Genomic DNA, 122,108 nt, shown 5'->3' with positions numbered 1-122,108 from the left:
AACCCCTAAACTAGGAAAGACCTCTGAGTACCATCAGGTATGGCTCTAACTAAACCAAAACTAAAAAAAAACAAAAAAACAAAAAAAAAACTTCCAAATTTAGAAATGTAAAAATTCCTCTTAATTTTGCAAAATTATTTATGGAGAAAATAAAGAAACAAGATGGACTCCAATCAAAGAGAAATACAGGAGTATAAACTTGGTTCTTTTATTCTATATTTTGGCTCACCTGTCCACAAATGAATGAGTTGTTTCTCCTATCACAATAAGATGAAATGGGGGCCTGAGAGATAATATGGAAGTAGGGAGTTTGCCTTGCATGCAGAAGGACAGTGGTTCGAATCCCGGCATCCCATATGGTCCCCTGAGCCTGCCAGGAGCGATTTCTGAGCTTAAAGCCAGGAGTAACCCCTGAGAGCTGCTGGGTGTGACCCAGAACAAAAACAAAAACAAAAACAAAAACCAATAAGATGAAATGCCAGCTATCAAAGTGTTAACAAGGGAATAAGATTATAGTGCATTCAACAGTAGAGCATTTGCCTGCATATATGAGACACTGGGCTTGACACACATCCATATACATACATATATACATGCATACATACATACACACCATTCAGGGGGTCTCAAACTCGTGGCCCGTGGGCCGTTTGCAGCCCTCCATACAATAATTTGTGGCCCTGCCCTAGAGGAATCTTTTTCTGTTTTGTTTTATTTTAGTTGTTTGGGTCACACCCCCCAATGTTCAAGGCTTACTACTGACTCAAGGATCACCCCGACTTTGCCTCCTGCGGCCCCCAGGTAAATCGAGTTTGAGACCCCTGATACAGCATCAATTTTTTTGGTATTTTTTTGTTTGCTTTTTGGGGGGTCACACCTAGTGGCACTCAAGGGTTACTCCTGACTCTGAGCTCAGAATTCGCTCCTGGCAGGCTCACGAGATCATATGGGATGCTGGGAATCGAACCCTGGTCCGTCTTGTGTTGGCCGTATGCAAGGCAAACACCCTACTGATGTGCTATCACTCCAGCCCCTACAGCATCATTTTACTCAGCAAGTCAGGAAAAGAGCACATGCACCGAATACTGGCATATTTGAAAAGCAAAAGAAAGAAAATTTTTGTTTTGATTGAAGCTACACTAAACAGTGCTTGGGGCTTACTCCTGAGTCTATCCCACCTTAGGATACAAAGCAAAGCGACTTGCACATTGTACTGTTCTCCAGTGTCCCAAAATATACGAATTAGAGCCTTCTAGCTATTCAAAAAGCTTCACAGAAGCTGCCTCAGAGAACAGAGAATGAGAGGTGAGAGGTGGTAATTGGGGTCAGGCCAGTCACATGTTCCTCACTGTTGCAAGTCAGCCCTGAAGAGGTTGACTGATGGAGGGATGGAGGATGAGGTCTTTTCCCTTCAGCTCGGAGCACACGTCTGCCACCCTGTCCAGCCGACGGTTCTGAGGTGAAACGGCGGGTAAACAGATCGCAGACAGTGGAAGACAGGCTTGTGGAAATATTAGCTTTATTCGGTGGACAAGACAGAAGTCCAAAGACTCAGCATAAGTTCCAGCCAAAAGCCTCTAGCTTTTCACAGACCCTTGTTTTTATCCCCCAAAATCAGGTACCACCCAATGGTGGGATCAGATACCACCCAATGGTGGGAGCAGAATCAGGTACCACCCTAGGGTGGGGGCAGAATGCCAGGTCACACCCTCGGGTAGGGCACAATCACCGATCAGGGTAGGGTCAGTAATATAATAATCTCCTAAAATATTTACATACACAACACCTCACGTCTTCTGTCTGGGGCTTCTTCACACCACAATGTGTGGAAAGAGCCTAGTGTATCTCCCTTGGGTGCAGCTGGTAATGGAAGGGATGCTTCGTCAGGTTAGGCTGAGACATATTATCACCATCTTTTTGTTTCTTTCTTTGCTTGTTTTTGGGTCACACCCAGCAGTGCTCAGGGGTTACTCCTGGCTCTACGCTCAGAAATCGCTCCTGGCAGGCTCGGGGGACCATAGGGATGCCAGGATTTGAGCCACCATCCTTCTGCATGCAAGGCAAATGCCTTACTTCCATGCCATCTCTCCGGCCCCATATTATCACCATCTTAACTTTAAACTATGTGTGCCTAATATGGCAATTAATATATTGTCAATATTTTTGAGCATGTATGTACCATAAACTGTTTTACATGCTATACATTCATCTTCACAATAATTTGATGCATTATTAGGCAATATCATTATTATCATATTACAGATGAGAAAACTGAAGTACACAAAATTTAGGTAGCAACGTCCTCTTACTTTAATTCTTGTACCATTAAAAAAAAAAAAGATAGCAGACCTGGAGAGATAGCACAGCGGCGTTTGCCTTGCAAGCAGCCAATTCTAGACCAAAGGTGGTTGGTTCGAATCCCGATGTCCCATATGGTCCCCCGTGCCTACCAGGAGCTATTTCTGAGCAGACAGCCAGGAGTAACTCCTGAGCACCGCTGGGTGTGCCCCCCCCAAATATAGCAGAGCTGAGATTCGAGTATAGTATAAATCTAAAGTCCATTGCTAACCTGTTTTTCAAATGAAGTTTGATGCACATTATAGACAAAGTCAGTTCTTCTTATCAATATCCCCTTCCTTATAACCATGAAACTCTGTAGACAGTAGACATGGCTTAATGAACTTGTGGACATGCTTTGCATGCAGGAGCCCCAAATTTATTCCCCAGCAATGCATGATCCCCTGAACATCACTAGCAGTAGCCTCCGAGCACTGAGACACTACTAATGTGTATAGCCCCAAAATGCAAAATCATGCAACTTTGTTCCCATCTCTTATCTCCATTTTCTTTCCACTGCCAGATTATTCAGAAGAATGTTGATATATATCAATCAATTTGAAAAAATATGAAGATCACAAACCATAATGTAGTAAATTGATTCATCTTAACCTTGTTGCAGGGGTCTCAAACTCAAACTTGGGGGCTGCAGGAGGCAAAGTCGGGGTGAGGCAGGACCGCATAAGGGATTTCACAAAAAAAAAGTCCTCAAACTTCATTATTAACAGTTTTAATTATTTCTTCTGAACAAATAGAACATTGAGTGAAGATCATGAACAGTTCTTCTGAACATGGCATCTTTTGCATATTCCTTGTTGCCAGAGACTTGACAGCTCTTCTTCTCACAAATCTGAACCACATTTGGCTTTAGAGAGGAAGCAGTTGAGACCCTCAGTATGGCTTGAAGATGATCATCATTAAGTCTAGACCTGTACTTTGACTTATTGAAGTTCAATGTGGAGAATAACTTTTCATACAAATATGTGCTCCCCAAAAGGCACATGGTGCACTTGAACATTCGGGAAAGCTCAGGGAAGCTGGGGGGCAATTCTCTCAAAAATTGCCCATGCATGTCTGCTTTTCCACTAATCTCCCTGAACTTGGCTTTGAGATCAGAGTTGCATTGCAAGTCAATGAGCTCCATTTGAAGCACAGGAGGGGCATCTTGCACATCAAAGGAAAAGGGGTCCACAAAAATTTGGAAAGTGGTTCTGGGCTTTTTGAAGTCTGCAAATCTGTGATCAAATTTCTTCTCTAGCTTAAAAATAGCATCAACATATTTCTCACCACTGAATGGTATGCCTGAATCCACAAGTTCCTTGCATGCTGGGAAATGGCAAAGGTTTGTTTGAGAGAGCTGGGATTTTCATAACACGTTTTGTGGAGAATGCTCTTAAGTTGACATAGGCAGCACTGATAAGCTGCCCCGGGCCTTGTAACATCTTGTTTAGTACATTCAGCTTATGTGTGATGTCAACAAGAAAAGCTAAGTCCATGAGCCATTTGTGATCACTCAACTCAGAAACAGCATTCCCATCTTTCTCCATGAAGGCTTTCACTTCTCTCAACTCAAAAAATCTTTTCAGGACATTTCCCCTGCTGAGCCAACGTACCTTGGTGAAATAGAGCACATCTCCATATTCTGATTCTATTTCCTCTAAAAAAGCATGGAACCTCCTGTGCTTTAAGCCCCTGGATCTGACTTGGTTGATGCATTTCACAACAACAGACATCACACTGTCACACTGCAGGCATTTACTGCAAAGGGCCTGCTGATGGATAATGCAGTAAAGAGCAATGGCCTTCTCTACACCCTCCTCTTCAAGTTTTTTTTTTGAACAAATGCCACCAGTCCATTTTTCCTCTCTGTCATCGATGGCGCTCCATCGGTTATTATTCCAACAAACCTCTTTCATGGCAAACCTGCATTCTCAATGGCATCACACAGATGCCGAAATATCTCATTAGCGGTGGTCTGGCCATTCATTGGAATTATTGTGAGCAGCTCCTCTGTCAATTCAAAATTGCAATCAACACCACGGACATAAATTGTGAGCTGTGCAGTGTCTGTTATATCTGTGCCCTCATCAAGAACAACTGAGTATGCATCAAAACATTTGACTTTCTCACACAGTTGATGATAAATGTGACTTGACATGTCAGAAATTGTGCTCTGCCACAGTATTGGCAGAAAGGCTGATTTTGCTAAACTGACCTTTCTTTTCTGGACAGATGATACTTGCAGCCTGTAATATGCATTTTTTAACAAACTCTTCTTCTGTGAATGGTTTCCCTGCCTTAGCAATCATCTCACTAACCATGTAACTAGCTTTGACTGATGCAACATTCTCTTTGGTTGCTTTCTTGAAGAAATCTTGTTGCCTCATTAGACATGCTTTAAGACTGGCAGCCCACTTGGCTTTCTCATTTCCTTGATATTTTGCACATTCCTTAGTGAATGTTGCACATTCCTTATGTACGGAGGGCTGCAAACGGCCTGCGGGCCACGAGTTTGAGACCCCTGGACTAGACCCTCAGAGTTTCTCTCAGAATTCAAGGAAGCAAATTGACTGAAAGAACCACCACCATTATTTAAAGGTTATACTCTAGGATTTTGGAAAGTTCTCCACAGTGCCCCTGTGTGTAATGATTGTGGGGGACAAAAAAAAACTGGCTTTAATTAATGAAAGGTGGGTGTTGATCAAGAAATCTTATTCCAGGTGACAGTGAAAGAACTGGTTTATCATGCAACCAACCCAGTTTGATCCCTGTCCCCACAAGATCCACCAAACAGTACTGGTGGTGACTCTCCCCACCCCGCAATCCCTGGAACACTACAGGGCCTAAGTAGCAGAGCCTGTTGGCTTAGAATGAGCAGGAGGGATTGTTGACCTCCTGAGCTCTGCTTGGAAGGATTCCTCCAAATAAAACAAAATAAGCTTTTTCAACTTCCTCAACTGGGCTTTTGATCACTTCATTAGATTTTTTAAAAGCCTCTTGTGCCTACAGAAATAAAAGTATAGGTTATATGGATATAAATATAAATATAAATATAAACAATTTGTTTGGTTTAACCCAGTGGTTCCCAGGTTGTTCTTGGTGGTACTCAGGGGTCTTTGTGATATCAGGGATCGAACTCAAAGAATGTGCTATCTTTATTGTGCTATCACCCTAGCCCACAGTAATATTTTCAATAAGTTTGTGTGTGTGTGTGTGTGTGTGTGTTATTAGTTTGTCTGACTATTGTTATATCTATTAGTCAACTTTCGTTTTGTTTGCTTGTTTTGTTGTGTGTTTTTTTGTTGGGGGGGTCACAAACAGCTGTGCTCAGGGTTTACTCCTGGCTCTGTGCTCTGGCAGGCTCTGGTGTCCATGTGAAATTCCAAGAATCGAACCGAGGTCCATCAGGGGTTGACAACGTGCAAGGCAAATGACCCACCGTTGTGCTATTGCTTCGGCCCTATTAACCAACTTTTCAAACTGAATTTTATAATTTTTTATTCCTCCCCTTCCCTTTAGTGGTGGTGTTGTTGTTGTTGCAGGGGATATGCACATGCTCTGTTGGAGTCCTGGCACTTTTCCACCTGTGCTGCTTGCCAAGGGTTGCACAATGCCAGACAGTGCTCTCACACTTGCCCATAGTATTCACTGAGGTTTGCATTCCTTTGGTGTGGCTCTTGCACCAGTCACCCAAAGGCAGACTCTTTGTTGAGGCAACGAGTTATGTTTGTGGAGCACTCCAGGGGTGGAGGTGTCAGTAAAATGCTCATACAGGTGCTCAACAGAGGCCATACTTCCTGACCATATTACTAGCATATCCTTTAAGTTTAGATGCTTGCTAGGAGTTTCATCCCTTACTGTGGTATTTATAAGTATCTGGCTGCATCAGAAATAACATAGCAGAACTGCCAGACTCAAATGAGCAAGCAAGCCTGGATTTGGCATGTGAGGTACATGTGAGGTTCCAGGGATTTGAACTTGTGACCATATACTTGAAAGGCAAGGACTCAAAACCTCCAGGCTCCTATTAGATAAGTCTTGGTATAGAAGATAAAGCTTATCTTGATTCTGTTTATAGGCATATAAATATTTATAATACATGGTAAATATTTGTAATAAATATTTGTAATAAATTGAACCCAAACTTGTGAGTTGATAATTAAGTTTTTAATAACCTTTTATTTATTTATTTAAAGAACTGTGGTTTACAAAGTTATTGATAGTCAAGTGTTGTATTTCAACACCAATCCCACCACTGGTGTCAGATCCCAACACTAGTGCTCCCATATCCTGTCATCCTCCACCTACCCATCCCTTACCTGCCACCTTGAAATTCAGCATATTAAAATTCAGTGGTTTTAGCTTACCGTATTTTCCGGCATAAAAGACTACTTTTGAAACAAAAAAAAGTCAACCGAAAATCGGGGTTCATCTTATATGTTGAGTATATCCCGAAAAATGTTTCAATATGCCGCTAAACAAAACAAACAAACAAAAAATCAGGTGGCAGAGTTTCCAAATCTCTTTCTTGGGGGTTCCCAAACAGTACTCAGGAGATATGGGGGCCACTCTGGCAAAACCCAGCTAACCGTGTTGGTGGTTCAGTGCTAGGGTCCAAGGATGGGGTATTGTTTGGTTCATGTAGTGGGGAGATTAACTGACGCCACCAGGGAATTGCCAGAAAAGGTGCCTATGATAAGGGACCAAGCACTGCAAGGCTGCTCGACCGCCTCTCTAACTCAGCCAATCCAAGCAGGCTTTTGATGCATGCAAATTAGACAATGTTCTGGACCCGAATCTACACTGTCAAAAGCCTGCTCAGATTGGCCAGAGTCAGAGAGGAAGTCTATTACAGTAGAACCTTTGAACCTTTGCTTGTTGTGATTGGCTCACTATGGTACATACAGTTGCAGCACAGGAAGGTTCTGTCTGATACAGCGAATATAGGCCTAAACCTATGTTTTAACTGCAAAATTAGGGGGTCGTCTTATATGCCCAGTCGTCTTATATGCTGGACGCTATATTTTATATTAGATTTTATGTTGTGAAAGTTGTCTTGATTTGCGTTTTTCTAATAATAAATTATGCCAAGCACCCTTTCATGAGCCTATTGCCAATCCACTTGTCTTTCTCTGAGAAGTGCCTTTCATTTTCTTTCTCCATTTTTGATAGGGTTTTTAAATTTGTTTTTGTTGATTTTTATTAAAATTTTATATATCTTGGATATTAAGCTCCTATGTGAAGTGTCAATAATTCTGTTAGCTAAAATTTTGTTAAAGATTTTGGTATCAATGTTCATCAGGAATATTGGTATTAAATTTGCTTTTATAAAAATGTTTCTGCATGCTTTGAAAATTCTACTGTAATTTCTTCCCTTTCATCTCTGATCCAGTTTAATTTAGTATTTCTTTCTCTCTCTCTCTCTCTCTCTCTCTCTCTCTCTCTCTCTCCTCATGAGTCTAACTAAAGGCTTATCTATCTTGTTTATTTTTTCAAAGAACCAAACTCTTGGTTTCAATGGATAATCATTGAGTTCTTTGTCAAATTTTCTTCTTACATTTCATTTATACTTGGTAAGCTGGAAGCCATTGTCACCAAAAGCTGGTTCATAATCGGGTAACTAGGTCAAGTAAACTGTTATTATTGGTCCTAGTTCAATCATCAGCTTCTCTTAGAGGAAGTGGTGTAAAACTGGAAGCCTAAGGGAGAATAGAACAACAGAGAACCATTCATTAAAGCAAAAACATTTTTTCTTTGATTTCTGGACCACGTTAGCAATGCTCAGGGGTTACTCCTGGCTCTGCAATCAGAAATTAATTCTGGTGGTAGCCAGGGAACCATTAGGGATGTTAGGTCAATCTCTGTTTGACCTCATATAAGGTAAGTCTTTATATAAGCCCTACCCACTGTATTATTGCTCTGGCCCCAAAGCAAAAATAATTTTTAAAAATCTAATGCATTTGCATATTTTCTTTATAGTAATATATTTCTTCCATCAGTCAGCTGATTTTTAATTATAGTAGATATTTAAATGGTCATTGTTTATTAACTAAGTAGAAACATGAAGAGATCCCTAAATCATGCACCTTAAAAAAATTCAGTCTAGGGACTGGAGAAATAATACAGTGGTAGGGTACTTGCCTTCCACATGATTAATCCCTGACACTCCATACAAGACTCCCCCAAGCCCTGCCAGGAATAATACCTGGGTGCAGAATCTGAAGTAAGTTGAGGCACAGCCACCATGGCTCCAAAAATAAAAAAAAATTAAAAAATGTCTATTTACCAGCCTCAGACCTAAAGTTTAAAAGATTAAGCTTGGCTTTTAGCAAAGACGTATTTGAAATTTATTTTATATTTGGTGTACCAGTAAATCATGGTTTTCAGTTTGTTAAATGGGCCAATAACAAGGCTAATCTTTTGGGGGAAAATTCTGGTTGAAAAAAGCACTTTGTATTAGTTTCAGGTAAATAATATTCCATTCTTTTTTATTTTTATCATGAAATATCTACTATTTACACAGAATGTATACCAAAAGGTTTCCCAATTAGGATGGATTTAAAAGAACTAAGCTTTTATTTCAGGTACATTTGTGGTAATAAATCACATAAAATGTATGAAAAAAAAAAGAGATTAGGAGACCATTAGAGTGCCTCAAGAGGTCACAATTAATTGAATTTTATCCTCATACCAACTCTGAACAAAGCAGGATAAGAAGTAATACAATAAGCTATTGTATGGATGACACTAAGGATCAAAAGGATAAGTGGGGCTGGAGAGATAGTACAGGAATTAAGGCATTTGCCTTGCATGTGGCTAATCCTGCTTCAATTCCCAGCACCATATGTGCCGAGCACTTCTAGGAGTGATCTGTGAGCAGAGCTAGGAGTAAGGTTTGAGTGCGTCTGGGGGGGACCCAACCCTCACCCCACCCAAAGGTTGTGGTTTTCCAAAAGTCTCACAGACAATAAAAACCAGTGTTCTAATCCAGTTTTCTTGGATTCGAAAATATAGTAAATCTGGATTCCAAATACATCCTTTTCAAGCCCCATCACCAACCTGGATCAAAGCTTTTTCTTTTAGTCTTAATTTTGTTGTTACCCTGACAACAGTATATAGCATGCTGAGAGCTGGGAATTCATGATATTTTGCCTTTACTATGTACATCACAGTCAGGCGCTTCAGAGGACCATCTGGTATGGTGGGGATCAAACCTGGTTTGGCTGAGTGCAAGGCAAGTGCCCTACCCACTGTACTATTTCCCTAACTTAGACTTTATGCTTATTAGCCCTAGTGTCCTCATTATCAAATGCTCTTTTATGATGGGGTTAGTATTCAAACAGGTACACTATCATGGATCACTCTTTGACGCTGTTTCTAAACTGCCTGGCTGATAGAACCCTCTGGAGCAACTGTTTTGGGGATTCTCCTTGAGAAAAAAGCTTTGAAGACACTTCTCCAGAGATGGAGAAGATTGCATAGAGCTGCCATCTTCCCTTGCTTAGCGGTCACTCTTAGGCCCGACTCTAGACTGTTCCTCCGCATGCATGGTTAAGGGAGATGACAGGTCACTTTTATAGCCCACTGTGTTACTCCCAAAGCTCCTCAATGTTTCTTCTTCACACTGTTCCCTCACCTCTACCTGGTTAACCTTCTCCTATGTCCCTGGCCTTGCTTCTCTACTCATATCCCAGTTCCTCTTGTCCTGTATAAGAATTGTTGGGGCCGGAGAGATAGCGCAGCGGTAGGGCATTTGCCTTGCATGTAGCTGATCCAAGACTGACAGTGGTTCAAAATCTTGGCATCCCATATGGCCCCCCGAGCCTGCCAGGTATGATTCCTGAGTGCAGAGCCAGGAATAACCCCTGAGCTATGCAGGGTGTGACCAAAAAAAAAAAACACACACACACACAACAACAACAACAACAACAAAAAGGATTGTTGGAATGAGATAAAGTGTCTCTGGCCATCTGAGTCAATGGTCTTTGGACCCATTCTTTTCTGATCATCAGCTCGGAGGAATGTACTCAGTCCTATACATACTGGGAAGATGGAAGTTGACCCTCATTGGCCCGACTGTGTTGGCATATCTGGCACCTGAATAGGGACACCCAATTGTAGACATAGTTGACCCCCCCACACGTAAAGGCATAAAAAGGTAGTGGGATAACAGATTTTCCAGGGTACTGGGGCATTAGCATCCTAGCCATATCTCTCTTGCTAAAATGAGGCAGAAACGGGGCCATGCTAAGACCTCTCAACATCTTTCATGCTGGACAGAATGTGCCTCACATTCCACTCTAAGGCTTTAATGTTCTGAAGGAGCCATTGACCTTTCAATAGCTCTTATGACCTTGTCTACTGGAGTAAGTGAGAGGTCTTTGTCTTCTATTGGTTTGAAGCAAAAGGCTGTTCAGAGTGATTTAATTAGAAGAGTTATTTGTGAGTTCAAGAGATAGCACAGAGGTAGGGCATTTGCCTTGCATGTGGCCAATCCAGGGCAGACAGTGGTTCTAGTCCTGGTTTCCCATATGGTCCCCTGAGCCTGTCAGGAGTGATTTCTGAGAGCAAAGCCAAGAGTAACTCCTGAGCACCGCCAGGTGTGACCCAAAAACAAAACAAAACAAACAAAATAAAGAGGAGTTATTTGTGAGCATGAATAAAGAGTTTTATTAAATAAAAAAGGTTTAGTTGGGCCAGAGAGATAGCATGGAGGTAAGGCATTTGCCTTTCATGCAGAAGGTTGGTGGTTCGAATCCCGGCATCTCATATGGTTCCCCGAGCCTGCCAGGAGTGATTTGTTTTTTTTTTTTTTTTTTGGTTTTTTGGGCCACACCCGGTAACGCTCAGGGGTTACTCCTGGCTATGCGCTCAGAAGTTGCTCCTGGCTTGGGGGACCATATGGGATGCTGGGGGATCGAACTGTGGTCTGTCCAAGGCTAGCACAGGCAAGGCAGGCACCTTACCTCTTGCGCCACCGCCCGGCCCCACCAGGAGCGATTTCTGAGAATAGAGCCAGGAGTAACCCCTGAGCGCTGCCAGGTGTGACCAAGGGGGAAAAAAAAGTTTTAGTTCATTCTAAAGATCGTGTGTGTGGCCAGGAAAGAATGTGCCAGAAGTAAAGGAGAAAAAAATTACTCACCCTGGAATGCAAGGACTCCAAAATGAGGTGCACTAACAGCTTTTTAAATTTATTTTTAGAGGAAATAGTCAAACCTCTGGGGTACTTTTTCATGCAGTTGTGATGTCAGAGCAGAGTGTGACTATAATATATAGCTAGGTTATCTAAAATTTTGTCAGCAGGTGGCACCTCTTTCCTTATTTTATCCTTTCTCTCAAGGAAAGACACATTGTTCCTTTGTCTTTGTTGCTTTGAGTTCTTGTAAACTGGGTTAGCCAAATCCCAGCCCTTCTCCACAATATCCTGTTTAAGCAACTTTATCTGCAACTTGTTCTCTTTACATTTTATTTATTTCTTCTTTCCAGAAAGGATTTTCAATGGATTACAATACCTAATAGTAAGATACAAAGAGAAAACAAATAGAAATAGCAATATAGAATAATCATATATAGGATTTTAATCTGAGTTGCGGGTACCTGAAACCCCACAAAAGCTATTAATATTGGGGCCGAAGCGATAGCACAGCAGTAGGGCATTTATTTGCCTTGCATGCGGCCAACCCTGGACAGACCTGGGTTCTATTCACGTCATCCCATCAGGAGTAGTAATCCCTGAGTGACACCAGGTGTGGCCCAAATGTTATTAATGTTATTAATAACTATATATGTTGGGGCCGGAGTGGTGGCGCTAGAGGTAAGGCATCTGCCTTGCCAGCACTAGCCTAGGATGGACCGCGGTTTGATCCCCCAGTGTCCCATATGGTCCCCCAAGCCAGAAGCCACTTCTGAGCGCATAGCCAGAGTAACCCCTGAGCGTCACCGGGTGTGGCCCAAAAAACAAACAAAAAAATCTATATATGTTTATTTATAGACAGTAGTTCCACCCTATCAGAGGGGATAGATTTAAATCCCCCAATGGTTGCTTGAAACTAGAGAGAATACTGAACACTTAGAGATTGTGTTTTTTCCTATGCACATATATTTACAGTAAAGTTTGATTTCTAAATTAGGCCCAGTAAGAGGTTAATAGCAATAATAAAATAGAACAACGACAGCAATGGATTGTAATGAAATTTATGTGAATGTAGTTTCGCCCAGGATATCTTACTGTAATATTTTGACTGTATGTAAGTTATATGGTGCAGGAGGGCACTTCTCTCCATAAAAATATACAGTAATTTTTATTTGGCTGAGGGCCAGGGAGAGGAGAGAGAATTTACTTTTCTAGGATTTGAAATGAAAATGCATGATCACACCTAGGTTACTGAAAGTCAGTTTGCCTTGTATGCCCTCTGGTTTTAGTAGCATGATTTACAGTGAATTATTCCGAGTCTGTAAGCACTAAGCTGGACTTTTACTATCTGGCAGTCTCACGCTTGTGCAATCAGCATCCTTTAATCTGCATGCTTCCTTTTTGCAAGATGCAACTGTCACTCAACTACTTCATTCTGTGTAGAATGAGCCCTGATGGTGGATGAGGCTCAGAGAGGATGAGAGACCTGGACGTGTCTTCTAGATAGGTTTGAGGTGTGTGTCTAAATCCCTTTGGAGTAAGATTCCCTTCTCTTGGAGAGTATTGGCCTGCAGAAAGAAAAAGGAACTTGTAGAATCAGTGGTCCTCAAACTACAGCCCTCGGGCCACAGACTGTATTTGCTCCCGTTTTATTTCCTCACTTCAAAATAAGATATATGCAGTGTACATAGGAATTTGTTAATAATTTTTGTTTTTACTATAGTCCTGCCCTCCAATGATCTGAGACAGTGGACTGGTCCCCTGTTTAAAAAGTTTGAGGACCACTGACTGTAGATAGATACTCATGGAAAAAATTAGAATTGAACCAAGCAGCTTACATTCAAATGTGGAAATCTATCATTGGGTGATTCTGTTTATGGGGTGGTGGGGGAAGAAAAAGAAAAAGAAGCAGCCTGGTAGGTAACTCCATCTCGGCCATCTCTTTCTTCTCTCTCTTTCTTTCTTTCTTTTTCTTTCTTTTCTTTCTTTCTTTCTTTCTTTCTTTTTTTCTTTCTTTCTTTCTCTTTCTTCATTTCTTTATATTTCTTTCTTTTTTTATTTTTCTTTATTCTTTCTTTCTTTCTTGTTTATTTCTTTCTTATCTTTCTTTTCTTTTTCTTCTTTCTTTCTTTCTTCTTCCTTCCTTCCTTCTTCCTTCCTTCCTTCTTTCCTTCCTTCCTACCTTTTCTTTCTTTCTTTCTTTCTTTCTTTCTTTCTTTCTTTCTTTCTTTCTTTCTTTCTTCTGTCTTTTCTTTCTTTTTCTTTCTTTCTCACTTTCTTCTTTCTTACTCTTTCTTTCTTTCCTTCCATTCGTTCTTTCTTTTTTCTTTCTTTCTTCTGTCTTTTCTTTCTTTTTCTTTCTTTCTCACTTTCTTCTTTCTTACTCTTTCTTTCTTTCCTTCCATTCGTTCTTTCTTTTTTCTTTCTTTCTTCTTTCCTTCCTTTCTTTCTTTCCTTCTTCCTTCCTTCCTTCCTTCCTTCTTTCTTTCTTTCTTTTTCTTTTCTTTTCTTTTTCTTCTTCCTTCCTTCCTTCCTTCCTTCTTCTTTCTTTCTTTCTTCTTTCTTTCTTTTTTCTTTCTTTCTTTCTTCTTTCTTTCTTTCTTTCTTTCTTTCTTCTTTCTTTCTTTCTCTCTTCCTTCCTTCCTTCCTCCTTCCCTCCCTCCTTCCTCCCTCCTTCCCTCCCTCCCTCCTTCCTTCCTCTCTCCCTTCTTCCTTCCTTCCTTCCTTCCTTCCTTCCTTCCTTCCTTCCTTCCTTCCTTCCTTCCTTCCTTCCTTCCTTCCTTCCTTCCTTCCTTCCTTCCTTCCTTCCTTCCTTCCTTCCTTCCTTCTCTTCCTCTTCCTTCCTTCCTTCCTCCTTCCTTCCTTCCTTCCTTCCTTCCTTCCTTCCTTCCTTCCTTCCTTCCTTCCTTCCTCCTTCCTTCCTCTCCTCCCTCCCTCCCTCCTCCCTCCTCCCTCCCTCCCTCCCTCCCTTCCTTCCTTCCTTCCTTCCTTCCCTCTTATTCTATTAAATGCACCAGGATCTACAAACTTTATCGCTTGAGTTCTAGACATTCAATCACCCCACATCCAACGCCACCACCAGTGTCCACTCGCCTCCACCAGCGTCCCCAAGTTTCCAAGTTTCTATCCTAAAAAACAAAAAAACCCCCCTCACACCTGCACCTGCCATCAGAGATGGGGTGGTGGGGTGTAGGTCCCCGCAGCTAAAGATGCCGGAGAGCCCCCTAAATCCCCGCTCCGCAACCCGGCTGCCGAGAAGGTGGAGGTGCTATTCCCGGGGGTACGCCTCTCCACGCCCACAGGTTGCCAGATGTTGGGGCGCACCTGGGAGCGCGGGGCTGGGCGGGGCGCACCGGGGTGGCGGACTCTGGACTTTGTCGGGCTCAGTCCCCGCTCTGTTGGCGCGCAGAGGGGGGTCCCATGGCCGGCCCCGTGGGGTCCCCCTACCCCGCGCGCACGAACCCCCGCCTGGACGCGTTCCTGCGCCGGCACCTGGCCCCCCAAGTCTACGATGCCATCCGCGCGTACGAGGCGTGCGTGGCCGTGTCCGAAGCCCAGAAGCGCTTTTGGGGGTTCGTGGTGCTCAGCGACCGGCTCCTCTACCTGACCCAGAACCCCCCCAAAACCCTGCGGCAAGTCGTGGCTCTGCGGGACGTCGTGGCCATCGACCTGGTGAGGAGTGTGGTGGGGTGGGCTTGGCCGGACGCCCCCTTCTCGGAGTCCCCCACTTCCAACTCTCTGCCTGGACACCCCCACCCTAACCCCCACCCCGTCCCTTGAGGAACCCCTACCTGCATGCCCGCAAGCCGCCTAGGAAAGTTGTGCGTTTGGAACCCAAAATCTATACCCGCGCCAGGACGAATAGGGCTGCAGGGTGAAGAGTTTGGTCTGATGGAAAGAGCACTTTTTTGTTTTGTTTTGGTTTGTTTTTTTAGGGGGCCCACACCCAGCTGTGCTCAGGGGTTACTCCTGGCTCTGAGCTCAAAATTTGCTCCTGGCAGGCTCTGGGAATCATATGGGATGCCAAGGATCAAACCAACGTCTGTCCTGAGTAGCTGCGTGCAAGGCAAACCCCCTACCGCTGTGCTACCTCTCCAGCCCCACGAGTCTTTCTTGAAGTCTTTATGGACCAGATATTAAAACTCACACCCATGCAAAAAAAAAAATGCCATGTGATAAAGTTTTGTTTGTTTGTTTTGCCTTACAGACCTTCTCTGGCTAGCACCCACAGCAGAAGTGCTCAGTATAAATAGATGAATACACATACGCATCAGTGGTGTGAGTGAATATGCACTGGGACATCTCTAGTAGGTCCTTTGATCCCTAGTGGGCTCAGGGAGCCAAGAAAACTAGCTCAAGGGATTTGGAGCATATGTTTTTTGCTTTCGGGTAGCCCAAGGTTGAGCATTGTTCTCTGAGCAGGGTGTTGAACTGTACGTGAGCAACTCGGCTGTGGGACCCAACCAGCAAGAATAAAAATCTTAGTATAGCAGGTAGGGCACTTAACTTGCACCCTGACTAATCCACTTTGATCCCTTGTACCCCAGAGGATGTCCCCCAAACCATCAGGACTTATCTCAGATCACAGAGCCAGGAGTAAATTCTGAGCACAGCTGGGTGGAGTCTAACTCTTCCCCCACACCCCAAACAATAAAGGGCTCCAACCATTCTGGTCCTAGAGTGTGATCCAGTAGTCTTTTTTTTTTTTTTTTAATTATTTTATTTTATTTTGGGTCACACCCGGTGGCACTCTGGGTTACTCCTGGCTCTGTGCTCAGAAATCGCTCCTGGCAGGCTCGGGGGACCCTATGGGATGCCAGGGATGGAACCACAGTTTGTCCTGGGAAGGCCGAGTGCAAGGAAAACGCCCTACCGCTGTGCTATTGCTCTGGCCCCTCATCAAGTAGTCTTACAAAAGATCCCATCTAATGTGGCTCAGCCTTTTCCTAGGTTTTAGTGCTTGCAACCATATTCCTTTCCCCCAGGAATAGATTTACAGTAGAAACCTGCAGCAGATTGAAAGCAGTCTTGTCTCCAATTACTGTCCCCCCCCACCCCCCCCCACTCACTACCTTGTCTCAGTGCTTTCTAAGTCCCTCCTTTCTTTTTCCGTGGGGACAGGTGTCTAGCCTAGTTTTTCTTGCCCATGTCCCTGCAGTTCCCCAAGGGAGAGGCTGGCGAGACTCTTGCTGGGACTTTCTTTATTGCCAAGAGAATTGTAACTTGTTTGGAACACTTACATAAGAAAAGAATAAATTAAATGAAAACAATACTGGCTTCTTTTTCTTCTTAAAATGACACTCTGGGTTAATACTAATGTTCAAGTTTTATGGACTATTGTTTTTAATTTTTTTGGTTTTTGCTTTTTGGATCACACCCGGGACACTCAAGGGTTACTCTTGGCTCTGTGCTCAGAAATCGCTCCTGGTTTGGGGAACCGACATGGGATGCCAAGGAATCAAACCGAGTCCTAGGTTAGTGAGTGCAAGGCAAATGCCCTACTTGTACCACCGCTCTGGCCCCTGTTTTTATTTTTTGAGTAAAAGTTGGAAACACAACTTTTTCTTTACTAGGTTCTCTTGAACTCAATTAAAAACTAAATTTTAGACCAAACATTTTATAAAAAATTAAATGTAGTTTCCCCTACTATTTGTCAGTGTAGACATTTATCCTTTTGAGAGAAAATAAAATAATTTTAGGATATTGTTAGTCCCATTCCCACAAGAAACATTTTATATGTTTTGGCAGTTACTGTATATCTTTTTTCCTATTTTTTGTTTGTTTTGTTTTTATGTATTGGAATATCTCTCCAATTCGACTGTGTATTTTTCTGACTCACACAGAATACTAAAGTTCCCCAAACTTTCACTCCAAGAATCCTACAAAAAGCAATCCAGTTTAGGACTGAAAGGTAAGGTGCTTAAAAGGGTAAGGTGCTTACTTTATTCAGTTTGACTCTAACATTGCATATGGTCTCCAGCACTGACCCCTGAGCAGTGCCAGGAGTAAGCCCAGAGTGCTGATAGGTGTAGCCCCATAATAAAACAACAACAACAACAAAATAATAAAATAAGGAGATTCTTTTTTTTTTTTTTAATTTTTTTTTATTTAAACACCTTGATTACATACATGATTGTGTTTGGGTTTCAGTCATAAAAGGAACACAACCCATCACCAGTGCAACATTCCCATCACCCAAGTCCCAAATCTCCCTCCTCCCCACCCAACCCCCGCCTGTACCCTAAACAGGCTCTACATTTCCCTCATACATTCTCAATATTAGGACAGTTCAAAATGTAGTTATTTCTCTAACTAAACTCATCACTCTTTGTGGTGAGCTTCCTGAGGTGAGCTGGAACTTCCAGCTCTTTTCTCTTTTGTGTCTGAAAATTATTACCAGGGTGTCTTTCATTTTTCTTAAAACCCATAGATGAGTGAGACCATTCTGCGTTTTTCTCTCTCTCTCTGACTTATTTCACTCAGCATAATAGATTCCATGTACATCCATGTATAGGAAAATTTCATGACTTCATCTCTCCTGACAGCTGCATAATATTCCATTGTGTATATGTACCACAGTTTCTTTAGCCATTCGTCTGTTGAAGGGCATCTTGGTTGTTTCCAGAGTCTTGCTATGGTAAATAGAGCTGCAATGAATATAGGTGTAAGGAAGGGGTTTTTGTATTGTATTTTTGTGTTCCTAGGGTATATTCCTAGGAGTGGTATAGCTGGATCGTATGGGAGCTCGATTTCCAGTTTTTGGAGGAATCTCCATATCGCTTTCCATAAAGGTTGAACTAGACAGCATTCCCACCAGCAGTGGATAAGAGTTCCTTTCTCTCCACATCCCCGCCAACACTGTTTATTCTCATTCTTTGTGATGTGTGCCATTCTCTGGGGTGTGAGGTGGTATCTCATCGTTGTTTTGATTTGCATCTCCCTGATGATTAGTGATGTGGAACATTTTTTCATGTGTCTTTTGGCCATGTGTATTTCTTCTTTGTCAAAGTGTCTGTTCATTTCTTCTCCCCATTTTTTGATGGGGTTAGATGTTTTTTTCTTGTAAAGTTCTGTCAGTGCCTTGTATATTTTGGAGATTAGCCCCTTATCTGATGGGTATTGGGTGAATAGTTTCTCCCACTCAGTGGGTGGCTCTTGTATCCTGGGCACTATTTCCTTTGAGGTGCAGAAGCTTCTCAGCTTAATATATTCCCATCTGTTAATCTCTGCTTTCACATGCTTGGAGAGTGCAGTTTCCTCCTTGAAGATGCCTGTAATGTCCTGTAGTGTTTTGCCTATGTGCTGTTCTATATATCTTATGGTTTTGAGGCTGATATCGAGGTCTTTAATCCATTTGGATTTTACCTTTGTACATGATGTTAGCTGGGGGTCTAAGTTTAATTTTTTGCAAGTGGCTATCCAATTGTGCCAACACCACTTGTTGAAGAGGCTTTCCCTGCTCCATTTAGGATTTCCTGCTCCTTTATCAAAAATTAGATGGTTGTATCTCTGGGGAACATTTTCTGAGTATTCAAGCCTATTCCACTGATCTGAGGACCTATCCTTATTCCAATACCATGCTGTTTTGATAACTGTTGCTTTGTAGTACAGTTTAAAGTTGGGAAAAGTAATTCCTCCCATATTCTTTTTCCCAATGATTGCTTTAGCTATTCGAGGGTGTTTATTGTTCCAAATGAATTTCAAAAGTGTCTGATCCACTTCTTTGAAGAATGTCATGGGTATCTTTAGAGGGATGGCATTAAATCTGTATAATGCCTTGGGGAGTATTGCCATTTTGATGATGTTAATCCTGCCAATCCATGAGCAGGGTATGTGTTTCCATTTCCGTGTGTCCTCTCTTATTTCTTGGAGCAGAGTTTTATAGTTTTCTTTGTATAGGTCCTTCACATATTTAGTCAAGTTGATTCCAAGATATTTGAGTTTGTGTGGTACTATTGTGAATGGGGTTGTTTTCTTAATGTCCATTTCATCCTTATTACTATTGGTATATAGAAAGGCCATTGATTTTTGTGTGTTAATTTTGTAGCCTGCCACCTTGCTATATGAGTCTATTGTTTCTAGAAGCTTTTTGATAGAGTCTTTAGGGTTTTCTAAGTAGAGTATCATGTCATCTGCAAACAGTGAGAGCTTGATTTCTTCCTTTCTTATCTGGATTCCCTTGATATCCTTTTCTTGCCTAATCGCTATAGCAAGTACTTCCAGTGCTATGTTGAATAGGAGTGGTGAGAGAGGACAGCCTTGTCTTGTGCCAGAATTTAGAGGGAAGGCTTTCAGTTTTTCTCCATTGAGGATAATATTTGCCACTGGCTTGTGGTAGATGGCCTTCACTATATTGAGAAAGGTTCCCTCCATTCCCATCTTGCTGAGAGTTTTGATCAAGAATGGGTGTTGGACCTTATCAAATGCTTTCTCTGCATCTATTGATATGATCATGTGGTTTTTATTTTTCTTGTTATTGATGTTGTGTATTATGTTGATAGATTTACGGATGTTAAACCAGCCTTGCATTCCTGGGATGAAACCTACTTGATCGTAGTGGATGATCTTCTTAACGAGGCATTGAATCCTATTTGCCAGGATTTTGTTGAGGATCTTTGCATCTGCATTCATCAGTGATATTGGTCTGTAATTTTCTCTTTTGGTAGCGTCTCTGTCTGGTTTAGGTATCAAGGTGATGTTGGCTTCATAAAAGCTATTTGGAAGTGTTTCTGTTTGTTCAATTTCATGAAAGAGTCTTGCCAAGATTGGCAGTAGTTCCTCTTGGAAAGTTTGATAGAATTCATTAGTGAATCCATCTGGACCTGGGCTTTTGTTTTTCGGCAGACATTTGATTACTGTTTTAATTTCATCAATGGTGATGGGGGTGTTTAGATATGCTACATCCTCTTCCTTCAACCGTGGAAGATTATAAGAGTCCAAGAATTTATCCATTTCTTTCAGGTTCTCATTTTTAGTGGCGTAGAGTTTTTCAAAGTAGTTTCTGATTACCCTTTGAATCTCTGTCATATCAGTAGTGATCTCTCCTTTTTCATTCCTGATATGAGTTATCAAGTTTCTCTCTCTCTCTTTCTTTGTTAGATTTGCCAGTGGTCTATCAATCTTGTTTATTTTTTCAAAGAAACAACTTCTGCTTTCGTTGATCTTTCGGATTGTTTTTTGAGTTTCCACTTCGTTGATTTCTGCTCTCAGCTTTGTTATTTCCTTCTGTCTTCCTATTCTTGGGTCCTTTTGTTGAGCATTTTCTAGTTCTATTAGCTGTGTCATTAAGCTACTCAGGTAAGCTCCTTCTTCCTTCCTGATGTGTGCTTGCAAAGCTATAAATTTTCCTCTCAGTACTGCTTTTGCTGTGTCCCATAAGTTCTGAGAGTTTGTGTCTTTATTGTCATTTGTTTCCAGGAACCTTTTGATTTCCTCCTTGATTTCATCTCGGACCCACTGGTTATTGAGCATGAGGCTGTTTAACTTCCAGGTGTTAAAGTGTTTCTTCTGAGTCCCTTTGGAGTTCACAAATAATTTCAGAGCCTTGTGGTCAGCGAAGGTAGCCTGCAAAATTTCTATCCTCTTGATCTTATGGAGGTATGTTTTATGTGCCAGCATGTAGTCTATCCTGGAGAATGTCCCATGTACATTGGAGAAGAATGTGTATCCAGGTTTCTGGGGATGGAGTGTCCTATATATATCCACTAGGCCTCTTTCTTCCATTTCTCTCCTCAGGTCTAGTATATTCTTGTTGGGTTTCAGTCTGGTTGACCTGTCCAGTGTTGACAAAGCCGTGTTAAGGTCCCCCACAATTATTGTGTTGTTGTTGATATTATTTTTCAGATTTGTCAACAGTTGTATTAAATATTTTGCTGGCCCCTCATTCGGTGCATATATGTTTAGGAGAGTGAATTCTTCCTGCTCTACGTACCCCTTGATTAATATAAAATGTCCGTCTTTGTCCCTTACAACCTTCCTGAGTATAAAGTTTGCATTATCTGATATTAGTATGGCCACTCCAGCTTTTTTATGGGTGTTGTTTGCTTGGATAACTTTTCTCCAGCCTTTTATTTTGAGTCTATGTTTGTTCTGACTATTCAGGTGCGTTTCTTGTAGGCAGCAGAAGGTTGGATTGAGTTTTTTGATCCATTTAGCCACTCTGTGTCTCTTAACTGGTGCATTTAGTCCATTGACGTTGAGAGAAAGAATTGTCCTGGGATTTAACGCCATCTTTATTTCAAAATTTGGTGTGTCTTTTGGGTAGTCTTGTCTTAGATTAGGTCTTTCAGTTTTTCTCTTAAGACTGGTTTTGTGTCTGTGAAGTTTCTGAGCTGTTTTTTGTCTGTGAAACCATGTATTCTTCCATCAAACCGGAAAGTGAGTTTTGCTGGGTATAGTATTCTGGGTGAAGCATTCATTTCATTCAGTCTTGTCACAATATCCCACCACTGCTTTCTGGCATTGAGCATTTCTGGTGACAGGTCTGCTGTAAATCTCAGGGAAGCTTGCTTGAACATGATTTCCCCTTTTGATCTTGCTGTTTTCAGAATTCTGTCTCTATCTGTGGGATTTGTCATTGTGACTAGGATATGTCTCGGGGTGGTTTTTCTGGGGTCTCTTTTGGTTGGTACTCTTCGGGCATGCAGGATTTGATCACATATATTCTTTAGCTCTGGAAGTTTCTCTTTAATGATGTTCTTGACCATTGATTCTTCCTGGAAATTTTCTTCCTGGGTCTCTGGGACTCCAATGATTCTTAAGTTGTTTCTGTTGATCTTATCATAGACTTCTATTTTCGTCTGTTCCCATTCTTTGACTAATTTTTCCATTGTCTGCTCATTTGCTTTAAGTTTTTTGTCCAATCTCTCCTGCTGTATGGAATTGTTATGTATCTCATCTTCCACAGCACCAAGTCTATTCTCAGCTTCTGATACCCTGTCCCAGAGCTTATCCATTTTGTCATTCACTTCGTTTACTGACTTTTTCAGTCCTGTTAGTTGACATGTTATTTCAGTTTGGAGTTTTGTCATTTCTGCCTTCATATTTTCTTGGTTCTTATTAGTGTTCTGTTCAACTCGATCCATGGTTTCTTGGAGTCTGTTGAGCACCTTCCATATTGCTAGTCTAAAGTCCTTATCTGAGAGGTTGATTAGTTGTTCAGTCATTATCTGGTCCTCAGAATTGTCATCTTCATTCTCTATGTCTGATGCTGGCCTGCGTTGTTTCCCCATTGTCACACTTGTATTGTGGGTTTTTCTACGTGTTGTGGTGGTATTCATTGTCTATATGATGTAGGCAGCACACTCCTCTGGCTCCTCCCTTTCTGGATGGGCTGACTTGCCTCTAAGGGAGGGGAGTCCTCCGTGGATGAAGCCTCACACTGGGTCAAATCTTAGGCCTGAGCATGCAACAGAGAAGACAGTCCAGAGAGAAATGTTTGCTTCTGTGATATAGCGCCGTTCTTAGTGTGATTTTTCCTTCTTGTTGCAATGGTGTTCTTTCCTTAGAAAGAGTGCATGGCCGCGTAGCGAAGCGGAGCGGCCGTGCTCCTCTGAGCCTCTTTTTGCCCCACTCGCAAGAGTTTCACGCAAGAGGACAGTAGACAGACATAGACAGGTCACACTCACAGTCTTTCACAGCTGAGCCCCACTGGGCCGGTGTACTTTCGCGGATTTTCCCCGCCTGGTGTCACACACAGGGAGCCAGCTTTTGCAAAGGTTAGCCGGTTTTTATGCTCTGAAGTCCCTCCCTGAAAATGGCGTCTGGGCGAGCGAGGTTTCTGGAGGCTCTTTTTGCCCCACTCGCAAGAGTTTCACGCAAGAGGACAGTAGACAGACATAGACAGGTCACACTCACAGTCTTTCACAGCTGAGCCCCACTGGGCCGGTGTACTTTCGCGGATTTTCCCCGCCTGGTGTAACACACAGGGAGCCAGCTTTTGCAAAGGTTAGCCGGTTTTTATGCTCTGAAGTCCCTCCCTGAAAATGGCGTCTGGGCGAGCGAGGTTTCTGGAGGCTCTTTATGCCCCACTCGCAAGAGTTTCACGCAAGAGGACAGTAGACAGACATAGACAGGTCACACTCACAGTCTTTCACAGCTGAGCCCCACTGGGCCGGTGTACTTTCGCGGATTTTCCCCGCCTGGTGTCACACACAGGGAGCCAGCTTTTGCAAAGGTTAGCCGGTTTTTTATGCTCTGAAGTCCCTCCCTGAAAATGGCGTCTGGGCGAGCGAGGTTTCTGGAGGCTCTTTATGCCCCACTCGCAAGAGTTTCACGCAAGAGGACAGTAGACAGACATAGACAGGTCACACTCACAGTCTTTCACAGCTGAGCCCCACTGGGCCGGTGTACTTTCGCGGATTTTCCCCGCCTGGTGTCACACACAGGGAGCCAGCTTTTGCAAAGGTTAGCCGGTTTTTATGCTCTGAAGTCCCTCCCTGAAAATGGCGTCTGTGCGAGCGAGGTTTCTGGAGGCTCTTTATGCCCCACTCGCAAGAGTTTCACGCAAGAGGACAGTAGACAGACATAGACAGGTCACACTCACAGTCTTTCACAGCTGAGCCCCACTGGGCCGGTGTACTTTCGCGGATTTTCCCCGCCTGGTGTCACACACAGAGAGCCAGCTTTTGCAAAGGTTAGCCGGTTTTTATGCTCTGAAGTCCCTCCCTGAAAATGGCGTCTGGGCGAGCGAGGTTTCTGGAGGCTCTTTATGCCCCACTCGCAAGAGTTTCACGCAAGAGGACAGTAGACAGACATAGACAGGTCACACTCACAGTCTTTCACAGCTGAGCCCCACTGGGCCGGTGTACTTTCGCGGATTTTCCCCGCCTGGTGTCACACACAGGGAGCCAGCTCTTGCAAAGGTTAGCCGGTTTTTATGCTCTGAAGTCCCTCCCTGAAAATGGCGTCTGGGCGAGCGAGGTTTCTGGAGGCTCTTTTTGCCCCACTCGCAAGAGTTTCACGCAAGAGGACAGTAGACAGACATAGACAGGTCACACTCACAGTCTTTCACAGCTGAGCCCCACTGGGCCGGTGTACTTTCGCGGATTTTCCCCGCCTGGTGTCACACACAGGGAGCCAGCTTTTGCAAAGGTTAGCCGGTTTTTATGCTCTGAAGTCCCTCCCTGAAAATGGCGTCTGGGCGAGCGAGGTTTCTGGAGGCTCTTTATGCCCCACTCGCAAGAGTTTCACGCAAGAGGACAGTAGACAGACATAGACAGGTCACACTCACAGTCTTTCACAGCTGAGCCCCACTGGGCCGGTGTACTTTCGCGGATTTTCCCCGCCTGGTGTCACACACAGGGAGCCAGCTTTTGCAAAGGTTAGCCGGTTTTTATGCTCTGAAGTCCCTCCCTGAAAATGGCGTCTGTGCGAGCGAGGTTTCTGGAGGCTCTTTATGCCCCACTCGCAAGAGTTTCACGCAAGAGGACAGTAGACAGACATAGACAGGTCACACTCACAGTCTTTCACAGCTGAGCCCCACTGGGCCGGTGTACTTTCGCGGATTTTCCCCGCCTGGTGTCACACACAGAGAGCCAGCTTTTGCAAAGGTTAGCCGGTTTTTATGCTCTGAAGTCCCTCCCTGAAAATGGCGTCTGGGCGAGCGAGGTTTCTGGAGGCTCTTTATGCCCCACTCGCAAGAGTTTCACGCAAGAGGACAGTAGACAGACATAGACAGGTCACACTCACAGTCTTTCACAGCTGAGCCCCACTGGGCCGGTGTACTTTCGCGGATTTTCCCCGCCTGGTGTCACACACAGGGAGCCAGCTTTTGCAAAGGTTAGCCGGTTTTTATGCTCTGAAGTCCCTCCCTGAAAATGGCGTCTGGGCGAGCGAGGTTTCTGGAGGCTCTTTTTGCCCCACTCGCAAGAGTTTCACGCAAGAGGACAGTAGACAGACATAGACAGGTCACACTCACAGTCTTTCACAGCTGAGCCCCACTGGGCCGGTGTACTTTCGCGGATTTTCCCCGCCTGGTGTCACACACAGGGAGCCAGCTTTTGCAAAGGTTAGCCGGTTTTTATGCTCTGAAGTCCCTCCCTGAAAATGGCGTCTGGGCGAGCGAGGTTTCTGGAGGCTCTTGATGCCCCACTCGCAAGAGTTTCACGCAAGAGGACAGTAGACAGACATAGACAGGTCACACTCACAGTCTTTCACAGCTGAGCCCCACTGGGCCGGTGTACTTTCGCGGATTTTCCCCGCCTGGTGTCACACACAGGGAGCCAGCTTTTGCAAAGGTTAGCCGGTTTTTATGCTCTGAAGTCCTCCCTGAAAATGGCGTCTGGGCGAGCGAGGTTTCTGGAGGCTCTTTATGCCCCACTCGCAAGAGTTTCACGCAAGAGGACAGTAGACAGACATAGACAGGTCACACTCACAGTCTTTCACAGCTGAGCCCCACTGGGCCGGTGTACTTTCGCGGATTTTCCCCGCCTGGTGTCACACACAGGGAGCCAGCTTTTGCAAAGGTTAGCCGGTTTTTATGCTCTGAAGTCCCTCCCTGAAAATGGCGTCTGGGCGAGCGAGGTTTCTGGAGGCTCTTTATGCCCCACTCGCAAGAGTTTCTCGCAAGAGGACAGTAGACAGACATAGACAGGTCACACTCACAGTCTTTCACAGCTGAGCCCCACTGGGCCGGTGTACTTTCGCGGATTTTCCCCGCCTGGTGTCACACACAGGGAGCCAGCTTTTGCAAAGGTTAGCCGGTTTTTATGCTCTGAAGTCCCTCCCTGAAAATGGCGTCTGGGCGAGCGAGGTTTCTGGAGGCTCTTTTTGCCCCACTCGCAAGAGTTTCACGCAAGAGGACAGTAGACAGACATAGACAGGTCACACTCACAGTCTTTCACAGCTGAGCCCCACTGGGCCGGTGTACTTTCGCGGATTTTCCCCGCCTGGTGTAACACACAGGGAGCCCGCTTTTGCAAAGGTTAGCCGGTTTTTTATGCTCTGAAGTCCCTCCCTTAAAATGGCGTCTGGGCGAGCGAGGTTTCTGGAGGCTCTTTATGCCCCACTCGCAAGAGTTTCACGCAAGAGGACAGTAGACAGACATAGACAGGTCACACTCACAGTCTTTCACAGCTGAGCCCCACTGGGCCGGTGTACTTTCGCGGATTTTCCCCGCCTGGTGTCACACACAGGGAGCCAGCTTTTGCAAAGGTTAGCCGGTTTTTATGCTCTGAAGTCCCTCCCTGAAAATGGCGTCTGGGCGAGCGAGGTTTCTGGAGGCTCTTTATGCCCCACTCGCAAGAGTTTCACGCAAGAGGACAGTAGACAGACATAGACAGGTCACACTCACAGTCTTTCACAGCTGAGCCCCACTGGGCCGGTGTACTTTCGCGGATTTTCCCCGCCTGGTGTCACACACAGGGAGCCAGCTTTTGCAAAGGTTAGCCGTTTTTATGCTCTGAAGTCCCTCCCTGAAAATGGCGTCTGGGCGAGCGAGGTTTCTGGAGGCTCTTTTTGCCCCACTCGCAAGAGTTTCACGCAAGAGGACAGTAGACAGACATAGACAGGTCACACTCACAGTCTTTCACAGCTGAGCCCCACTGGGCCGGTGTACTTTCGCGGATTTTCCCCGCCTGGTGTCACACACAGAGAGCCAGCTTTTGCAAAGGTTAGCCGGTTTTTATGCTCTGAAGTCCCTCCCTGAAAATGGCGTCTGGGCGAGCGAGGTTTCTGGAGGCTCTTTATGCCCCACTCGCAAGAGTTTCACGCAAGAGGACAGTAGACAGACATAGACAGGTCACACTCACAGTCTTTCACAGCTGAGCCCCACTGGGCCGGTGTACTTTCGCGGATTTTCCCCGCCTGGTGTCACACACAGGGAGCCAGCTTTTGCAAAGGTTAGCCGGTTTTTATGCTCTGAAGTCCCTCCCTGAAAATGGCGTCTGGGCGAGCGAGGTTTCTGGAGGCTCTTTTTGCCCCACTCGCAAGAGTTTCACGCAAGAGGACAGTAGACAGACATAGACAGGTCACACTCACAGTCTTTCACAGCTGAGCCCCACTGGGCCGGTGTACTTTCGCGGATTTTCCCCGCCTGGTGTCACACACAGGGAGCCAGCTTTTGCAAAGGTTAGCCGGTTTTTTATGCTCTGAAGTCCCTCCCTGAAAATGGCGTCTGGGCGAGCGAGGTTTCTGGAGGCTCTTTATGCCCCACTCGCAAGAGTTTCACGCAAGAGGACAGTAGACAGACATAGACAGGTCACACTCACAGTCTTTCACAGCTGAGCCCCACTGGGCCGGTGTACTTTCGCGGATTTTCCCCGCCTGGTGTCACACACAGGGAGCCAGCTTTTGCAAAGGTTAGCCGGTTTTTATGCTCTGAAGTCCCTCCCTGAAAATGGCGTCTGGGCGAGCGAGGTTTCTGGAGGCTCTTTATGCCCCACTCGCAAGAGTTTCACGCAAGAGGACAGTAGACAGACATAGACAGGTCACACTCACAGTCTTTCACAGCTGAGCCCCACTGGGCCGGTGTACTTTCGCGGATTTTCCCCGCCTGGTGTCACACACAGGGAGCCAGCTTTTGCAAAGGTTAGCCGGTTTTTTATGCTCTGAAGTCCCTCCCTGAAAATGGCGTCTGGGCGAGCGAGGTTTCTGGAGGCTCTTTTTGCCCCACTCGCAAGAGTTTCACGCAAGAGGACAGTAGACAGACATAGACAGGTCACACTCACAGTCTTTCACAGCTGAGCCCCACTGGGCCGGTGTACTTTCGCGGATTTTCCCCGCCTGGTGTCACACACAGGGAGCCAGCTTTTGCAAAGGTTAGCCGGTTTTTATGCTCTGAAGTCCCTCCCTGAAAATGGCGTCTGGGCGAGCGAGGTTTCTGGAGGCTCTTTATGCCCCACTCGCAAGAGTTTCACGCAAGAGGACCGTAGACAGACATAGACAGGTCACACTCACAGTCTTTCACAGCTGAGCCCCACTGGGCCGGTGTACTTTCGCGGATTTTCCCCGCCTGGTGTCACACACAGGGAGCCAGCTTTTGCAAGGTTAGCCGGTTTTTATGCTCTGAAGTCCCTCCCTGAAAATGGCGTCTGGGCGAGCGAGGTTTCTGGAGGCTCTTTATGCCCCACTCGCAAGAGTTTCACGCAAGAGGACAGTAGACAGACATAGACAGGTCACACTCACAGTCTTTCACAGCTGAGCCCCACTGGGCCGGTGTACTTTCGCGGATTTTCCCCGCCTGGTGTCACACACAGGGAGCCAGCTTTTGCAAAGGTTAGCCGGTTTTTATGCTCTGAAGTCCCTCCCTGAAAATGGCGTCTGGGCGAGCGAGGTTTCTGGAGGCTCTTTATGCCCCACTCGCAAGAGTTTCACGCAAGAGGACAGTAGACAGACATAGACAGGTCACACTCACAGTCTTTCACAGCTGAGCCCCACTGGGCCGGTGTACTTTCGCGGATTTTCCCCGCCTGGTGTCACACACAGGGAGCCAGCTTTTGCAAAGGTTAGCCGGTTTTTATGCTCTGAAGTCCCTCCCTGAAAATGGCGTCTGGGCGAGCGAGGTTTCTGGAGGCTCTTTTTGCCCCACTCGCAAGAGTTTCACGCAAGAGGACAGTAGACAGACATAGACAGGTCACACTCACAGTCTTTCACAGCTGAGCCCCACTGGGCCGGTGTACTTTCGCGGATTTTCCCCGCCTGGTGTCACACACAGAGAGCCAGCTTTTGCAAAGGTTAGCCGGTTTTTATGCTCTGAAGTCCCTCCCTGAAAATGGCGTCTGGGCGAGCGAGGTTTCTGGAGGCTCTTTTTGCCCCACTCGCAAGAGTTTCACGCAAGAGGACAGTAGACAGACATAGACAGGTCACACTCACAGTCTTTCACAGCTGAGCCCCACTGGGCCGGTGTACTTTCGCGGATTTTCCCCGCCTGGTGTCACACACAGGGAGCCAGCTTTGCAAAGGTTAGCCGGTTTTTATGCTCTGAAGTCCCTCCCTGAAAATGGCGTCTGGGCGAGCGAGGTTTCTGGAGGCTCTTTTTGCCCCACTCGCAAGAGTTTCACGCAAGAGGACAGTAGACAGACATAGACAGGTCACACTCACAGTCTTTCACAGCTGAGCCCCACTGGGCCGGTGTACTTTCGCGGATTTTCCCCGCCTGGTGTCACACACAGGGAGCCAGCTTTTGCAAAGGTTAGCCGGTTTTTATGCTCTGAAGTCCCTCCCTGAAAATGGCGTCTGGGCGAGCGAGGTTTCTGGAGGCTCTTTTTGCCCCACTCGCAAGAGTTTCACGCAAGAGGACAGTAGACAGACATAGACAGGTCACACTCACAGTCTTTCACAGCTGAGCCCCACTGGGCCGGTGTACTTTCGCGGATTTTCCCCGCCTGGTGTCACACACAGGGAGCCAGCTTTTGCAAAGGTTAGCCGGTTTTTATGCTCTGAAGTCCCTCCCTGAAAATGGCGTCTGGGCGAGCGAGGTTTCTGGAGGCTCTTTATGCCCCACTCGCAAGAGTTTCACGCAAGAGGACAGTAGACAGACATAGACAGGTCACACTCACAGTCTTTCACAGCTGAGCCCCACTGGGCCGGTGTACTTTCGCGGATTTTCCCCGCCTGGTGTCACACACAGGGAGCCAGCTTTTGCAAAGGTTAGCCGGTTTTTATGCTCGAAGTCCCTCCCTGAAAATGGCGTCTGGGCGAGCGAGGTTTCTGGAGGCTCTTTATGCCCCACTCGCAAGAGTTTCACGCAAGAGGACAGTAGACAGACATAGACAGGTCACACTCACAGTCTTTCACAGCTGAGCCCCACTGGGCCGGTGTACTTTCGCGGATTTTCCCCGCCTGGTGTCACACACAGGGAGCCAGCTTTTGCAAAGGTTAGCCGGTTTTTATGCTCTGAAGTCCCTCCCTGAAAATGGCGTCTGGGCGAGCGAGGTTTCTGGAGGCTCTTAATGCCCCACTCGCAAGAGTTTCACGCAAGAGGACAGTAGACAGACATAGACAGGTCACACTCACAGTCTTTCACAGCTGAGCCCCACTGGGCCGGTGTACTTTCGCGGATTTTCCCCGCCTGGTGTCACACACAGGGAGCCAGCTTTTGCAAAGGTTAGCCGGTTTTATGCTCTGAAGTCCCTCCCTGAAAATGGCGTCTGGGCGAGCGAGGTTTCTGGAGGCTCTTTATGCCCCACTCGCAAGAGTTTCACGCAAGAGGACAGTAGACAGACATAGACAGGTCACACTCACAGTCTTTCACAGCTGAGCCCCACTGGGCCGGTGTACTTTCGCGGATTTTCCCCGCCTGGTGTCACACACAGGGAGCCAGCTTTTGCAAAGGTTAGCCGGTTTTTATGCTCTGAAGTCCCTCCCTGAAAATGGCGTCTGGGCGAGCGAGGTTTCTGGAGGCTCTTTTTGCCCCACTCGCAAGAGTTTCACGCAAGAGGACAGTAGACAGACATAGACAGGTCACACTCACAGTCTTTCACAGCTGAGCCCCACTGGGCCGGTGTACTTTCGCTGATTTTCCCCGCCTGGTGTCACACACAGGGAGCCAGCTTTTGCAAAGGTTAGCCGGTTTTTATGCTCTGAAGTCCTCCCTGAAAATGGCGTCTGGGCGAGCGAGGTTTCTGGAGGCTCTTTTTGCCCCACTCGCAAGAGTTTCACGCAAGAGGACAGTAGACAGACATAGACAGGTCACACTCACAGTCTTTCACAGCTGAGCCCCACTGGGCCGGTGTACTTTCGCGGATTTTCCCCGCCTGGTGTCACACACAGGGAGCCAGCTTTTGCAAAGGTTAGCCGGTTTTTATGCTCTGAAGTCCCTCCCTGAAAATGGCGTCTGGGCGAGCGAGGTTTCTGGAGGCTCTTTATGCCCCACTCGCAAGAGTTTCACGCAAGAGGACAGTAGACAGACATAGACAGGTCACACTCACAGTCTTTCACAGCTGAGCCCCACTGGGCCGGTGTACTTTCGCGGATTTTCCCCGCCTGGTGTCACACACAGGGAGCCAGCTTTTGCAAAGGTTAGCCGGTTTTTATGCTCTGAAGTCCCTCCCTGAAAATGGCGTCTGGGCGAGCGAGGTTTCTGGAGGCTCTTTATGCCCCACTCGCAAGAGTTTCATGCAAGAGGACAGTAGACAGACATAGACAGGTCACACTCACAGTCTTTCACAGCTGAGCCCCACTGGGCCGGTGTACTTTCGCGGATTTTCCCCGCCTGGTGTCACACACAGGGAGCCAGCTTTTGCAAAGGTTAGCCGGTTTTTATGCTCTGAAGTCCCTCCCTGAAAATGGCGTCTGGGCGAGCGAGGTTTCTGGAGGCTCTTTTTGCCCCACTCGCAAGAGTTTCACGCAAGAGGACAGTAGACAGACATAGACAGGTCACACTCACAGTCTTTCACAGCTGAGCCCCACTGGGCCGGTGTACTTTCGCGGATTTTCCCCGCCTGGTGTCACACACAGGGAGCCAGCTTTTGCAAAGGTTAGCCGGTTTTTATGCTCTGAAGTCCCTCCCTGAAAATGGCGTCTGGGCGAGCGAGGTTTCTGGAGGCTCTTTTTGCCCCACTCGCAAGAGTTTCACGCAAGAGGACAGTAGACAGACATAGACAGGTCACACTCACAGTCTTTCACAGCTGAGCCCCACTGGGCCGGTGTACTTTCGCGGATTTTCCCCGCCTGGTGTCACACACAGGGAGCCAGCTTTTGCAAAGGTTAGCCGGTTTTTATGCTCTGAAGTCCCTCCCTGAAAATGGCGTCTGGGCGAGCGAGGTTTCTGGAGGCTCTTTTTGCCCCACTCGCAAGAGTTTCACGCAAGAGGACAGTAGACAGACATAGACAGGTCACACTCACAGTCTTTCACAGCTGAGCCCCACTGGGCCGGTGTACTTTCGCGGATTTTCCCCGCCTGGTGTCACACACAGGGAGCCAGCTTTTGCAAAGGTTAGCCGGTTTTTATGCTCTGAAGTCCCTCCCTGAAAATGGCGTCTGGGCGAGCGAGGTTTCTGGAGGCTCTTTTTGCCCCACTCGCAAGAGTTTCACGCAAGAGGACAGTAGACAGACATAGACAGGTCACACTCACAGTCTTTCACAGCTGAGCCCCACTGGGCCGGTGTACTTTCGCGGATTTTCCCCGCCTGGTGTCACACACAGGGAGCCAGCTTTTGCAAAGGTTAGCCGGTTTTTATGCTCTGAAGTCCCTCCCTGAAAATGGCGTCTGTGCGAGCGAGGTTTCTGGAGGCTCTTTTTGCCCCACTCGCAAGAGTTTCACGCAAGAGGACAGTAGACAGACATAGACAGGTCACACTCACAGTCTTTCACAGCTGAGCCCCACTGGGCCGGTGTACTTTCGCGGATTTTCCCCGCCTGGTGTCACACACAGGGAGCCAGCTTTTGCAAAGGTTAGCCGGTTTTTATGCTCTGAAGTCCCTCCCTGAAAATGGCGTCTGTGCGAGCGAGGTTTCTGGAGGCTCTTTTTGCCCCACTCGCAAGAGTTTCACGCAAGAGGACAGTAGACAGACATAGACAGGTCACACTCACAGTCTTTCACAGTTGAGCCCCACTGGGCCAGTGTACTTTCGCGGATTTTCCCCGCCTGTGGTCACACACAGGGAGCCAGCTCTTGCAAAGCTTAGCCGGTTTTTATGCTCTGAAGTCCCTCCCTGAAAATGGCGTCTGTGCGAGCGAGGTTTCTGGAGGCTCTTTTTGCCCCACTCGCAAGAGTTTCACGCAAGAGGACAGTAGACAGACATAGACAGGTCACACTCACAGTCTTTCACAGCTGAGCCCCACTGGGCCGGTGTACTTTCGCGGATTTTCCCCGCCTGGTGTCACACACAGGGAGCCAGCTCTTGCAAAGCTTAGCCGGTTTTTATGCTCTGAAGTCCCTCCCTGAAAATGGCGTCTGGGCGAGCGAGGTTTCTGGAGGCTCTTTTTGCCCCACTCGCAAGAGTTTCACGCAAGAGGACAGTAGACAGACATAGACAGGTCACACTCACAGTCTTTCACAGCTGAGCCCCACTGGGCCGGTGTACTTTCGCGGATTTTCCCCGCCTGGTGTCACACACAGGGAGCCAGCTTTTGCAAAGGTTAGCCGGTTTTTATGCTCTGAAGTCCCTCCCTGAAAATGGCGTCTGGGCGAGCGAGGTTTCTGGAGGCTCTTTTTGCCCCACTCGCAAGAGTTTCACGCAAGAGGACAGTAGACAGACATAGACAGGTCACACTCACAGTCTTTCACAGCTGAGCCCCACTGGGCCGGTGTACTTTCGCGGATTTTCCCCGCCTGGTGTCACACACAGGGAGCCAGCTTTTGCAAAGGTTAGCCGGTTTTTATGCTCTGAATTCCCTCCCTGAAAATGGCGTCTGGGCGAGCGAGGTTTCTGGAGGCTCTTTTTGCCCCACTCACAAGAGTTTCACGCAAGAGGACAGTAGACAGACATAGACAGGTCACACTCACAGTCTTTCACAGCTGAGCCCCACTGGGCCGGTGTACTTTCGCGGATTTTCCCCGCCTGGTGTCACACACAGGGAGCCAGCTTTTGCAAAGGTTAGCCGGTTTTTATGCTCTGAAGTCCCTCCCTGAAAATGGCGTCTGGGCGAGCGAGGTTTCTGGAGGCTCTTTTTGCCCCACTCGCAAGAGTTTCACGCAAGAGGACAGTAGACAGACATAGACAGGTCACACTCACAGTCTTTCACAGCTGAGCCCCACTGGGCCGGTGTACTTTCGCGGATTTTCCCCGCCTGGTGTCACACACAGGGAGCCAGCTTTTGCAAAGGTTAGCCGGTTTTTATGCTCTGAAGTCCCTCCCTGAAAATGGCGTCTGGGCGAGCGAGGTTTCTGGAGGCTCTTTTTGCCCCACTCGCAAGAGTTTCACGCAAGAGGACAGTAGACAGACATAGACAGGTCACACTCACAGTCTTTCACAGCTGAGCCCCACTGGGCCGGTGTACTTTCGCGGATTTTCCCCGCCTGGTGTCACACACAGGGAGCCAGCTCTTGCAAAGGTTAGCCGGTTTTTATGCTCTGAAGTCCCTCCCTGAAAATGGCGTCTGTGCGAGCGAGGTTTCTGGAGGCTCTTTTTGCCCCACTCGCAAGAGTTTCACGCAAGAGGACAGTAGACAGACATAGACAGGTCACACTCACAGTCTTTCACAGTTGAGCCCCACTGGGCCAGTGTACTTTCGCGGATTTTCCCCGCCTGGTGTCACACACAGGGAGCCAGCTCTTGCAAAGCTTAGCCGGTTTTTATGCTCTGAAGTCCCTCCCTGAAAATGGCGTCTGTGCGAGCGAGGTTTCTGGAGGCTCTTTTTGCCCCACTCGCAAGAGTTTCACGCAAGAGGACAGTAGACAGACATAGACAGGTCACACTCACAGTCTTTCACAGCTGAGCCCCACTGGGCCGGTGTACTTTCGCGGATTTTCCCCACCTGGTGTCACACACAGGGAGCCAGCTTTTGCAAAGGTTAGCCGGTTTTTATGCTCTGAAGTCCCTCCCTGAAAATGGCGTCTGGGCGAGCGAGGTTTCTGGAGGCTCTTTTTGCCCCACTCGCAAGAGTTTCACGCAAGAGGACAGTAGACAGACATAGACAGGTCACACTCACAGTCTTTCACAGTTGAGCCCCACTGGGCCAGTGTCAGGAGATTCTTTTGGATTAGTCAAGTAATATCATATAATCAAGAGTTTCTTCAAAGAGGGACAGGGAGGTAGGAGAAGAGTGAGGAACATGGTGATAATCATGACAAGATTCTGCTCTTTAATGTTGTTTGTTTTTGTTTTTTGATTGTTTGTTCGTTTGGGGGTCACACCCAGTGGCACTCAGGGATTACTCCTGGTTCTGCATTCAGAAATAGCTCCTGGCAGGCTTGGGGGACCATATGGGATGCTGGGATTGAACCCAGGTCTGTCTGTGTGTGAGGCAAATGCCCTACTGCTGTGCTATCACTTTGGCCCCAGTTTGGTTTTGGTTTTGAGCCATACTGGGAAGTACTGAGGGGTTACTCCTAGCTCTGAGCTCAGGAGTCATTCCTGGTGGGTTTCGGGGGTCCATATGGGATGTTGGGGACCGAACCCAGGTTTGAATATATGCAAGACAAAAGCCCTACCAACTTGTACTATCACTCTGGCCCAAAACTCTGCTCTTTGTGAAAGTGGAATGAGGCTACCAAACAAGACAAGGAATTGTTTTTCCCTGGAGCCTCCAGAAGGAATGGGTCATTTCAGACTTCTGTCTCCAGGACTGGAAAAAAATAAATGCATGTTTGGGGCTGGAGCGGTGGCGCAGCGGTAGGGTGTTTGTTTTGCACGCTGCTGACCCAGGATGAACCTCAGTTCGAGACCGGGCTTCCCATATGGTCCCCCAAGCCAGGAGTAATCCCTGAGTGTCACTAGATGAGCCCCCCATGTGTGTTTAATGTCACCAAGTTTGTGGTACCATGTTATAACAGCAATCCCTGAGTGTCACTGGATGAGCCCCCCCATGTGTGTTTAATGTCACCAAATTTGTGGTACCATGTTATAACAGCAATCCCTGAGTGTCACTGGATGAGCCCCCCCCCATGTGTGTTTAATGTCACCAAATTTGTGGTACCATGTTATAACAGCATTGCCTTATGTGCTGCTATGGCTCCAGCCCAAATTTTCTCTAATGGTGTTTTACTTTATTTTTCTTTCCTTTGTGTTTCTAGAAACAGGGGGAGTATGGAATAGGAAGAGGGTTTTTGCTTGTTTTGTTTTGGGGAGCCAGGAACTGAATTGAGTCCAGACTTGCAAGTTTAGAAGGCCTCTGCTTCTGCACTGAGATACATTCTTGGCTCCAGTTAGTTAGGGTGTTTGCTGTTTTATTTGGAGGGTGGGCACAGAGAATGGTGCTTGGGGGCTACTCCTGGCTTAGTATTCAGGGGACAATGTAGTGTCAGGGACTGAACCCTTAGCACCCTTTGAACTATCTTCCCTGCCCCTTAATGAAATTTTAAGTAGGCAATTATTTTACTATTTAATATTGTTTCATATTCAGGAATTTAACTCAGCAATGCTTGCATGTGTGAAACCTGCATTCCATCCTTGGCACCACCAAAAATAATGAATAAAATTTAATTAGAAATAAATGTTATCAAGCCAAGTACAAAAATGCCTTCATTTCTTTTTCTGGATTTTTGTTTTGTTTTGTTTTGTTTTTGTTTTTGGGCCACACCCGGTGGTGCTCAGGGGTTACTCCTGGCTGTCTGCTCAGAAATAGCTCCTGGCAGGCACAGGGGACCATATGGGACACTGGGATTCGAACCAACCTCCTTTGGTCCTGGATCGGCTGCTTGCAAGGCAAACACCGCCGTGCTATCTCTCCGGGCCCTTTTTCTGGATTTTTAAGTAATATAATTCTAGGGTTCTTATAGTTCAGTGGCTTACGCTTAGCAATAAAAGAATGTGCCATAGGGGCCAGAGCTAAAGCACAGCTGGTAGAACATTTATCTTGAGGGTTAGGTGTTTGTCAACCTGGGTTCGAGCCCCAGCATCCCAGTGCCTACCAGGAGTGATTTTTGAATGCAGAGCCAGGAGTAAACCCTGAAAGCCACTGGGTGTGGCCAAAACAAAACAAAACAAAAAACAAACAAATAAAACAAAATACAAAAATGGGTGTCACAGAATTCTTTAACCAAGTACCCATTAATAACCATAGGCAAGATTGACTAATTAATCTTCTATGTACTCTGTATAAACCCTTTCTTATTATACAATGGAGGATTTTCCTGATTTCTGTGTCATCGCCTGTAAAGGCTAACTCCGTCTTTTCAGTTCTGTTATTTCAGCCAGGCAGCTTTGGTCTTTTAGAACCAGTTTTTCTTCTATAAGACAGACCATTTATTTATTTAAATAAGGAGATTAAAAAAGGAGATTAAACCATTTGCCTTTCAAAAATGCATATTTAATATGCATTTTTGAAAGGCAAATGGTTTAATCTCCTTTTCTTTTCGGGCGTCACTTCTTTCGAAGGCTAACTCTTTAAACATCCTTTTCCATTCTCACAGGCAAGCTCATTTTACCGTACAAGTTTGCTTTCTTGTTATTTAACTTTCAGTTCACTCAGGTTTCCATTCTTCTTTATTCTTACTGTCACTAAGGGCCCTTAACAATAAGGGCCCTTCAGTAAGGTCCCTTAACCAATTTTTTTAGGCCTCTGAGGCAGAGTGCCCCTTTTGATTATTGCTTAGCCGACTCTTCTATTTAGTTCATGTCACATTCCACAGTTACACTTTAGGAAAACATGCAAATAGATGAAATTTTATTTTTTTTCCCCAAATGGGAGGGAAAATAAAACAAATAAGATATTTAAAAAAAGTTAAATCAGGAGCAGGAGAGAGGCGTCAGTGGACTTTGCATGGAGGCAGCTCAAATTTGAGCCTTGGTACTATGTGGTTCCCTAAGTATTGCAGGGAGTAACCCTTGAGCACTGAACCAGGAGTAGTACCTGAACACCACTGGGTGTGATCCCCAAGAAAGCAAAACAAAAAGTTAGACTGGAACTTGGATTGGGTACAAGTAAGATTCTTTTTCAGTAAAGATACAAATTTAAGATACACTTAGAGGGGCCGGAGTGGTAGCACAGTGGTAAGGCATTTGCCTTGCACTCGGCCGACCCAGGACGAACCCAGGTTTGATCCTCAGCATCCCATATTCAAACCAATGACCTTCTGCATGAAAGGTAAACATCTTAACTCCATGCTATCTCTCCGGCCCCATCTTGCTAGCTTTAACACCAAAACTGTTCAGGGAATAATGATGAGCCAGTCTCCAATTATCCAAACTGGTTAATTTTTATTGGAGTATGTGGCAAGATTATTCATGCCAGCAATGCTCACCAATTCCAAAAATAGCTGCTCTAGTTAATCTGCCTTAGGGATTGGTCCTCTAAAGCCCAGGTAGAAGATAATGGGAAAAAAACATCTGGTGAAGAGTGCCATGAGAAAGGCAGAAAAATAATTATGATAGTGTAAGAATATCCTAATCTCTACTTTCTTTTTTTTTTTTTTTTGGTTTTTGGGCCACACCCGGTGACGCTCAGGGGTTACTCCTGGCTATGCGCTCAGAAGTCGCTCCTGGCTTGGGGGACCATATGGGACGCCGGGGATCGAACCACGGTCCGTCCTAGGCTAGCACAGGCTAGGCAGGTACCTTACCTTTAGCGCCGCCGCCCGGCCCCTAATCTCTACTTTCTAAAGAAATGAGAAATTAAAAAAAAGGGGGGGTGGAGTGGTAGCACAATGGTAGGGCATTTGCCTTGCACATGGCTGACCTAGGACTAACCACTATTTGATCCCCTGGCATCCCATATGGTCCCCAAGTCAGGAGCAATTTCTGAGCACATAGCCAGGAGTTACCCTGAGTGTCACTGGGTGTGGCTCGAAAACAAAAACAAAAACAAAAAAAGAAATGAGAAATTTCTTTTCTAATTTCTACTTAGGAACAAGCTTAAATACAGTGCGGCCTAGGTATTTGTTCATATGGCTTAATTTAAGGGAAATTCATTTAAATGATCTCCATCTATTGATTGGTTACTTAATCAGATTGAATTTTTCAGGTTTACTATTTTTCCTTCTCCTGTGATTTCTCTCTGAAATCAAATCAAGCAACTCATTACAGTGCAAATTTGAGAGAGCTAATTTGTAATTTGCTTTCCTCCCTCTGTTGGAAGTTTCAGTATGTCTTCCTAGAAAAAGCACAACTGAGTAGAAAAGAAAAGAAGGGCTTGATAGGTACTGAAACAACTTAGGTTGAAAAGGATGTCCACCAGCGTGGAATGGCGAATAGCTTTAAAGACTGTGAATTGGGGCCAGAGCAATAGCATGTTTGCCTTGCACTAGGCCAACATAGGACTGACCCCAGTTTGAGTCCCGGCATCCCATATGGTTCCCCTTGAGCCTGCCAGGAGTGACTTCTGAGCACAGAGACAGGAGTAACCCCTGAGCAATGCCGGGTGTGACCCAAACAAAAACAAAAAAACAAAAAACAAAAAAAAAAACAAAACAAAAAAAAAGAAAAGAAAAGACAAGTCCAAAGGAAAATATAAAATATAGGTAAAAGGGGTGGCTGGAGTGATAGAATAGTGGTAGGTTGTTTGCCTTGCACGCAGCCAACTTGGGACAGACCTGGGTTCGATCCCTGGCATTCCATATCGTTCCCTGGAGCCTGCCAGGAGCAATTTTTGAGCACAAAGCCAGGAGTAATCCCTGAGCATAGCTGGGTGTGGACCAAAAACAAAAACAAACAAACTATATATATATATGTATATATATATATATATATATATATATATATATAGGAGCAATGTGGCACAGTGGTGGGGCATTTGCCTCGCATGTGACTGACCCAGGACGAATATGGGTTTGATCCCCATATGGTCCTCCAAGTCAGGAGTGACATCTGAGCACATAGCCAGGAGTAACTCCTGAGCATCTCAGGGTGTAGCCTCCAAAACAATAATATATATAGCTAAGGGACTGGGAAGATAGCACAGAGGATTGAAGCATGTAGGAGGATCAGGTTCAATCCCTGATTGCGTGCATGGTCCCCAAACACAACCAAGAGAAATTCCCAAACATGGAGCTGAAAGTAACTGTAGAGACTGCTGTATGTAGCCTAAAAAAGCACAAACACACACACACACACACACACACACGAGCATAGAGCCTCCTTCATAACTGTGGCACCTGTGAAAATGAACATATTTATTAACATGATTAAAATAGTTATTCTATGGAACATAAAATAAGCAAAACCTGGGCCAGAGAGATAGCATAATGGTAGGGTGTTTGCTTTGCACATGGCCGACCTGCGACAGACCTGGGTTCTATTCCCAGTATCCCAGATGATATCCTAAGCCTACCAGGAGTAATTTCTGAGCACAGAGCCAAGAGTATCCCCTGAGCACTGCCAGATGTGACCCAAAAATCAAAAAATAAAATAAAATAAAACAAATAAATAAAATAAGCAAAAACATAACCTTAAAGTTATGCTTCAGTAACCAATGTTCCAGTTTTTTTCTTAGAAATTATCTCAGTATTGGATATTTTGCTATCAAATGGCTTAATTTAATAGTGCAAGAGTTTAAGTTGACTCAAGATTGTGGGAATTATCTTCAACTCAAGATATTTAAATGTCAGAATGATTCCATTTTCTTGAAGACAAATTTTCACTTTTCATAGCGCTAACAATATATAAGTAATGTTGACTTTTTTGATAAGTAAATATATAAATTTAGGAAAAATAAGTCCTAGTAAAGTAAGATATAAAGTTTTGTAACAATGATAAGCTTGAGAAAATATTCTAGTTTTCATTTAAGTAAAATGATTGAACTGGTTGTTGTTTTGTTTAGTTTGGGGCCACACCCACTGGTGCTCAGGAGCCACAGCTAACTGTGCTTGTTTGCTCTGTGCTCAGGCATAATACCTAGCAGTGCTTAAGGGATCATAAGTGGTGCCGGGAGCTGAACAAGGTCAGGTTCATAGCTACATGCTAGTCAAGGGCCTTAATCTTTATATTATCTCTCTAGTTTCTATTGGACTAGTTTTATTTGACAAAGGCTTATCATATCTATATGAACTCTTAAGCCTTTTGAATTTATGAGCTGGAGAGAGGGTACAAGAGGGAAGTCACTTACCTTGCTAGCATGCAACTGACTTTGGATTGATCCTTGGCACTAGAATACATTTCCAATACCAGCAGGAGTCACTTCTGAACACATAAGCAGGAATAACCCCTGAACTCCTCTAGATGTGGCCCATTTTTCCCTCCTTACACCAAAAAGAAGACGTTTGTTTCTGTTTTTGTTTTCATTTAAAGAAGACATTTTTGTATGAATTAGATACCACACATTTATTTATTTATTTATTTATTTATTGGTTTTGAGGCCACACCCACTAGCTCTCAGGGGTTACTTCTGGCTCTGAGCACAGAAATCGCTCCTGGCAGGCTCTGAGGACCATATGGGATGCCAGGGATTGAACCCAAGTCCATCCCGGGTCTTCCGTGTGCAAGGCAAAAGCACTACCACTGTGCTCTCACTCTGGCCCCGATATCACACATTTAAAGAACTTATTAGATTTCCTAATTTGGGTGGATTTACCGAAGCATTTTAATTACAAAAGTGCTTTATTTTTTTTTTTTCTTTCTGGTTTTTGGGCCATACATGGTGACAGTCAGGGGTTATTTCTGGCAATGCTCTCAGAAATTGCTCCTGGCTCAGAGGACTATATGGGATGCCAGGGATCAAACCGAGGTCTATCCTGGGTTAGCCACATGGAAGGCAAACACCCTACTGCTGCGCTATTGCTCCAGCCCCCAAAAGTGCTCTTTTTTATCTCAACAAGTCACTCTAACGTCTTAGAGTCTTTATAATGTTATTTATTTTAATGAAAGCTATAATTTATTAGTACCTCTGAAAACAAGAAAATATATTCTATAAATACTAGAGGTGATGAGAGGTTTCTTCCATGAAGGATAACTGATACAAAAGGAATGTGAAGTTTCAGTAAGCATAGAAACATAAAAGACAACATCTCAACAGTCTAGATACAAAAAAGCTGTTTTCTTTCTCCAGGAGCAGTGATTCAGAATTTAATATTTTTAAATTAAATTTGAGTAGATTCTGATGATTTTGGGGGGCAGGTGTAGAGTGGGAGGAGGGGAGATTGAATTTATGATAGTTTTTCATTAAACCATTCTTCTGACTCAAAGGACTGGTGTGTGTGTGTGTGTGTGTGTGTGTGTGTGTGTGTGTGTGTGTGTGTGTATGTGTGTGTGTGCGCTGCACAACACTTTGCACAAGGCTCCCTGAGCTACTCTGGGTGTTGTTTGTACCCCCCACTGCACACCCCCCAAAAGACTAAGTCAAGACAGCTTTTTAGTATTGCCTGGTGTGACCCAAACCCAAACTTCCATTTTTCTTTTTTCAATTACTCTGAATTGCTTTAGAAAAGTCTGACTAAGGCCAAACAGATAGGTCTCTGGATTGGAGCATGGGCTCTGCACACAGGAGATTTGGCTTTGGTAACTGGCAGGGCAAAAATAATTTGGTGGTGCTTGGAATCAAACTCAGGTTGGCCACTTGCATGGCAAACGCTTTACCCAATGCCCTACCAGCTGTACTACAGCTGTTTTTTTTTTTTAATTAAATAGGACACAATTGCTGACACCACAAAAAGGCAAGTAGTTACATAGAAGATCTAAAAAAATGCTAAGTATTTATAGAGACCTTTCCATTTTTTTAAATCAAGAATGGCAAATGGCAGGGATGGAGCGGTGACATAAGCAGTAGGGCATTTGCCTTGCACACAGCTGACCCAGGAAGGACCTGGGATAGATCCCCAGCATTCCATATTGTCCCCAGAGCCAGGAGCAATTTCTGAGTGCATAGCCAGGAATAACCCCCTGAGTGTCACCGGGTGTGGCCAATAAACAAACAAACAAAAAACAAAAAAGAAAGGCAAATGGAACACTTATGGAGAAAAGACATAGCTACTTAAGTGCAGAAAATAGTCTTCTAAACCTTGATTTTTATATTCACAGTATCTTTGTAGACCTTTTGCTATAAATGAATATTGTTTTCATTATTTTCAATCTGGAAATGGGTAGAAACATTTATATAGATAGAGGACTCTCCCAGTAATACTTCACAGTTTGGGGGTGTTGGGGAAAGGTTCAGGAGTCACAGGTCTATACCAGTTGTGAGCTCTGCTGAGGAAGGGAATGTGGTGCCAGGGACTAAACTCGGGGTCTCTGCCACTTGAGTTGTTGCCCTGGGCTATATTTTGTCAACAAAAATGCTGTTACTATTTGTTTAGCAATCTTGTAGTGTAAATAGTTTCTCAGGTTCAGTCACACAACATGTTTTTAGTAAGAACTAAAACAAATAGAAGAGGAATTAGGAAACATAACTGCAAGAGGGAAAAAAAAAACGTAAGAAGAAACAATGTGGGGCCAGAGAGATAGCATGAGGTAGGGCTTTTGCCTTGCATGCAAAAGGACAGTGGTTTGAATCCTGGCATCCCATATGGTCCCCTGAGCCTGCCAGGGGCGATTTCTGAGCATAGAGCCAGGAGTAGCCCCTGAGCGCTGCCGGGTGTGACCCAAAAAACCAAGGGAAAAAAAAAAGAATAAAGAATGCAAGTGGTAGGGTGTTTGCCTTGCAATCACTGACCTAGGATGAACTGTGGTTCATCTCCAGGATCCCATATGTTTCCCCAAGCCAGGAGCAATTTCTGAGCACATAGCCAAGAGTAATCCCTGAGGGTCACTGGGTGTGGCAAAAAAAGGAAGGAAGGAAGGAAGGAAGGAAGGAAGGAAGGAAGGAAGGAAGGAAGGAAGGAAGGAAGAAGGGAGGGAGGAAGAAGGGAGGGAGGGAGAGAGAAAAGAAGGGAGGGAGGGAGAGAGAAAAGAAGAAGGGAGGGAGGGAAAGAGGAAAGGAGGGAGGGAAGGAGGAAGGGAGAAAGGAAGGAAGGAGGGAGGGAGGAAGGAAGGAAGGAAGAAAGGAAGGTAAAGAAAAGAAAGAAAGAAAGAAAGAAAGAAAGAAAGAAAGAAAGAAAGAAAGAAAGAAAAAAAGAAAGAAAGAAAGAAAGAGAGAGAGAGAGAAAGAAAGAAAGAAAGAAGAGAGAGAGGAAAGAAAGAAAGAAAGAAAGAGAAAGAAAGAAAAAGAAAGAAGAAAGGAAAGAAAGAAAGAAAGAAAGAGAAAGAAAGAAAGAAAGAGAAAGAAAGAAAGAGAAAGAAAGAAAGAAGAAAGGAAAGAAAGAAAGAAAGAAAGACAGAAAGAAAGAAAGAAAGAAAGAAAGAAAGAAAGAAAGAAAGAAAGAAAGAAAGAAAGAAAGAAAGAAAGAAAGCATTTTAAATTTAAGATTTGGGAGGATTTCGCTATCCCAGAATAGAGAAGCAGTTGAATTTATCTCCAAGCAGTTCAATTAATTTTTTTTTCAGATTGATGATTACCCAGAATTTTTGAGTTCACCATATAGAGAAACCAACCAACATATCCGTATCATCTATTCTTCAGCTGTTTTAAAAAAGGAAGGTGAAAAACCAAAAGATGACTGGAAAGTCTTGTTTCCATTTCGTCGTGTCAATGCCAACAAGAAGAAAGGTACTTCTGCCCTTCCCCATTTCTTCCTTTTCTCTTCTTCTCTTCTTTTTTCCCTTTCTTTTTACAAAGCATTTATTTATTTATTTATTTATTCATTCATTCATTCATTCATGGTTTTTGAGCCACACCCGGCGGCTCTCAGGGATTACGCCTGGCTCTGTGCTCAGAAATTGCTCCTAACAGGCCTGAAGGACCATATGGAATGCTGGGAATCAAACCCAGATCAGCTGCGTGCAAGGCAAATGCCCTACTGCTGGGCTATCACTCTGGCCCCTTCCTTCTTTCTTTTCATACTCAGCAGTGCTCAGGAACGTTTCCAGATCTGTGCTCAGGAGTGAGCTGGCAGTGAACCTGAATGGTTCAGGGTACTGAGAATTGAAACCAGTATCAGCTATGTGTCAGACAAGCCTCTTAACTTCTGTTTTTTTTTTTTGTTTTTTTTTTTTTGTTGTTCTTGTTGTTTTTATTTTTGGGTCACACCCGGCAGTGCTCAGGGGTTCCTCCTGGCTCTATGCTCAGAAATCACTCCTGGCAGGCTCAGCAGACCTTATGAGATGCCGGGATTCGAACCACCAACATTCTGCATGCAAGGCAAACGCTTTACCTCTATGCTATCTCTCTGGCCCTGCGTCTTAACTTCTATACTATCTCTCTAGCCCCTCTAATTTATTTCTTCAAGCAATACAGGAAAAAAAATAACCACTTTCCTTTGAGACAATAAAGGAGAATGTTTTTTTTTTTTAATCTCTTTCGAGCTTTATAGAGATTTGACTGACAAATAATAGATTAAAAGTCTACAACGAACGTAATGCTTGGTATAAGTCTACACTGTGAAACGTGAATGTTGTGATCAGCAAATTTCACCCATTAGGCATCCATTTCATCTCTTCATGGTATTTTTTGTAATGTGTTGTGAACATTCGAGATGTCCATTCACTGTGCTAATTTTAGAGAGATGATACAATTGTTATTAACTACAGCCACTGTGCTGGAGATTTTGCTCTCATTATAACTGAACTCCTTGACAAACATCTAACTTCCCCCACCTCAATCCTATAACTGGGAGCTGCTCAAAAGCATAGAACAAGAGAGGGCAGAGTTAAAGCACCTGCTTTGTGTAACTGAGTCCCCAGAAGAGCTAGGTGTGGCTAAATCCCTCACTTGCTCCCTCCCTCCCTCCATAAAAACAAACAAAACAGGGCATGGATTGTGGGTGGCTCAGGCTAAACCCTATTTGGAAACCTGGCTTTCACCTTTTCTGCCTCTGTGGCCCATGTGCAAATCACTGAAGCTTTCTGAGCCTCAGTTTTCCTATCTCCAATTTTGGCTTGCAGGCTTGCTCTAGAACATGAAATATAATGGCTTATTGGTTATAAAGATGGTGATCTATGCAGATTGCATCCTTAGAAGACTAGAAGGGCCAAAACAGCCTCAGAGAGCTTTTGCTCTCTGGTTCCAGCTAGGGTGGCTGGACTACCCTGTCCACTCTCTACTAATCTCTCTCTCCAAGTTTGAATCAGAACTTCTTGGGTTATTGAACTACTACAAGGTGTAGGAATTGTTGAGTGCATGTACACTCTCATCCATGTACCTTTCATACTGACACTCCAAGGCATGGTAATTGTAGGAGCTGTTGTAATTAGCAGACTTATGAAATCCCTGGTCGCTCACCAGTTCTCTCATCACACTAATTACGATATCTAACTGGTGTTGGTTGTCTTAAATGCATATTTATCCTGGTCCACAAGCATAATTATTCTTAGTTTTTTTCCCTCTCCTGTGAGCAAGAAGATAAAAACAAACTAGAAAAGCAAAAGAAGCCAGTTATAAGGGTGTAAGTGTGTATTTGGTATAAAGTTCCTACAAACTGCGAATGATGTTGGAAGCACGAGGGGTTTTGTTTGTTTTTTATTTTTTTATTTTTTTATGTTTGGTTTTTGGTTTTTGGACCACACCCAATGATGCTCAGGGATTACTCCTGGCTCTGCACTCAGAAATCACCCCTGACTTGGGGGACCATATGGGATGCCAAAGGATCAAACCACAGTTCGTCCTGGGTCAGCCACATGCAAGGCAAACGCCCTACCGCTGTGCCTTGGCTCTGGCCCCTTGTTTGTGTTTTTTTTTTTTGGGGGGGGTGGGTTCTCACACCTGTGATGCTCAGGGGTTACTCCTGAGTCTGAGCTCAGAAATAGCCCCTGGCTTAAGAGACTATATGGGACGCCAGGGGATCAAACTGCGATCCATCCTAGGTCAGCCATGTGCAAGGCAAATGCCCTACCACCTGCACCACTACTCTGGCTGCCCTTGTCTGTTTTTAAATTAATCTTGTGTGCTTTTATATGAGCTTTATAGAGTGACAGCTTGGTCCACTTGCTCCTTCCTTTTCATCTCTGAAGGTATGACACTGATATTTCTTCTGGCACTTTTGCACAGGCTCTTTTGTAAACACAAAAGAACAACTTTGAGAGTTACTGGCACATGCCAGAGGATCAGAAGCCTCCCCTTCCCAGCCTGCTCACAGCAGCATTCTTGAATTTTTTTACTGTTCTCTAAGCTGCCAGACACTGCTAATGCAGAGACTTATTCATGTCAGGCCCAAAGACCCACCAAGATAGTATGCAGTATGTGATCCTGAAGCAAGAGTGAGGCCCAGCCCTGTCTCACCAACTCTATAACCAGAGTCAGCTCTAGAGTGTGTTAATAATAGTGATGTCATGCCTGGAGAAGCAGCACACATTTGCTACTGAGCACCTGAATGAAGATGATTATTAGAACTCATTCCAATCCTCTTGGGTGAATGCCTAGGGAATATTTTTGTCAGGTGGCAGATGTGCTCAACGGAATCATCTTAACAAAGGAGCCCAACATTACACATCACTTAAGGTACAAAGGCTCAGTTTCATCATCACACCTTTGTTTCTTTGGCTTTTAGCTTTTGGGGGCCACACGTGGCTATGCTCAGAGCTTACTCCTGGTTCTGCTCTGGTGCTTGGCGGATCCACATGGTGCCAAGGAGGAAAATGGAGTCAGTCTCATGCAAAGGAAGCATTTAAATCTCTACATTATCTCTTTAGTCCACTTTTTGTTTTAATTTTTTATTTATTTCTTTTTTGATTTTTGGGTCACACCTGGCAGCACTCAGAGGTTATTCCTGACTCCACGCTCAGAAATCGCTCCTGGCAGGCCCTGGGGGACCATATGGGATGCTGGGATTCGAACCAATGACCTTCTACATTGCTTCCATGTTATCTCTCTGGCCCCTTTAGTTCACTTTTTTTTTATTTTTTTTTATTTTTGGGACACACCCGACAGTGCTCAGGGGTCACTCCTGGCTGTCTGTTCAGAAATAGCTCCTGGCAGGTACAGGGGACCATATGGGACACCGGGATTCGAACCAACCACCTTTGGTCCTGGATCAGCTGCTTGCAAGGCAAACGCTGCTGTGCTATCTCTCTGGGCCCTTTAGTTCACATTTTAATGTATTTTTTTTGTTTGTTTGTTTTGTTTTTGGGCCACACCCGGTGACGCTCAGGGGTTACTCCTGGCTATGCGCTCAGAAGTCACTCCTGGCTTGGGGGACCATATGGGATGCCGGGGGATCGAACCGTGGTCGGTCCTAGGCTAGCACTCTCAAGGCAGACACTTTACCTCTAGCGCCACCACGCCGGCCCCTTAATGTATTTTTTTATTTGCTTGTTTTGTCACACTGGCATTGTTCAAGGGCTACTCCTGGCTTGGTCCTCAAGGGACCATAAATACTGACAAAATATTAAACCTGGATTTCTTGCATACAAAGCATGTGCTCTAGCCAGTTGAGTTCTTTTTGGTCATACATTATCATGCCTTTAAAAGAATTTCTAATTTGTATAAGCTTTTCTGAAACACCAATAAAAAGATAGCTTTTAAGTGTGCAAATACCTCGTGTGTGTGTGTGTGTGTGTGTGTGTGTGTGTGTGTTGTGTGTGTGTGTGATAACCTGTGGAGCTCAGGGGTTACTCCTGGCTCTGTGCTCAGAAATCGCTGAAAAATGCCTTTTTATGGGTCAAAATCAGTATTTTGATTTGTTTGGAGACTTTGGAATTAAACCTTTGTACATGTGAAGAATGTCCTCTACCATTTGAACTCCATCCCAGTAACTACTTTGTTGTTTCTTTTTTATTTTTGGTTTTTGGGTCACACCCGGCAGCGCTCAGGGGTTACTCCTGGCTCCACACTCAGAAATCGCTCCTGGCAGGCTCGGGGACCATATGGGATGCCGGGACTCGAACCACTGACCTTCTGCATGAAAGGCAAATGCCTTACCTCCATGCTATCTCTCCAAGCCCTCCTTTTTTATTTTTGTCTTTGATAATTTTTAGTTTTTGAATCACATGAATCAAAATTACAAAGTTTATTTTATTATTATTATTATTATTATTACTATTAAATTTCAGGTGCAGAATATTCCAACATCAATCCCTTCACCAGTGGCTACTTTCCTCCATTAATGTCCTTAGTTTCCCTCCTCCCATCGCCCAGCTTGCTTCTTTTCCCCTCCACCATTCTCTTAGTTTTCTCTCTCTCTCTCCTCTCTCTTTCCTCTCTCTCTCTCTCTCTCTCTCTCTCTCTCTCTCTCTCTCTCTCTCTTTCTCTCTCTCTTTTAGGGGGCCCACCTGGTGGCGTAAAGGAGTTACTTTTCTGGCCCTTCCAGGCTCAGATATTGCTCCTGTAGGCTCTGGGGGACCATATGGGATGCCACTATTCCAGTGGCAAGCTTCCTACTGAAGAACAGTTCCCCCGCACTTTGTTTCTATTGTCTTTGGAATTTCGCTATTCACTTATGAAGTTTATTTATATCCTACACATGAAAGAGATCATTCAGTGTCTGCCCACTTCCCTCTGACTAACTTTGCTCAACATGGTGCTCTCCAGATCCATCCACATAGCAACAAGTTGCATGACTTTAACTTTATATTACAGCTGAGTTATTGTTGCGTTTTTTTTTTTTGTTTTGTTTGTTTGTTTTTTGAGCCACACCCATTGACGCTCAGGGGTTACTCCTGTCTATACGCTCAGAAGTCGCTCCTGGCTTGGGGGACCATATGGGACGCCGGGGGATTGAACCCCTGTTCGTCCTATGCTAGTGCAGGCAAGGCACTTACCTCTAGCACCACCACGCTGGCCCTATTGTTGCGTTTTTATTTTGGGAACATACCCATAGTGCTTAGGCTCCATGCTCTGTGTTCTGGCATTGTGTTGTGGAACTTGGGAGGGGGGTACAATATGGTGCCAGGAACTGATCCCACTTTCAAAGCATGTGAACAGACTGTTGAGCTCTCTCTGTGTCTCTGTTTCTCTGTCTCTCTGTCTCTGTCTTTCTCTCTGTGCTATCTACCCATTACTCCTGAGTAAGAACTTTGAATTGTACTTCACAGGGCAGTGGAGTGGAGGGGAGAGGAGCATATTCAGAGGTACTTAGGCTTGTGAAGTACTCTTCACACTTAGTTTAGGGGTCATTAGTGGTAGTGCTTGGGGGACCATATGTATTTCTGGGGTTTGAACTGGGATTGGTCCCATACAAGGTAAGCACTCTAACCATTCTACCATCTTTCTATACCTGGTCACTCAGACTGTACTTTGTATGTATAGATAAAAGCAGGTGGAATTAAAGTCTGCAATATTGGAGGTGGGTGGGAGAGGGGAGACTGGGGATTTAATTTGGGTTCTCATTATATGCAAGGCATGGGCTCTACAACTGAGCTCAATTGCCAGTCCCTGGTATGAAGCCCTAGACTAAATGAACAAAGCTGACTGGTGACAGGGCAGAGTGACTGGTGAATTGTATTTGCAGCTAAAGCATTAGAATAAATTGGATTATTAGGCCTTTCATTTTAAGTACATTCTGTTTCAGCACTATCCAATATAAATTTTGGCAATGATGGAATTGTTCTCCCTCTAGTTTCTCTCTCTTTCTCTCTCTCTCTTACTCCCTCCCACCCTCCCTCTCTCTCTCTTCTCTCTCTCTCTCTCTCTCCCTCCCTCTTCCTCTCTCTCCCCCTCTTTCTCTCTCTCTGTCTCCAATACTACCTCCCTCCTGCCAGCATTGATCCCTGAGATGGAACTAGTACAGCTAATTTCAATTTTATTTTATTTAAATTGCCACATTTAAGTAGATGCTGCATGTAGAATCGTTCTCTGCAGCTCTAAAAACACCTACGACTCCAGTGATATATTTTGAAACATTGGTATGAAATGAAGTAGACTGATTTCAAAACCAGAATAAAGCATAAACATTTAATAAAATATAATTGGAAATATATATGCACATATAGCCTCGTTTTTATTTTCTTTTTATTTTATTATTTTTTGTTTTGTTTTGTTTTTTTTGGGTCACACCTGGCAGCACTCAGAGGTCACTCCTGGCTCTATGCTCAGAAGTCGCTCCTGGCAGGCTCAGGGGACCATATAGGATGCTGGGATTTCGAACTATCATCCTTCTACATGCATGGCAAAGACCCTACCTATGCTATCTCTCTGGCGCCTCTTTTTTTTTTTTTTTTTTTTGGTTTTTGGGTCACACCCGGCAGCGCTCAGGAGTTACTCCTGGCTCCATGCTCAGAAATTGCCCCTGGCAGGCACGAGGGACCATATGAGGTGCCGGGATTCGAACCATTGTCCTTCTGCATGAAAGGCAACAGCCCCTTGTTTTTATTTTCTATTTAAACATAAAGCCTATAAAATTTTTATAAAACCAGTGGTGTAATTGGCTGAAATTGAAACCATATAAGTTTTTTTAAGTTTAATAAACAATTGATTTTTAGTCAAGTAAAATAGTTCTATTTAAATATTTAAATATATGCCTAGAGTTATGAGGGAAGAAAGAGAAAGATATACAGATATACAAATACACATATATGTATTTATATATATATATACAGATATATATATATATATATACATATATATTTATATATAATAAGATCCTCCAGGCTCCAAAATGAAGATCTGGTGAGATGCAGGTCTGGAAGCAAACATCTACACAGGAAATAATCCACACAGTGAAAGTGGTGCAAGAACAGGTTCAGGAAACCCAACACTGATGCCAGAAATCCCACCACACAAGCCTTCTGCTCCTAAGAAGGAAAGCAGCTTAGTGGAGGAAGACCTGAAGATTGAAAACCTTCCTTCTTCAAATTTATGTTTTATTCACAAGAACCAGGCCACACTCTAGGGTGGAGAAGGAATGCCAAGTAGAGAATGATCCAATAATTCCATCACCAGATTATATCCTAGGGTGGAGTATGAATTCTGATTAAGGTAGGATCAGTAACCCAACATTTATGTTTAAGAGAAAACACAGACTTGTCCAGTGTGGAAAACATCTTTAGTAGGCAATTTTTATATAAGTGTAGTGGAGTTCCCTATGGGATTAGAATTTTAATAAATGGAATCTCCTTTTTTTAAAAATATATTTTAAATTTAAGTAACATGATCATAGTTGGGTTACAGTCATAACCAGAACACCCCCCTTCACCAGTGTAATATTACCCCCTCCCCCCCTTCCCATCCCCTGCCTATATTCAAGACAGGCATTCTACTACAGTTATTTGTTTTCAAGTTCAGTAAGTTGTATTTTTTTTTCCTTAAAGGATAAGAGTAAAAAAAATATAGTAAAGGTGTGATAGTGGCTATTGCCGTTGTTTGTATAGGTCCAGAAAAATATGGGGAAAACAGAAAAAAATCCTTGACCTGATTACAAAAAGGCCTCACCCCAGAAGTTTATTAGCATAAGACCGACTCTGGGTTCCAGGCATACCAGTCCATCCAACTCGAGTCTTTCTCAAGGTCCCGGTGAAACTTTTTCACACGTTAGCTATTGTTGGTATCAGATTCTTATATTTAAAGACTCTGGATTCTGTGCATTTCTTTCATCGATGTCAGGCTGATGTGGAACATCCTCTAGTTTCAGCATACCATTAAATGCGGAGAAATCTGCCCTGCATGCAGACAGTTGCTGAGTCGTCTGGGTGTTGGGAGCACTCTTTGGAGTAAGTCAATGCCAAAGCAGTGGTAGGTCTTCCCTGGTAGAGGCTTGGATCCTGGTAATGTTATAGACAATTGTGGCTGTTTCCATAGATGGTATCCATTGTTCAATGTGTGTGGGCGATGCCCATTCTTCTGAGGCCTGAGCCAAATCATTATGCCAATGTTCAGGGTAAAAGGCCTAATTACATTACCAAATTTGTGTTCCCATCTCTATTAGATAAGAACTTGTTTGCATATGTATTATTTTCCCATTTTAATGTGCCTATGCAAAAGAGAAGCAGTGCCACAAGATATTGTTGGTGCATCTGGGGGCCGACGAATAAAGTCCAACATTTCCCGTAATTTGGTTCAAACATGAAATCTATACAGAGAACTCGTCTACCAGTGTTGCTTATAAAACAGATCTCAAAGGGGGAAAATCAAACAATCAAATAACAAATCCAGTGGGCAAAATTGTCACTATATGAGGATGTTCGAAAAGAGTTACAGATGTTAAGGGAATACATCTGAGATATACAAAGGAGATACACGTGTCCCTTTTATGTTTTAGAAATAGTCAAGAGGGAGGGGGGTGTTTCCGAGACACCACTTTGGTCTGTGATTTGGACAAGCAAAGAGAACATGGAGCTATGTCCTGCCCTTGTTGCCTGCTGAAGTTTCCGACTACCCGAGAGGTGTTTGCTTCCTATTTGCTGGAAGTTGAAAGTTCCCCGGTCCCCTCCCAGCCCCTTGCTGGAGCAAGGAAGCCTGGGTCTCTTTTAAATTGCACCTCGAGGAAACCCACTTGCTGGGACCCTGAGCAGGTGTCCAGGAATAACCCTGGGGACAGGAAGGAAGGAAAGAGAAGGCTGTGGGGGGCAGCCGAGGCTGCATCTTCACCTTATCTTAGCCAAAAAGCCTACAGCATGAAACCTTGCCGACTCCACCCAAAAAATTACTGTGAAAGATATGTAATCCACGTTGTCCAAAACAAAACTCATTAGTACAGAAAAATGGTTAAATGTGGGGTAACAAGAGATGAGGGAGTAAAGGAATAAAACAAGCTCCTGGAAGGTGTTCAGATAAAGAAAAGCAGATGAAACACAATGATATCCATATATTTGTGAAACCGCCCCCGCGCGGTTTCACAAATCACAGGTTTAATAAGGAAACTTCCCTGGTAAGTCCTAATGCCAGAACCTATTGTGCTGCTATTCCCACCTCGCTGGCTTGCCCAGCATTGTGGCCAGGCAAAGCCCTGGAGTACCGGAGGAAGGAGGTAGAGGGGTGCTGGGGTAACTATGTCCCACACCCCTTCCTAGGCCTGGTTAAAGAGGCCTTTGGCATGGCGGAGGGCTGCCAAACGCCATGCTGGCAGAACCTCCCGGCTCCCAGGAAGGAAAGAGATCCTTCCCGAGCTAGAAGGCCAGAAGGAGAGAGCCCCCACCCCATACCCCTCCCTTTGGAGCTCGGAAGGAAATGGGGAAAGCCTAGGAAAACCAATAAACTCCTCCAAGGGACCCACCTCGCTGGCTTGCCCAGCCATGTGGCCAGGAAGGAACCTCACTTCTTGTAGTTATAAAAAAGTAGTTTCTGGGCTGGAACAATGACCAAGTAAGTGGTAGGGCATGCGGCTAACCTAGAAGAGACCACGATTCCATCCCCCTCCCCCCCCCTGCATCCCATATGGTCCCCCAAGGCAGAAGCGATTTCTGAGCGCATAGCCAGGAGTAACCCCTGAGTGTCACCATCACTGGGTGTGGCCAAAAAAGGCAAAAAAAAAGAAAGAAAGAAAGAAAGAAAGAAAGAAAGAAAGAAAGAAAGAAAGAAAGAAAGAAAGAAAGAAAGAAAGAAAGAAAGAAAGAAAGAAAGAAAGAAAGAAAGAAAGAAAGAAGAAAGAAAGAAAGAAAGAAAGAAAGAAGAAAGAAGAAAGAAAGAAAGAAAGAAAGAAAGAAAGAAAGAAAGAAAGAAAGAAAGAAAGAAAGAAAGAAAGAAAGAGAAAGAAAGAAAGTAGTTGCCATCATTCTAACATGTCGACCACAGGTATTATGTTTATAATTCCAGAGTAATCAAAGATATTAATTATATGCCTAACACTTAGCATGAACCAAATTTGTGAAATGCCTATCATTAAAGTGTCTGTAATGACTGAACTCAAATACTTTGGTGTAATAAATGTTCTTGATTTGTGAGTGGAAAAAGGGATTCGATCTCTCTTAAAGCCAAAGAGGGAACAGAAGAGCCAAATAGTGGAAAGTTTGATTTCTCTATTTGAATGACCTGAATGACCTTCAAGACTCTCTCAGGTCCCAGTGTACCAAGTCTCAGTTCAGAGAGATTAACTAACTTGGATCAGAAGCCTACTGATGCATTGTCCAGCTGGGAATAGGCAGGAACAAATTTAGATCAAACGAAGACAGAGATTCTTAGGATTTGTAAAGCTCTCCATGAGAAAAATGGAGATCATGACTAAGTGTTTTGGAAAACCTGGGCAAAAAACCCACTAATTTCTAGTGCTTGTGGCTGCCCCAAGGAGGAAGTGAGAACTTGTGGGAAGAGCCTGTGGTCAAAGATATTGTGGTCGGAAAGTCATCCCTTTGCAATTTTACACAAAAAAACATTTCACCATGAGACACACTATTTAAAGTCCTTTTATGATTTTGGAAGAAATGTATGTGAGGGCTACTGAGGCTTGTCATCATTTATTCTGTAGAAAAGACAGTTTTATTTTTTTCCTGTACTATTTTTTTGCATAAGTAACTATTGAAAGATGTTTCCTCGTACACATGTATACATGTACCACTGATCCCTCCAAAAACACTTGTATTGAGTGATCTCGTGCTGATGTGTCATGCTGGACTTAAGGGGGCTGTAATGGCTTCTAACAAGTCAATGAGAACAAGCCAAATTTTATCCTTCAGTATTTCTTTTCTTTCTTACTTTTTTTTGGAGGGGGCACACCTGACTGTGCTCAGAGCTTATTCCTGGCTTTGCACTCAGAAATTACTCCTAGTAGGCTCAGGGGACCATATGAGATACCGGGGTTGAACCTGGGTCTGTCACATGTACGACAAACATCCTACCCACTATGCTATCTCTCTAGCCACCCCTCCAGGCTTTCTATAGACCTCCCTCACCCATCTGTCACAGTTATTGGTCCTTTAAAGTGAGACAGTTCTTTCTGTCAATCATGGAGGTGTAAAGACCAGAGGATCAGGTCCGGAGAGATAGCACAGTGGCGTTTGCCTTGCAAGCAGCCGCTCCAGGACCAAAGGTGGTTGGTTCGAATCCCCGTGTCCCATGTGGTCCCCCGTGCCTGCCAGGAGCTATTTCTGAGCAGACAGCCAGGAGGAACCCCTGAGCACCGCCGGGTGTGGCCCAAAAACAAACAAACAAAAAAGAACAAAAAAACAAAAACAAAAAACAAAACAAAAAAATAGTGCAGGGATTAGGACTATAGCCCAGCGGCAGATCATTTGCTTTAAAGTGGGAAAGCTAGGAGCAGAAGTGGTTAATTAGAGAGGACCTATGAGTAACCCATTCTAGGAGCTGGGCAGAGATGAGTCGGTCATAAACCATAAAGTTGTGGTCAGAACAGATCTGAAGAGCCAGACTGATCTGGTTGTTTAAGCAGAATGGTACAGGGCCACCGAAACTATTAGTAAACGTCACTATAGATCTTAGAATGCATTAATCACTGATCAGACTAAAGCATTGTGTACATTAGCCATCATTATGTAAGTAAGCTAAGAAAATAGCTTCCATTGAATTGGTATATCCTGTATCTAAGCTATATAAGCTTTGTGTCAACTATATTCAAGCCTTGACCCATTCTGGTGTTAGCTAGATCAAATTCACATGCATGAAATAAAACTTGTTTCCCTCTCTTCTCTCAAGAGCCTGTGTCTGATACTTGGTTATATATATTTTTTCTTTTCTTTTCTTTTCTTTTTTTTTTTTTTTTTTTGAGTCACACCCAGCAGAGCTCAGGGGTTACTCCTGGCTCTACGCTCAGAAATAGCTCCTGGCAGCCTCAGGGGACCATATGGGATACTGGGATCAAACCACCGACCTTCTGCATGCAAGGCGAATGCCTTACCTTCATGTTATCTCTCCGGCCCCTTGGTTATATTTTTTATAATAGTCTTTCATGGGTGAGACTCTGAGTTGAATCTCCAGAAGCTTCCTCTCCCCCAAGTGCTAAGGAAAGTTTTTCTTTCTGGGGGGAGGCACACCCAGCAAAGCTCAGAGTTTACTCCTGACTCTACAATCACACCTGGCAGGCTCAGGGAATCATATGAGATGCTAGGGTCAACAATAAGCAAAGAGAGTTGTCTTGCCCACTGTACTACTCTCTGGCTCAGTCCCTTGAGCTCTTTTTTTTTTTTTTAACATCAGAGTCATCATCCTCTTTGTTCCATCATGCTGCCAGCTTAGAATTTATTTTGATGATTAAAATTATGATTGGGCCCGGAGAGATAGCACAGCGGCATTTGCCTTGCAAGCAGCCGATCCAGGACCAAAGGTGGTTGGTTCGAATCCCGGTGTCCCATATGGTCCCCGTGCCTGCCAGGAGCTATTTCTGAGCAGACAGCCAGGAGTAACCCCTGAGCACCGCTGGGTGTGACCCCAAAACTAAAATAAATAAATAAATAAATAAAATAAAATTATGATTGGTGGGGTTTCAGTGATCACACAGCCAATAGGGCATTTGCCTTGAATGCAGTCAACCTGGGTTTGCTCGCAACATCCCATATGGCTTCTCAAGCCTGCCTGGAGTGATTTATGAGCACAGAGCCAAGAGTAATCCCTGAGAGCTGTTTGATGTGCTCCAAGCCTCCACCTCCAAAAAAGATTGATTCTTAGGTCATGTAGGCTGTGCTCAGGTGCTACTCTTGGCTCTGTACTGGGAGATCATTTTGGTCATATTCAGGAGAGCTCTCAAAGCCAATGAGTAACTGTGGGCTTCTCATAGGCAAAGTACATGCTCCTTAGAGTAATTTCTCCAGTCCTAGCTCCTATTTTCTGTTTGTTTTCTTTTGGGCCATTCCTGGCAGTGCTTGGCTCTGTGCATAGGAGTTACTCTCTGAAGTGCTTGGAGGATTGTGTGATGCCAGGAATTAAATTTGGGCTCCTGCAATCAAACTGAAGATGTTGAGCTAATTCTCTGACTCCCAGATTGTAAACTTGGATTTGCAAATGTCTGTGAGCACAAGTCATTAAATTAGTGCATGGGATGTCATCTTTTTCATAAGCCCCATAAGATGTGATTAATAAAAATGATCAGCTTTTGTTTTAAATGATCTATTTTGTTTTAAGTTAAGGAAGAAAATAATGGCCAAAACTTTTGGAGAGGCAAAGAACCTAGAAGTTTGGATGAATCTTCCTCCTTCAGGTAAGATTGTTGTGTGGAGTACGTTTTGTAACATATTGATAAAAACTTATTTTACATTTTAGTTTGAGTTTTTAAAATTATTTTAGATCATACATGTTGCTACTCAGGGGTAACTTTATGTGATGCTCAGTGGGACCATGCGATGCTGTCTATAAAAACAAGACTTTTCATATAGAAAGCAGGTACTGTAATCCTTTTCGCCATCTCTATGGCCCATCAGTTTGATTTGGGGGGTATTTGGGTCACACCCAGCTGTGCTCAGGGACTATTCCTAGTTCTGTACTCAGGGGTAACTCTTAGTGGTACTCAGAAGATCATATGTGGTGCTGAGGATTGGACTGGAGCTGGTAGCATACAAAACAGGTACCTTAGCACCTGAACTATATCTCCCACCTCATAAATTTGATTTTTAAATTATTTTCCTCTATACTGGCTCTAATTTTGGTGGGGGCACACCCAGCGGTGCTCAGGGGTTACTCCTATCTCTGCACTCAGAAATCATTCCTGGTAGGGTCAAGGGGCCATATGAGATGCTGGGGGATTGAACTGGTCAGCTGCAGGCAAGGCATATGCCCTACTGCTGTGCTATTGCTCTGGCCTTGGCTCTGCATTGAGTTCTTTTCACACAAGATGTCATAATAGTGTGGAAGGTGTTTTAATATAATTTTCTTCTAAATTCAAGTCAATGTAGTTAAGTAGGAACATATATCTTGTTTCAATACATCATAGATGCCACAATATAAATAAATTCCCGATGGAAATTAAACTGGACAACACTTACTGAGATTTGTTTCGGTAGTAGGCATGATTTTAGGCCCTGGAGTGGATACAAAGATGAACAAGGCATGGCACCTATCATTGAAAAACTGATTCTAAGCAGGATATGTGGTGTCTGCAGGAATACGGATAATGCAAAGCACGTGTGCTAAGTATCAGCTATGAGTTTAAGGAAATTGTCAAAGAGTTATAAAGTGAGCTGAGGGGATACATCCAGTGCCTGGAGCATATGCTTTTCATGTTGGATCATGTTTTATTCCTGGAACCACATGGTTTGGTTCTCTGATTATCTTTGGGTATGGCCCTGGGATCCCTGCGCACTGCCAGGTATGACCTGGAGATCTTCTCCACACCACCAGGTGTGATTCTGAATGCCACTGAGCATCCCAAGAGTGGCCCAGGTGTTTCCTAACTGTGCAGGGCCTGAGAGAACCACATTCAGTGGCCCTAGTCCTGAATCACTAGCCTATTGACCATGAGATACCCCTGCCAAAACCACAAACACACACACACACACACACACACACACACACACACACACACACAGCAAAGAAACAAAGAGATGTACATAGGAGTAAAGATAATATTCCCTTGAGGGGAGAAGTTCACTTGCAAGATACCAATTTGCCAATATTTTAATAAGGAGATATTATGGTTAGAAAAAAATAGTGGGACATTTGTTAGTAAAGCTAAGCAATTCAGTGGCCTAAAACCTACAAGTCAGATAGAAACTTCGAAATTGGGACGGAGCGATAGCACAGTGGTAGGGCTTTTGCCTTGCATGTGATTGATCCAGGATGGGCCACGGTCGATCTCTGTTGTCCATATGGTCCCCCAAACCAGGAGTGATTTCTGAGTGCATAGACAGGAGTAACCCCTGAGCATTACTGGGTGTGTGCCAAAACCAAAAAAAAAAAAAAAGGCAGGGGGCCCAAGAGGTAGCACAGCAGTAGGGCTTTTGCCTTGCAAATAACTGATTCAAACAAATGGTGGTTCAAATCCCGGCATCCCTTATGGTCCCTGGTGCCTTCTAGGAGTGACTTCTGAGCGCAGAGCCAGGAGTAACCCCTGAGCATTGCCAGGTGTGACCCAAAAACCAAAACCAAACAAACAAAAGAAGAAATTGACCATATTTCTGGAGGCTCCTAAAAAGTCCAGGTAATGACAAGTTCATAAGATATGTGATTCCTGAAAGTTTTGAGCATGGTAAGATCATTTTTATAGTGATATAATCTGACAGGCATGCTTAAAAGGAGTTGAAGAGGGACCAGATAGATACTACCACAGGTAAGATGCTTGCTCTGCATGTGATCCACCCTGGTTGCATCTCTAGAACCACTTAGGGTCACCAAAGTCCAGCCAGGAGTGATCCCTTAGACCAGTGGTCAGCAATCCGTGGATTTCTGTGTGGATACTTGCATGCAGAAGATTCTCAATAACCACTTATTAAAACTAAAAACAGTGTACCATCCTATGTATTTTTGGTTTTAAAAATGTGGCTCTCGGGGCCGGGAAGGTGGCGCTAGAGGTAAGGTGTCTGCCTTACAAGCGCTAGCGTAGGACGGACCACGGTTCGATCCCCCGGCGTCCCATATGGTCTCCCCAAGCCAGGGGCGATTTCTGAGCTCATAGCCAGGAGTAACCCCTGAGCATCAAACGGGTGTGGCCCAAAAACCAAAAAAAAAAAAAAATGTGGCTCTCAAAATAAATGTCAATCATGGTTTTGGCGAGGTTTGGCTCAGTTGAAAAAAAGGCTGCTGACCACTGCCTTAGACCAAAACCAGGAGTAAGCCCTGAGCACTGCAGGGTTTGCCCCCTCAACACAAAAACAAACAAGTAAACAAAAATGCATTGAAGAGACGAGAGCTCATGAGTGTATGGTAAGGAATTCAGAAAGAAATGCATAGGTAGTAGTGGGGTTAAAGAATGGTGGGTGAGGGCCGGAGAGAAAGCACAGAGGTAGGGCATTTGCCTCGAATGCAGCCAACTTGAAATGGACCCAGGTTTAATTCCTGACATCCCAAATGGTCCCCTGAGCCTACCAGGCGTGATTTCTGAATGCAGAGCCAGGAATAACCCCTGAGCACCACAGGTGGGTGTGGTCAAAAACAAACAAACAAATAAACAAACAAAAATTTCATGACATACTGTTATCAAATTGACCATAATGTCATTTTGGGGGTCAAGAGATAGTACAGCAGTAGGGTGTTTGTCTTGCACATAGCTGACCCAGATGGACCAGGTCTGATCCCTGGCATCCCTTATGGTCCCTGGAGCCTGCCAGGAGCCATTTCTGAGCGCAGAGCCAGGAGTAACCCCTGAACACTTCTGGATATGGCAAAATAAATAAATAAATAAATAAATAAATAAATAAATAAATAAAATAAGAAGAGGGGGTGGGATGGAATGGAGGGAGGTTTGGGATATTGGTGGTGGGAATGTTGCACTGGTGAAGGGGAGTGTTCTTTACATGACTGAAACCTAATCACAATCATATCTGTAATCAAGATGTTTAAATATGGGCCTGGAGATATAGCACACAGCAGTATTTGCCTTGCAAGCAGCCGATCCAGGACCTAAGGTGGTTGGTTCGAATCCCGGTGTCCCATATGGTCCCCCGTGCCTGTCAGGAGCTATTTCTGAGCAGACAGCCAGGAGTAACCCCTGAGCACCACCGGGTGTGGCCCAAAAACCAAATAAATAAATATATTATAAAAAATAAGAAGAATGGTGGGGGAAGGAGCTTAGAGGACTAGGGCACTTGCTTTGAATGCAGGTCATCCTCAACACTGCTTGGAAGCTGGTCTTACAGAACTGGCAATTGATTGCTGTCTGCTAATGCTTCTCTGATCCATCAGTGCTGGGAGCCACTGCAGAGCTGCCAGTGCTGCATGCACAATGCTGAGGGCTGTGCATGCCCACTGTGTCAGCCCTTTGAACTTCCTCCCAAGCCCAAGACTGGTGATTAATCTGACATGAGAGAGACAGAGAGGAAAACTTGTGGTTTTGAGTTGACTAACTGCAAAGAGCTCTATTTTAGAAATATGTCCGGAGATATTCAACAGTGAGCAGGCCCAAGGCAGGTATGGATAGTTTTACCTTGAGGTCCTGGTGGTCCTCACCTGGTGTGGAAGTTCTTCAGGTTGTTAAAATGTCTTTCCTTTTTTGAAGTTGTGGAAACATGAGTAGCAATGCTCAGAAACCTGTAGGTACTTCGAGTGGTGCTGGAGATGGAACCCAGGCTTTCCACACTTAAAATAATCGCTGTTACTTGAACTACCTCCCTGACCCCCAGTCTAATTTTGAGGAAACTTACTTAAAAAAGTAGACCAAAAAAAAAAAAGTAGAGAAAATAATTCGAGCTCTCCTGCTGTTTGCAGTTACATTGACTAGAGGTTCCAGTTTGCTCCAATAAGCCAGTAGCAGGGCAACTCATAACTCTTTCCAAATGTGTTTTAACTGCTTCAAGATAAGGCTGAAGCACTTGCTGGCAGGGCTATGGAAAAAGGCAGCCCAAAGCTGCCAACCTGAAATAAGGAGCTGACCTGAAATCACGACACAAATTCGTGGTTTTTCTCTAAGCCTGCTGTGCTATTATACACTCAGGGCACAGAGAGAGTTTAAGCTCTTGGATTCTGCTTCAGAACACTGAACATTCCCATTAGAAATGGAACTCAGGGCCGGGAAGGTGGCACTAGAGGTAAGGTGTCTGCCTTGCAAGCGCTAGCTTAGGATGGACCGTGGTTCAATCCTCCGGCGTCCCATATGGTCCCCCCAAGCCAGGGGCAATTTCTGAGCGCTTAGTCAGGAGTAACCCCTGAGCGTCAAATGGGTGTGGCCGAAAAACCAAAGGGAAAAAAAAAGGAATGGAACTCAACAATCTGCAGCAAATTCTGTGAGTTAATACACGGATATCCAAGGAATTCCTGGGCTAAGTAACCTATGTGATAGAAATTCTGAGTTTTACACCCAAATACTTATTTTTTGTCCCCTTGATGGAGGAACTGGACTATATCAACAGTTTTTATTCTTGGCAGTGGACTATATACAGTGCTAGGGATTGAACCTGGGTTGGCCGCGTGCAAGGCAAGTGTCTTACTCATTGTATTATTTTTTTTTGGGGGGGGTCACACCCGGAGATGCTCACAGGTTACTCCTGGTTCTGTGCTCAGAAATCACTCCTGGCAGGCTCGGGAGACCATATTGCATGCTGGGAATCAAACCCTTAAATCCACCAATTTTGCTAGGCTTTCACTTTTACAGTACCCCAAGACAATCCACTCTCAGCTTTCACCTGGGCAAGCAACATGTCTCTAACTAGGATTTTTCACCCTCATTCCTGCTACCTGCTATAGTGCTGAGTGCTTGTGGCCTCTTTAGATTCATATTTTTACTTTCTAACCCCCAAAATTGATGGTAGCACATGGGCTCCTGTGTACCACTCAGAGTAGTCTATGAGCACCATTGAGTAGAGTCTTAGAACCCAAAGTTTACTAGCCATAGTTTTCTAGCACTGTAATATTTGTAATTAAACATTTTGGTCAAAAGTATAAACAAAACACAGGCTAAAGTAGAATAAACTAACTAAAAAAAACTGAAGAATATTATAAATATAGCTTTGAAATGCCTTCAAAGTATATAGCTTTAGGCCTAATTATGAGATGTCCCAGGCCATAAGAAGTATAAGGTTGGGCCCGGAGAGATAGCACAGTGGTGTTTGCCTTGCAAGCAGCCGATCCAGGACCAAAAGTTATTGGTTCGAATCCCGGTGTCCCATATGGTCCCCCATGCCTGCCAGGAGCTATTTCTGAGCAGACAGCCAGGAGTAACCCCTAAGCATCGCCGGTGTGACCCCCCCCCCAAAAAAAAAAAAAAGAAGTATAAGGTTATGTCAGACTTAACAGTAATATGATTAGGGTAATAGTAAACAGCAGGCCATTTCATACCTAACGGTTAGAAAGCTGATTGCCGAAACATCTTTTTTAGTTTTTGGGTCACACCCGGCAGTGCTCAGGGGCTACTCATGGCTTTATGTTCAGACATGGCTCCTGGTAGGCTCAGGGGACCATATGGGATGCCGGGATTCGAATCACCAACCTTCTGCATGCAAGGCAAATGCCTTACCTCCAAGCTATCTCTCCAGCCCGAGACATCTGTTTTAAAAGAACACTTTCCTGTAAAATACCTATGAGTACATGTAACTCGAACACCCATAATGAAGAGCTCATTAAAGAGAAAGAAATGTGGGGCCGGGCGGTGGCGCTGGAGGTAAGGTGCCTGCCTTGCCTGCGCTGGCCTAGGACGGACCGCGGTTCGATCCCCCGGCATCCCATATGGTCCCCCAAGCCAGGAGCGACTTCTGAGTGCATAGCCAGGAGTAACCCCTGAGCGTCACCGGGTGTGGCCCAAAAAACCAAAAAAAAAAAAAAAAAAAAAAAAAAAGAGAAAGAAATGTAAGTCCTACACCTCATTGTCAGCGATGTTCATTATGGCTGTTAGAGTTGCATGTACTCATAGGTTATTTTACAGGAAAGTGTTCTTTTAGAAAAAGCTTATTATGATCTTAAGTATTCCTTAAGCAATGCATAGGGTGTGTATATAAGGGGTTGGAGGGACTTGCAGAAGACTACATATTACTTCTGAGTGCAAGAGAAAAAATAAGATGGAGCTTACCAGAACTTTTACAATGCTAACACAGAGTAAGATTGCTATAAATTTAAGTGAGTTGTCTTGAATAATTCATGAAGAAAAAGAACAGTGGCAACGTATATCCCTTATTCAGGTGGATTTTGATCTGATTTCCCATCCCTCTGTAGCTTTTACTGATAATTGGCTAATGAAAATGTAAAAGCAAATTTTTGTTTTGTTTTGTTTTTGAGTCACAGCCCACAGTGCTCAAGGATTACTCCCAGTGGTGCTCAGAAATCAAACTCAGGCTTACTGGGAGCAAATAATATGTTTTGTCCACTGAAATCCCTATTGGTATCTCAGAGCAAACTTTTTTTTTTTTTTTTTTTTTTTACTAGAGTGCATGATGAACAGATGATGAGAGTTGGGAGAGAATGATCTGTTTAATAAGTATAATTGAGCCAACTAGCTTGGCATCCTAATGAGAGGAGAATGTTCGGCACGTAATTGCAGATCATTAGCAAAATAGAAGAGGAGAAAGTAATGACCAAGAAGAGAAGCATTATCTTTATCTTTAAGAAGATGCACTGCTTAGCAGAAAGTAGAAAAAGAAAGTTATGGGATTGGAACAATAGTATAGGTGTTAAGATGTTTACCTTGCATATGACAGACCCTGGCTTGATCCCTGGCACTGCATGGTCTCCCAACATACCAGGGGTGACCCTGAGTACAGAGCTAGGAATAGCTTCAGAACACCATAGGCTGTGGCTCTGCCCCCACTGACTACCCTGTCTTCAAAGTAAAACAAAGCTGTATTATTGTTCTCTGTATAGTAAATAAACCTGTAGGCTCCATAGCCCTGAATTGACCAAGTCCTGACTTCGCATTGTGCCTCTGTTTTTGTTTTTGGGTTACACTCGTTGGCAGTCAGGTGTTACTTCTGGCTCTGTGTTCAGAAATCACTCTTGGCAGGCTCAGGGGATCATATGGGATGCCAGGAATAGATCCATCCTGAGTGAGCCGGGTGCAAAGCAAACGCCCTACCGCTGTGCTATCTCTTCAGCCCCAGGCATTGTGCATCCAGGATTCCCTTCTCAGGGGCAGGATAGATTCATAACTGTACCCATTCTATAGATGTGGTATTTGTTAAGTACTTCATTTGCATTTAGTGGCATTTAGTGAGGCTTATTATTGTGGGGTCATAAGCTGTGCATACAGGAGTCCAGAAGTACCCAGCCATGCCTAGAGCAAACACTGGAACATAGAAATGAGAGTAGCCCCTGAGCAGTGCTGAATGTGATTTCCAAAAACCAAAGATAAAGGAGCTGGAGAGATGGCATGGAGGTAGGGTGTTTGCCTTGCATGCAAAAGGATGGTGGTTCGAATCCCGGCATCCCATATGGTCCCCCGAACCTGCCAGGAGCGATTTCTGAGTGTAGAGCCAGAAATAACTCCCGAGCACAGCCGGGTGTGACCCAAAGACCAAAAAAGCAAAGCAGGGGCCGGCGAGGTGGCGCTAGAGGTAAGGTGTCTGCCTTGCAAGCGCTAGCCAAGGAACGGACCACGGTTCGATCCCCCGGCGTCCCATATGGTCCCCCCAAGCCAGGGGCAATTTCTGAGCGCATAGCCAGGAGTAACCCCTGAGCATCACCGGGTGTGGCCCAAAAACCAAAAAAAAAAAAAAAAAAAAAAAAAAAAAAAAAAAAAAAAAAAAAAAAAAAAGCAAAGCAAAACAAAACAAAAGAAAACAAAACAAAAAACAAAGATAAAAAGAAAACAACCACTTGAGCACATGCCCATCGCCTTTCTACCAAATTTAAACAGGACCCAGAGTCAACACAGCAGTTTTTCCTCTCAAAATATGCTTCACCTGAGTTATGTATATTTTGACAGGTATTATCTTTGTTACTATCTTCCTTCTTTCTCTTTCTACACCCGGCGGTGCTCAGGGGTTACTCCTGGCTGTCTGCTCAGAAATAGCTCCTGGCAGGCATGGGGGACCATATGGGACACCGGGATTCGAACCAACCACCTTTGGTCCTGGATCTGCTGCTTGCAAGGCAAACGCCGCTGTGCTATCTCTCCGGGCCCGTCTTTCTTTCTCTTTCTTTTTCTTTCTTTCTTTTTCTTTCTTTCTTTCTTTCTTTCTTTCTTTCTTTCTTTCTTTCTTTCTTTCTTTCTTTCTTTCTTTCTTTCTTTCTTTCTTTCTTTCTTCTTCTTTCTTTCTTTCTTTCTTTCTTTTTTCTTTCTTTTCTTTTCTTTCTTTCTTTTCTTTCTTTCTTTCTTTCTTTCTTTCTTTCTTTTCTTTCTTTCTTTTTTCTTTTTCTTTCTTTCTTTCTTTCTTTCTTTCTTTCTTTCTTTCTTTTCTTTCTTCTTTCTTTCTTTTTCTTTCTTTTCTTTCTTCTTTCTTTCTTTCTTTCTTTCTTCTTCCTTCCTTCTTCCTTCCTTCCTTCCTTCCTTCCTTTCTTTCTTTCTTTCTTTCTTTTTCTTTCTTCTTTCTGTCTTTCTTTTTCTTTCTTCCTTCCTTCTTTCTTTTCTTTCTTCTCTTTCTTCTTTCCTTCTTTTTTACTTTTTTCTTTCCTCTTTTCCTTTCTTTTTTTACTTTTTTCCTCTTTTCTTTCTCTTCCTTCCTTCCTTTCTTTCCTTCCTTCTTTGTTTCTTCTTTCTTTCTTTTTACTTTTTTCTTTCCTCTTTTCTTCCTTTCTTCCTTTCTTCTTTTTTACTTTTTTCTTTCCTCTTTTCTTTCTTTCCTTCCTTTTCCTCTTTCCTTCCTTCCTTTCTTTTTTACTTTTTTCCTTTTCTTTCTCTTTCTTTCTTTTCTTCCTTCTTTCTTTCTTTGCTTTCTTTTTTTTACTTTTTTTTTCTTTCCTCTTTTCTTTCTTTCCTCTATGCTCAGTTCTTATTTCTGGCTCTGTGCTCAGGGATAACTCCTGTTTCTGAGAGATCCTAAGAACTCAGAATCATCATAGGGGCCCATATATGTTGCTGGGAATCAGATCTGGGCTTACCTCATTCAACTACCCTAAGTGTTGTACTCTCTCTAATCCCTAAAATTCTTCTCTTTTCTTTCTTTTTTTTTTTTTTTGGTTTTTGGGCCATACCCGTTTAACGCTCAGGGGTTACTCCTGGCTATGCGCTCAGAATTCGCCCCTGGCTTGGGGGGACCATATGGGACGCCGGGGGATCAAACCGCAGTCCTACGCTAGCGCTTGCAAGATAGACACCTTACCTCTAGCGCCACCTTCCCGGCCCCAAATTATTTTCTTTTTTCTTTTCTTTTCTTTCCTTTCCTTTCCTTTTCCTTTTTCTTTTTTCTTTATTTATTTTTACCTTTTTAGCCACACCCAGTGATGCTCAGGGACTATTTTGCTATGTACTCAGAAATTGCTCCTGGCTTGGGGGTACCATATGGGATGCTGGGGGATTGAACTTCAGTCCATCCTAGGTTAGCCATGCAAGGCAAACACCCTACTGCTTGCTCCACCGCTCTGGCCCTGGCCCCTAGAATTATTATTTTTTTTTTTGTTTGTTTTTTTTGGGCCACACCCGGTGACGCTCAGGGGTTACTCCTGGCTATGCGCTCAGAAGTTGCTCCTGGCTTCTTGGGGGACCATATGGGACACCGGGGGATCAAACCGCGGTCCGTCCAAGGCTAGCGCAGGCAAGGCAGGCACCTTACCTCTAGCGCCACCGCCCGGCCCCTAGAATTATTTTTTAACCTTAAATTTGCCCACATACAAGTGCTCATACCTTACTAATTCTGATTTAGTAGAATCTTCTTAGAGAACTTTTTATTTTTATTCATTTATTTGAAGCAAAACGTTGTATTGGAAGTTACTGAGTTAGGGAGGGAGAGGATAAGAAAGGGAGAGAGTAATGCACTTTAGAGCAAGTGTGACCTTCTCCAAAGACAAAGAAAACCCCCACACCCTACTCCCACCCCACCCCCCATACAAAATCCAGCACAAAAATAGGGAAGCACAAATCTCAAAAGGGGAGGTTTGGGCGACATAGGAGCACATATGTGCCTTCGAGAATCTTTTATTTAGGAAACTCAAATTCTAGTTCTTGAGATGTCTAAATAACTTCTTATGGAAGAAGCCTTGCATTTCAGCAAGATCAGCATTAATCTGAACTACATGTTAATGAAGACAATATCTTCATTTGCATTTTTTTTTTTTTGCTAGTTCCAACCTGGCAATACTGGGGGCTACTTCTGGTTCAGCGGTGGAGCTCATGTAGCATCAAAGACAAACCCAGGATTTCTGCATGTAAAGCATGTGTTCTGGCTCATTGAGTTCTCTCCTTATTTGACATTTTCCAACCCTTTACAAGAGTCTCTTAAATCAAATAATCATTTTTTATAATTTATCATTTTCTTTATTACTTGATAGTTATAAATACTAGCATATATGCATTTTTTTCATCCATAACTGAACTTAGACTCATCAACTTTTTCTGAGGCTAAATTTCGCCAGTTGCTTTTAAGATTATGTCTTCTAACCTGACATTTTGAAGGTCTTTTTTCTTCTCTTAACCAGGATCCCAGATCTTGGTAATGCTTTCAGACCATTACACTCAGGACCTCGCACTTGCCCTTGATGCTTTCTAAGCCACTGAGCTTTCTTCTGGGCTCTTTTTTTTCTGGGGAATTCTCACAGCTGCATGTCAGGATTATGTCTGTGCCTGCAAACACTGCTGAGGGTTGAGCTTGCAGCCTTTAAAGGCCTCCTCAAACTATGGCTGCGGGCCACATGCAGGCCACTGGGTGTTTTTACCGCTGCTGTTTTTTACTTTAAAATAAGAATGTGTGAAGTCGGAGTGACAGCACAATGGTAGGGCTGTGACTAGTATGCAGCCCACCCGGGATGCACCCAGGTTAGATCATCAGCATCCCATATGATCCCCCAAGCCTTCCAGGAGTGATTTCTAAGCACAGAGCCAGGAGTAAACTCTGAGAATTGCCATGTGCGGCCCCCAAACAAAAACAAAACAAAAGGAAAGGAAAGTGCAGTATGCATAGGAATTTGTTCATAATTTTTTTTAAACTGTAGTTCATCCTCCAATGGTTTGAAAGACAGTGAACTGGCCCTCTATTTAAAAAGTTTGAGGACCCCTGCTTAAAACTTTAAACCACCTTTCAGCCTATTTTGATAGTAATCACCAGTCATGGGACTTTTTTGATCCCCTTTATACACCTGGTGGTACCACGGTTTGAAATCATGACTTGGCCAAGCAAGTGCCTTTAGCCAATGAGCCATCTTCTGGTCTTCCTTAATATAACATTTTCAGCTTCCAGAAATTTATCTGTCTTTGACACAGAAGATAAAAATACCAAAGTAATTTTGACATATCTTTTATTTTAAATGTCTCGCCCCTTTTATCTCTTCTTTTTGTTTGTTTTGTTTTATTTTGTTTTGGGGCCACATTCAGTGATGCTCAGGGATTACTCCTGGCCTCCAGGACCATCTGGGAATCTGGGGATTGAACCCAGGTTCATCCTGGATTGGCTGCATGCAAGGCAAATGACCTACCACTGTGCTATTGCTTTGGTCCTTATCTCTTTCTTTTTTGTTTCTTCTTCTTCTCTTCTTCTTCTTCTTCTTCTTCTTCTTCTTCTCTTCTTCTCTTCTTCTTCTTCTTCTTCTTCTTCTTCTTCTTCTTCTTCTTCTTCTTCTTCTTCTTCTTCTTCTCTCTTCTTCTTCTTCTTCTTCTTCTTCTTCTTCTTCTTCTTCTTCTTCTTCTTCTTCTTCTTCTTCTTCTTCTTCTTCTTCTTCTTCTTCTTCTTCTTCTTCTTCTTCCTTCTTCCTCCTCCTCCTCCTTCTTCTTCTTTTTTTTTTTTTGGCTTTTGTTTTTTAAACCATACTCGTTAACACTCCAGGATTACTCCTGGCTATGCACTCAGAAATTGCTCCTGGATTGATGAACCATACGGGGTGCCCGGGGATTGAACCGCAGTCTGTCCTGGGTCAGCCATGTACAAGGTAAATGCCCTACTGCTGTGCACCACTCTGGCCCCAATCTCTTCCTTTAGATACACAATCAGATCACTAGAAAAACATGTCTTTTGGGAATTTTAGTCTGTAATTTGAAGTCAATTATGTGCAAATTGAGGTTCTATAACAGTAAGGATGAGCATTGTTGACTTTCAACTAAGAAACTATTTTCCTTGTTTTTGGTGTGTGTGTATGTGTGTGTGTGTGTGTGTGTGTGTGTGTGTGTGTATTTGGGTCAACCTACTGATATTCAGGAATTACTTTCAGTTCATTGTTTGGAGGTCACTCTTGGGAGTGTTCAGGGGACCATGTGGTAACAGGGACTGACAAGGCCCATATTCAAACTCTGAACTATCTCCAGGTCTTTGGCTGAACTTTTTGAAAATAGGGGCCAGTCACACCCATTGGTGCTGGGTAAGGCCACCAGAGCTATCGGGGCCATATTTGGTGATGCTGACAGAGGGCACTTATGTCAGGGGTCTAACTCAGGCCTCATATATGCCTGCCATGTGTTTACCATTTAAACCCATGTTTTAGCCCCCAAATGAGTTTTGTTTTGTTTTTTGTTTTTTGTTTTTCAGCCACACCTGGTGATGCTCAGGGATTACTCCTGGCTATGCACTCAGAAATCGCCCCTGGCTAGGGGGACCATATGGGAAGCCGGGGAACTAACTATGGTCTGTCCTAGGCCTTACATCCTGCGCCACAGCTCTGGCCCAAGATTTTATCCTTTTTTAAGAATGAAATCTTTGAAAAATCTTTGAAATCTCTTTGAACTCTCCAAAATAGTATATTTTATATGAGGCTAAGTTACTTCAAGTGAGATATTCTGTAACTGCTAGACTAATTTTGCTGAATTTTCACATGAAATATATGTTGCCCAAAGATGAACACTTTTTTTTTTTTTGGTTTTTGGGCCACACCCGTTTGACGCTCAGGGGTTACTCCTGACTATGCACTCAGAAATCGCCCCTGGCTTGGGGGGACTATATGGGACACCGTCCTACACTAGCTCTTGCAAGGCAGACACCTTACCTCTAGTGCCACCTTCCCGGCCCCATTTTGAACAATTTTTAACAATATCTACATAATTGAAATACTGATTATTTAACTCTTTACTTTTCATGAGAAATTTTTAGAAAATACCTGTGAAAGGGGCTGGAGAGATAGCATGGAGATAAGGCGTTTGCCTTGCAATCAGAAGGTCGGTGGTTCAAGTCCCGGCATCCCATATTGTCCCCCGAGTCTGTCAGGAGCGATTTCTGAGCATAGAGCCAGGAGTGACCCCTGAGCACTGCCGGGTGTGACCCAAAAACCAAAAAAACAAAACAAACAAACAAACAAACAAAAAACAAAAAACCTGTGAAAGTCTAGAAAAGTTGACACCAGAGAGTATAGAGAGGAGGGCACTTAACATGCAAATAGCAAACCCAGGTTAGATCCCTGGCATCCCATATGGTCTCCTGAGCATGCTAGGAGTGATTTTTGAATAGCAGAGCCAAGAGAAACCCCTGAGCACCATTAGGTGTGGCCACCCAACCACCACCCCTCCCCCAAATAGAAAAGAATGAAGAAAGAAGAAAGGAAGAAAGGAAGAAGAAAGAAAGAAAGAAAGAAAGAAAGAAAGAAAGAAAGAAAGAAAGAAAGAAAGAAAGAAAGAAAGAAAGAAAGAAAGAAAGAAAGAAAGAAAGAAAGAAAGAAAGAAAAGAGGGAAAGAAAGAAGGAAGGAAGAGAGAGAAAGAAAGAAAGAAAGAAAGAAAAAGAGGGAAAGAAAGAAGGAAGGAAGAGAGAGAAAGAAAGAAAGAAAGAAAGAAAGAAAGAAAGAAAGAAAGAAAGAAAGAAAGAAAGAAAGAAAGAAAGAAAGAAAGAAGAAAGAAAGAAAGAAAGAAAGAAGAAAGAAAAAGAGGGAAAGAAAGAAGGAAGGAAGAGAGAGAAAGAAAGAAAGAAAGAAAGAAAGAAAGAAAGAAAGAAAGAAAGAAAGAAAGAAAGAAAGAAAGAAAGAAAGAAAGAAAGAAAGAAAGAAAGAAAGAAGAAAGAAAGAAAGGAAGGAAGGAAGGAAGGAAGGAAGGAAGGAAGAAAGGAGGAAGGAAGAAAGAAAGAAGAAAGAAAGAAAGGAAGGAAGAAAAAGAAAGAAGAAAGAAAGAAAGGAAGAAAAAGAAAGAAGAGAAAGAAAGAATGAAAGAAAGAAAGAAAGAAGATAGAAAGGAAGAAAGGAAGAAGATAGAAAGGAAGAAAGAAAAAGAGAAAGGCTATCACTTCTCTTTTTTTTTATCAGGTGGGAGATGAGGGGAGAGAACCACATCTGGCACTACACAGATCCCAACTCTGCTCAGGATTGAACCCTGGTGGTCCTGAAAGACCATATTTCTTGCTGGGGATTCTAACTAGGGTTGGGATGATGCAAAGCAAGTACTGTCTCTCCAGTCCCATAGAAAAATGATCACTTTGCACAGAACTGTAGTCTGTATCACTCATTTCTGGGTTGTTCATATTCTTGAAACTCAGAATCCTAGCATGAGCATTTTATATTCACAGATACACAGATAAGAGCATTTTATAATACTAGCTTTTTTTTTTTGGTTTTGGTTTTTGGGTCACACCCGGCAGCGCTCAGGGGTTACTCTTGCTTCTATGCTCAGAAATCGCTCCTGGCAAGCTCAGGGGACCATATGGGATGCTGGGATTCGAATCACCGACCTCCTGCATGCAAGGCAAATGCCCTACCTCCATCTATCTCTCCGGCCCCTTACTAGCATTTTTTTTAAAAAGTAAAAAGGTATTGCAGGGGCCAGAGAGATGGCATAGAGGTAAGGCATTTGCCTTGCATGCAGAAGGACGGTGGTTTGAATCCTGGCATTCCATATGGTTCCCGAGCCTGCCAGGAGTGATTTCTGAGCTTAGAGCCAGGAGTAACCCCTGAGCGCTACCGGGTGTGACCTGAAAACCAAAAAAAAAAAAAGGTATTGAAAGTTTGTGGATGTCCTGATCATTAAATTCTGATATGTGTGGATGTGCTGTGTAAATGTCTTTTTCCCCACATATATCACCAACAAGCAATTCTCTGACATTATTGGGTATCCAAGAATTCAAATTCTCACTCCCCCCACCCAAAAAAAAAAAAAAAGAAAGGGCCAGAGCAATAGCACAGGGGATAGGGTGCTTGCCTTACACATGGCCACCCTGGGTTTGATTTCCCCAGAATCCTATATTAAGGAATATTCATGGACTTAAATCACGTGTACAGAAAATGGAAAATAAGCCAAAACCATCCTGGAGCCAAGGATGTGTGTGTGTGTGTGTGTGTGTGTGTGTGTGTGTGTTTTAAAGCATAGTAACAGAGAGCATGGTGACTGGAGGTCTGGGGGGGGGGGGCTCCTCTGTGTAGTCTCCACTGAGGGCTACTCTCCAGCTAGGGGTTTGGGGATTGTACTGGTGTGCAAAGGCTATTTTCCCAGCATGTTTTTGGAGTGGCTTCCAGTGGTCCTCAGGGGACCATGTAGTTCCAGGGACTGAACCCAGGCCACTTCTTTCAGTTCACTTGTTTGTTTTGGGGCCTCACCAAATGGTGCTCAGGGTTTACTCCTGGATCTGCACTCAGGAATTACTTTGGTGGTGCTCAGGAGACCATATGGGATGCCGGTGATTGAACTTGGATTAGGTTGACTGTGTGCAAGGCAAACACCTTACCTATTGTACTATTGCTTGCCCCCACCCTACACCGGGCCCCCTCCCCGGGCCACCTTCAAGTGAAGCACATATTCCAACCCACTGAGCTCTCTCTCTGGCCCTCTATGACTGTTTAAAGAAGTTTCTGGAACTATGCTGGTGAGTCACTCAGCTTTGTTGGTTTTCTCCCATGTGTACAGGAAGCAAACATGCTATTTATAGGCTCCATTTTACTGTTTTTTCTTTATCAATGTGCCTAATGCTTGTTTTATATTTGTCTAGATGCTGAAGACCCCAAAGGGGTGCAAGGTGATTTATTTTGCACCCTGTTAGGTATTTCTCCTGAGGTAACAACTGGAAAAGTGGCTGGGGGGCTCTAAGGAGAAAGAAGAGGGACTCATGATAAGGAGAGGGCAATTCAAATGACAAAACCAGTTTGTTATCTGAAAATCACAGGAAATAGCCTTGAACTGAACTTAAGTGACCTCTGTGACACTTGAGCACTATTTGGAAGTCCCTGAAGAGTTTAGGAACAACTGAATAATAATGTATTTTATTTTATTTTGTTTTGTTTTGTTTTGGGAGCATATGTGGCAGTGATCGGAGATTACTCCTGGAAACTTCAGGGTACCTTATTAGTTGCCAGAGATCCAACTTGGGTTGGCCATATGCAAGGCAAATACCCTATCCACTGTATTCCAGTACTATTACTGCAGTCCAAAGAGGGATTTTATTGGCAAGAAAACAACTGAAGGATGTATATATCACATGGGGCTAGAGTGACAGCACAGAGGTAGGGTGGTTTGCTTTGCATGCAGCCAACCTGGGATGGACCCGGGTTTGATTCCCAGCATCCCATATGGTCCTCTGAGCTAGCCAGGAGCAATTTCTGAGCACAGAGCCAGAAGTATTCCCTGAGCATCACCAGGTACGGCCTCAAAACACACACACACACACACACACACACACACACCCATAAAAGTATAAGTGTTCAAAAAGGAATTATCTTATAGCTATGTTAAGATAATGTAACAATTTATACACATTTGGAAAATTTGAGAAACAATGGTGCATATTTATGAGGAAGAAAGTGAGGAATGCACAGTGGAGAAGCATATAATGGACACACATTAAATGTACAGAAGAAGGCTGAATGACATCCCTGGGGTGTGAGTTCAGTATGGTTATGAGGAGGAAAGTGATTTAGGCCAAGGAAGGCTGTATCATGCAGTGTCCACTGCCCAGCCAGGGTTTGAAGACCTTCTCAGAACCCAGGGAGTCATGAAGCTCTGTCTTGGTCCCATCAAAGCCAAAAGAATGGAACAGGAGCTAAAGAGATAGTACAGGGCTAAGGCATTTGTCTTGCAGACTGTTGACACTGGTTTGATTCCCATGACCACATATGGTCTCCCTAGCATAGGAGTGATGATCTTTGACTGCCAAAGAAATCCTTGGGCCAGAGCAGTGGTGCAAGCAGTAGGGCGTTTGCTTTGCATGAGCTAACTTAGGAAGAAACCACGGTTCCATCCCCCTGCATCCCATATGGTTCCCCTAGCCAGGAGAGATTTCTGAGCACATAGCCAGGAGTAACCCCTGAGCATCACCGGGTGTGGCCCAAAAAGCAGGAAAAAAAAAAAAAAAGAATCCTATGGGTCTCCGGAGATAACAGGGCTTAAGGCACTTGCTTTGTATATGGCAAGTCCTGGTTTAATCTCTAAAACCACATACATCTCCTTGAGTCCTACCGAGTGTCCCTGAGCACAAAGCCAGGAGTAACCTCTGAGCATTCTGAATATAGAACAAAGTACCCCCCCAATTTTTTTTATATTTTTGTCACATGGTGCAGTAGTTACATATATGCCTTGTCATATACATAGGTTGTTACACAAAATGTTTGTTTCTTGGAAAACAATCTTAATTCTAGGTAACAGCCCCCATTTGTATTCTTCTTGGTAGTTAAGGGAATGGTTTAAAAGTTTCTCTTGAACCAGTGGTATTCATCCTCCAGATGATCTTGTCATATGCAGTGACTTCCTAGCTTCTGCAGTGGAAGAAGAGAGAAGCAGATTGTGTAGACAGAGCAGAACTGGGAAAGGGTTGCAGGATTAATTCTAAAAAAAAATGTGCCGCTCTTGTTTGGACCCATTTTGTGTGAAGTTACAGTTCCACTGCTGCTCGGTGGGGCCCATCAATTCATGAAAACATAGTGAGAGCTTAAAGAACAAGCTGGCGAGTTAGAAAGTGGTGCTTGTGTCTGAGAATTGTCTTATCTGCAGTGTCCTCTGAAGCAGCTTCTTGTAAGGAAAAGTACAGGGACTCTTAGAAAGGACAAGTTGGAAGCCAGAGAGATAGATCAGTAGGTAAGGCACTTGCACACAACCAACCTGGGTTTAGCCCCTGGCACCATATAAAAAGTTATAGTCCCTGATAGTAGAGTCAGGAGTAATTTCTAAGCACAGTCTGGTGTGACCCCCCAATGAAACAAAACACACACAAAAAAAATGTAGAAAGAGCAGATTGTAGACTGGTGGGCACCAGACTGGTTCATAAATTCTGTTGTAGGCAGGTCCTTTGACGCATGCATGCTGTTCTGTAAATCTAAGGGAAGATTCCTGATGAAGGGTTCTGTGTACATGCCATCTTCTTTGTATTGGTTTGTGGGGAAAGGACAAGAGAAGGGGACAAGGAAACATTCTTTACATTCTCAGCTGCCATATCCAGAGGAATTGGTGAGCTTTCATTTTGAATTCTGCTCTCAACTATTTTTGGTCCAGATCCAAGAATTTGAAAGGATAAATCCAAGAAAGTACATACCATTAACATCTTTCCTCTTCATGGCTCCACATGAATAGGTTTTTCTTTCTAGGATCTATTAAAAAGGCATAAAAAAGAATAGCCCATTTTTGGCTGGTCCGATGGCAGTGGTTTATCAGAACTTATTAATGTTAGTATCACAAAAGTTGGTATATAACCCCCCCCAACAGCTCAATTTGACTGGCTTAAAAAAAAAAAGAATAGCTCATTTTCAAGACTAGAATAAAAAGTGCTTTCAGTGGAAATATCAGGGCTGTGTGAAGAGTTGATCATTCTTCTTCTTTTTTTTTTTTTAGTTTTTAGATCATTCTTTTTTTTTTTTTAAGAACATTCCTTTCATGTGAAAACAGTTACCTGTAAATGGCCTGTTGCTTTTTTGTTTGTTTGTTTGTTTGTTTGTTTGTTTTGGTTTTGGGGCCACACTCAGTGATGCTCAGGAGTTACTCCTGGCTATGCGCTCAGAAATCGCTCCTGCCTTGGGGGGGACCATATAGGTATAGGACATCAGGGGATTGAACAGCGGTCTGTCCTACACTAGTGCGTGCAAGGCTAACACCCTACTGCTTGTGCCACTGCTCCAGCCCCACAACTGAGCTATTGAGTCCTTTTGGTTCCTTATGAATGCTAAATTTAATTCTCCCTGACAGGTACCAGCCAGAGAGCAACCTAGCAGTAATCAAAGACTCCACTCTTCGTCCTCCATCAGACCCAACGTGGCCCTTTCCTCAGGGCCAAAGTCTCTCTCGCCCTTTACCTTTCCCCTCCAGGAGGAGCTGTCAGTCCACTCCAGCCACCAGCAAGGCTGTCACCATGCCATCTTGCCCAACAAACACAAAAGCACCCCGGGGACTTCCAGGTCACAAAGACTCTCTCAGTGAAATCCCTTTCAAGTTCAATGGGAACGGAAATGAGTTTTACTTAGGAAATTCCTCCCCAGCCTTCCCTTTGCACAGCAACACAAAACCGGAGAAAAAGAAATCTGAACTTCACTTGTATGTTCCTTCCACAACGTCATCAATATTTTTGCATTTAAAGAGTTCATGGAACAATTATATTATAGTAAGTGCACTCCAAAGTTAACCTTGACTTAATTTCCTTTCTTGTTTTATTATTGCTTTGCTTTGTTTTTAGGGCAAATATGTCTCCTCAGCTCTACCTCCTCGGTTTGGAAACTTAGCCTGAAAATTTAGTAATATAGTGAAAGATTAAATATGACTACGAAGGAGGTGATTTTATGTCAACTTTTATACTAGGCAAAATGCTCATAGTGTAAGGAAGAGGGCATTTGTCTTGCATGAGACCAACCTGGGTTTCATTCCTGCCACCACATATGGTTCCTTAAGTCCTACCAGGAATAGTTCCTGAGCTCCTAGCTAGGAGTAAGCCATGAGCACCTGTGGGTGTGACCACAAAATAAAAATAGGAAAAGCTCATTTTAAAGTGTCTGAAAGAAAGAGATGGAACTGGGGTTTTACAGAGGGCAAGAATTTAAGAGTGAGTGATAAAGTTGTCTTTTCTTTTCTTGTTTTTTGTTTGTTTGGTTTTGGTTTTAATTTTTGGGTCAAGCTCAGTGGCACTCAGGAATTACTCCTGGCTCTGCTCTCAGAAATCACTCCTAGCAGGCTCATGAGACCATATGGGATGCTGGGATTCAAACTATCGTCCGTCCTGGGTCAGCGGCTTGCAAGGCAAACATCCTATGACTGTACTATCTCTTTGGCCCCTTAGTGAGTTTTCTAAGGAAAGATGGAGATCATCTCATCTTGCTTATTTGTGAGCAAAATGGTCTTGAAAATGACCTGGGATAATTTTAGAAATACAGGGTTCAGAGTTCAACTTTGCCAGTATATATTTCTGCATTTCCTTGTTGGATGATTGATAAGAGAAGTATAGAACCTGATAACTTTATGGAGATCACTCAGTTCAAATCCTTTATTTTATAAATGAGGAAACTGAAGACCAAATTATTTTGTTTTGTTTTGTTTTGGGGCCACACACCTGGCAATACCTGAGGGATCATATGGGATGTTGGGGGTTGAGACTGGGTTGGCAAGGAAAATACCCTATCTACTCCTATCTCTCCAGCCCTAAGCACACAAATTTAGGTGATTCACTTACTCAAAATGACCTGACAATTTTAGGGCTGAAGTGTATCCTTGCATGTAGAGGCCCTGAATTCAATGCCCAGTACAACATAGTCTCCTGAGCACTGAAGTCATAGCTCTGATCATTTCCTATGCACCTGATCAGCACTGCCAGTTCTGAGCACCAAACTTCTGAGAAGCTCTCCCATTATTCCTCCCCCAAATTTTTCATAAGTATATAGGATCTCATCTTAGAGAGGCCCATTTTTTATGAGTTTGGGAGATTTTTGTTTGCTTGTTCATTTTGGGGCCACACTCAGGGATTACTCCTGCCTATGTAATAAAAAATTTTGCCCTCAATAATTGGGGGACCATATGGGATGCTGAGGATTGAACAGAGGCTGTCCTTGATCAGCCGATTGCAAGGCAAATGCCCTACCACTGTGTCACTGCTCTGGCCCCTGGGTGATGTTTTTGTTAGTTATAGGCAAGAGAAAGAAAATGATTTTTTGGTTTTTTGGTTTGTTTTTGGCCACACCTGGCAGCTCTCATGGGTTACTCCTGGCTCTGTGCTCAAAAACCGCTCCTGGCAGCTCAAGGGACCATATGGGATGTTGGGAATTGAGCCCATGTCTGTGCTGAGTTAGCTGAGTGCAAGGCAACCCCCCCTACCGCTGTGCTATCTCTCTGGTCCCCAAAAATTATCTTCTTAATCAACCAGACTTACCTCAATTAACTATTCTTTTCGGCCTTAAGATCTACAATGATCTTCATGTTGAAGTAAGAAAATTCTCCTGGGAAAAGGATATGTTTAATTTGTATTGGGACTACACCAGAAGTGTCCAAGGATCACTCTTGGTAGTGATTGGGGGCCCGGGTCATCTATGTGCAAGGAAAGTACCTTAAACCCCTACACTATCTTTTTGGCCCCCAAATTTAGATTTAAAGGAAGCATAAACATACAGAAAAGTTTTTAAAAATTACAATTTTTTTATTTTTTATTATTTATTTTATTTTTATTACTATTTTACTTGATCAAACAACTTAGAGCAATGACAGAAGTAAGATAAACATGTATACTCTACCCTCCTCCACCTCACCTTTCCCCATGCTTCTACTCACCTCCATGCTGTAATATAAGAAATAAGGGGCCTGGAGAGATAGCACAGTGGCGTTTGCCTTGCAAGCAGCCGATCCAGGACCAAAGGTGGTTTGTTCGAAGCCCGGTGTCCCATATGGTCCCCCGTGCCTGCCAGGAGCTATTTCTGAGCAGCAGCCAGGAGTAACCCCTGAGCATTGCTGCGTGTGGCCCAAAAACAAAACAAAACAAAACAAAACAAAAAAAAAGAAATAAGACAGAAGCAAGCTTGTTTAGAATTAGAAATCAACAACATTTCTGACGTTCCTCCTGATCTGTATGTTAAGCCTCAACATAAAAATTTATTTAGAGAACTTGCTGAACTCTGCATATGCATTTGCTTTAAGGCCCAGGAATAAAGGGAAATGGCAAGACTAAATAACTGAGGAAAAAATAAAATTTTATTAACAAGAAACTAGTTGGCAAAATTATTCCATATCTATACTATGAAGTAGAGATTACCAGGTAATCATTCCAAAACCTGAATATGCACAGACATGAAAACTGCCACATGAGCATAGACATAAGAAATCTACCTCATATTAAGTAAAATAAATTTAAATTAATGCATGACATAATTTAGGTAGCAATAAATATAATAGACCATATCATCCATTATGTAAAAGTAAAGGTTAGACTGCATATGTTATATGTTTTGGATGGTTGGAAGACTAAAACAAAACTGATAATAGTAAGATATTTGAATAGTGGGATAGAAGAGGTAAGGAGAAACAAGGAACTTTTTCTTTTTGGTTTGGGACCATACCCAGCAGTGCTCAGAGTCTACTCCTGCGTCTGTGCTCATTGATCTACTTCTGGTTGTGGTTGGGCAACTATTCATACTAGTACCTTCGGCTGAACTGGGGTCGACCTCATGCAAGACAAGTGCTTTGACTCCTATCCTGTCTCTGGCCTGAGACAGGGAACTTTTAATTTTTTGCTTAAGGTATCCCTTTATTTTGATCATTTTATTGTATAATGAACAAATAATATAAAACTTTAAGGAGCCTATAAAAGAAAAAAGAACTCTGTTTCCTGAACACTGAAATAGGCTACATAAAAATTATGTACTATGGAAGAGATTAAAGTTAGAGGATGTTGACTAAAAGTAGGGGGAAATGATTTTCAGCATACAAACCTTAATCATTTTACTTTTCCCCTCTTTCAGAAAGCTACTCTTTTACAAGATCCCCTCAATATTAGTGAGTTCAATTCTACAGTGGGAAGTCAAAAGCCATATAGGTAAGCCGAGTTGATGCAATAAAATTGCTTGGGAAGAACTGTTTTCTCCTCTCTGCCTCGCTCAGCTCTTGTGTGTATGTCTATCACTTTCCTAACACTGTCCAACTCTGCCCTCAATTTCAGGTCTGCGAGCAATTACTCCCTAGACATCACCTATATTGGAAAATACTTTTAAGCATCCTTGCTCTGTCATCACTAACACATTTAGCCAACCACTCCATCTATTTCAGTCACACATTATTTCTCGATTGTCTCTAGATGACATTTCTCCACTCCCATATGTTCAGTTCCAGTGATCTTTTTTCCGGGCTTCTATTCATTTCTTTGTTGTCCGATTTCACTTTGGTTCCTTTTGCTGCCCATGCCAGAGAGAAAAGTATTTTCATTTTGTAACTTTTCTAAAAGCCTCTGAATGACTCCTCGTTGTCTTTATGAGTTATAAGCTCTGTTAGGCTTTACACAGCTCTTCTTGGTGCTGATTTTCATTTTTTAATCTTGGCTATTTCATATCTCTCAATCATGATCCTAAACTGGCTTAAATGAACTTGTAGTTCTTAAAAACTTCCTGTTTACTTTCCTTTCAGGCTCTAACAGAATGACTCCTATTCTGGAAGCCTGCTCTCTACTCTTCCTTCATGGAAGACTTCAACGCATCAAGATTTCTTTTTACCATACTGTCCTGTCTGTTAGAATCACTTCTTTAAAATTTCTTTTTATTTATTTAAGCACCATGTTTGTAGATATGTTAATAGTTGGGTTTCAGTCATAAAATGTACACCCCCCCCTTCACCAGTGCAACCTTCCTGAGGCCAATGTTCCTCCTCTCCCACCACCCCCATACCCTGCCTGTCTTTGAGACAGGCATTCTAGTTCTCTCTTACTATCATTGCTATGGTAGATGTTAGTGTAGTTCTTTCTCTAACTGTGCTCACCACTCTTTGTGCTAAGCTTCATATCATGGCCCAGTGCTTCTGGCCCCATCTCTATTATCTCTGGGTATTATTACCATACTGTCTTTTATTTACTTATATCCTGAAAATGAGTAAGACTATTATTCTATATCTGTCTCCCTCTGTCTCATTTCACTCGATATATAGTCTCCATGTCCATTCATATATAGGCAAATTATATGGCTTAATTTTTTCTAACATCTGCAGAGTATTCCATTGTGTAGATGTACCACAATAGCTTTTATTTATTTATTTATTTATTTATTTATTTATTTATTTTGGGCCATATCCAGTGACATTCAGGGATTATTCCTGGCTATGTGCTCAGAAATCGCCCTGGCCAGGGGGTGGGACCTCTATTTAGCCACTCATCTGTTATCGGGCACCTGGGTTGTTTTCAGATAAAATCACTTCCTTTTTTCATTTGTTTGTTTGTTTGTTTTTACTTTTTTTGTTTTTGGGTCACACCTGGTAGTGCTCAGGGATTACTTCTGGCTCTGTGCTCAGAAGTCACTCCCGGCAGGCTCCAGGGATCATATGGGATGACGGGATTCGAACTGGGTCCATCCTGTATTGGTCGCTTGTAAGACAAATGCCTTACCACTATGCTATTGCTCCAGCCCCTAGAATCACTTCTTGACCCCTCAAAACTAAGTTGAGACTCCCCATAACCTTCCTTGATTACGCATCCCATTGTACATACCCATCAGTGTTATGATGGTCATTGTGATTGTATACTACTCTCACCTACAGTATTCTCCTTAAAGAAAGTTGGTATGAGCAAGCGTTTATAGAATGAATGGGTGGATGAGTGAATGCATGAATGGGAAAATATGTGGGTTGGTGTCAGATCATAAAGGTCCTTACATGTGGAACTAAGGAGTTTGGATTTATCCCAGACTTTGTATTTCTGTTGTGTTATAATGTAAGTTGGATTTATAGTAAAGTAATTTCTTTGGAAATAATTCTCTCCCAGTAGGTTGTTAGCCTCCAGAAGGCAAAGATAATTTTTTCTTAAAATGTGGGGTTTTTTTTCTTCCTTATAGTATTTTGCACATTGAAAACACTTGTTGAGGGGCCAGAAAGATGTCTCAGTGGTAGGATGTTTGCCTTGTATGCAGCTGACCCAGAAGGGGTTTGATTCCCGGCATCCCATATGGTCCCCCAGCCTGCCAAAGGTGATTTCTGAGAGCAGAGCCAGGAGTGAACCCTGAGCAATGCTGGATATGGCCCAATAACCAATCAACCAATCAATAAATAAATAAAGTTTTTTTTTGGGGGGTCACACCCAGCAGTGCTCAGGGGTTACTCCTAGCATATGTTCACAAATCGCTCTAGGCAGGCTCGGGGAGCATATGGGATACTGGAATTAGAACTACAGATCTTCTGCATGCAAGGTAAACGCCTTACCTCCATGCTATATCTCCTGCCCCAATAAAGTTTATTAAAAAAAAAAACACTTGTTGAACTGATGACACTGTCAGTTTTTTTGTTTGTTTTGGTTTGGAGGCCACACCTAGTGGTATTCAGGGTTTACTCGTGGCTCTGCATTTAGGGGTCACTCCTGGCAGTGCTTAGGGGATCGTATGTGGTCCTGGGGATTGAACTGGGATCAAATCAGGGTTGACTCAGTGCAAAACTGGTGTCTTAACCTCTGTATTACTCTTTAGTCCAATGCTTCTCGATTATTTTCTGTCATGCCCCCCTTGGAAGAAGAAAACATTTTTGCACCCCCCCCTGCAACTGTAAATAGTATCTTTATTAAAAAAAACTTTACCTGCAAAACAAAAATATATCAAATAATTTGAGCTGATTTTTTGTTTTTGTTTTTGTTTTTGGGCCACACCCGGCGGTGCTCAGGGCTTTCTCCTGGCTGTCTGCTCAGAAATAGCTCCTGGCAGGCACGGGGGACCATATGGGACACCGGGGTTTGAACCAACCACCTTTGGTCCTGGATCGGCTGCTGCGTGCAAGGCAAACACCGCTGTGCTATCTCTCCGGGCCCTGAGCTGATTTTTTAATCAGAGTTGATGTCTGGATGAATGGCTACAATGAGCACGTTTTGCAATGCATAAACTTTCCAAGCGGGGTTTGAAGCAGGACACAGCAACTCTCAGCTCCAGAGACATACAGAGACATAAACACAGGGCTTAGCTTTTTATGACAGTGTTTGCTGAGATCAAACGTGCCCCCCTTTACAGAGCCTTGTGTTTCCCTGGGGGGGATGCACCCCACTATTTGAGAACCACTGCTTTAGCCCAACATTGTCAATGTCACCAAGAATGACAAGATTGGGGGGTCTTGTAAAAAAGCTAAGAATTGGGGTCTGCATGATAGCAGAGCAGGTAGAACATTTGCCTCACTTGTGGCCAACTGGTTTGATCCCCAGCAATAGGAATGACTCCTGAGCACAAAGTAAAGAGTAACCCCGGAGTAGCACCAGGTGTGGCCCCAAAACAAATACAAATGAAAAGCCAAGTTTAATTTTTTTTTATTGCTCTGGGAGCCACACAGAGTGGTGCTCACACAGGAAGTGCTTGGCAGGCCACCAGTGCTGTCAAGTGCTACTGAGGGTAGAAGTCTACAGTGCTGGAGGTCAAAAGAGAAGCCTCTTACAAGCAAGAGTGGGACTCTTTTTCTTTTTAATTGGTTTTTGTGCCACAAAAACCCCTGGTGACACTCAGGGTTACTCCTGGCTTTGTATTCAGAAATCACTCCTGACTCAGGGGAATTCCAGAGGATTGAATTGAGGTCCATCCTAGGTCAACGCATGCTAGGCAAATGCCCTACTGCTAGTGCCACCACTCTGGCCCCAAGAGTGGCATCTTCATTCTGAGTCATAGCCTTGGGATTCTAAGTGAGAATTTTCAAATTTTCAGGAGCCAGAATGATAGTAATAGTAATGATAGTAATGATAGTAAATTCTCCTTGCACATGGCCTACCTGGGTTCAGTCCCCAGCACCACATAAGGTTCCTAAGCACTCACTGTGTGATTCATGTGTGATTCCTGAGCATGTTTTAACTCAAAGTTAAAAACAAAACCCATAATGCACAAACAAACAAAAAACAATTAGAGAAGTGCTATAGTTGCCCCCATTTTACAGATGAAGAAACTGAGGCACAAAACACCTAGGAACCTGCCTGTTGTAGTTACCTAGCTGCATAATGGTTTATCTCAGACCCTCTTCTTCCTAATGAATCTGCTTCTATCAATATTAGATTTATATGCTGCTGTGATTGATTACTATCTTTTATTACTATCTTCTTTATTTTATTTTATTTTATTTTATTTATTTATTTTTTTTTTGGTTTTTGGGCCACACCCGGCAGTGCTCAGGGGTTACTCCTGGCTCTGTGCTCAGAAGTCGTTCCTGGCAAGCTAGGGGACCAAATGGGATGCCGGAAATCAAATCGGGTCCATCCTGGGTCGGCTGCATGCAAGGCAAATGCCTTGCCACTGTGCTATCTCTCTGGCCCCTATTTTACTTTTTTAAAACTTTATTGACTGATTGGCTTTGGGGCTACACCCAGCAGTGCTCAGGGATTACTCCTGGCTCTGCACTCAGAAATCACCCCTTGTAGGCTGGGGGTGATATGGGATGCCAGGAATTAAACCTGATCCCTCCAAGGTTGACTGCATGGGAGGCAAACACCCTACCGCTATGCTATATCTTCAGCCCCCTTCCTTTTTTTTTTTTTTTTTTTTTTTGATTTTTGGGCCACACCCGTTTGACGCTCAGGGGTTACTCCTGGCTATGTGCTCAGAAATCGCCCCTGGCTTGGGGGACCATATGGGACGCCGGGGGATCGAACCGCGGTCCTTCCTTGGCTAGCGCTTGCAAGGCAGACACCTTACCTCCAGCGCCACCTACCCGGCCCCAGCCCCCTTCCTTTATTTTTTTTTAACCTGGATAACACTTAGCAGTGCTTAGGGTATATTCACAGTTTGTTCAGAATGCTGCTTCTGGTGATGCTCAGGGGACCATGTTTGATAGAAGGGATTGAACCTGAGCCTCCTGCATGCCCTCTAGCCCATTGAACTATCTCTCTGGCCCCTATTAGACTAAATTCTATTTTATTTAATTACTTACTTGAAGACCACATATTACATAGTTTTACATTTGTTCCAAGAGCAATACTACCACCAATGTAAAATTCTCTCTGCCATTGTCCTCCAATTCCCACTCATTCCCAAACCTACCCCCTTGGTAAGCACAAGATAATCTATTTTATATTGTTTTGTTTACAGGTAAGTGGTAATGAAATCATTTTAATAGTACAGTAATAGGGACCAGAGTGATAGCACAGTGGTAGGAGTTTGCCTTGCACAAGGCCAATTCAGGACAAATCTTGGTTCCCAAGATCCCCCCAGCATCCCATATGGTCCCCTGAACCAGGAGAGGTCTGTCCTAGGTTAGCGAGCACAAGGTAGACAGAAGCCTTACCTCTAGCTCCACAGCTTTTGCATTATTATGATTATGATTATTATTATTTTAAATAAAAGGGGAGATAATTGAGCAAGAACCCAATTTCCCTTGTAGTGTTGGACTATATGGAAAATAGCCAGGCTTATGGTATAGGAGGTAGAAATAACTTAGAATCTCTAACTGAAGTAAAGAGATCTTAAGGTGGGGCCAGAGCGGTGGTGCAGGCAGTAGGGTGTTTGCCTTGCACGCGCTAACCTTGGATTGACTGCGGTTCTATCCTCAGGCATCCCATATGGTCTCCCAAGCCAGGGGCGATTTCTGAGCACATAGCCAGGAGTAACCCCTGAGCGTCACCTGAGCATCAAACTCCTTAAGATCTCTTTTTTCTGTGTTCAGTAGTACCTGGTTCCTCTGAATCACTGTGTGCATATCTCCTTTGCTCTCTCACAGCCTGTCATTTTCATGGCAATTCCCTCCTCAGGCCTTTTAGTGAAATGGAAAGAGCTAGTCCTTGAAAATGAGCACTTGCCAGAATCAGTGAAGAACAAGTAGCTATTACTGAGCACAGTGGGAGATGGAAAGAATATTTCAACAAGTTTTCTCAACTTGCTGAAAATGAGTGGCAAGGCCAAGAAAAGTACTCGGGAAACTCCAAGGGGTTGGAACAAGATGAGTGAGCTCTGTGTAGAGTGGAAAGGTGCCCTGGGAGAGGCTCCCATTTCATTCGTTGGTGGACTTTGGGAAAGAATTTGGCTACTGTGGCTTGGCCAGCTTTTCCTGACTTATAAAAGACACCTGGGTTAACTGTAGGAGAGACTTCATGTGCCCTGATGTGACATGAAATTGTTAAATTCCATGATTGAAATGTGATTTTTTTTTTCTTCAGACAGTCTGATCTCATGAAGAGGAATCACTCTGTGTGGTACCAGGGCTAGCAACTTTCTCACAGACCCCTCTGCGTTTTTGTTAGAGTAGGTGCTACCCAGGCTTTGCTTAGTATGTGGGTTGCTTTCCACACAACCAGGACTAGTCCCTGAGCACTTTCAGGTGTGGTTCTCCTCAATCCCAAAGAAGTTAGTTTTGTTTGTAAGGTTGATAGTTTAATGGGTTGAGCACATGCTTTTCAAAACTTGTGTGTGTGTGTGTGTGTGTGTGTGTGAGAGAGAGAGAGAGAGAGAGAGAGAGAGAGAGAGAGAGAGAGAGAGAGAGAGAGAGAGAGAGAGAGACCTGGAGATGTTACTCCTGGCTCTGCACTCGAATTACTCCTGGCAGGGGATCATATGGAATGCTGTGGATTGGATTGAACCCATGGTAGGCATATGCAAGACAAGTACACCTATCTGTAGCCCCCACAAAGCTTTCTTTGATGTGCATACTTTTTGTTTGTTTGTTTGTTTGTTTTTGGCTCACATCCTGTGACATGTAGGGTTACTTCTGGCTCTACACTCAGAAGTCACTTCTGGCAGGTTCAGGGGACCATATGGGATGCCGGGAATCTAACTGGGTCTCTCCTGGGTCAGCAGCATGCAAGGCAAACGCCCTACCACTGTGCTATTTGATTGAACTGAGCACTATAGGAATGATCCCAGAGCCAGGAGATAAGGTGAGCACAGCCAGAATTGGCCTCCAAACCAAATAAACAAACAAACAAAAATAAAATAAAATAAAGTTAGTTGATTTAAATAATAAGTATACTCGGGGCCAGAGAGATAGCATGGAGGTAAGGCATTTGCCTTGCATGCAGAAGGACAGCGGTTCATGTTCCGACATTTCATATGGTCCCCCGAGCCTGCCAGGAGCGATTTCTGAGCATAGAGCCAGGGGTAACCCCTGAGTGCTGCTGGGTGTGACCCAAAAACAAAAACAATAACAATTATACTCATTATCATTAGTTTTGGAGCCACTCCCAGGAATGTTCAGGGGTTGCTTCTTTCTCTGCACTCAGAAATGACTCCTGGTCGTGCTCATTAGGCCATATGGGAGGCCAGAGTTGAACTCTCCTTAGTTGTGTGCAAGGCTAGTGCCCTACTTACTATCTCTCCAACCCCAAAGATTTAAAGAAATTATTAACCAAGTGAGTAACAGAGCTATGGGCATGTGTTATGGTAAATGGGAAGACACTGTTAAAAGGTCAGACATTTGCAAGGATAAAATTGACTTACTGAGGCCGGAGAGATAGCATGGAGGTAGGACATTTGCCTTGCATGTAGAAGGACAGTGGTTCGAATCCCGGCATCCCATATGGTCCCCTGAGCCTGCCAGGAGCGATTTCTCAGCATAGAGCCAGGAGTAACCCCTGAGCGCTGCTGGGTGTCACTGAAAAGATAAAAAAAATTGACTTGCTGTAGGTAACATGAGTAAGGAGATGTGAGCATAAGTATATTGGAATAATGGCAAGATTCGATTTGGGTGAAACAACTGAGGTTCCATAATTGGAGAATAATAATGCTAGAAGTTCAAAACTATCTTAAAAAAATCTATCAGTAGCTAAGTGTTACAGAATTGCCAATGATCATTGTTCTTCCTTCTAATTTACTCCATGAAAATTTTTCTTGTGTTTCCATAGATCTGAGGAGAAAATTAAACACTTCAGTCAACTTAAATCTGAGCTTTTTCTTAAGGACAATACATTGAGGAAGATACTTGATTTAATTACAGAACTTAACGTTGCAGCTCAGAAAAACTTCATTCTGAAAAGGCTTTTCTGGAAAGTAGGTATTTTATTTTTAGCCAATAAGATGTATTTATTTGGGGCCAGAGAGATAGCATGGAGGTAAGGCATTTGCCTTGCATGCAGAAGGACGGTGCTTCGAATTCCAGCATCCCATATGATCCCCCGAGCCTGCCAAGAGTGATTTCTGAGTGTAGAGCCAGGAGTAACCCCTGAGCACAGCTGAGTTTGACCCAAAAACCAAAAAAAAAAAAAGAAAAGATGTATTTATTTATGAAATGCATCATTTCAAGTATAAAGTTAAATATAAATGAATATTGCCTTGTATTCCAATATTGTCTTTTAAAATTTTGAATAAACAATGCAGTATGCATCAGTTGTGACTCCATGTTAAGGATGTTTAATGAACATAAAGAAACAATGGCACTGGTAGAGAGCAAGACACAAGAAAATATGAGAGTAGATATGAGAAAGGTAGATGATATAAAATACACACACACACACACACACACACACAAGGGTCTGAGCAAAACAACAGAAGATGAATATAAGATTCATCAGAATGCCTGCAGAACAGGAAATCAAATTTGATGAACCTCTAGTTAAAGAAATCATAGTTGGGGCTGGAGAGTAGCATGGAGGTAGGGCGTTTGCCTTGCACAGAGAAGGACAGTAGTTTGAATCCCGGCATCTCATATGGTCCCCCGTGCCTGCCAGTAGTGATTTCTGAGCATAGAGCCAGCTGTAACCTCTGAGCGCTGCTGGGTGTGACCCAAAAACAAAAAACAAAAACAAAAACAAAAAAATCATAGTTAAGAATTTCCGGGACCGAGAAGGTGGTGCTAGAGGTAAGGTGTCTGCCTTGCAAGCGCTAGCGTAGGATGGACCGCGGTTCGATCCCCTGGCGTCCCATATGGTCCTCCCAAGCCAGGAGTGATTTCTGAGCACATAGCCAGGAGTAACACCTGAGCGTCAAACGGGTGTGGTCCAAAAACAACAACAACAACAAAAAAGAATTTCCCAGAATTGAAGAGTGCAAGCATCAGTCTTTATTGATTTCAATGTTAGTAGCTACATATGACAGTGGCTACTGTGTTGTACTATATAGGCATCTCTTACAGTGCTCATTCATTTACAGTTAAACAATGCATATTTTTGCATACTTATTTTCTATCAGGCACAAGTAACAGGTTTTATTTATTTATTTATTTATTTATTTATTTATTTTGGTTTTGGGGCCACATCTGGCGTTGCTCAGGGGTTACTCTGAGGTGGCTCTGCACTCAGAAGTCGCTCTTGGGAGGCTCAGCAAACCATGGGATGCTGGGAATCGAACCCAGGTCTATCCCCAGTAGGCTGTGTGCAAGGCAAGTGCCCTACCACCGTGCTATTGCTTCAGCCCACAAGTAACAGGTTTTAGAAATGTAAGAACGATTACAATTTTTACCATAGAAATTAGCATGATAGAGTATCTTTACTCCAGTTAAAATCTTTTTTTAAAAATTATATCTTGTGGTGTTCAGGACTTCCTCCTGGCTCTGAACTCAGGGATCACTCCCAGCAGTGCTGGGGGGACTATATGGGGTGCCAGTGATCTAACCCCGGTCATCCACTTGCAAGGCAAGCATCATACCACCAGCTGTACTTTCTTTCCAACCACTCCCTCTGACTTCTTCCATATAAACTTAAAATAAAATAATCAGGCAAGTATAACACAGGTCTAAATTTCCTTATTTTGAAGGCTGAATAATTTGCATTGTGTCTATGTCTCATGTATATTTGCTCACCCATCCATCAGTTAATGAACACTTGAGATGCTTCCATAGTTTGACTGTTATAAATAATGTTCCCTGAACATGGGTGTACAGACATCTGTGGACATCCTGATTTCAGTTCTTCTGAGTATGTACTTAGAGTCATATAGGAACTCTCTCTCTCTCTCTCTCTCTCTCTCTCTCTCTCTGCGCCACACCCAGCAGCACTCAGGGCTTACTCCTGGATCTGGATCTGCCTTTAGAAATCGCTCCTAGCAGGCTCAGGGGAACGTATGGGATGCCAGAAAGTGAACCCAGGTCTGTCCTGAGTAGGCTGCATGCAAGGCAAATGCCCTACCTCTGTGCTATCTCTTCAGTACTGGTAGGTCTCTTTTCAACTTTTTAAGGAAGCACCAAAAAGTAATTGCCCAATGCAATTGAATCTTTTGGTCCATTTTCTTTGTTCTTGCCAAAATCTGTAATTTTCTGTGTGGTTTTTTAATTAAAATTTTTTTTTTTGTTTTTGGGTCACTCCCGGCAGCACTCAGGGGTTACTCCTGGCTTTACGCTCAGAAATCGCCCCTGGTAGGCTCAGGGGACCATATGAGATGCTGAGATTTGAATCACCGTCCTTCTGCATGCAAAGCAAACACCCTACCTCCATGCTATCTCTCTGGCCCTTAATTAATTCTTTTGGACACATTTGACTATTCCTGGTTCTGTGCTCAGGGATCAATGCTGGTGGTGCTCAGGAGACTGTTTTCAATGCTGGGGTTTGAGCCCGGGGAAGGCTGCCATGCAAGGGCTCTAATCTCTGTACTATATTCCTGTCCCTTGGAAGATTATTTTTGTGGTCTGGGAGGACCGTTGTTCATAGAAACGCTAAAAAGCAATTTTAGATCCAAAAAAGCCAATTTATCAAATTAAACTAAATGGAACTTTCTACTTTGGGATAATGTGAATCCCTTTTTTTTTTTTTTATTACAAAAAGCCCTGGGGGAAAAAAAGAGCAATTGAGGACTCTAGAAGAGAAGCAATTGCATTATATTTCTCATTAGTACTAACTTGCCTGCTTTCATGGGCCAATGGTTTTTTTGGTTTTTTTTTGTTTTTGTTTTTTTTTGTTTTTTTTTGTTTTTTTTTGTTTTTGCATGCCCAGGTTATCTCATAACATGTGTGCCTGGCTAGGGATATAATCAAAATGCTTCACAGGTTGGCAGGATGCCTCAAAGGACTGGAGCACAGACTTTGATGTGGAAGACCAAGGTTTGAGCCTCAGCACTGCTTGATGCCCCAAGCACCAGTGTGTATGAGCGAAGGAAAAATAAAAAGAAAGAAAAGACAAACCCCAAACAGGTTCTCCAGGCTTTATTTTTGTTTGTTTGTTTTGGGGCCACACCCAGTGGTACTCCTGGCTATGTGCTAAAAATTTACCCCTGGCTTGGGGGACCATATGGGATGTCGGGGGATCAAACCACAGTCCGTCCTGGGTTAGTATGTGCGAGGCAAACACACTACTGCCTGCGCCACCACTCCAGCCCCACTCCCATTTTTTTCTATAGTTTTTTTATTTTGTTTTTGGGCCATGTGCAGTAGTCGGGTTTCTTGCTCAGAGATCATGCCTGCCAGTGCTCAGAGGACTAGATATGGCTCCAGAAATCAAACTAGGTTCATGGCCAAAGGAGCGCCTTAAAAGGAAGGTGACTTACCATCTGTTCTATTGCTCTAGTCCAAGGTTCTCCACTCTTAAGAGTTTATATTGGTAAAAATGACCATCTGGGGGCTGGAGAGATAGCATGGAGGTAAGGCATTTGCCTTTCGTGCAGGAGGTCATCGGTTCGAATCCCGGCGTCCCATATGGTCCCCCGTGCCTGCCAGGAGCAATTTCTGAGCCTGGAGCCAGGAATAACCCTTGAGCACTGCCGGGTGTGACCAAATCTCTCTCTCTCTCTCTCTCTCTCTCTCTCTCTCTCTCTCTCTCTCTCTCTCTCTCTCTCCTCTCTCTCTCTCTCTCTCTCTCTCTCTCTCTCTCACACTCTCTCTCTCTCACTCACACACACACACACACACACACACACAAATGACCATCTGGACGCCAGAGCACTAGCACAGTGAGAAAGGCACTTGTCTTGCATGTGCCTCACTTGGGTTTGATCCCCAGAATACCATATTGTCCCCAGAGTCCATTAAGAGTAATTCCTGAGTGAGAGCTCGGAATACCCTGTGAGCATCACCAGGTGTGACATCTCAATCTGGGTATCCACTGTCTAACAGAAGTATCAATATCATTCTGCTTCCTAGGTTACATAAGTACTGTCACTTTGTTTTTATATTAGAAAACATTTTGGGGGGGGGGTCACACCCAGCGGCGCTCAGGGGTTATTCCTGGCTCTGCACTCTGAAGTTGCTCCTGGCAGGCACGGGGGACCATATGGGATGCCAGATTCGAACCACCGTCTGTTCAGATCAGCTGCATGCAAGGCAAGCGCCCTACTGCTGTGCTATCTCTCCAGCCCTTATATTAGTAAACATTTTGAAATAAGAGATTCTCTAGCCATTATTTCCTCTTCTCCTGACAAAGATCAAATTACTTTGGAAATGCAGAACTTACGGGAGCCTTTACTTAACATTTTATTCCAAGGTGATTGATTACCTGATTCTTTTTTTTTTTTTTTTTGGTTTTTGGGTCACACCCAGCGGTGCTCAGGGGTTACTCCTGGCTGTCTGCTCAGAAATAGCTCCTGGCAGGCACGGGGAACCATATGGGACACCGGGATTCGAACCAAACACCTTTGGTCCTGGATCGGCTGCTTGCAAGGCAAACGCCGCTGTACTATCTCTCCGGGCCCTGATTACCTGATTCTATATAGATACTTCTTGTAGTGTCATTCTTGGATGAGAATTGGCAGGTGGGGCCAGAAGGAGCCTTTCAGTGACTCCCCACAGACTGTTCTCTAGGGCAGTGCTCTGTTTTCAATACAACTTTTGCTAGAATTAATGAGAAGTTGTAATTCTGGGAGAAAATAAATTAAAAAATAAAAATAACTAAATGATTTGTTCCAGAGAACAAATCATCTTTTATATTTATATTATATAAGGATAGAATTCAGCCAACAGATGCCATGATTACCAGCACCTTTTTTGTTTTTTGTTTTTTTTTTTGCGTGCTTTCACAGACCAGTGACCTTTTCTATTTCCTCGTGAACAAACTTCAAGAGTATTTGCCAGAGTCTAAGAATAAGAATATGCTTCAGAATAAAAGCCAAAGGGCTGATGAGCTGGTGTAAGTATTAATCTGACAATCATAAGTAAATTTTCCCAGAGAATGCTGAATATAAGTGAACAGTACTGGACAAAATAGGTACTGTATTGATGATTAATGATCATCAATCACTAAAATGCAAGTCTTGCTGCACATGGATTTTGTGTGTGTGTGTGTGTGTGTGTGTGTGTGTGTGTGTGTGTGTGTGTGTGTACACAGGCGTGTTTTAGTTTTGGACCACAGCTGTGGTTCTTTGGGAGTTGTAAAATTTGTGTTGGAGAAACCCAATTTTCTGGCTCTCAAATGGATTTTATTTTAAAAGACAATGATTGGTTCTAAATTTTAAAGAGCAAATGGTTAGGAAACTAGTAAGATTGTTTGTCCCTAAAAATGTGGAGGGAATGGTGTTTTGACACCTTTCACTATATTTCTTTTTATTTTTGCCTTTGAATATATTTATTTGGGTTATTTATTTATTTATTTATTTATTTGGCTATACTTGGTAGTGCTTGAGGATTATTCCTAGCTCCTTGCTTGGGGATCACTCCCAGTGCTTCTTGTGAGACCATGTGGTGCTCAGAATTAAATCAGGGTCTCCATCATGAAAGTAATATGCTCCAGCCCTTTGAGCTATCTCTCTGGCCTACCTTTGAAGTGTTGAGCCAATTACCATTAATTTGAAGATATTAAAATTACAAAATAGAGACATTATTATAAATATATTTTTGTTTGTTTGTTTTTGGGCCACACCCAGTAACGCTCAGGGGTTATTCCTGGCTATACACTCAGAAATCACTCCTGACTTGAGGGACCAAATGGGATGCTGGGGGATCAAACCACAGTTCGTCCTAGGTCAGCTGCGTACAAGGCAAACGTCCTAGTGCTGCGCCACCGCTCTGGCCTCTATTATAAACCTTTGATAAAACTTTAAGTATAGAGATCTATATGAAAATAAATTTTCGGGGCCGGGCGGTGGCGCTAAAGGTAAGGTGCCTGCCTTGCCTGCGCTAGCCTTGGACGGACCTCGGTTCGATCCCCCGGTGTCCCATATGGTCCCCCAAGCCAGGAGCAACTTCTGAGCACATAGCCAGGAGTAACCCCTGAGCGTTACCGGGTGTGGCCCAAAAACCAAAAAAAAAAAAAAAAAAAAAGAAAATAAATTTTCGTTGTGACTTCAAACTGTTAGTTTATTCAACCAATATTTTTGAGTTCTCATACATGATTGGTAATTTGATGTACAGAATTTCCTTCCTATGTTCTTTTTCTTCCTGGGTATTGAAGTGAGATCCCGTCAAGACTTCTTGAACTTCTGAAATTCTGAATTTGTAATGAAATCGTATCATTTTGTGCTTTTTAAAAATGTTCTCCTTCTGTTTTAGGACATGCATTGAAATTATACAGACTCTAGGGCTGATGTTTAGAGAAACAGAAACAGAATCGTCACGTCTGCATACACTGGCAGCTAAGAAGTAAGGCTTTAAGAAAAAGGGAAAAAAAGAGAAAAATAAGAAGTAAGGTCTTTAGAAGACTGGAGGATTGTCGTTGCTGCTCATTAACAACTCTTTTGAGAGTGTAGTGAGCAGTTAATCCCATCCAAAGCCTTAAATCTCACTTCCTTATTCAGTTGTTTTATAAATATATTACATTTTTTATCTTCACTTCTCAAAATGAATTAATTGATACAAACTGAGTTCTGTTTGTCTGTTTTTTAGTCACACACAAATTTTCTTAATTTTATCTTTTGTCACAATCTACTGAATTTGGAAAAGACCTAATGACCTTCCAAACATCAAAAAAATAAAATCCAGGAGGCCGGAGAGATAGCATGAAGGTAGGCATTTGCCTTTCATACAGGTCATTGGTTCGAATCCCGGCATCCCATATGGTTCCCCGAGCCTGCCAGGAGCAATTTCTGAGCGTGGAGCCAGGAGTAACCCCTGAGAACTGCTGGGTGTGACCCAAAAATCAAAAACCAAAAAATAAAATAAAATCCAGGACCGGAGTGATGGCACACCGGTAGGGCATTTGCTTTGCACGTTTCTGACCTAGGACACACCAAGATTTGATACCCCCGACTCCCATATGGTCCTCCAAGCCAGGAGTGGTGCATAGCTAGAAGTAACCCCTGAGCATCACCGGGTGTGGCCCCAAAACAAACAAGCAAAAAACAAAAAAACAAAAAATCCAGAAGGCAATAATAAAAATTTTCATAGTATCTTCATATCTCTAAAACTAAAAAATTACATTGCAGGGGCCAGGCGGTGGCGCTAAAGGTAAGGTGCCTGCCTTGCCTGCGCTAGCCTTGGACGGACCGCGGTTCGATCCCCCGGTGTCCCATATGGTCCCCCAAGCCAGGGGCAACTTCTGAGCGCATAGCCAGGAGTAACCCCTGAGCGTTACCGGGTGTGGCCCAAAAACCAAAAAAAAAAAAAAAAAAAATTACATTGCAAAGGCAGGAGTAGCTTTATTTGAACACATGACTGTGTGACCTTAGAGTGAATGACACCGAAGGGCTTGTTAACCTCAAAGGTAAACTGCTGCACTAATGTAACTCTAAAATTTATGGACCAAAGAAGATAGAAAATTACCACTGGCTTATATAATAGTGTAGGGTCCATAGTCAAACTTCCCCAAACCACCCTGCCCAAGTAAGTTGAAAATCTATGTGTCTCCTCTGTTGCTCTGCCACCGTCAGTCATGCCATTTTTCTCTGTGTGGTAGAAGCTGGTTGACTTTAAATCTTTAGAGGTGTGGAGGGAGGGTAGGAAAAGAAGCTGAGGGCAAGAAAATGTCCTTTTTAATCAAGGTATAGAGAGCACTTTTGCTCATATTCTGTTAGTGAGGACTTTAGGAATATGCAAGAAAGACTGCAAATGAATGTGTTGGTGGTAGTCTTATGCTCAGCTACTTGGCATAGCAATTAGACCTGTTATTAAAGGGAAGAATAAAAGATTTTTCAGTAGGGTAAAGTAGTAGTCTTGGTCACTAAAAGTGTGTGTTTGCAATTTTACATAGGATCTCCTTGAACTTTCATGTTTTTTCCCCCTTTTACATGATTTCTATACTTATATCTTGGACTAAAATCTTAAATACATTTTTTTTAATCACACCTGTCTATGCTCAGGGTTTACTCCTGACTCTTTGCTTAGGAAGTCATTTCCTGGTGGTGTTGGGAACCCTATGTGGTGCCAGGGATTTAATGAGGTTGGCCACAAGATAACCCTATACTTCGGCTCTAGCCTTAAATATTAATTTTTTTCTACCTTATCAGTCACTGTCATTTATTGGAAGGTGGAGGTAAAATTATGACTATGAACTCTCACCCATGTGATGAAATGGAACTTTTAATTATATCTATTGAGGTTTTTTATATATTCATTAATAGACTATTAGTTAGAGTGGTCAAGCATTTCTATAAAGGACCATATAGTAAATACTTTCTAGATTTTCAAATCATATTTATATTTTTAAGTTCTTTTTACTTTTGTTTAGACCAATGTGAATTACAAGTTTTCACAGTTATATGTAGGCTACATAGTGACAGTGAATTAAGGCTGTTCCCACCTCCAATGTTGACCTCCCTCCACCATAGTTCCTAGCCCCCGAGATTTCTAGTGTAATAGGCCCATTTTGTGTATAACTTATTATAGTTTGGGTCTCTTGATTCTATTGTCATTGACATTTATATGTCTTCCTACAAACTGAAAAAAGGAAAAAAAGAAAAAGTAGATGTGACCCAGGGGCCAAGTGGTCTCAGAAGCGTAGAGTAGAAATAAAATATGGTCAGCCCTAAATACCTAAAATCATCATTTTTGGTAACTACTCAACTCAGCATTATAGCACAAAACCAACTGTAGACAACACATAATTTAATGGCCACAGTTGTGTTCCAATAAAACTTTATTTATAAAATTAGGCTCAGCGTCTCTGCACAAGACTGTAATAAAGGCGTCGGCTGGAGCTGCTGTTTCATGAAATTTGGAACCATTTTCCAAGATCATTTGGCTAGTGGTTGGCAGAATTAATTTCCTGGAAGCTGTAGAACTTGTGGTAGTTCAGTTCTTGGCAGGAAGCCAAGAACTCCCAGATTGTCTCTTCATCTCTGAGCTCAGGGAAGACCTAATAAGCTCTCTTTCAAAGGGTTCTTCTGATTAGATCAGGTCCACCCAGGATGGGTGATTAATTCAAATGTCAACTAATCAGAGAGCTTCATTACATTTGCAAAATTCCTCACCTTTCTTGCATTCTTCCTTTTAATATAATTACAGGGTGATAGCTTGATAGATTCTCTTGTCCTGGTTAGACTGAAGGAGAATGGATTACATAGCATATTGTATATGTATGTATTTTTATAATTGGCCTACTACAAGATTGATTCATGAGACTGAATTTCTCCTTCAAGTCTAATTCCTTTTTTAGGTTGCTGCATACAAGGCAATCATCATACCTGATGTACCATTGCTCCAGCCCTCTTTTCAAGTCTTTATTTGTTGAAGTGACACAGGTTTACAAGACTGCATATGTTTCAGGGGTATAATTTTACACCTCTTTATTTTTTTGGCTGGGTCACATCCAACAGCTCTCAGGATTTACTCCTGGCTCTGTGCTCAGAATCACTCCTGGAAGGCTTGGGGAACCGTATGGGATGCCAGAAATCGAACCCAGGTCCTTCTCAGGTTGGCTGCATTCAAGGCAAACACCCTACCACTGTGCTATTGCTCTATCACCTGTGCTAAAACTCCAGCCCCAATTTTAACTTCCATTTCAGCAAATTAAAAAGCATTTTTTAATTTCAGCATTTTTCTCTAATTATACCATAAGTGGAGTTTTTGTTTTTTGGTCCCACCCATCTCATTATATTCCTCTTACATGTACCATAATTCTTTCATATTTTAGAAATTATGTTGAATTCATAAATTACCACAGTAAGAGACCTGGAACTTCATGAAGCTTTCCTTACTTTAGTCTTGGATATATGATACTTTGAAAAGTTATTTCTGAGAACAAAGAACCATAATTAAATATAATAGTGAATGATGTGTCAATATCAGCTTCTAAGCAGTGTTTTGTTAAACATCAGCAAATATACCACAGAACATTTTTGAAAAACCCTGTTTCTTGGAAAATGTACTGACATGGTTCTCCTTACTGACACAACTCCTTAGGTTGTGTATTTTGAATAGTATATTTTTCTTTTTATTGTTAGTAATAGCATATATTAGGTCCAGGGATTTGGCTTAGTGGATATATCTCAAATGTGAGGTCCTGAGTTGAATCCTCAGGTCCCACCAAATAATATATTTTTGAAACATGTAGTAATATTGAGTTGTTAGTCTAGGTTTCTGGCCAGTCCATTTGATTAGATTTTCTTTGTTTATTTTTGGCCAAACTCATTTGTGCTTAGGAGCTACTCATGAGTTAGGGATTGGTCCTGGTGGGGTACAAGGGGCATGTAGTACTAAGATGGAACCCAGTTTTCCTGTATGCAGCAGATGTGCTCAGAGCTTTGAGTTATCTCTTTGACCTTTGTTACATTCATTTGTAAGCACAATACTTTGAGATTGGTACTCATTTTATTAATAGCTACTGGCCTTCAGAGGAATAGTAAATCATGAAAATGCTTCATTTGCTTGCATATGTGTGATCAAGGATCGAACCCTGCCTGGGTCTTAAATATATAACATATATATCTACATATATATTTATATATATAAGGAATTCATTCTAATGTTAAGCTATGTACCTGATCTAAAATGCTTGACTTGAAAGTCTTCTTAAAAGTGAAAATTTTATATTTTATATTCAAATAGCATTTTAAGAAACACTGCATGTTGTTCCTTTATGCAGGAGTACACAATGCATATTAACATATGAAGGACTCTGAGAAGTTCCATAGTAAAGATATCTAGCGAGTTTAGTTTCATCTCTCTTTGGATCACATATTTATTTTGATCATAATAGTACTTCGAATTAGTTAATCCCATATAGATCTTTGAAAAATGCTGCTCTCACTGAAATCACCCAAATCTTACTTAAATTCAATTTCTCTAATTTTTCTAAATTACATGAACTTTTAGAACTTTGTTTGCTCTAAGCTAAAAGACTAAAAAGTTCTATTTTGGGGGCCAGAGTGATTGCACAGCAGGAAGGTGTCTGCCTTGCACGCAGGCTACCTGGACTGACCTCGGTTCAATCTCTTGGCATCCCATATGATCCCCCAGCCTTCCAGGAGAGACTTCTGAGTGCAGAGCCAGGAGTAACCCCTGAGAGCCACTGGATGTGGACCAACCCCCTCCCCCAAGTTCTATTTTCATTTCACTGTACTGTCATAATACACGTATCTGCACGAGCAAGAATGCAAAGAAATTAAATCAAAATGGTCTTCAATGCTTTGTTACTTTTAAGGATGATTATATCCGATGTCTGCAAACTTAACTTCATTTTATTTTTCAAAATCGTATTTATTAATTGCCTTTTATGTATTTTTCCCCAGGGGAACACTATTTAATCTCTTGCTAATTTTAATTAGCAAACCTCAGATTCCAAAGTCTTGTGCTGTGTTTGATATCCAGTTGGTGACTGACTCGACTTTGGTTGAGATGTCTTTTGATGCTGAGGTGAGAACTTTTGGAAAAACTTAAATATAACATTGACTTTTTAAATATGGACTATGGTCTTCTAACGTGCACTAATTATGACATTATAGACCATACAAATATAATTTAATCAAAGAGTAAATATTTTGTTAAATTCAAAACATATATTCTGTCAATATTAATATGTTCAATTTGTTATATTTTAACTTGTTATATATACACTTTATATATATACCAAGGCAAATAATAAAAATGCTATATAAATTAGATGGATCTATTTTATATTATATTATATTATATATTGTTTGTCTATGAAAACATATCCATATCTAATTTCACAAAAGGAGTTGAATAAGTAAATAAGTAAATGGCTTACCTTCTCCTTACCCAAACAGTATAAATTGAGTTAATCTTTGTTTTTTTCTTTCTTTCTCTCTCTTTCTTTCTTTCTTTCTTACTTTCTTTCTTTCTTTTTCTTTCTTTCTTTCTTTCTTTCTTTCTTTCTTTCCTTTCTTTCTTTCTTTTCTTTCTTTCTTTCTTTCTTTCTTTCTTTCTTTCTTTCTTTCTTTCCTTTCTTTCTCTTCTTTCTCTTCTTTCTTTCTTTCTTTCTTTCTTTCTTTCTTTCTTTCTTTCTTTCTTTCTTTCTTTCTTTCTTTCTTTCTTTCTTTCTTTCTTTCTTTCCTTTCTCTTTTTTCTTTGATTGTGCTCTGTGCTTACTCCTGATTCTGTTCTCAGGGATCATTCCTGAAGGCACTTGGGGCCATATAGAGTGCCAGGGAGCAAATCCTGGACAGCCAGGTGAAAGGCAAAGGCCCTATGCACTGAACTATCACTTGGGCCCTCCAAGCTGTTTTTGTTTGTTTGTTTGTTTTTAAGATTTTACTGGGGGGGGGCAAAAAACTATTTTTGTTATACTAGTAATATCAAGCTGCCTCAAAATGATTGAGAAACAGGGTGAAAAAAAGAAAAATAGTTTTAACTGTAATAAGGTAGCAGAATGGAATATGGCCAATTTGTGTCCTAGAGGATCATCTTGTTGACCCAGGCACAGGGAACAGTTTACATAGAAAAATAATTAAGAATCAGATGATTGGAAAGGGCAGTTTATAGACTTGTGGGTGGGCAGCAATATTGTCAATAAAGGCTCACTGGGTATGTCCTTTAAGGCACCTGCAAATATAAAGAAAGTCTAAGGATTATTTTAAAATAAGCTTGGTTTAGATGAGTCCATTTTATTTGCTTATGGAATTTCCATGTGAAATGATGTAGTCAGCAGCGTGATGGACATGAATTGTTTATTTGGGTATCTGTTGTTCTCATGTACCTGACCCAGAAGTAGATCTTAACCATTTTGATTCCAAGGAGTGGGATTTGAAACAAAAGCCTTTCTTGAAAGATATGCTTTCAGGGAGTACTCGTTGACTTGTAGTTGGCCCCCAGACGATTATGTCATGTGCTGAGTGGCTAAAAGACAGAATTTTCCACTATTCAGATTTTTTGAGAGTGACAGTTATCACTAAGGCTAGAGCTGGAGCTCAGTTGTAGATTTATGTCTTGCCTGTGTGACACACTAGGTCTGACCCTGGGCAACAAATAGTCTTTAACCCTTATATATAACATATAATGAAGGTTTTGATTCTAGGATGGCATAATCTTAAATTCCTAGAGAGCCTTCTACTTTAATTCTGGGGCACATTTTTTTTCTCTTCTTGAAAGGAAGTAGGGCTATTTTACAGCTGGCTTGCCAATCAATAGTGCTGTTTTCTTTTTTTTTTTTTCTTTTTTTTTTTCAGTCTCCATAAAGACTGTCAAAAATTGCCACTGCCGACTATATCGTCGTCACGGCGGGGTATTGGGAAAAGTTTTCAATTAGCAATAATCGCGCCTCGGATAAACCTCATTGGCTACGATACTGCCACTGAGCAAAGCTTGTGCTATTTTCTTTTGGCTATATTCTGTTGGGCCACTCATCTTTTCCCATGGCTCACTTTCTTAGTAAATATTAAAGGATAATCTTTTTTAACTTTATTTATTGATTTATTGATTGATTGGTTGGATTTTGGGTCATACCCAGCGGACTCAGGGGTCACTCAAAATTCACTTCTGGCAGGCTAGGGGACCATATGGGAAGCTGGAAATCGAACCAGGTCCCTCCCGACTTGGCCGCTTGGTTCGCAAGGCAAACACCCTACTGCTGTGCTATCTCTCCAGCCCCAAAGGATAATCTTCGAATGAGGGGCCTGGAGAGATAGCACAGCGGCGTTTGCCTTGCAAGCAGCAGATCCAGGACCAAAGGTGGTTGGTTCGAATCCCGGTGTCCCATATGGTCCCCCGTGCCTGCCAGGAGCTACTTCTGAGCAGACAGCCAGGAGTAATCCCTGAGCACTGCCGGGTGTGACCCAAAAACAAAAAGAAAAAATCTTCGAATGAAAGCCTTTTTCTTTTATTTTCTGTGGTACTTGTGATCAAACCCAGGCCTTTACTTCTGAACTACATCCTTGATCCTAATAACCACGTTTTTATTTTTTGGAGTGTGTGTGTGTGTGTGTGTGTGTGTGTGTGTGTGTGTGTGTGTGTGTGTGTGTGTGTGAAGCCAGGAGTGATTTTTGAGTGCATAGCCAGGAGTAATCCCTGAGCGTCTATGGGTGTGGCCCCCCCAAAGAAAACTCTAAATTATTTTATAAATGCCTAAAGAGAAATCCCTATTTTCTGACTCTGCTAATATTCCATTGATCATTTAAAATTCTAGTTACAGAAGCTTATCCTGGAATATACAGACACAGCCACTGCACTTTTATATGAGATTCTTCTTGTCTTTCAGCAGGTATGACATATTTTTTATGACATATATTTTATTTTGCATAATGTGATTATATATTATAATGAATAATATCTATGTATTGATTAATAACATGCCTTTTAGTGCTTATATTATGCTGGGGATATAGGTAAGCAACAAAGCTCATACCTTGCATGCACAAGACCCTGGGTTACACACACACACACACACACACACACACACACACACACACACACACACACACACAGTTTGTATTGAAATGGTCTCCAAGAATAGTTGATTTAAAATGGTAGTTGAGGGCTGGAGTGAGAACTTAGCAGGTAGGGTATTTGCCTTGCATGTACCCGGACTGGATTCAGTCCCCAGCATCTCATATGATCTCCTGAGTCTACCAGGAATGATTTCTGAGCCCAGATCCAGGAGTAATCCCTGAGTGTCACCAGATATGGTCCCAGAGCTAACAAAAATAATAATAAAATAAAATAAAATAAATGGTACTAGAGGACCAGATAAATAGTACAGTGGTTAGGACGTTTGCCTTGCTAGTGACCAGCACAGGTTTGATTCCCAGAATTCCATACAGTCCTGAGCCTGCCAGGAGTAATCACTAAGCGCAGAGCCAGGAGTAAGTCCTGAACACTGGTGGGTGTGGTCCAACCACCTCTACTGCACTGCTCTCCCTCCCCATGTAGAAAAAAATTTTTTTTTGGATTTTGGGCCACACCCAGTGACGCTCAGGGGTTACTCCTGGATATACACTCAGAAATTGCTCCTGGCTTCGGGGACCATATGGGATACCAGGGGATCAAACTGCGGTCCGTCCTGGGTCAGCTGCTTGTAAGGCAAACGCCCTACTGCAGCACTATCGCTCTGGGCCCTCCTCATATAGAATTTTTAACTTTCATCTAGCAGTGTTTCCCAACTACAGTTTTCTTCTAATGTTTTCACACTGCACCTTCCTGATCTCCCACCTAACTCTACAGGTTGACTCCCTAGTCTCATGGCTTGGCTTCCCATTTATTCAATTTTCATTTGGACTATCTAGGAGGCTATGGCCCCTGACTGAGAAATGCTGACCAGCATATTTTCTGAAATACTGATTTTAGTGATTTAACTAATCTGAATCAGGTATATTTGAGGTGGAATAGCTTTGGAGATGCAACCCAGACTTTATGAATGTAACTTCTTTATTTCCTGAGTCATTTAGGGAAGTCTTGAATTGGGATCAATGAAGTTCGCAATTAGCTGGATGATGTCCTTTCTACAAAGTTGTCCTCCCATAGTAAGTATTGAGAAATGAAAACAGAACCGCTGAGCCTGGGAGATAACTCACAGGGGTGGTGTAGATGCCTGGCATGTGCTGGGCCTTGAGTTCTATCCCCAGCACTGAATGGCCTCTCATGCATTGCTAGGGTTGCACTCAGAAATGTTTTGGAGACCCTGTGGCATCAGAAATTGAACCGAGGTTGATACATGGGTTTCTACTCCCTGTATTCTCTCTCTTGCCCATATGTACTTAACTTTTGATGTTGCTATTGTTTTAGGACTACACCCAGCAGTGTTCAGGGCTTACTCCTTGCTCTAATTAAGTTAGAGTTCAGGAGATCATGTGTTGTTCTGGAAATTTAACCCAGGTTAACTCTGTGCAAGCAAACTCCTTACTCAATATATTATATAATATATACTCAATATATTATGTACTATAATTTTCATGTAACATTTATTGGGTTACATGCCTGGAACCATGTTTTTGTTAGACATGTAAGAACTTGAATAAAATATGTGCTGAATTAATTCTAATGAAGGTTTGATTCCCTTACTCTCATCTCCCAAGTTTCCATTATTCATTCATGAATTTATACATTTAACTAACATAAATATAATTGAATTCTCCTCAATGAATCCTCAACAGGGATTACTACTTTCAGAGAAGTAGTACAGGAGTTAAGATGCTTGTCTTATATCAACCTGATTTGAATCCCTGGCACCACATATGACCCCCTGAGCTTCATCATGAATCACTCTTGAGTATAGAGCCAGGAATAACCCTAGATCACTTATATTTTGTGGACAATCTAAGGTGATAATTCAACCTAGTCATATATATTTCAATGTTCTTCCACCAATTTTTTTTGTTTGTTTGTTTTGGTTTGGTTTGGTTTTTGGGCCACACCCGGCTATGCTCAGGGGTTACTTCTGGCTATCTGCTCAGAAATAGCTCCTGGCAGGCACGGGGGACCATATGGGACACCGGGATTCGAACCAACCACCTTTGGTCCTGGATTGGCTGCTTGCAAGGCAAATGCCGCTGTGCTATCTCTCCAGGCCCTCTTCCACCAATTTTTCAGCTACATTTCTTTACAGTTATTATTTAGTTTTGACTTTTCTTGAAGGAAGGCAATTGGTGAACCAACTTTTCTATGATCTAGTGCTCTTTGAGTTCTGTTTCACTTGGCAATATGTAGGGGTGACGGTCTGAGAGTGGTGGAGTTTTGGCCTTGACTGATAAGTAAAAAGTCAACTGAAAAGGCATTCTTATGGGTGATATAGTAAGTACATATAATATAACAACTGCATTTTCTTTATCTAGATTACTTTTGTGGCCAGTACTGTCAAACAAATGGTGAAGGGGCTTTCAGCTTCATTTCAGCTCTTGAGTCCCTGCCAAGCAGTTCTGTTATACCAGCAGTTTTACATTCTCAAGAGCTGCCTGCAGCATAGCACAGTTCTGGCTGAATATATTAGAAATGATCACAGAGAAGAATTCAGGTGAGAAAAAGTCTGTTCTAAGGTCAGGGGTGTGACACAGCAGAAACATCTATGGACTGCATGTGAGATCAGCAACTCCAGATTTACAAAAGCCTGATCAGCAGGAGAAGCTATTGCTCTGACTTCCTTGCAAAACTACATTTCAGAGGCCGAAGCGATAGCACAGTGGTAGGGCATTTGCCTTGCATGCAGCTGATTTAGAACGGGCGGTGGTTCGAATCCCGGCGTCCCATATGGTCTCCCAAGCCAAGAGAGATTTCTGAGCGCATAGCCAGGAGTAACCTCTGAGTGTCACTGGGTGTGGCCCAAAAGCCAAAAACAAAACAAAACTACACTTTAGAAGATCCAGTGACCATGAGAAAATTGATCTCTCTCTATCTATATGTGTGCGTGCTGCCAGGGATCAACCTCAGGGCTTCACCTACGCAAGGCAAGTGCTCTGCCTATAGCTATAGCTCTGATCCATCTCTTTGTGATTTTAATAAGGTTTCCCTTTGGTCTGAGAGGTAAAGTAGGATTTGGGGGAGCTCTAACAGCCATCACTATTTGAAGTCTGTTCCCAGGCCAGAGAAGACAGGCGAGACATCAGACTCTTTGAAGAACTGTTTCTCACTCATGGTCTTTATTGCAGCCAGCATGTGCAGAAGCAGTTATAATGCAAACATGCTGTGAGTAATGTGGAGCAATAAACCCCACTGAAAGGGAAGATAAATGACAAATTGGGAATTCAACTGAGTCATTGATTTAAAAAAAAAAAAGGCTCTTCATTAATGAGAGTAGTTATTAGTGTTTGGAGTTTTGTTTTATTTATCCCCGCCTTAAGTCTCAGTCCTGAATCAGTGAGAAATCGCAGTGGTAAGCACTGGTTTCATCAGCCGGCTTGTTCTGCACCTCAGAGCTTCCTCCCACGGCTATATATAGGCTGGCAAAGCCAAGTGCGCTTACATGATCATCCATCTAGGACAGGACTCTGGTTGTGTGTGATTTAAGATGAAAAAGGTGCAGCAGGCAGAATTTTGCTGCTGATTTGCATGGGGGCAGGAAGGGATGTGGAGTCAGACATTCTGGCCTTAAAAGATCACTCACATTTGTAGATGCTATTTTTCCTTCATGTCGTTTAAAACCATAGATTCCATTCTGATTCCTCCAAAAGGACTTTGACCAGCTTGAGATGACCCATACAATACACTGTTTATGCCCCCCCTTTATCCCTACCCCACCCTGTAAATTCATAATGTCAAAAAAGTCACCATTTTAAACTTTTGAAGAGGGCTTAGTTCTTTTTGTTATTGTTGGATTTTTTGCTTGTTTGTTTGTTTTGGAGCCATCTCCAGTGGCACTCAGGGGTTACTCCTGGCTCTATACTCAGAAATCACTCCTGGCAGGCTCGGGGTACCATATGGAATGCTGGGAGATCAAACCCGGGTCTGTCCTGAGTGGGCCATATGCATGCAAGTCAAACCTCCACTGCTGTGCTATCACTCTAGCCCCCATTGTTGGTTTTGGGGGGGGGGTAGAGGGAGGACTTCACACCCAGCAGTGCTCAGGGGTTACTTCTGGCTCTGTTCAGAAATTATTCCTGGCAGTGTTCAGGGGACCATTTGGGATGCCAGGGATTGAACCTGGGTCAGCTTCATGAAGGACAAATGCCTTACCTACTGTGCTATGACTCAAGTCCCATGAGGGCTTACTTCTGGCTCTGGGCTTAGAGATTACTTCTAAAAGAGCTCGGTGGGATCATATGGAATGCCAGAGATCAAACCTGGGTCAATTGCATGATTCCTGTCATTACTACATAGTTGCAGAGCAGTTTCATTACCTCCCCTAAGAAACCTGGTCTCACCAAGCGTCACACTTTACTCTCCCCTCCCCTGAGTCCCTGAAAGCCACTCAACTATTTTTTTGTCTCTGTCGACTTGTCCATTTTGAATATTTTACATAAATAGCATCCATAGAACCTAGAAACTTGTGTATCACTTCTTTTTTTGTGTGTGTGTATCACTTCTTATACTTTGTAAGTTTTCAAAAATCTGTATTTTGAATGCTTCAAATGACCCAATTAAAAATAGAAACCTTTTAAAATGAGGACAGCAGGCAAAAATAATATTTGTTTGTTTGTTTGTTTACAGGACACTGGGCTGGAGCTTAATAGCTGCCATGCCTATTGGTGAAACTCATACACTGTTGAATTTATTACTATTACTTCTCTCTCTGTCTCTGTCTGTCTGTCTGTCTGTCTGTCTGTCTCTCATGAGAGACATACCAAGCAGTGCTTAGGGATTACTACTGGCATTGTGCTCAGGGATCACTCCTGGTAGGGCTTGGGGGACCATGTGAAGTGGCACAGTTTGAGCCTGGGCAGTCTTGGTACCCAAGCAAATGCCTTACCCATTGTTCTATAACTCCAGATTCAGTAATCCTTTACAGATCATACTTTTTTTTTAGCTGTCTTGCATTAAAGTCACCTGAGCAAGTATTTAAAAAAGTATAGCAGCCTTAGTCTCAGTCACACATGCAGACATTTTTGTTTTTATTTGTCATTGGAGTGATAGTACATTGTGTAGGCAGTGGTCGGCAACCTTTTTTTTTCAACTGAGCCAAATCTCGCCAAAACCACGATTGAAATTTATTTGAAGAGCCACACAGGGCACGCACTGACGGAGGCTAAGAGCAGAGTCCTGACTCCTGGAGCGGCCGCCCGGCACACAGAAGAGCCAAATTAAAAGTGTAAAGAGCCACATGTTGCCGACCACTGGCACTGTAGGGTATTTGCCTTGCACATGGCTGACCCAGGTTCAATCCCTGTCATCTCATATTGTTCCCTAAGCACTGTCAGAAGTGATTCCCGTGAGTGGAAAGATAGCACATTGGTAGGGCGTTTGCCTTGCACACTGCTGATCCAGGACGGATGGTGGTTCAAATCCCAGCATCCCATATGGTTCTCTGTGTCTGTCAGGAGTGATGTCAAAGCACAGAGCCAGGAGTAACCCCTGAGCACCACCGGGTGTGACCCCCCCCAAAAAAAAGAAGTGTTTAATGAGTACAGAGTTAGGAGCACCCCTGTGTGTTACTAGGTATTGGCTTTATTTTATTTTATTGAAACCATCATGATCTACAGAGTCCTTAATAGCTAAATTTCAGATACATGAGTCAGGGCCATTTTCACCACCAGTGTCAACCTAACCTCCACCAATGAACCCAGAGTGTATCCTATACCACCACCCTTTTCACCCTGGACTGCCAGTATAACAGGCCCCTTTAAGTTTAGATTGTTTAAGTTTAGGTCTCTTGATTCTATTATCATTGACTTTACCTTAGATATTTAGTTCTGTCCTCATATTTTCTTCAGAAATTGGCTTTTAAAGAAAGCAATGACAGAAATTCTATTTTTTTAGAGGTGTTTAGGCCCAAGTAATGACATTTTATGAAAGTTCTCCAAGGAGCTAAACAAAAGTGCTCCTGGTCACTGAGAATGAAAATCAATCTTTTAAGCCATTCAGGAATACGCTAAAAGTGTTTTCACTTTTCATATCCAGAGAGATAGTTACAAATAGTACAGAGATGGGGCTAGAGAGATTGCATGGAGGTAAGGCATTTGCCTTTCATGCAGAAGGATGGTGGTTTGAATCCCGGCATCCCATATGGTCCCCTGTGCCTGCCAGGGGTGCTTTCTGAGCATAGAGCTAGAAGTAATCCCTGAGCGGTGCCGGGTATGACTCCCCTCCCCCCCAAAAAAACCCAAAATAACAAAAACAAAAACAAATAGTACAGAGATAATACAAGGCTCTTGCCTTAAAGAAAGTTGATCTGGGCCCGGAGAGATAGCACAGCGGCATTTGCCTTGCAAGCAGCCGATCAGGACCAAAGGTGGTCGGTTCAAATCCCGGTGTCCCATATGGTCCCCCGTGCCTGCCAGGAGCTATTTCTGAGCAGACAGCCAGGAGTAACCCCTGAGCACCGCTGGGTGTGGCCCAAAAACCAAAAAAAAAAAAAAAAAAAGAAAGTTGATCTTAGATCTCAGCACCACACACACACACACACACACACACACACACACACACACACACACACACACACACCCTACTGCCAGGAACAGTCCTTGAGCACTACTGTGCTCTAAATTGAAAACATTTAGTCACTTTCTTCTCTACCTCTCATTCTTCCTACATTCTTATTGCTCTCTTGGCATGAACTCTCTTCCTTGTTGATATGACCCTACTGATCACACAGTTTGATCCTTTCATTTTAACTCTCTGTTGTCTGTTTCTTGGGAATCCAAGAAGTAGAGGCTTCACTTCAGGCTTGCGCGGCTAGCTCAGGCTTTCTCATGCATATGCTTTTATGATGAATACATTATTAAGGAGGTTCATTCCCTTTGCCAAAGTCTGGTGCTTCTGTCACCTGAAAGGCATCCAGTTTAGGGATCTTCAGGGTCACCAGTGAGGGAGGTTGGGGGCCAAAACTGCTGACTGAGGGGCCAGAAGATAGTATAGTGGAGAGAGTGCATGCCTCTTGTGAACCCAACTTAGTTTGATTCCTCTGAGCACCACATGGTCATCTAATCATTGCTGGGTGCTATCTTCAACCCTCCACCAACACTGTTAGGCATGGTCCTACTAAGACTGGGGTGGCCCAGGTTTTCCCAGCATTGCAGTAATCAAGCAGCATCGAACACTTGGGCTTTTGCATTGAACCAAAGGTCTGGTTGGCTAAGACTGCCTGTGGGGCCCTGGATTTCCTGAGGATTATTTGGGAGAAGACACCCTCCTGAATGGAAAAAAAAATTCTGGATGAGTTTTGTGGTTCAGACATGCCTACTTACCAACTCCATTGCAGCAAGTGTGGACATACTGATGTGACCAATGTGAAAATCTATTTGTGTTTTGGACCATACTTGATAGAGTGCAAGTATTACTCTTCTCTTTGTACATAGGAATCACTCCTGGCAGTGCTCAGCAAACATTTTAGGGTCCAGGGTCTGAAATTGGGGTTGGCTATGTGCAAGGCAGGTGCTTTAACTCCTGTTGTATCTCTCCACCCCATCTTATATTCTCAAATTTTTGGGGGGTTCTTTTTGGGTCACACCCAGCCATGCTCGGGGGTTATGCCTGGCTCTGCAATCAGGAATAACACCTGGTGAGGCTGAGGGGACCATTTGGGATGTCAAGGATTGAACCCTGCTCAATTGTGTGCAAGGCAAGCACCCTACCTACTGTACTATTTCTCTACACATCTCTTCACCAGGTTCTCCTCTTATAAGCTTCTGCTGTTTGTTTTTCTTATTTATAGGTACTTTATACACATGCCAGCCTTGGAGAAAAGACTTCCTGTGTGCTACCCTATTACCCAACCTACCATTCAGCTCTTTCATGAAGTCCTGGAACTAGTTGAACAGAAGCAATGTGTGAATGTGTGAACAAGCACACAGAATGTTCCTCCAGAGTCCTCTTAATATTATGGGAAACACGTTCTGGTTTATTTTAAATCTGGATTCCCTTTGTTTTATGAACAAGTATTTTATTTGCCTATCCTATCTACACCTCTTCAGGAGAAATTTTTGATCACACACACACACAATAAATTGACCTACATGAAATGGTGCTTAAGAACTAATGTTTCTCTTGGGGAAAAGACTTTAAAGTCAAAAACAAACAAAATGCCCAATAAAGGAAAAAGAGGTTCATGGAGAAACAAATGCTGAAAGTATGTCCTGTTCTATTTCATTGGGATGAGAATGGCAAGTGGTCCAAAGCTACCAAACATGCAAAGGCACGGTGTTTTGGGGAGCAGAAATTATACAGTGATCTGTACACTAGGGAAGTGCTAAGAAATAGAAATGGCACTGTTGTTCACTTATGGATGTTCTAATATCTTAAGTATTTCTGGAAGAATGAAGAGGAACACAGAAGCTAATAGGAGGCCATAAGGAAGCTTTGAGCACTTCCCCATTTAGCACAAAGAAAGAGTGGGAGGGAGGTCTGGGTTTTCTTCAACAAACTAAATACCTTCTATCGCTCTGTTTCAGAAACCTTTCAGTTACCTCAAGCAGTCCCATAGTCTCTGTGGCAGAGGAGTGGTCCCTAAGTAGGCATGGCTCTCCAAAAGCCACTTAAATTTTTTTTGCCCTTTATCCTTTGTAACACGCTCTATTAGTCCAGCAAAAACCTAATGAGAGTAAATGGCCCTACTCCTCCATCAAACTCCAAAAGAAAATAATAATCACTGATACTTTCTGGGAAGTTCAGTCTTGGCTTGAATACCTCTGTGACCTTCTCATAAAAGAGAGGGACAGATTCCCCTCTAAAATAGCCAAATGCCATGCCTTAACCCCCTCTTAAAGAAAAGGCCCAGCTTCATAGCTTAACCTTCACACAATTCCAAGCCTACTAAATTTGTTTTAGATCTATAAATTGCACATGGCTGTGTGACATTTTATAGTAGTGTCAACCTATTGGTAGTACAGTAGATCTAATGAGAAAGTTACATAGCAATCTGCAAACCTCAGTGAGTCTAAATAGTAACACAGAGGCCTCAATTAGCACCAGCCGCAGTCCAGTAAATCCTTAGACACTGACCTTAGTATCTCTATGGAGATATTTCTCTCTATAGTGATATAACAATTACTTCAAATTGGCCTGTGTTACCCTAAGATTTGGCAATTTCATTGGCCTTTGTGTTGTCATAAACCATATGAGGTAAATTTCTTTGTGCCTGCAAGGGAGCAGGCAATGGTAGTGGGTGCAAGATCGGGTCACTGGTAAAGTGAAGGTCACATTGGTGGTGGGATTGGTAGTTGAATATATAATACCTAAAATGACTATATTATGACTTGGTAAATCAACTTGGTAAATCATGGTGTTAGAATAAAGATTTGGGGAAACCCTAACTGGATATTATTAGAGAAGTGTCTGAGAACTTAACTGGAATCTCCATCTCTCATAAATAGAGGGTAGTCAAAGAAAAAATGGACCTTCAATAAAGAACTCAGTTTTTTTTTTTTTTTTTTTTTTTTGGTTTTTGGGCCACACCCTGTGATGCTCAGGGGTTACAACTCCTGGCTATGCGCTCAGAAGTTGCTCCTGGCTTCTTGGGGGACCATATGGGACGCCGGGGGATCGAACCGCGGTCCGTCCTAGGCTAGCGCAGGCAAGGCAGGCACCTTACCTCCAGCGCCACCGCCCGGCCCCAAAGAACTCAGTTTGCCTGCATAAAGTGGTGGCAAGAGAATTAAACCCGCTGAGGATGCCTTACTTTTTGTTCTGATTAAAACATTCACTGGTTATTTGCACTGGTAGGAGTCAAGGTTCCCTCTCCTATGCCTGTTATGAGGGAGCAGGACTAGTTCTTAAGGTTTTCATCCAGCTCCAGTTTCAGCCTGTGACATTGCTTTTGACCAAGTGCTGGCAGGGTCATGCATTCCTCTGAAATCCAGGCAGGTGGATGATTCATACTGATTCCAAATAATCCTTCTTCCTTTGAACAAAGGGTTTCCCTTTCAGCTGTCACCAACATCATTTCATCATTCCAACATCATTCAAGCCTTCTTTCTCTCCCCCATTACCATTAAATGTTACAAGTCTTATAGTCTCTCTAAGATTCTTTAGATTGCTTATTGGGGACAGTGAAAGAAGTAAAATAGGGTCCATGAGTAATAAGCTGTTAGATGGAGAGTTATTTCTAAGATGTAGTCAAAAGGAAGAAGAAGGTAGAATCTTAGGGCACAAAACAAGACTCAATTCTTTGCCTTTTTCTTTATCTGAAAGGGGCCATACCTGTAGGTGCTCAGGGGTAACTCCTGGTTCTGTGCTCAGTTATCCCTGGCAGGCTTGGGGGACCATATGGGATACCAGGAATTAAACCTGGGTTGGACACATGGAGGGCAAATGCCCTACCCACTGTTGTATTTGGTCTGGACCCTTCTTATTTTTTTCTTTTCTTTTTTTTTCTTTGCTCCACTCCTGTCCTCTCTTCTCCCCTCCTCTCCTCCCCTCCCTTTCTCTTCCCTCTTCTTCACTCTTCTTCTCCCCTCCCCTCTCTTCCCCTCTCCTTTCCTCCCCTTCCTTCTTCCCTCCCTTCCCCACCTCTCTCCTCCTCTCTCCGTCCTCCCCTCCCCTCTCCTCCCTACCTCTTCTCTCCTCCCACCTGTCCCCTCTTCTCCCCTCCCCGTTTCTGTTTGATCCACATCTAGCAAGGCTCAGAGATTACTTCTAACTCTGCACTCAGGCACTATAACGTTGGGCCAAAGATTAAACCCAGGTTATCTGTGTGCAAGGCAAATGCCTTACCTGGTGTACTTTTGCTTCAACCCAAGCAAGCCCCATTTCTAACTGGACTGTTAGAAGTAGTGGTGGGGCCCCGTATGATAGTGCAGTGGGTAGAGTACTTGCTTTGCACAAAATCAACCAGGGTTTTACACTCCTCAGCAATCCCATATGGTCCTGAGCCATGCTAGGAGTGAGCCTAGTGCCAGGGATAAGTCCTGAGTACCACTGAAGCTTTCACACACACACACACACACACACACACACACACACACACACACACACAACCTTAGTCTGTGGTGGTCTATTTGCCAGACAAAGTATTTAACCCTAAATGGAAAATTACTGGCAGTTTGCCCACATAATGACTCACTGGCCAACAGAGTGAGTGTTTGGACAAATGGGGTATTAGGATGAGGTCAACGTGTTAGAAAACCCAGGAGAACAAAGGGGGATAGAGATAACCAAAACCTCTTTCTAATAAACCAATAAATCTCAAGGAATGTATCCATTGAAATGGCCTCTGGCAGATAATAAGGAAACAGTAAACATTATTATAATAGTTACTAAAATAATATCAAGACTTACTGCGACTTTCGAGGCTTAACAGTACTGTTTTTGCTTCTTTTGGGGTCCATTTGGGACCTAGACACTATATTCAAAGAACCCTGAAGTATGAATTTATTTGGTTAGTGTACTGACTTTAACTTTGCACTAGCAGGAATGTGGTTTAAGGTACATGCAATGATTGGCCTGACACCAACCACGACGAATGTTCCTTAGTTGAGACCGATGCTGCCAGTGTCTGAGCTTTCTGGGCAAACATCTGGGAACAGTCTTGTTTCTGAGTCACATAAGCTTTTTCAATTTTTGGCTCAAACAGTTCTTTTCTGACTGATCAAATTGGGAGTAAGCTGGTACTTAGAGTTTCTAATTGATTCACAAATAGGTCAAGAAGAAAGGTAGAATTTCTTCATTTTACTGAAATCTAGTGAACTAGACATCATGTTAAGGAGGAAAATCTTGAAGGTTCTTAAAATGATCATGTGTTCTACATATGTGTATATTAAACATCACTATTATTATTACCACTTCTAATGGTCACAAAAATACCAGATAATATAGTAGTAAGAGTGCTTTATAGAAGGCATTTGATAAAATGACCAAAGTTTGCTTCTTGGTGATTTTTCTCCAACCTAAAGGCATTTTCTTTTTTTTTTGAATTAATTAATTAATTGTAGTTATATATATTTGGGGGGCCCACATCTGATTGTACTCAGGGCTTACTCCTGGCTTTGCACACAGAGATTACTCCCGGTGGACTTGAGGGACCATATGGGATGCTGAGGATCGAATCCAGGTTGCCTGCATGCAAAACAAATACCCTACCCACTGTATTATCACCCTGGCCCACTGAAGTTTATCGAACCAGTGAGTTTGATTTACTTTTATTTTGGAGGGCCACACCCAGCCTTGCTCAAGAGGTATCCCCAGCTCTGGTCTTGGGGAACCGGAAGTTGGTAAGAACCAAATTTGGGCCTTCTGCATGCAAAACTTATAAAGCACATTTTATTTGTATGTTTTTGGGCCACAACCACATGGGTTTAAGCTGGCTTCTGGCTCTGCTTTCAGGGATTCCCTCCTGACAGTATTCCAAGGACCCTATTCGGCCCCCAAATCTGAGTTTGCTACATCAAAAACAGTCAAACAAGTGGCACCAAGCCACTTGGTGGGCTCTTGCAGTACCTGACAATGTTGATAATTATTTTTGTTCCTGTAGGGAAATTATTCTTTCCCCTGACCTACAAATGAATTTGAATGTAAAAAAGTAAGTTTTAGCCTATACAACCACCAGAGGGCACAGTTGGATTAGAAAGACTAAGAAACCAAAGCTACTGTGACCTAGCTGGGTCTGGTTTACTCTTGGCTTGGTGTGAGCTCAGGGATCGCTCCTGGCTGGATTTAGGGGACCATATGGAAAGCTAGGGAGTGAACCCAGGTCGGCTGCGTGCAAGGAAGTACTGTCTCTCCAGTTCCACATGCTTTGATTTTTTAAGCGTGAAAAAAGAAATTCCTATAGACTGTCAAAATTTAATTATTCTTTGTTGTGATGGATCTTTTTCTAACAAACAAAACTCCTTGTGCTCTTATAAAAAATCAACACACAGTTCCTAATTTAAAAGTTTATAAAATTAAATGCAAATTGATATAAATACAAAGCCTGTTGTTTTGCTGATAAAAATTATCTCCCCCTGCAGCATAAACCCAGCAGACTGCTGCAACTTAGGCTCCTGAGGAGTTGAGCCTGACTGTCTCATTCATGGTCTCTCAGGGCTTCCATATTGTGTCTACTCGCAGGCCATGCTGACCTTTGACTTACTTCTAGCAGGAACATCTCACCCTGTGTGAAGTCTGTTTCTGTTCTCTTTAGGCCAGACACAATGAAGTTTCTCCCACCTAGGGACGACACACAATGGAGTAACATAAACAACATGAACACGGGCGATTCTTTGAAAACAAAACTTTAAAGTCTTTAGGAAACTTTATAAACTTTTCAAGGTGAAATTCAGACCCGGATTTGAGAGCTCAAATACAGTGATTTACCTCAGGGTTTCCCTGGGTGGGTCCTGATTTAAGCTTTCCTTGGTTAAGCCTTCCTTGGCCCCTCCCTACCAGCACTCCTTGTTTCCCTTTTATGAACATTCTCATTTGGGTGATAAAAGAGGGAGATCCTTCTAGTTGGAAGGTAGCCATGCTTGGGTCTCAGGAGAAAGACCTGACTTTGCTTTAGTTAGGAAAGCAGGAAGTGACATACACAGTTTATAGGCTTCTCTCACAAGCACATCTACTTCAACGTTGAGGGAAGCTTTGGAGGTTCCTCAGAGGCCTCAGGAGTTCCCCACACTCTGGACTTTTAAAATCTCAACACACAGGCTTTATAAGAAAAAATGAAGCGAAAGATTCCATCACTACAAAGTTCCTCTGATACCTCAGAGCATGTAAGGTCACTGTAGGGTGGGAGGAACGACATTTTGAAGGGGAGTCGCATTTACTCAGAAAAGCTGGACAGGACAATAGTTTCGTAATGGTCTGACATAATTTGGCTAACTGTGACTGTGGCTTCTACACAAAAAAATGGTTCCTTGGCTGCCAAGTCTCAAGACTAAATGCAGTTGCCAGTGTTGACTTCAGACTGTTGCACGTTAACAACAAGGATGCCACACACACACACACACATTATGCTCTGGGAGAAAGTGAGTGTGCTTTGGACCAGCTCCAAGAGCCAAAGTGGTCCACAAAATGGAAATATGCTGAGATTGGCCCACTGAAGCGATACTAATGAGAGTGTCTGGCAACCCTGAGTCCTCATTCCTTCAAGAGATGAGTATTATTAGCATTCTTTCATATTTATCAAGCCCGAAATGGGGCAACTTGTCATAATGGGCAGCGAAGGGGGAGGGAAATGCACCATCTGGAACATGGGCCAGAGGCTCTCTCTCTCAGTGTGGGGAATGTTGGAAAAGTGACTGTCAGAAAATTTAGGAGGCTCCATATGATCTAAGATGCTTCTTGTCCCAGAAAAGACAAATACAGGGCCAGAGATGTAACACAGGGGTTTAGGACTTATCTTGAATGTGGTCTACTCTAGTTCAATCCCCAGCATCAATTTTGGTCTTCTGAAACCCCACTAGGAGAGATACCTGAGCACAGAGCCAGGAGTATGCTCTAAGTACTGCAGGGTGTGGCCCTAAATTCTTTCCTCCCCCCAGAAAAAAGTTTTTCCTCCCCATACCCACAAAGAAAATAAATGAAAAACAGAAGTATTCATTCTTAGTGAGTTGGATGATTAATGTAACCAACGTAACCCAAACTGGATCTCTGTTCTGATATGTTTTTCTAAGCTGAATTGAGTATAACTTTCAAGTTATTTTTTCTATAGTCTATGCTCTTATTTTTCTATAATTGTTTCAATATATTTTCTAATATTTTTATCTGCTCAAATTTTTTCTACCTACTTTAGCCATATCCAAAGTCTACCTGGAAGGAGCGGAGGACAGAGCCCAGAGATTCAATGAGTCTATCATTAAAGAGATCCCACTGGGTTCAATCCCATTTACTGCTTCCCTACTGCCCCCCAAAATTCTGAAGACTATCTAAGAAACCATGATTCTAATGTTCCAGACAAATATTAAATATTTGCATATTCAAATTTGTAATCACACACTAAAATAAACTCAAAATCATGTTTAAAATGTCTTTTACTTGAGTCATATAAAATGATCTTTGTACCTTTTAGTAGGAATAACTCTAACAAGGATTACTAAAAAAATATCACCTGAGATCTAGAGGATATGGATGGGTGTTTGCCTTGCATGCATGGGTTTGATCCCTGGCATCCCATATGATCCCTGAGTATGTCATGATTCATTCTTGAAGTAGAGCCCTGAACAGCCCATGGTATGACCCCAAAACAAACAAGCAAACAAAAAATAACCTTTCCCCCCAAAAAAGAAACACTAAACAGACAAGACCCACAACAGATCCAAACAAGTTTCCCTCTAAGCAACCTAAAGCACTCTCTGTCAAAGTGACTTTGTCTTCATGATGCTGAGTGCCTCTCAATCCTGCAGGGCTTGGAGGTACAGCTGAGGTGCACAGCAGACACTCTAGTCGAGCCCCTGCTTCTGGCCATTAAACCCTGGTTGTTCCTGTAGCACTTGGTATGAAGTTGGGCCAACACACAAGTGACACCAAATTACTGAGAGCTATCTTTAAGTGTGAGGTCCTGGACAAGGCTACACTTAGTGATGGGACCCCACCATTCCTAACAGGAGGGCACCAACACTTTGCAACTAAAGTGATAATGGTAGCCTCCATGCTCTTTCTCCACCTTCTTTCCTAGATTTGGACACATAGACCTTTGAAGCCATTACTAAAAATCACTCCTAGTGAAGACATATGCTCCCCTACTTGCCATCACAGTAACTCCATCTAGCAGCTTTGTAGGAATTTCCCAGTCCTCCAGGTAGCTCATCAAACAAAGCACCTTCTAGCTATTTATGACCATATCAACTAGGGGATGGTACCTTGAAAACATCTAACCAGCCTCAGTTCGCCTTTTCTGTCCCTCTCTGCTTTTATCCCTCTCTGCTTGAGTTCAGGCCTATGACAAGCAGTGTCTACACAACTTCTTGAAGGAGTATTGAAGGGGGTATTGCAGCTTTAGTCTAATGCTAGATCATATTGTTCAATCTCTGTTACCTTAAAGCTAGAAGTCCCGGGAGCTGGTGATGCCATTATAGTGCCAAGTGTCAGGGAGAAGTTAGAGAAAACACTGATAGGGCTTTCTCATTTTGTCAACAATATCTAGAATTAATCCATGTTTGTAGCCTTGCCCAAACCCATAGCAAGAACCTTAATTAGATTTATTTATAATTCTTTTTTTTTTTTTTTTTTTTGGTTTTTGGGCCACACCCGGTGATGATCAGGGGTTACTTTTGGCTATGTGCTCAGAAATCACCCCTGGCTTGGGAGACCATATGGGATGCCGGGGGATCGAACTAAAGTTCGTCCTAGATCAGTATGTGCAAAGCAAACACTGTACTGTTGCGCCACCACTTGGGCCCTATTTATAACTCTTTACTTTCTTACTCATCTAGATTGAGATTGTGTGGGAAGTGGTTTCAGTCATTAATGCTTTACTACTCAATTTACTCAGACTTCTTCAGGTTCTTTGTTTGCCCTTTTATTTTTTGATCTGTCTTCTGTGACCTCATTTTCCTCCTTTTTGGAGTATCTCTAGTAGTAATTCAGAGAAGTTGTTGGCAACCTTTCTTGATTTATAATTTTATAATTTTCAAGCTACATAGATTAATGACATATTGTGACTGCCCAAATAATATAAATTCCCTACATAATAAGGGGACAATGTCCAGCCAATAGGTTTCATTAAGACCCACAAAGTCCTGACTCCGGCTTGGATCTGGTGCATGATGGGGTAGACAAATGTGTTTTTGTCAGCTGTTCACCACTCATCTGATTATATTATAGAGTCCGAGAATCAAGTTATAAATTTCCAAATGACCCTTGGCAGAAAAAAATTTCCCTATTCCTCCTACCTACACCCTTACCCTTTGTTTGCACTCAAGTTCTATGTTCTTTGTCCATTAGCAGTTTTTTACATTTTAGATTATTCATTGGATGGTTTAGGAAAATATGTGCTTCTCTCTTCTACTCTCTCTACACACACACACACCACCACCACCACCACCACCACCACCACCACCAAAAGGACATTTTAATCATTAAAATAAAAACTCTCAGGTTTTTATTTGACATGGTTCAGTGTGGAAACACACCAGCTTTCACTTCTGGCGGCCCCTTTCTAGCCTCCTGAAGCTTCCAGAACTACCTCAGAGTCTCTCTGACCTGTAACCTTTGCCAGGCTGTTCCAACACCAAATCCCAGGTCCCTTTCCTATAAGCGCCTTCTCAGTATCTTTCTATTCTACTTTTAAGAATTATGCTTATTTTTGTTGTTTTGTTTTTGGACCACATTTGACCTGTGCTCAGGGTGTCTTCCTGATCCTGGCAGGATCCGGTGACCATGCAAGGCAAACACTCTACCTGTTGTGCTACCGCTTCAGCCCCTAATAATTATGATTTCAATTTCTTCAAAAACCCTATTCACAAGTCACTGCTGATGTGGTAGTCACCATCCTTTGTCCAAGTGACATTTTCAGTTTCCCTCTGAGACCCACAGCACCTTCTGCAAACTAAGAGGAAGAAATAGTTACCTTCATTATCATCTCTTAAGAAGGTGAGGGAGGGGCCGGGCGGTGGCGCTAAAGGTAAGGTGCCTGCCTTGCCTGCGCTAGCCTTGGACGGACCGCGGTTCGATCCCCCGGTGTCCCATATGGTCCCCCAAGCCAGGAGCAACTTCTGAGCACATAGCCAGGAGTAACCCCTGAGCGTTACTGGGTATGGCCCAAAAACCAAAAAAAAAAAAAAAAAAAAAGAAGGTGAGGGAATAAAACTTTTGTTGAAGGGCCAGAGGGTAGATAGTGCTTGCTTTGCATGTGGCCAGTTTTGATCCTCAGCACCCCATATTTATGGTCCTCCAAGCCCATCAAGATTGATCCCTGAGAAGAGTTAGGAGTAACCTTGGGCAAGTTGTTGTGTGTGGCCCCAAAACAAAAACAAAATTCTTATTGACCAGAAAAACTATTGATTTTTCATACCGTTATTTTCTTTCTTGTTTTAATTTTTTTGTTTTGTTTTTTGGATTTTTTTATTTATTTATTTTTTGTTTTTTGGTCACACCCAGCAGTGCTCAGGAGTTACTTC

General features: G+C 43.1%; 1 protein-coding gene and 1 non-coding gene across 2 annotated transcripts; one reads left to right on the top strand and one right to left on the bottom strand.

Annotated features, from left to right (window-relative positions):
* Positions 1–14,890: 14,890 nt before the first annotated feature.
* Positions 14,891–111,917, top strand: C11H12orf56 (chromosome 11 C12orf56 homolog). The gene is made up of 11 exons (XM_049783017.1): positions 14,891–15,142; positions 44,362–44,524; positions 57,851–57,926; positions 89,216–89,360; positions 94,251–94,357; positions 95,716–95,805; positions 100,830–100,953; positions 103,682–103,756; positions 104,940–105,014; positions 106,323–106,501; positions 111,791–111,917. The coding sequence occupies exons 1-11, from the start codon at positions 14,891–14,893 to the stop codon at positions 111,915–111,917; spliced, it is 1,413 nt and encodes a 470-aa protein (XP_049638974.1).
* On the bottom strand, positions 102,726–102,862 carry LOC126023372 (U4 spliceosomal RNA). Its single transcript, XR_007500509.1, has one exon. It is a non-coding gene; the product is annotated as a U4 spliceosomal RNA (small nuclear RNA).
* Positions 111,918–122,108: the final 10,191 nt, after the last annotated feature.

The sequence above is a fragment of the Suncus etruscus genome, chromosome 11, assembly GCF_024139225.1.
Source record: "Suncus etruscus isolate mSunEtr1 chromosome 11, mSunEtr1.pri.cur, whole genome shotgun sequence".
NCBI lineage: Eukaryota > Metazoa > Chordata > Mammalia > Eulipotyphla > Soricidae > Suncus > Suncus etruscus.
This window is presented reverse-complemented; position numbering and strand designations above follow the sequence as displayed.

Excerpts from the sequence above, each read along its gene's own strand:
- C11H12orf56 (XM_049783017.1), top strand. The coding sequence starts at position 14,891 with ATGGCCGGCCCCGTGGGGTCCCCCTACCCCGCGCGCACGAACCCCCGC. Across the intron at positions 103,757-104,939 it reads TTCTTCTTGTCTTTCAGCAG|GGAAGTCTTGAATTGGGATC; the intron begins GTATGACATATT and ends TGAGTCATTTAG. Across the intron at positions 105,015-106,322 it reads TACAAAGTTGTCCTCCCATA|ATTACTTTTGTGGCCAGTAC; the intron begins GTAAGTATTGAG and ends TTCTTTATCTAG.